Source organism: Strongylocentrotus purpuratus, unplaced genomic scaffold (assembly GCF_000002235.5).
Source record: "Strongylocentrotus purpuratus isolate Spur 01 unplaced genomic scaffold, Spur_5.0 spur5_scaffold_9, whole genome shotgun sequence".
Lineage (NCBI taxonomy): Eukaryota > Metazoa > Echinodermata > Echinoidea > Camarodonta > Strongylocentrotidae > Strongylocentrotus > Strongylocentrotus purpuratus.
The window spans coordinates 25294332-25438510 of record NW_022145615.1 but is presented as its reverse complement, the minus strand read 5'-3'; the positions used below and the strand labels follow the sequence as shown (position 1 = coordinate 25438510).

The 144179-nt window shown below is 37.1% G+C and overlaps 3 protein-coding genes across 7 annotated transcripts; 2 read left to right on the top strand and 1 right to left on the bottom strand.

Moving 5' to 3' along the window:
- The first annotated feature begins 51228 nt into the window (after window positions 1–51228).
- On the top strand, window positions 51229–107317 carry LOC576527 (protein unc-13 homolog B). 5 transcript variants are annotated; one of them, XM_030976567.1, is made up of 33 exons: window positions 51230–51395; window positions 59363–59550; window positions 60112–60299; window positions 61193–62410; window positions 63460–63691; window positions 64936–65009; window positions 67496–67553; window positions 71984–72010; window positions 74005–74079; window positions 75612–75831; window positions 77390–77410; window positions 85286–85406; window positions 87070–87360; window positions 88500–88627; window positions 89258–89376; window positions 90130–90290; window positions 90810–90960; window positions 91631–91699; window positions 92126–92215; window positions 92848–93110; window positions 93757–93842; window positions 94830–94956; window positions 95407–95647; window positions 96047–96124; window positions 96254–96429; window positions 97528–97674; window positions 98140–98263; window positions 98984–99052; window positions 99473–99550; window positions 102598–102766; window positions 103608–103703; window positions 104000–104159; window positions 104826–107317. In XM_030976567.1, exons 1-33 carry the CDS (start codon window positions 51320–51322, stop codon window positions 105118–105120), a joined length of 5616 nt encoding a protein of 1871 aa, XP_030832427.1. In that variant the 5' UTR covers window positions 51230–51319; the 3' UTR covers window positions 105121–107317. The 5 variants fall into 5 exon arrangements, with proteins under 5 accessions (XP_030832426.1, XP_030832424.1, XP_030832428.1 ...); XM_030976566.1 differs by lacking the exons at window positions 67496–67553; window positions 71984–72010 and adding an exon at window positions 65830–65977 and having other exon boundaries at window positions 51229–51395; window positions 102619–102766; XM_030976564.1 differs by lacking the exons at window positions 67496–67553; window positions 71984–72010 and adding an exon at window positions 65830–65977 and having other exon boundaries at window positions 51229–51395.
- Window positions 107318–111374: 4057 nt separating this feature from the next.
- Window positions 111375–112656, bottom strand: LOC576678 (succinate dehydrogenase assembly factor 4, mitochondrial). Its single transcript, XM_776959.4, has 2 exons — window positions 112556–112656; window positions 111375–111809 (listed from the first exon to the last, which is right to left on the bottom strand). Exons 1-2 carry the CDS (start codon window positions 112632–112634, stop codon window positions 111511–111513), a joined length of 378 nt encoding a protein of 125 aa, XP_782052.1. The 5' UTR covers window positions 112635–112656; the 3' UTR covers window positions 111375–111510.
- A 2747-nt stretch (window positions 112657–115403) lies between these two features.
- LOC762945 lies at window positions 115404–134634 on the top strand. Its single transcript, XM_030976563.1, has 19 exons — window positions 115404–115591; window positions 117426–117613; window positions 118858–118953; window positions 119394–119472; window positions 120072–120201; window positions 121115–121286; window positions 121927–122125; window positions 123143–123316; window positions 123650–123752; window positions 124199–124289; window positions 125294–125417; window positions 125899–126031; window positions 126475–126598; window positions 127318–127444; window positions 127859–128008; window positions 128451–128585; window positions 129162–129297; window positions 129985–131322; window positions 131868–134634. The coding sequence occupies exons 2-19, from the start codon at window positions 117459–117461 to the stop codon at window positions 131963–131965; spliced, it is 3564 nt and encodes a 1187-aa protein (XP_030832423.1). The 5' UTR covers window positions 115404–115591; window positions 117426–117458; the 3' UTR covers window positions 131966–134634.
- The last annotated feature ends 9545 nt before the right edge of the window (window positions 134635–144179 follow it).

The window sequence follows — 144179 nt, the reverse complement described above, 5'->3', positions numbered from 1 at the left end:
GAAAAAAATATGATTCATATATCATATTAAGATCATAGTTTTGTCTTTTCATTAATATGATGTTAATACTCTGCCAGTTTCTGGCTGTGTCAGAGTACAGAGCCTATGCATTATCCTGTCATCCTAGTCTCACAGTGCAGACATTGTACACACAGTGACTAACAAACAGGGGTTGGTGCCTGCAAACTCCCCCCTCCTCCCTTCCCCTACACCCACACCCACACCCCATGTACACCCCATCAAGAGTGCGCTGTTAACCGTAATTCTTGGAAGAACAGACTCATCATCACATGTGCAGTGATTGTAATGGTGTATCATCATTGATGTAGGTCGAGTTTAAACAGGAAATGATATTCATGCTTGATCAGGGGTGCATGACTTGTAACCCCCATCCTTACCATCATCAACGTGATGCAGTCTCATTTAGCTCATCCAGACTACAAAAAAGTTTACATAATTTATAAGAAATATCATGTGGAGAAACATAGTATTGTGAAAAGGGCGTACACAAGAGTATCATATAAAGGAATGTCATGTAAAGAAACTAGTTTTAAAAAGGTCGGTTGATAAATGTTTGATAGAGTTAGTCTAGACGACAGCTGTCCAATCATACGTGCACGCTCATGATAAGCCCGGACAAGTTATACAGTGTTTGTATGATAAGGAACTTGTCATACCGCCCTGGTATGCATGATACAATGCTCACATTAGAAACGTACCCTGATTCTTTATCGAGTTGTCATGCTCAAGTTTTGCATCCGTTTTGCTACACAATGTTTTGTTGTACAAAGTGTCATTGAACGATGTTCAGACTAAACAGTAGGCTTACGGTTGCACCATGTGGGAGGGGGGGGGGGGAGGATTGGGGAGTCCTAAAAAGGACTGTCGGTAATCTTTCTTTCTTGAGTGTATGTGTGTAGTCCTAAAAAAGGAATGTTGGTAGCTGTTCAGACTGGTAAAAAGTAGTAATTTTAGAGCTATGGTTTTTGTATAGCTATACAATGAATCTTGGTCGTCTAAATGGGGGGTGAGATGCACTGTCTTTCTTCCGGAAGCTCTTTCGCTCTGGGACCTTGAACTAGAATCTTATGAGTGAGCATGCAGGCATTGAGCCAAGGTGGATGATGATGGAATCTAGACCGTGGAACATAACTTCGACTGAGAGCCAGCAGGACGTTAAGGCGTGTACTTAAACGCAGGGTTAACGTCCGTCTGGTTCTCGCGGGACAATACGGTCCAAATCTAATCACCCGCTTGGGTTAGCTCCATTGCAGCTCATTATGATGATATCGAGAGAGCTATGGAAATGGACGAGGAAGAGATAGCATTAGAGAGAGGGGAGAGATAGGAGAGAGAGAGGGAGAGAGAATTAGAAAGAGAGGGAGAGAGTTAGAAAGAGAGAAAGAGAGAGAGAGGGAGAGTTAGAAAGAGAGAGAGAGAGAGAGAGAGAGAGACACACACACACACACACACACAGAGGAGATTGAGTTAGTCTGAGAGAGAGAGAGAGAGGGAGAAAGAGGTACAAAAGATACAAACATGCCGACTACTATCATCACCAACAATCCTTGGGCATTTTGTATGACAGTTCTGAAAGACCTAAGAAGGAAAGATGTGATATGTTGCTATACAATCAAAACCAAAGTATAATGTGCACTTCTCGACAATCCTTTATTCCCGGAATATCAATAATTCCATTTCTTAACATGGTGCCTTTGGGTATCGTGAGTCACCTGAAGTTCATATCCATCACTGCTGGAGATTGCCATGTTATGGAAGAAGGAAAAAAAATCACATACTGCGTCCCCCCCCCCCCCCCCCGACGAAAATATCAAGTGGATGTCTTGGAGAGATCATGATATTACATCAAACAAACTCATGTACCATGAGCAGTGCCAGGAGGGATGCAAAATTGATTTGAGAGCAATGTGTATAGATAAGCACACCTTAAAGGGCAGGCAGTACATTTGCAGACATCTTATGTGCAACATTTGGTAGCCTCAACAAAGTGTTGTAGTACATAAAGATGTTATCTAGATTGCAAATATGGGAAGATTATGAAACTTGTTATTGCCTATCATAGTGGCAGAACCATAGTAATAGGTTGAAAATTTGCTAAAAAAAAAACTTTCTGGCTCGATCATGCTCAATAATATTAAACTTGTTCAGATTATAAAGTGAGGTTATTATTTTAGATGCACTGGCATAGCCGACAATTTGCCTTAATTTTGCATTGCAAACTTGTCTGTTTGGGCCACTACATTTTGATAAGCTTTTATTTATCCCTGCCGAAAAAAAAAAAGATTTCCAACTCTTTCTTGAAACTTAAATTTAAGGAAGAGCCATGTCCAATGCCTTTTAACATCCCCCCAATACAACATGGAGTCATTGTTTGATGCGGTTCTACATGCTTTCAACTAAAGTGTCATGCTTGATATTTCAAAAATGTTTGCTCTTCAATAATTTGTAATAACTTGAATAATTATCTGTCCCACGGCTTGGATTTGTTGAATAATTAGATCAATATTTGCTAGCATTTTTCTCTCCACATTTTATTGCTCTTGCCTGGATATGACAGTAAGTTAATAATGAGATGTTCTCATTTGATTATGCTGGGACCATGATTGTATTGATTTCCTATGGGATGATGAGCAAAATGGGCTTCTGGTTCGACATTCTTACGCGGTTGATAAAAAATACCAAGAAAAGTGAGACTTTTCATCTTTGCCTCCTTACCTGATGTTATAACTACTTTATGTATCCATCTTTGCTTCACTTACTGAGAAAATACACAGGAATTGTCATGAGTAAGCGGATGATAGAGAGATGAAGATTTGATGAATATTACAAAAACATCCTTTTAGTACTTCTTTTAATTTCTAAATGTAATCAAAGTGCTTAAATGAATTCAAAACAATTTTTTGAATTTTTGGTTATTGAATATTTAGAAAGTTGCATTTATTTTAAAAGGTCAAATTTCACTTTAAACACTTTATAGCACATTTTGCTAGAAAATTGCCAAGATGTATTTTTTGATACATTGGAGATTCATAACAATTCAAAGAAAATGAAAAAATTGGAAAAATATAAAATCTTTGATATTTAGAGTGATCTTACTTTTACCTTGACAATAATGCCATTTTATGCTTCGTCAAATTTGAATTTGATGATGTAAGACATCTATAATATAAGTCAGCGGCAAGCATTCAGACATTAATTCAAAACAGATCCCCATCCCGAGCACATTATGAAACCATGCCTTGGAATTAAAATGATGAAAAAAGTACCTATGAGACAATGTGAGGCAGCGTTCAGATTAAAAGCTGTCAGCTTAAAGGGATTGGGTAACTATGTCTCAGATTCTGAAACAACATCTTGGATTTAGCTCATGCTGCAATGATAAGTATAAACCTTTAGGTCAGTCAGGAATCCCATGACTTTTACATGCCGATCGCCTGTCTGATTTTCAAGATATTTATGATTGGAAATCAAAATTTCATTTTTCGTTTTCTTAGCGGTTTTGATAACACTACAGTCCATTGGGAAAAGGAGTATGGTAAAACTGGTCACTCAAAGATTTTTACTTTTTTGAGGCACTTCATGATCTTGATTTTGAAGCGCAATTTGTTTAGGGCTTCAATATAACACCACATCACAGACACTGATAACAAGTAGGGCTGTGCATCTCAGATTTAAAAATGTTAAACGATGCCTTTAAGATGAAAAGCTGTCAAATTAATGACAGGATTCATGGAGATTGAGGCATGCTCATGGTCCACAGGGGAGGAGTCAAATGAAATTGCATGGATGCCCCTCAGGGTAATGAGAGCAGTTTGGTTGTCCCTGGCATAATAAATCAAAAGTAAGCTTCTTCATCTCATAGCCATTGTGTATCTGATTACTGATGGGACACCCCCTCTCCCTTCTCATTGCAAAACAGACATGTTCAACTTGAGACTGAGTGCATTTTGAAAGGACACCTAGGAGTCATTCAAGGGTCGTCTTATTAATGAGTTTCTTTGAAAATAATCCTTATTACAAAGTCATTGTGTGTCTGATTACTACAACACCCCCCCCTCCCCTACGACCACTTGCCCTATTCCTACCCCTCCTCTTCCCTCCTCTCCTCACCTCTTCCTCCCCTCCTCTCCTCTTCCTTCCCTCCCCTCTTCCTCCCCTCCTCCCCTCCTCTCCTCTTCCTCCCCTCCTCCCCTCTTCCTCCCCTCCTCCCCTCTTCCTCCCCTCCTCCCCTCTTCCTCCCCTCCTCCCCTCTTCCCCTCTTCCTCCTCTCCTCTTCCTCCCCTCCTCCCCTCTTCCCCTCTTCCTCCCCTCCTCCACTCTTCCTCCCCTCCTCCCCTCTTCCTCCCCTCCTCCCCTCTTCCTCCCCTCCTCCCCTCTTCCTCCCCTCCTCCCCTCTTCCTCCCCTCCTCCCCTCTTCCTCCCCTCCTCTCCTCTTCCTCCCCTCCTCCCCTCTTCCTCCCCTCCTCCCCTCTTCCTCCCCTCCTCCCCTCCTCCCCTCTTCCTCCCCTCTTCCTCCCCTCTTCCTCCCCTCTTCCTCCTCTCCTCCCCTCTCCTCTTCCTCCTCTCCTCCCCTCTCCCATCCCCTCCCTCCTCTCTCCCCACATCCCTCTCTCCCCTTTCCCATTCTTTTCTCTCTCTCTAGTGCAAATATACATTAAACCCTGACAATGTTCACACTAAAAGCATGTGACAGCGTAACGTCTGCTGGGAGCCTTAAGTGTGTTAACACTGTGTAAAAGCGTGTGGGTTAACACCCTCTTCCCACTCAGCAAACGATCTATCCAGGGGTCAAGCAGAGGCCGTCCTCAAAAATGAGTGGCTTCCATTTTAAATGAACCTCGGCAGTGGCCATCAATTGTAACCATAGAATTGATGGAGGTACGGTACGTGTTAGATTTGATGGTAATGTGTCTACCTGATCCACCCTCATGTGCATGGTCTATTTAACTTAGCAATTGTAATTCATTTCTTAAGAATGGGGATCAATAGGCCTGTTTTCATCAGCTTGAGATTGCCAAATAGCCTGCTATTTCAGATTCGTGAAATTAGCCCAAAATTACAAATCGCGTATTCATCAGCTCAAAACTCGAGCTTGAGAAAATTTGCTCAGTGTTAACGCAAAGTGCGAGTCTTTGAGCTGGTGAAGCTGGGCCGGTCAAATAACTAGCTATTTTGCAGCCCAAGATATTCTAGCCCAAGATATCTTGGGAAGATTTCCCGAGCAAAAAGCCCGCTATTTTGTGTTCAGGCTAATTTCCTGAATAAAAAATATCAGGCTATTTGCCCAACTCGAGCTGATGAGGACAGGCCTAAGGTGTTCTTGCAGCTTAACCACAAAAAAGGGCCTCATTTAATGACCTAGCTTTCCCTTGAAATATTGTGTTCTTGATTAAGATCATTTTGAATGTGTAGACTTATCATTTTCAATGACAGCTGCAGAGATAATGATATCTCTTAGATTAAAAATTAACCAGTTTTCTCCATATAATACATGTCAGCCTATTTATGTCATGGTGTGTGTGTGTGTGTGTGTGTGTGTGTGTGTGTGTGTGTGTGTGTGCGTGTGTGGGTGGGAGTGGATCTTATTAAAAAGCAGTAATAGTAATTTAATGCATAAAAGTTATATCAAAATTGACTGAAGTATTTGGTTTTGCCTCTGACACTAAATTTAAAAACTATTTACATGACAATGTTATCATCTTAACAAGATATACCATGGCTATGATGTATTATACATATACATGAACTATAGGGTTCATCTATAGATGTAATCATTGTTTTCACTATGTAAGAGGATCTTGTAATGTTTGCACCTGTCACTGTCGGTAATGTACATGAGTAATGAATGACTGGAATATATCATGAGCCAATTTGTCTTCTGCTTTCTAATGTACACATATCTGATCGGTTGAAATGCATTTGCGAAAAATCTTGCTGGTTTTTTTTTTTCTATATATACACATGTACATGTATAACATCTGATATACAGCCATTTTGTATTTTGTATTTGAAGATAAATTCAGTTTGCAGTCACTTGACAGGAACTCAAATTTATCTTTAACCAGAAAATATCTATTTGAATACACATAGTTTACTGGCACACTACTATATTCCTCTTAAAAGCAAGGGACATATTCAAGATATATATACTTTTTCTTATTTGAGCTTAATACATCCAGGGTTGTTAGCTTGGTTTTCTTGCTAATACCCCAGGTTTGCATTTTATATCATGAGGACACAATAATCGGGGATTATTCGGCCCCAGTTTTTTCTTCTTATTCGTATCTTATCTCCTCTCCTGTCGGCTAAAGTACAGTGTGAGTCAAGAAAAAACAAACGCATATTTAAGCCAGAAAATCATTAAATTTGTAAAAGTAAAAAAAAGTAAAAAATACTGTTTTATATAGTGATGGCATCATCTTTTTAGGGCCAGAAAGGCATGAGCTCATACCTAACTTTAACACAGAGTCTACGGCCTTTTGAGTTTCAAGCAAGTGGTGCTATATATATGATAATGGCCTTAATAGATTTTCCACCAAATTTTTTTTAAATCGATATCTGAATAGCCTTTGCCCATGTTTGGGACCTCTTACCAGCTTGATATAGTGTGAGTCAAGAAAAAAAAAAACCCATATCAAAGCCCCAAATATCTGGGGGAAAAGGAACAAGTCAAAATGCTGAATCTCATTAGATTGTGTAAAAAATGATAATGACCTTTTCTAATTTAAAAACAAGTTTTTCACCAAAATTCAGTCAAAGCTGACTGAGTGATATCCATTCTTTCTTTTCTTCTTAAAAAAATAATGTCAAAATTGCATTCGCCCAAGTTTCGGATAAATAGTGATCAGGAGTTGCTTTCATCATGTGTAAATGTATTAAATTGGAATGGAGATAATTCAACCAAACTTTGGATTCACCTTCCATTTCATTCAAAACCTGGGTATGAATGCAATTTACCTGAATCAGACAAAAATACTGCTGTCCTGCTGCCGCTGCAGGCGGATTTTAATGATCAAAGTGTCAAATGCATCATCATCAAGTGCCAGGTCTGTTACAGAGATTGGCGGTCAAGGCCGTCCATTTCTGTCCATTAGCTCCTCATCTTTATTTCATTTTGGTTGCCCATTTGTTCAGGCTTTGCAAATATGTGATAATAATAATAATATTTAATTGTTATATAGCACTTATTACAAATGTCTCTAAGCGCTTTACAAATATACTATTACCCCGGTCATTGGATTCAGTGCTTGCCTGCACACACTGTGTGCACAATCTCCACTCCCTGGGGAGCATTTCAGCCAGGCGTTACATGACGCTCAAAAACTGTTTGACCAACAATGATGTGTTGCCTTCCCCTGCTTCTTTTTCCAGCAATCTTCCCGGTTAAAATGTTTTCTTTCAAGATTATCCTTTCTGTATATGCCACCAAGAAATTTGGCTCTTTCAAATTAAATAGCATATTAAATGAAACACAATAGACTACAAGGTGTATTCTTTTTTTACTAAATAGATATATATATATATATATATATATATATATATATATATATATATATATATATATATATATATATTTATATATATATATGTATATACTGGTTTTTACGTAAGGTTAAATTTGGGTTTTTGTTTTGATTCACACTTTATATAGTGTGAATCTATCTCTCTGATAGTGGTATGAAGCAAGTCCTTATCTATTTGTATAATTTCAGTATCCTGTGTTACAATATTTTTAAAGTCTAGTATAATTCTGTGTTAATTTGTCACATATTAATATTGGATGTTTCAATAACCAATATGTGTGTAACGTATAATTCTTTATGTACCTTCAGCTTTGACCAATTAGAGGCCTCATATCTTACTATATAGTATATATAGATCCTCATGCATACTAAACCACATACATTGTTTAGTAATGATAATACATTTACGGAGCACAGAAACTATCCAACATTACATATATATTCTACTGCGCTACAAGAGCTCCTGATATGCTTTAATAGAATTACAGTTAATTGAAAAGATGTGCTATCAGTTTTTATTTAAAGATATTCACAGATGGATATTTCCTGACTTCCAATGGTAAGTTATTCCAGAGTTTTGGGGCTGCACAAGCAAATGCTCGATGACCTAGCGTTATTTTTGTTTTGATAGATGGGATCTGCAGCAACAAAGTATCTCGGGAACTGCACAAGTTGCACACATAGCAAACACTCAGTGACCATAACTCAACAACAAAAACCTCTCTTTATTTTCTTTTGTTGACAGGAAGGGAGCGGTGAATGGTTCTCCCTGGACAGGGAAGTAGAGGTCAAGAATCGCCAGGTGAACGGAACCAAGATGCCCACCGGTCACCGCGTCCTCATCGATGCCAGATATGAAGTCCCCTTTGGTAAGGCATCCTAGACGAGTTCGTTGAACTCCATCGGTAGTTTGAGAACCTGTTCATGATTTGAATGCTTTGTAGGATGATGGCGATGTGATTTCATAGTTTTCAAAAATCGGGTGATATTTGTTGATTGTTCTCTTTTATGTGCTATTTTATTGTGATCTGTGTTTGTTTGTCAGTATTCTGTTGATGATATCATCTGCTAAGAGTCGAAAGGGCCGTAACTACATGGACTTTTAAGCCTTTCTGGCTCTCGACATTGCCTGTTTCGATAGTGAACCTCTTTGGCTCTTATCTACTAGAATTTGAGCCTGTCACTGGGCTTAAGCTTTTGTTCAAGATCAGGTATACCAAAGGAAGTTACTCTGAGGTCTTAAGATTTTCTTTGCTAAATGTAATTTAAGACCCAGGGTAGGGTTTAAGTGAATTGTTATAATACAGTGCTATATGTTGGGTAACAATATCAGTCTCTTTTAAATTTTGTCAGCATCGCAACATTCTGCTGATTTATTTCAATCTTATCCTTTGACAGCATAACGTTTCTAATTTATTTGCACCCAACTCCAATGAAAAGAGTTGGGCTTCAGTACAGATTAAGAAGAAGGTTGAACTGCAAATTAGGGCCCCATCTTAAAAAAAAAAAATTGGGACTGATCTAAATCAATCGCAAGTTCTCCAATCGATGGCAAGTTTACTGTCTCCTATCTCTTATGTACATAGTTATGATTGATAGCAATCGCAGGCCCAGATGTCATGAAAGGAGAAGCATTTTTAGAAAATTGCTCTCACCTCCTGAAACATTGCCCGGCCTGCTGATTGTAAAGCGCACATTGATACCTGCAAGAACAAAAGGAAATGGTCCAAGGAGTTGCCTCCTCTCCTGCACTCCAGAAAATTGGTTACAACATGCTGGCAAAATTGGATTAAGGCTGCCTTTTTTGTTCTTATCCAGTTCTCTGGATGCATTTCTTCCGATACATTTCTTTCTCATGGAATGTTTAGAGATTGGTCGTAGCGGGCAGGTGGGTATCGCTCTCTCTTACGATCAACGCTCCTCTCCTTACGTCTCCTCCTCCGCGGAGACCCCGTCTCTGTCCCCAGGATGATACCGGAGCTCATCCTCGTTACCATGGTGACCTACAGGTGATTTGTTCGCTCCACTGGGTTTGGGGAGCTCGATGGCAGCCGGGGCATTGGCACAGATAGGTTACATTCATTGCTGTGCATTTGAACAAGATGAGGAGGAAGAGGACGACAAGGAAAATGCTGCAGCATAGCAGCAGACTTTGCGGAAGCCTCTTTGACCTAATTCTGACTTTTATCATTCCGAAGTTAAGTCATGTTTTATATATGTCAAATTTACTCGCTTCAGAATCCGAAGTGGGAGTTCTCTCTTAGCCCATTGACTACTCAATTCTTTAATTCCCATAGGCTTTAAGATAGGAGCCACCTGGTTAATGACCAGACTAAAAAAAGAACCACCTAAACCATTACTCAGATACAGTTCATCCTAAGAAAAAATATTCAGAGAGCATCAGGACTTGGGAATTGTATGACTGACAAGTGGCATTCACTTGACGAATCATAATGCATCATGATTTGTTATGTTTAACTATGACTTAAACCGTGATTTGCTCTCAGGGTAGAATTTTGTTTGTTTAATGTCCAGTATTTTTCTGAAAGCATCATTAGCTATTCCCAGCAGTTGCTTCAAGGATTCCTTCATCCTGCGTCGTCTTTCTCCTGAGTGCATCAAACAGACCTTCTTGATTCTCTCACCAAACTCTGTTCCATTAAGCTAATTAGCGTTCTTCTCGACGCGGTTCCTCGATGGATCATCGCCATCTAGTTTTGCGAATCCAGAGGAAAAAGTTATTTTTATGGTTGATGATTTACGATCAAAGCTTCACTCTATATTTATGATGATGCTCGGTGTGCTTTTAGCAGGAATCTATTATTCAGCTCCAGGCCGCTGAATATCATCTTGGAGGTGATCGGGAAATGAACTGATTTTTTAAAGAATCAAATATTTTTTCTGAGTGGTTTTATACCTGTCAAATTGGCAGCAAACTGCATCACTCACTCGAGAATCATGTACCATTTTACTTGACCAAAAGTTAAAATAATGATAGAAATTCTGAACTGGATCAATTTTGGGAAGTTGCGAAGTCAATTCACATTCCCCATCAACATTACAATTCGGTTGCCCTAGTTATGGGGTAGGAACGTGTTCAGTTGGCTTTATGAAGTGTAATTTCAGACAGATAGAATCCATTAGGTACATGCTACAAGTACATTTGATTAATGCATTTGTTTATGAAGAATTTAACATCCACATGTATTTGAAGAATTATTCAACTCATGCTCAGGCACTAATTGCTCCGTGGTGTGAATTCTTAACACACAAAATCCCTGAGCTAATAACGAGAAAGTAAATATTTCTGGAGCAACGTTGGCTTATCGTGTAAAGACAAAGTGAATGCATTGTAACATAATTAAATCTGTGGCTTCTAATTTCCCAAATTTTGCTTGGATATGACATAAAAACTTTTGGAGAAGCAATAGTTTATTTATCATGTGGAAGCAAAGTTAGAGCACTAACTTCACATCTTGACTAGATGTTATTACATAACTAAAAAAAAAAATTGTTACGCAAAAAATCACTTTCACAGATTACTTGAGTCTGGGAGGTACCTGGTGTATAATTATAACGAAACTTCCCACCTATTAAACAAAATAAAGTTAATTAGATTTTCTTGTATGATGTATTAACAGGTTGACTTTTGAATTTATTTATTTCCATTGACTAAATTGCAAGAACAACCCACTTAGAACTAATAGGCAATGGGATAACATGAATCTCCATCACCGTAGGTACATAAACAAATTTGAGATTAATCAGACCTTCTTAATAATGCTTAATTAGCTGTTTATTCTACAATGTACATAAAGATATCACTGAGCTTATTTGTACCGTAAATCTCCGTGTATAAGGTGCACCTGTGTATAAGGCGCACCCCTATTTTGGGGGCAAAAAAAAAAAAAAAAAAAAAAAAAAAAAAAAAATCGTTTTTTGTTTTGTTGTTGTTGTTGTTTTGTTGCCGAAAACCCACGCGGGGAAGGACCTTCATTTTACATCGAGGTGCAGTAGAAGTTGTGAACTTGTCACAAATAATAGTAACAACAGTCTAAGGCTTCATGATACCAAGTGTCCCACACCAGCCTCTTCACATCACCTAGCAGAAGCACTGTGTTCTATGCCAAACATCAATAGTCATGCATGATATGAATAGCATCCTCTATCTTTCTAATAATGGAGTACCTAGGATAGAACCTTGTGGTACACCATTTGTTATAGAAAACATATGCGACATTGCCAGGCATAGCGCCATAAATCGAAACTAAAAAATAAAAAAAAAATAAAAAAAAATCTGTACCTGTGTATAAGACGCACCCCCGACTTTCAAATTTTTTCGGCGGCAAAAAAGTGCGCCTTATACACGGAGATTTACGGTATGCCATTTGAAGTCTTTCATATAGGTTCGTGTTAGGTACAATGCTAGAACTGTACAGGCTATAAACATGGAATTGAGAAAGATAATTGAGAAAGATGGAGGCTGTAGGGTTAATCTTTAAAAGTTAAAAAGGTTAAATATGTTTATATGTGTACCGAGATCACTAATGACTTGTTTATTACATTGTTAGTTCTGTGTGGGAGGTTGTGTGGGCAAGTCACACATTGTGAGTGTCCTGGTTTACGCTAATGATCTGCAAAGGCATATGGGCACTATTTCAACACAGGGAGGGATAGAGCTGACAAACCCGATGTTAATAAACATTGTAAGCGAGTGAAAAAAAGCTTTGGCTTCAAATGCAGTATAGCAGTGAAACAAAAATGGATGCAAGGTGTACAGAAATATTTGCCCTTTCTAATCAATCGTCTGACATATTTTTAGGGCTCTGCATGGATCAAAGGCTAAACCAAACCAAACCACAAAGGATTGTCATGAAAGGGTTATACCATATTGTTTGTGTATTGCTTTACACCAATGGCCATTTATATCCCCAGTGGCCGAGGATTTGATCTTTGATCTGACTCATTGCATCTTGAATTAAAAAATCAGATAGCTGAGCCCCTGGGCCTGGGCATGATGTTGTGATGTATCAATAACATGAGGCCTGTCTTCACTAGCTCGAGATTGGCAAATATCCCGCTATTTGAACTATCCCGATCGCAAACTATCCAGCTAATTTGCGTCTTCATTGGTCGGGATTGTCATCCCAAGATATCTTGGGATTAGGGCTGCGACGAGTAGTTGAATGCTCGAGTACCCGCACGGTTGACAACTACTCGAGTATGATTTCTCGTACTCGAATATTCGGCTGCAAAAAAAAAAAAAAAATCAAAAAAAATCCCTGGCACTGTCCAGGCCGACGCTTACCCGTGCCAGGGAGAGCAGCGGCCACTGGCATGATACCGTCGGTAAAAATGTTTCCCAACTCAAGCACTGTCAAACCCACCACTCAGAAACTGGGACCAAATGTCTGGATTTCTGTTTGGACTCGGAGGAAAATGGATTATTCTGCCATCTTTGGTTGTAAAAACAGCATTGTTTACTGTTATTATTATTATTAAATCGGCGCCTTCAACTGCAACTCTAAGTAAAATTGCATGCGTTTTCGGCGATGGACTTGGGATACTGCTCAGTGGTATGGTGGTGGCAAAAAAAATTAAAACAAATAAAAAAAACAAAAAACATGGCGTCCAAATATTGGAGTATTCGCTTGTAAGCCTGGGAGTGTACTCGGGTACCTCATTACACTGTTATGCACAGCCTTACTTGGGATAGTTTGCAAAATATCCAGTTATTTGTCCGGTGCGTCTTCACCAGACCTAAGACTCGCACTATGCGTGAACGCTGAGCAAAATATCTCTAGCTAATTTCTCAAGGTCGAGTTTCAAGTTTTGAGTTCGAATCTCTAGCTGATGAAGACGTGATTTGTAACTTCAGGATTATTTCCCAAATCAGAAATAGCGATCTATTTGGCAATCTTGAGATGATGAAGACGTGCCCATGGTTGTTTTTGGATAGGAGCCACAAAAAGCAAGGGAAAAAAAGTTAGAATGAAGTGAGAGAGAGAAAGAGAGAGAGAGAGAGGGAGAGAGAGAGAGAGGGGGGAGAGAGAGAGAGAGAGAGAGAGGGGTAGAGAGGGAGATAAAAAGGAGTGGTAGGTAGGATCAAGGAAGTAGAGAGTCAGAGTAGAAAGAGGTCTAACATGGACAAATATGGAGCAAGAAACAGATAAACAGAAAGAGAGAGAGAGAGAGGAAGAGAAAGAGAAATATAAGGAGAGAGAGAGATGGGGGAAGGGAGGAATAAAATGTCATTGAACTTGTAACAATATTTTGATTTTAGGGGTATATCTACATGTATGATTATAATTCACATGTATAGGCGGGCGTTCGTTGCCCTGTGAACGTACGTCAATGCACCATTTCTCATCAGCGATTATTGAACCCATTATTTGGGTCCCTGTTGAATTCAAAATGAAAACAAAAACCTAGAAATTTATTTTAAATGTCAGTCACATTCCCCTGCCCTCCGCTGAGTTGCATCAAAACACACAATTATTTCTTTAAAGCCAGAAGGTTTTCTGGGTTTGTAAAATCATATGAGTTAAGGGCCTTCAGGTTCTCAGTAGATAATTATCTTACCTGCCAGTTTATTGGAAAACATATTCTGGCTGTATTGTTAGGCTGATTTCTGGGCAAATGAAGCAACGTCATATTATTTGTGAAAAAAAGGATGTCATCTTTTTGATCAATACCTGTGTCACTTTGGGTAAAGATCTCTTCTCGATAGACAATGTATATTGTTTGGCCAGAAAACCTCAAAACTGCTTATGCACGGGAAGGATAAGGACTGTACAGGGGCGGAGAGAGAGAGAGAGAGGGGGGGGGGGCGTGGGTGGGGTGATATTCATCTTAATCACAACTGATATGAAGTTAATGGGAAGGTCTTCAAATTTTTTCTGATATTTAACAATAACTGTCTACAACTTATAGTTCAGAAACAAATAATCTTCCAACTATTGATATCAAATAGACATTCTCACACCTAAAGGACTTGCTGTTACTCAAAACTGCCTACTCTGTTACAGAACTATTAGAGCTTTTTAGGTCACCAATCTTCTGTGTTTTATTGCAGTCCATCGAATGTGAGTGAAATCGGGGCATTTGCAATTGATCTTCAGTGCTTGGTTTCAGCATTGACATTTCAGCAGCCATCAATTTGATCCTAATCTATAAATTCACTAGTGCATTTCAAATATTTGAGTTATTTTGGTTCCATTTCTGCTCGATCGATTGGCTTTCATTAGCACCATTGAACAGCCACTGAATAAATGTCATGGATATTGAGAATGAGAACTAGCATGCTTATCCCGAAGAAAACAAGGTATGCCATTAACTATTGCAGAAGCATTTTTGAGAGTCAAAATTTTAGTTTCATTTTGTGATAGTTGAATTTGGTATGAATATAAATACAGTGCTTTATGTGCAACCGTTTTATGTCTTAAGGCCAGGGTCTAAATAAGGCCAGGGTCTAAATAAGGTCAGGGTCTCAGTAAGGTAGAGAGGTAAAAAAATGCATGGGATCTAATCCTGAGGATTGCAATGGAGAGCTCAAAATAAATCTAGCAAGCTAAATATAGAGTCCTTAATCCCATCGGTCAACTATAAGTTGGCCTGTGATTATTGATTTTTGATGAACTTTCAAGAGTCAACTTTCAATTCTCTTTCAGTTTGTGATGGTTGGATTGGGTGTGAATTAATCTGTGTCTGTTTTCTTTTTTGGGAAATAAAAACACCTACCTTTGTTTAGGCCAAATATTGTAATGGAAATTTGTGGGTTGGATGTGCCTCTCACAGCATTAAAGGGGGTCAAGCTTTCATCGAATGGTACCCTTTCATGGAGATGGGGGAATAGTTACCCCTTACCACCCCCTCACTCCTCTATCCCTGCTATACTCCTTCAGTAGTATACTTATGGTGTATGGAACCCAATCATAGCTTTAGGTGATGGGGATGGGGAATCGGTGCCCTCGACCCTCTTAAAATCTCTTCCTCCTACCCTGCCTCTCTTTTAATCAGCTCATCTTGTATTTCTTAAAATGCATCATGACGAGATGGGAAATTGCTACCGTTACCCCTCCCCTCTCAAACCACCTACCTCCATCCCAGCTACCCCATTAGTAAGCCCATTTTGTATATCATTCAATGCATCATAACATCGTGGGCATTGGAATCACTTACCCCTCCCCCACCCCTAAAAATCTCTTCCTCACCCCAGCTACTCCTTTCATCAGGCTCATGTTGTGTGGAACCCAATCATAGCTTTAAGCGATGGCAAAGAGGAGGGAAAGAGAGACTATATTCCTTCACACACGCTGACTCTCAAGTGTTGGCGTGTGCATATATGCGTCTCTTAAAATGAATTTATGCGTCATGATATGCAGGATATGCAGGAGGCCACTTGCTTTTTTCTTCATTTTTCCCTCTTCCCCTATCTGATGAAAGAAAGGGGTACCAAAGAAAAGAAAAAAACCACACAGAATTGAAAAGAGTGGGGACAGTTATTGAGCGATTACTTGTGACAGCTCAAAGCCATTTGAATATTACGAGCTGCTTGTAAATTGTAGACACCGCCAGATTGCTGTAATCTAGCCCAGGGAAGGAAAAAAAAGCAAAGTCTCTTGCCTTTATTTCATAGATCAGGGTTAGGATTTGCAAATCTATTGCCCAAATCCCGACCACTCTAGCTTGGCTACCTACCTTGTTTTGAAATGTCTCTATATTTACAGTGAATTCATCAACTGTTGATCTAGGCAAAATTGTGTCTTTTATCACCGAGAAGATGCTAGGATGTTTGTTATCCATGTGAAATGTAACATGAATGTATGGGACTATTTTCTGCATGTGTAAGACATGACTGCTGTATGAGAAGGCAGCTTCCGTTTTGCTGTTGATGATGTTATTTTTATTACAATATGAAATGATTACTATTGTATTAATCATAAATATTGTTGGTTATATTATTAATCAGAGATTGTTGCAATATCTGTACATTGCAATAAGCATTGGTTATTTAAGATCATGACTGCTGATTTCGAAAATATTATTGATTTTGTTAGACTTTCGTTTCCATTACTAAAAAGTTGACGGTGAATGCACTGTGACATTAATTGAAACATAGATATCTGTTTGGGCTCTATGAAAGGAATTAGAATGAGTTTACAAGATGCATACATGCATACTCCCCAGGGAGTGGAGAATGTGCATACCTTGTGTGCGGGTAAGCATGAATCTGATGACCGGGGTAATAACATATATCTGTAAAGCGCATTGAGAGGGCCTGCGGTCCTGAAATGCGCTATATAAGGACAAACTATTATTATTATTATTATTATTGACTGTGTTTCGTGTTTGTTTATTGTGAATTTGCACTTGTTTTGTTGTTCTTCTCTCCTTTTGTTCTCGTTTTAACTTTTGTTGGTGTTTGTGTATACATTGTCCTCATCGTAACCCATACAGCTTTGCTGAATGATGCGATTTGATAAGTGAGGGGTTTGTGATAAGGACAATTTGACACCTGTCCCAATTTTGAAAATGTTGTCTGTTTGGAGCCAGAAGGGCGTTAACAATGAGTTAACTTTCTCCTAGCTTTAACCTCGTGATATCTGAATTGCAACCAGCCTACAAGTTCAGATATTCTAGATCCACTTTAGTCCATGTCATAATTTGTTTCTCTGTTTTTTTCAATGTGACCCATTTCTTAGTACATTGGTATTCGGATATGATGCTATATTTTTGTGTGTAAGTGCCTTACCAAGAATTAAGAAAGTATTGGAACAAAAGGAGATCTCGGTTTATAAACATTGTGCATCTTTTAATGCTTTCTCAAAAAATTAAATACTTCAGAAAAATTTGCATTAAATCATTCATAACAATAGATTAGACTTTCCAGTCTGTTTTCATTCATATACTCTCATTGATGAAAATATGTTTGATACTGTATATGTATTTTCAGGTGCAGATATATTTGGGGATGGATCGTACATGGCGATTTTTGTAGATTGTGTTTTTGCAATGATTAACACAAGTTACTAGCAATACATGTCTGCACATTCATTGCCAGTTCAATTTTATTTTCTTTTTTTTTCTTTTTTTTTATTATGACCTACAACAGTTGGCGAAATGAATGAAAATAAAATACTTGCAAAAATAACTAATGTTTGCCCTGTTAGTAATGAATACAATCATTAGTTATTTTACAAAAGAAGTAAAATATAAAACATGCACAATGATTTATATAGTTCCATGGCCAAAAAAGATTCAGTAAATTGTGAGCAGGTCAAGATAATTGTCATTTTTTTTTGCATCTATATTTTCCATGTTCCTATTCCCACAACTTTTTTGTTTTGTTTTCTATTTTACTTTTGCTTATTGCACCACCAAAACAATCCAGCATCAGCTTCAACGGCTAAAGGTAGATTCACAAAAAATATCTACTCTATTCCTTTCCCTAATTCCATATTTTAATCCTATCAGAAACAAATAGCGTTCTTTCTCTATGCCATAGTTTTTACTATGAACCTCCATTTCTTTTGCATACCATAGCATATACTACTATTAAACTTCATTTTTCTTTTCCCATCGCTCTACCTTATACCCTTTTGAATCCTATTAAAAAGATATATCATTCTTTTTTTTTGCATACCATAGTATATACCATTTACCGCCATATTTATTCTATATTCTTCTCCCTCATACCCTTTTGAATCGTATCAGCATTATATAGCATTATATCTCTAGATACCAAAGTGTATGCTTTTAAAATCCATATTTATTCTGTATTCTTTGCCGCTAATTATACCCTTTAGAATCCTAATAGAAATATATATCATTCTTTCTCTGCATACCATAGTATATACTATCAACCTTCATATCTATTATTAGATTAGAAAGCACAAATATATATGCTAATGTATCATGTATATATATATACATATATTAATATATATAAAAATAATAATTAAAACAATTGAAATAAAGATCCTTGAGAGAGGTCTCTTCTTCACTATGCCCGATTTCAATTTTATTTTTTCAAATAGTGAATTCAAAATAGAAATTTACAAACAAAAGGATTTTTATTTCAATTGTTTTAATTATTATTTGTATATCGCCATGACGGAGGATTATCAAAATTAAATTATTATATATATGTATATAGCAGTACAGTAATGTAATGGTGTAGTGTGTATACAATATTCATCTCTCAGCTACAACATTGCTTTTGAAAGCCGTAAGGGCTATACTTTAACGTTAGAGTGTATAAGACAATGCCCTTTTGGCTCTAAGCATTTTAAACAGAACTAGTAGACAAATAATCAGGTGGGCTGTATAACGTACAGACCACCTTATAATTTCGTTAGAATTGCCTTTATTTATTATTATATATTTTTCTTATTTCTAACCACTTTTTTGTGAACAAGATAACTTGGAAATGGCTCAATCAAATGCCTAGAAATTTGGCACACATATGTATAGACATATGTACAAAGCACAATAACGTTTTCAACATTGACCTTCACTGATGACGTCATCTAGGCGCCATTTTGTAAAATTTTACGAAAATCAACTCATGATCATATCTTCATAACCAAAAGGTATTTCTCGTTCATATTTATCATGATCAAGGTCAATATCCGTCCGGTCAATAAAAGGTCAAATAACGCGCGCCTGCGCGTACGTCCGCGCGTCAATGCGCGCGCAAAATTTTGAAATGCTCAAAATCGTCTGAAAATCATTTTGCATACGTTTTAGGCCATTCTAAGCATTTTATAAAAAATCGCGCGTACGAGCATGCGCGCGCGTTTTCGCGCGTAAAACTTTTGCACAACATTGAATTGCTTTTTTTTTTCTTTCATAATATACCACATATATTTACAAACAAATTGATACCACGTTTGTCTCTTTATGACTATTAATAACGGATTGATCGACCGTTTAACAAAAATTTCCGTGCGCGCGAGCTCTTGTAATACATAGCAAATATGGGCAAAAACATGCCTATACAAAATCCATTGTAGCTCTTTAGGATGCAAGGTGACCCCAATTTTTTTTCATATTTTAATAGAGTATGATTCGGAGATATTGTTTCATGTCTCATTCGACCCTCAATTAACTCATGACGTCATCACAATGGCCTCCGAACTCAAAATTCCAATTTGCATATTATGACGTCAGCATATTTATGGAAAATTGATTGTATCTCTGTAAATATTGATTGATTTTCTTCCAAATTTTGATATGTTCTAGCTGAGACAATTCTCTACAAAGGCAATTGCTATTATTTTTCATTTTGACAAAGGCATGGCGTATTTTTGCGATTAAAGGAGGCATGTAAATTTTTTACATTTTGCGTGTATTCTCTATGGGATATGACTTTTTCTCAAAACTCTATTCTACATTCCCGTCTTTCGCGAGCAATATCTACGTCGTTTTAGCTTCGTTTACGCTGAACTTCGAGTATGTTGTAGATGAGACAAAAAGCTATCTCAAATGTACCCTTTATTTTGTCTCAATTTTTTGTTGGATCAGCCCACCTATACTTGTTCCAAACAAGTATTACAAATCTAGTTAACCAATATTGTCACTACATGAAGACATCGTTTAGAGCTGAGATGAATTTGAAGATGGTTTACTACTATTGAAATACTGATTTGATGAGTAGTATTTAGTTATTGATTTATATCTTGTGATTCGTCTGGAACGCATTATGCTTAATTGTTAAAAATCATAAATCTATCACAAAGATCTGGAGCTGGTGAATACATGTTCTATCTAAACACTCATTCAGATATGTCAACAACAAACAAAAATTAGCAGACATCACAAACTTTTATGCCTTTTTGTTTTTCTGGACGCCTCTTTTCATGCCACTACGTATTGATAAGCTACCTTTAGTAGGGATGTAAATGTTTATGCAAATATCTCATTTCATATTTCTTTTTTGAGCTCCTTTGATATACATTTCTCTATCTGACGATGGTAGATCTTTATTGAAAATGAAAGCTGAAAAGTGGGTTGAAATCACAAAGCAAATAATTGAGAATTTCATTTTGTAAGGTGATGTAAATGTAGAGCATATACTACTGGATAACTTACCTGTAATTTATTCAAATCAAATCAAATCGAATCAAAGCTCTATTTCTCTGCCCTTTTCTCTTTGTGCATTTAAAGAGGGTATTAGAATTGGCCTAATTACGAAACCCTTCGCACCCCCACCCCCAAATCAAATGAGGATTAGAAGAAAAACAAGGATGGCAGGTCATTAGTATTAGCCCTCATTCAGACTTCCAAAGTTCAATGTATAGCTATACAAGAAAAATATACCCGGGAGCTATATTATAAATCTATTACCTTTTTCAAGACTGGACGTTGTATAAAGAAATGATGAACAAAAAAACGTATAAATAAACGTATCGAAAACCTTGTATAGCAAAATCCATGCTTGAGCATCGTTCCAACAAGTACTTGATAATGGATGAGGGTCTCGCTGTAGTCTGAACATCACATTCGTATAGCTGGCTAGAGATTATGATGAGTGCTCTCTGGTGTTTGGCCAGCTTTCATGTCCAAAACTTGTTTCTTTATGCAATGCTTCTAGATTAGTTTTCTAGTCTGTATGCTACTTTCATTTTACAATGTTTCTTTTTATGAAGCATTTCATTATACAAGTTTCATATTTACTTAAAGCTGAACAGGCTCTTAGTCTGCATCTTATTAATGCCCACTCCTTTGAATAAATCCAAATCTAATACTGATATTACTTTATCAACCTGTTTGCAAGAAGGCAGTTAGTTACAATGTCCTTTCTTAAATCTTCCTGGCAGAAAGCCCCTAAGCATGTTTTCACATTTGACATTCACCCTGGCGAAAAAATTGCTCCAGGCGATATTTCTTCCAAGGTAAACATAGGTCACAAATCAACCAGTCCACCTTCCATTCTTGAGTTACGAAAAACACTATGAATGATTTAGTTGTTGATTGTAAATGATTCAAATATTTTGATAATCCAGTACATACCCCGTTTGCATGGCATGTTTTAACCATCATGTGCTGCATAATATCCACATTTAACCATGTTATATATCTTATCCTTTATCCCTTGCACAAATATATTCATGTTTTTTTTTTCATTTATCATGGATACCATATAGTTTCATGTTGGTGAGAAGAATATGTTAGGTGGCTAAAAATATGTGCCAAAGTGATTTTATAGTATAACATGAACTTTTTCATTCTTGTTATGTTTGTGTTGAAGAGTATCCTAGCAAACATGTCAACTGAAAAGGATGGCTCTTCAAATGGCCTCGTATTCGAAATATTACAAATAAAAGCGAAAGGTTGTGGATCACACCTTTCATGCCACACAGTTATGTAGTCCCATATACACATGTCTGTGTATATACAGTGCCTGTGACCTGTAGCAAAACTGGGCCAATTTCTTATCATTTTGAGGATTCCCCAATCTCACGGTCTTCACCAATACTTATCTGCTGTGTGATCAACTTTTTTCCCCCCTCGGTCGCTTCCACACAGTTTCTTTCACGTTGCAATTACATGACCAGGGGGGTGTTTCACAAAGATCTTAAGTAGAACTTAACACTAAGTTGGACTTCAAAATTATGGACAGCCATTGGAGCCTTAAAACAAAATATATTCAAAAGCAGAAATTCAAGTATTTTAGACTTTTTATAAATTCCCCATCCAGAACATGAAATCTCCTTGATGATAGAAAATATGAATGATTTGAATCACATTTTATGCCTTTCAAAATAACTTTTACAAAATATTTTCAAAGATGCTAATGGCTTTCCATTTTTTGTTAAGTCCATCTTAGAGATAAGTTCAACTTAGGATCTTTGTGAAACACCTCCCAGAGCCAATCTAAAATGTATTCTTATATTGTCACATTGAAAGATGCCATCCACCTGTTCACCAGCCCATCCTACTTACTATGATGACAATGATACCATCTGCTCAGTGCTCGGAGCGCATCTATCATGTACTTTTAAAAATAAATACTTAATGTTCATCTGGCTAGCTGTCGGCTAGTAGATGATACAGAATGATAGACTTCCCTGATACTCCCACACATGTAACCAACCTATCCATTCAGTTCTTCCTCAATTTGTTTTAAAAAAAATCATACCTTCTGTTTCTATTTTTGTGAGATTTTGTTCAAACTTCGCCAGTCCACTTCTACGATTTTTCTGCTTTCCTGTAGAGTAGTTAGCTATCAAGGTTGGTCTTTTCTTTACCTCTACTTTCAGAGCTAGAAGGGTATAAGCTCTGTGTTACAGTACATGAGTAAATGCCCTTCTGGCTTTAACGAGACAAAGGTGTATTCTTATTTTGCTTGGACTAACGAAAATTGATGAGTTTTTAATCTATTTCCAAACATATAATAACAAATCTGAACTTTCTGGACATAATTTACTTTATGCCCTGTCTGTCCATCATTTGCAATGCATTGTAGCCCTGAAGCTATGGTCTGTTGAATTCCCATTGAGAATTTAAATTTGTAATACAATTATTTATATCTTGACCTTCATGAAATCCGGAGAAAATTCATTTTTATACCACTTCAATGCATGGAATTATATTTTGAAAGGATTCATTCACCTCCGGCAATTTTCAGTATGAATTTTTATCATGAAAATGTGATTGAAGGATGAAATCCCAGTCAAATGATAAAAAGAGAAATCAATGACTTGATGCAATGCATATAAAGTTGATCAGATTTATTTATTTTATGCATTGGAATGTATTCCTATCTTACCAATTCAATCTGTGAAATTGTTCTCTGAAGCATCGAAGGCCTGTGGCAAATTCATTCTCGTATTTGAATTTTATATCTATTGAACGATGTGCAGATAGCAATTGTACAAGAAAACTGTCAGCAGTAGCAGTTCTGGATGGGGGAGGATGTTGGGGCTCAATCCCCATTCTCAAATTTCCTTGATTTACAAAGTAATGTCTTTGAGGGCCCTCAAAGTCCATGCAGAACTGTCAAAAAAAGAAAAGAAAAAAGAAAAGAAAAAGATTTCAGGTAGAACTGCTCCTGACTGTCATGTGGAGAGTGGAGATAAATATACTTGCAAAAATGTTATCATACGATGTGCCAATGCGTCAAAGCAGAAAAAGGACTGGTTGGATTATAATATTACGGTTGGATTATGGTTGAATTAAACCTAGACATGAAAACCACACAGACTCGTGACACTTTCAAAAGATACGACACTTTGTTGTTTATTTATCAAGCTCGATCTCACACTTGCAAACATTTCATTTTCTGATAGGTTGTCATGTGTTGGAATTCAATATATTTATTTATTGAATAGAGAAAGAAATCACTCACATTTCACTTCCCTACTTCATGTTTAAATGACATGTATTCCTGTGGTCACGTAATGAAATACTTAAGAAGCAGAAGGGTATCTATCACATTTAACTAAGACTTAACTCCCTTCTGCTCTCAGCTGATAACATGTTGATGTTTTCCACAAAAGTTTTGTCCAACACATTATATTTGTTCTTATACATTTAAATAAATTCTATTAAACTTTATTGCAAGTTGTCAAAAGAGTTTACACACTAGCGGCTTTCAGTGCAATTGCTTTACGATTTAAGCCCTCGATAATTGAATGCTGTATATTTTGTACAATTTTTGTTTTGAATGTTTCTATTTTAATATAACGTTTTTGATAACAGTTGTAAATCATATCGACAATACATTCCGTACATACTATGAATGAATAAAGATTGATGAATACATTGTAGGATGTAGACGATCAATGGTTAGTGACCTTCCATTTCGTGTCCTCAGATGGCGGCCCACTTTATATGTATAGACCTATTCACTCCTAGGATATCCTGAAATAAAAACCCACAGGAAATGCACATATAAATGAAACCAAAATAGATGGATTGAAACAGTCACAGATGGTTTATGTAATGGAATCATCTTTTATTTGTAAGCAAGAGGGGCATCAACTTGTATACTTGAAGGTTGTTTTGGTAACCACCTTGACTGAGTGGACTTTGTACAGATAATATAAAGCGCTTTGTATCTACTTGTAGAAAAGGCGCTATACAAATGTTCATTATTATTATTATTATACTTTGTCATTGCTTTGGCAGTACGTCCAAGGTTTTTGCAAGGTCCTCATGTGCGTACAACAGTATTGCATGTACTGAAAGAATTTGAAAATTAAATTATTTCATCATCTTCTTGTCGTTGTCATGTCAATACACTCCTTTCCATGGCCTCTGCATGCAACTGCCTGTTGCAGATGAGGTGAAACCTTGAGGCTTTGTGGTCTGTAGGTAACAGGGAATAGTTAAGGAGGCATTTCGTGGTTTTGGTTGTCCCCTCTGCATTTGCAATTTGGCAGGTTCTTTGGAGTCCTACCCTCCTCTGCTCATTCATGTGAGGCATTGATCTGTAATGTCCAATCCAATATAAAGAATATTTGGTGCAGTGCCTTTTCCTTTCATTGCTCCACAAAGTTTTATAAGGGCCACTGAACAGTTTTAAAAAGACCAGTCGAAAGGAACAGGCCTTCAAAAGTTTCTTGAACTGTATTTGAAGGAGGAGGTGGGTGCAGAGGCAAGTTGTCCGCAGCCAATACTGGTGAACTAAATAGCCAGAGTATAGAGATACCTCAGGGTGTAGAAGCAGTAGGTCCATCAGAGTTGGAAGCATTTTCTGTGTGGGGCATCGATCTGCAGTCTCTAAACTTCTGTTCTGAGGAAGTTGATCCAGAGCCAAATATGCCTGAGCCCTAACTGGTAGAGAACATATAAGCCAATGCAGCTTCTTCAAGTTCTTGAAACAGTAGGTCCATCAAAGTTGGAAGCGTTTTGCTCTTTAGGGCATCTGCAGTCGATCTCTCAACTTCTGCTCTGAGGAAGTTGATCCAGACCCAAATATGCCTGAGCCCTATCTGGTGGAGAACATATACGCCTATGCAGCTTCTTCAAGTTCTAGAAGCAGTAGGTCCATCAGAGTTAGAGTCCCACTCCTATCCGAAGCACCTTTAACGTCCATCAATGTAAAAGTGAGGTTGAGACAGAGTCAAATTGACCTTGGTACGTCCTGGTGAAGTGAATAAGCCTACAAAATAATTCTTCAGGAGCTAGGAACAGTAGGTCCATCAGAGTTGGAGCCTCAATCTTATCAGATGCATTTCCGATATCCATCCATGTTCTAAGGAGGTTGAGACATGCAGAGCCAAGTTGTACTTGTCTCCTAATGCTGGAGACTGCTCAAGGTTCATTAGAGTTTGAGACACCCTTCTACATGAGGCATCTAATGCCATTTGGCAAGACATTGATCTACATTTGCGACACTCAACCCACGTGATGTAAATGGGTACCTGACAGGAATTAATTCTTTGAAATGCTAGAGCGCTGTAATGGCAGCACAGCTAAAGCCAGGGTAGTAATCTCCAAGTTTGGAAGCGCTTAGTTAATTTAGTAAGCGCTATATAAAAACTGAGTATTATTATTATTTTATTATTATTATCTAGATGGTGGAAATATAGAGCCAACATAGACTTAGCTCTCATTGGTGGAGACTTTTCAAGGATCAAAAACAGGAACATTTGGTAGTTCCGTTGGAGTTGCAATCTCACTTCCACAGGAGGCATCTGCAATGTCCAACCTCTGTCATAATGGAAGGAGGATGCAGAGTCAATTTTGTCTTAGCCCATACCAGTGAACTGCATATAACCTACCGGTACACATGATCTTCTGGGTCTAGAAACAGTAGGTCTACCAGATAGAGTTGGAATCTATATTTCCTTATATTGAATGGTTGAAGCAGAGAAAAGCTGACTTCGTCTGGTGGAGACTCTTCAGGGTCTACACAAAGCATGAAGGGTTGAACTGCAGTTGTGCCAGTGCAGCAGTCCTCCTACAACAGTGTTTATAATGGATCTAGAGTTTTCAAACTGTAAATCAAGGCCAAGAACCCTCCCCCCTGGAATTTCACTCCGATGATAGTTTATTGTAATAAGACAGTGGATGATGAGGATTAATTACCTGCTAGATGCACCCCCTCCCTGAGGAGACTCACCTTCTAGACAGACCGGGAAATACTGCAGTGCAGCAAGTACAAGTCATGAGCTCGTGTAGGCATGAGAAAGCAAGAGTAGCTTTTGAAAACTGTATTTATCTTTGCGACGGCTCAGCACTTATACATCAAATCTTGTGACAGTCATTCTACAATTGGAAATGGAATATGTAACTGATTTGTCGTCTGCACAATAGCATAGCACTCATCAAATCTTATGGCAGACATTTGAATAATTTAGATGTTTTTACTAATATATATATTTAGATTGATAGTTTTTTTTGCTATGGTATGGCGCCCATGAGAATTCTTGACAAACCCCACTAATGATACAATTTCCTGTACATCAACTATTTGGATGTATATCCCAAGTCTTCAATAACACGATACTATCTACTCAATGCCACTTTGAAAATAAACATGTACATGTTCTTCAATTTTGTTGTAAAGAGGAGACATTTAGAGCTATTTGTCATATTTTCAATGTAATAACACCCACCATACCTCTTCTATTTCATATTACAAACAAGATATTTAATGTATATTTTCTCACATATGTGCAACAACATGGCACTAATTGTACTTACCTGTCATCAAATTTGAACATATCTATATAAAAATCTCTTTATTATCCTGGCAAGAGAACTGCAATCATAACTCCTTTTTGTTTAAAAAAAACATTAGCACAATATAAGAATTTATCTCGTAAAATGTAGCAATTTAACATACTGGCAGACACGTGATGATACAAGTTTCTTTAATTTAAAAATATTGTTTTTAGTGTCTTTTTGAGTAGCATAGCGTGGCATTAATCACGCAATCTGACAGCTTTATATATGTTGCAGTGCTGGAACGAGTGACAGACTAATAACCAACACTACACTATCAATCTCGCTGGTATATCCTCATCATGGGATAACTGTCAAGTAATTCTGAGATTAGTTATAACAAATCCCCCCTCTCTTGTAAACAACACTGCCCTGGGAATTGTAAACCTATATGCTATGATGAAAAACTACTCCCAAGTTGCGCGTTGGCTCAAAATTTTTATGCAGGATATTATTGGCATCATGATTTATATAATGAAGTCATCTGTTTGGATCCAGATGGGTGTTAGCTTATATATATATATATATATATATATATATATATACATTAACACAGAGTTAATACCATTTTGGCTCAGAACAGATGATTTACAAGCTGGTAGTGAACATGATGTTTAGATTATAATGCTCATTGTCATCAAGAATAGTGGGGCATATTAGATAAAGTTTGATTTTGTTACATTAGTTTATTAAAAACTGCTGCTGTACAAGAAACTTTTTTTCTCTTCTTCATTATTAATGAACCTGTAGAAAATAAGGCCTCCTCATCTGTAGATCAAATGTAATATGAATAAAATCATGAGGACTTAAAGCCCCTCTGCACTAGTTTGGCCAGGAGGGATTTGACCCCCCTGCATGGTCACTGACAGGTGGTTATCTCATCAAATCAGCTCTCAACTAACAAATGAAAAAGGGGATCATGGGGGACCAACGGGTACTGCTTAGGCATTGTTTGATATATAGAGGGCGCAAGTAGCTACAAGTAGTGCAGTCTCGCTTTAAACAAAAATCCACCCAGAGTAATGTTAGTAGCCATGTCTATGGTACTCTACGTAATCTGAGCATGATTTTCTTTTTTGCTTGTAGAAATTCAGACCATTTTTTGTAATGCATGTTTTTGTGTAGTGCCATATCACAGATTATTTCATTCACCTGTTACAAATAATTGTATATCAGTAGTCAGAATTCAAATTGCATACGTTATGTGCTATTGATAGGTTAAACATTATGGCTTATCCTACCTAACAACAAGGAATGTATGCATATCGCATTCTGACTATTGAAATAAACTTATTCATAACTGGGGAATGAAATGAATTGCAATGAGGCACTTAACAATGATGTGTGCAATAAATTTGATTATATTACGAAAATTGGGTCATTCAAATATTGAAATTGCCCTGAAGTTACTTGAAATCTTTGTGATCATGATAATGAATCTCTGTGTAGGAAGAGTTTATCTTTAAAGATCCTAGTATGTATTTAGGTTAGACAAATTGGTAGACATGTATTTCAGAAAAGAATGAGAAAATGGGTCAATTGATTGTAAGCTCACTGTACGGTCCATTTTTTCTTTTGTCCTTATAACCAAGATAACATGTAAATAATTTATATAAAGGATGTGCCTTGGTCAAAAAGTAGGTTACGGAATGAAAAATCCAGACATGGAGATTGTCTTGATATTGTTTTTCTTTGGGTTTACTGAATTTGAACCGTGAAAAATGGGAACGATCAACAGTGATTATTTTTACTGGCGTTACAATTCACCACAATGAAACAGATCTCCCTCAATCTTTCTTTGCAGGCCTGTCTATTTGACTCTTTCTGTCCGTCTGTCTCTGTCTGTCTCTCTCTTTGTCTGTCTCTATCACTCTGTCTGTCTCTCTCTCTCACCCTCTCTCTCTCTTTCTCCTTCTCTGTGTCTGTGTCTGTCTCACATCCCCCCTCTCTCTCTCCCCCTCCCCCTTTCTATCTCCCCCTCTCTCTCTCTTTCTCTTTCTCCCTCTCCCTCTCTCACCCTGGCCTTATCACTCAGCAACTCCTATACTAAGAACATTTGTCGGAGTGATTTGATGTATCTATAAAAGACACAAACATGTCAAACTATTGTATACATATATGAGCGATAGTTTTATCAACACGCTTTTGGAAGATTTGTTCTTTTCTTACTTAATTCCTTCCTTCTCTCTCTCTCCCACATTCCACTTTTCCATATATCTCTTGTTCGGAACTTGTTCCATCTCACATTTTCTTGCACTCTCTGCCTCCCTCCCTCCCTGCCTCCTTTTCAATTCCTCCCTCCCTCCCTCCCTCCCTATCTTTCTCTATTTTCTTCTTCCTCTCCTTTTATATCTTCTCTCTTTCTCTCTTTTCAATTTCTACCTCCCTATTTTCTCCTTTCTTTCTCCCTATCCCCAACTCTTATCTTGTCTGTCTGTCTCCCTCTCACCTTTCTTTCTTCGTCTCTCTCCTGCCCCCCCCCCCCCTCCATCTCTCCCTTTCCCTCTTCCTCCCTACATCTTCCTACCTACCTCCTCAGTCTTTCTGGCACTTTAATTAAATGAACTGGTTTCCAACATGTCACTCTTATTGTATACACCCATCCATCCCCTCCAGAGTATGTTTCTCCATTGCGCTATAATAAATATGTCACTACCCTGAATGCTTCCAGAAACTAAAGATGGGGGGAGAAAGCATCCTTTCAGAATTGGATTTGCTTTTACAAATCCCTCATCCAAATCCCAAAGGAAATTATCCTTATCAAATATTTCATCATTGTGGAATGCAGTAGAATGAAAGGGGTAGGCTCATAATGCGTTCTCACCTCTCTATTTGCTGTGCAGGTAATGGGTAACTAAGAATCTCTAGCAAATAACGCGAAAGTCAAATGCAATAAACTTTCTTATTTCATTAACTCAGAACTAGAAGGACCTTAACTCTTTACTAAAATACATGCATATGAGTGAACGTCCTTCTGTCTCCAAACGAATAATACATAGATAGTTGACAAGTAGGTTGCAGCTTACCCTGGCAAAGCTAGGAAAGACGAATGAAAGTGGTCATGGTTTTGCTACCACTGGTGTTGATTACTAGTGAAATTGTGTTTCAACCCCTATTATTCCGCAAAGTATATAGACATTGCATGAATGACATTGCAAGGTTTGAAGAGTTATCTGTTTAGTCTAATTCATCGTTTTATTGTTGGTTTAGGGCTCAAACATCTACCCCAGGAAAAAATATTCCAGAAACTTATTGTCTGTTTAGAGCCAGAAGGGCATGAACTCTGCGTAAAAGTATATCATAACAACCCTCTGACTTTAAACAGATGATATACATGGTATTAGCGTTTGTCACAGTAAAGAAAATATAGCTTTTCATAGTCAAAATGTAAAGTATGCCATTGACAAATCTTTGGCAGAAATTGCCACCCATCATAAAGAAGAGATTAAGTATCATCATTGTTATCTATACATGTAAAATATTCAGACCATCTCTTAAAAAATATGTTATACATTGATTTATTTCTGAGTCATTACTTTGTCAAGAGCATCAGGAGACTTAATCATGATGCATCCATCAACCATTCAACACCTTCATGTTAGCCATTAGTGACAAACACTTCAATTGTTCATCACCTGAAAGTTAATGAGAGATTAAGATTGCATCATCGTTAAAGGGCGATCCACCACTTGTAATAAGTTAGTTTGTATGAAAGCAGAAAAGTAAGATGAAGAGAAAGTAGTAAAAGTTTGAAAAAAATTGGACTAATTATAAGAAAGTTGTGAATGTTTGAACTATTTGAGATCCACAAGGCTAAGATAATATTCTATAATGATCTGGATATCAATTTTGAGCAAATTATCATTAGCTAGACCACATTGTAAGTGACCAGAGTTAACTTTCAAAGTGGAAATAACAGCAACAACAACTCAGTTTAATGTGCACTGATGCTAAGTTTGATTAGAAATAGTTTTCACATTATCTGTATGAGTACATAGAGATTTCATCGCTACAGCGCCAGAGTGTTTGCTAGAGTAACAAATATTTCTCAAATTTAGAATTTAAATGCAAGGAAAACGTGTCCTTTTACCTACATATTTTCTAAAGTTTTAACCCCTGTTAGGTCCGTTGCTCCCGGACCCCCATTCAATCTTCCTCATTTTGGGGGAATTTCTCTGTCTCATTCCTGTATATTCAATGAGAAGTCCATAAGGTGGTAGGCTAGGGCACAACGCATTATACAAGACCCGTCTGTCGTAAAAGTGAAGTCCACTCTTGGTGACTGACAACACCCCGCATTGGGTAAACACCAGAATGGTGTCAAATTCCCCTTGAAAACCCACTACTATGCGTCTTTAAAAATCTTTTAGGACAAGTGATTAACAGTTTATCATGTCTTGTATGTGAGTCATGAAAGAGAACCCAATCTTATCAACCTGGAATTACACTGAACGTGTGTACATACTGCCCTCGGCCATGCTTTGCCCATGGTTACGCCATCGATCATTAGCGAAACATCTTGCGTTAACGGGGATGCATCATCATTCTTAATTCATGTCTCTGTAATGGAAGATGGCAGATTAACCCACTAACCTTCAATCATTCAGGAACCGTTTCATTATAATAGTCTGCCGCAAAGAGAATACTCGTTATTAATGCAAAGGTAGGAGCTTAATGCCAAATACATGTTTAAGTGTTCCAATTAACAAAAAGTATATTGCTCTTTATAGTTGGGGCCATGTCAGGATACTACATTCAAAATACTAATTCTCTTGAGAGAAAGTGCAAGATAAGTTGCGCTCTTAAGTAGCATAAAAGTGACTTGTGATTAGAATACCGGTAATTGGTGCACCCATACGCGCTCGCATGAAATAGGGCCTGCACAGAACCCAAATCCGACTTCAGTTCTGGGCACGGGTTTTAAGTTATTTTTTATTATCTTCACGTTCTTTAATCGTTAAGTAATAGCTGCAAGGTAGAACTACAGATTTCTGAGCTTGGGATTTATGCGTTCAAACTGTACACAAATGATTTATTTTTATGATTGGTACACTTTAAGGTTGATAAAACCCTAGTTGACACGCTTTTATTGCACTAACCAATGAAAGTTTTCTACATCAAGATGGGAAGTGCAACAAAGAAATGTCTCAATACTTATACTCACTTGATACCAAGGAGTCAAAATTCAAGCTTTAGGAGTCATATTAGGATTAACTGTTTTTGGAGGTGCTTCCACTCCAATTATAGGGAAATCCACCACCATGTAGTTGTTGAATTGGTCTTGTGAGAGTGGATTCAAATCATTTGAGTTTCAATTCAACTCTAAACTAAGTGATCCCTTGTATGACTTCCCAAAAGTGTAGATCCTCTACTTTACATATTATAGAGAGAGAGTTGAGATTAGATTGAACATGTCATTTAAAAAAATTGTTTTTAGAGATTGTGATTACCGTTATCCCTTTTTGATCTGCCATGGGGCTGCGTATTCTGCCCACGCAAGAAACGCAACAGTTAACTGATTGTTTTGAATAAGAATAGAATAGTTTTTATCCCTATGAACATGTCATTAGACAAAAAATAGTTTTAGAGATTGTTCTTAACCCTTTTTTATCTGCCGTGGGCTGCGTATTTTGCCCACGCAAAAAATGCAACAGTGAACCAATTGTTTTGAATAAGAATAGAAGAGTTTTGATCCCTATATACATCAGTTAAAAAGATTGCTACTTTTCAGGGCTATCTAATGCCCTATCCAGCAAAAATGAGAGAGAAAAATAATAATCAAGATTTGACATATGAAAGCTTGTTTACTATTATTATAGATAAACGTAGTTGCATAGAGAGGGGTTACGCGGAGGTCTACTCCTATTTAATGAGAATCAGTGGGAGATATAGGAAATAGTGGGAATAAACGGAAAGGAAGGAGTGGGAAGGAGGGGGCTTAAAACGAAGGGATGTAAGGAAGGAAGGAATGAGGGGCAAGTTAAGAGAAGAAATGTAGGTGATTATCAATCTCAAAATTGACACCGCTGGCAATTTAAAGCCTATTTTACTTTCATATTGATTGAAAGTTTTGCAATCCCCACTTTAAACAAAAATTTAAAGCCTTTGATTTTTACAGAAAGTACATGCTACGTATGAATTACAGCATACTTTCCCACTTTTGTCATAGTATTTTTTTCTGTAATATGGGAGACCTTTGGAGCTAGGTGAACTTCAATTTTCAGGCTATAATGTCTTGCCTTGGTTGCTAAAATTGGAATTGGTTTGAGGCAGGATTTAAGGGTAGGATTCCCATGATTCCAAATTAACCACACTGCACTGCATCAATTATGGGATCAGACAGATTTGGAGAGCATAAGCTGTAAGACTTAGTATCCTTCATCGTCTTTTTTATACATAACACCTAGACCTCTGACATTCACCTTTCAAGCTGCAAAAGGTCAAGCTTCAGTGGCGTAGCCAGGGGTATACGCCCCTAGGTGCCCCTCCACAACAATTTTGAAAAAGTGTTCCCACATTGAAGATAATCATTTAATCCAATGAGGACTGAATGCTCTAATTTAGGCTATGGTCACAACTCAGAGCGGCGACTGACCGATTTGTAGCCTGCTCGGTCGCCGCTGGAATTTAGGCATCGCCCAATCATTTTTGGAGAAGTTGAGTAGGCTGTAGAGCCCCAGTGATGCCTAGACAGTGCCCCGTCGATTGCTGGTCGATTTTAGTTCAACACTGGGCAAAATCGGGAGCTTTTCCGGGCGGCGTACCGGCAGTGACCGACTGATGACCCACTGATCCAGAGCAGTCTCCCACTGGCCACTGGCTGATTTTAAAGAAATTGCCCGCCGGCCGGTCGGTTATCGGTGGGGCACCAAAATTTGCTTGGTGTCCGGGCGGTTGCCCCCTCCCCCTGACCCGATCTAATGAAGCGGTCGCCGTCGAGCGATATAGGTCAAAAATCAAAGCTGCGAGGTCAAAGGCTGCCGGCTGATTTTGAACTCGCCGCCCAGTGACCAACTGATCTTCCAGCGACGACCGGGCAGCGACTGGGCTGCGACCGGCAGTCTTTGATTTTTTACTTAAATCGCTTGACAGCGACCGCTAAAACTTCAGCGGCGACCGAGCAAAATTGGCTAAAAACTCGCCGCCTGGCTGCCGAGCAGGCTACTTTTGGGGGTTGTGACAATAGCTTAAGTCACAGCACCCTTTCAAAGAAATTATTTGTTTGCGACACCCCCATTCCAAATTCATTAACAGAAGATTCTTTTTGCATCACGCTGACACTTGTCAAGTGCCAGGTACACATAGGTCATTTGTTTCTAAATAAATGAATACATTTTTAACACGGCAATTTACTTTATAATGAACACACAAAATGTAGATTTAAGTGTGCGGGCACCTTATCCTTTATGTGTGTCTGGTAACTTTGCTGGGGCTAGGGCTTTTAATGCTATAATTCAAAGCTTCCTATCTTGTCATTTGAGTCAAACACCCATCAAAGATAGGTTGATTTATGATATGTGGTTGATTGCAGCACTCTCAGCAAACATCACTTATTAGGCTTAGGCTGGGGACAATTTACATATGGTTCTGAATTAATCAGTTCATGATTGTTTAGTTTCTTATGAGTATTCTGCTTTCCGGAGAGCATCCTTTCTCAGTTATTATCCATCATTTGTCATCTTTCTAAGAAAATGAAATGCTGATTGGATGATTGCCACACCTAGGGGGTATTGTCCCTTTCATATCATTTCCTGTGAAAGCATTATCAGTACTATTCTGTTAGCATGATTAGTCTCCAGGTTCAGACATTTTCTAGATTTAAATATGCCAACAATCGTGACAAGCGAGAGTATGGAGAAAGGAAAATGGTGAAGTTGATTGTGAAACCTTTCAAAAAAAATCAACCTACGGCAAGTTTGATAGCCTCGCATCATTACTTAGTGAGATGTTCAAACATTGCAATGATATATTACATAACCCAGTCATGAGTTGCAACACATTGATGTATTGAAATTGACCTTGACTTGATTTCCTGACAGTCTCGCGATCACGTTCTTACGGTGCAGATAGTGGTAACTTAGGTTGCTTGTACTTAGCCTATATGATGTGGGTGGTGTACAATCTTGATATTACAAACAGAAGGATGGTCGAGGTCACGCGTCAAGGATTAAACAAAGTCTGTACGACGTAGACTATCACGTCAAGAGCAAGATGGGCATATAAATTAGAGCAAATTCAATTACAGCTCTATGTATAGGAATGGCGAAGATGACGTTTGTGCGTGATAGTGCTAGGGAGTAATCAGGGGAAAGGAAGTGAAGAGTCACGAGGTTGCGCCGAGCGCTACGTGCACGCCAAGCTCTGCAAATTGGCAATCACAATTGTGCTGTAATTCTTCTCGATCTCCCGTTTTATTGACAACACCTCGCTGGAGCAATCAAAGTCCTTGAATGATTATTACTTGTGTAATGTATAGAAGACGGGAATAATGTGATATGTGCTCTGGCGGTTCTAGGACACTTGCTCCCGCAACAAATGTTGTGCGGTCATTTTCTATACTAACTAAATCAATAGCTTTAAACCTTTGGACCTACACTATACCTAACCTTAATGCTATTCCTAAACCTAATCTAAACTCAGTCGTAGCCCAGTCCCTAACTTTATACTTTTGAAGAAGAAAAAAAAGCCCAGAGTATATGTCACCCAAGCGAATTGTCTGTGTAGAGCCAAAAGGGCATTAACTCAAAACTATTTTCGACATTCTGGCTACAAACAGATGAAATATTTTTCATGTACATATTTAACAATGAGATTTTACAGTATAGTCCCATGTATTGCTAGTGGATGACAGGTTGTTAGTCTGTCTTGTAGGATACACTGATTCTGTGTGCCCTAGCAGGGGTCACGACCCCCGCTAGGAACTGGGTTTCTAGACGTTAACATGCAATCAATCACACAGCGATCATTGGATGTACTTTAGGATAATTGCATGTTTGGTCGACCGGCTATCAAGCCCTGTGTTACATATAAATCCCACTAGCAACCACAGGAGCAGGGGAAGGAAAAACTATACTGCTTTTAACCACAGAGGGCACCCTTCCTAATCTAGCTTTTGCTATCAACAATTGCAGTATTAAATGATTTGAGTGACAATTTGTACTGGTGCACACAAGATACCATGGATAAGTTCAAGACATCTTTAAAAATGTATTTCTTTAATAAGAGGTGAACAAATCCTACACACACAGGTCCTTCTGTGTAGAATATCACCATGCAGTATTTTTTTCTTTCTTTTCCCTTGTTAACAAATGTATTATGCACTTTATAAGAACTGTACTTTTATTATTATTATTATTATTAACTTAAACATTTGTACTCAAGATCCTCTCGGAAGCATGATTGACATTGCTGTTTGTCATATTTATGACTTCTCATTAATTTCAAAGAAATTGTTTGTCTTATTTTTATTCTGGAAAATGTATGAATCGTTATCATCAGTAGATATGAACGAACTATAGATTTTTTGTATGTTTTAAGTATGTTAAACATTATTCTTTTTTTTAGAGCTCGAAATATATAGGCCTAGTATTGTGTTCTTTTCCTGTCAAACCTCAACTATTAAGTGGATTTTATCCTGATCATTGCAGTTTTTACTGACCAACACCTTTTCATCCTTCTTATTATAAATGATCAAGGTTGTCACTCTTGTAAAAGATGGTTGCTAATTCAGGTCTGAATGGTATTATCGTAGGTTTTCTTTGTCCACATGATATTGTTGAAACGTAATTGTTATCGGATTTACAAATTTAATGTCAAAGGGAATGATTCGTTTAGAAATATATCAAAATTTACCTTGTCATCTCATAATAGTGTAACTGTTCCAATAGTCTTTAACTAGAAAGAAGAAACAATCTAGAAGCATGCTATAGTTGCAGCGTGAATCTGAATAGGAACATGAAATGCTAATGGATACAGTAATACAGTACATAGGAACTGGTTAGTGAAAACATCACCTTTAGATGTCTTGCCTTCTCTGAGCTGACCACTCTCTTTAATTTCATCTGGCAAGAAGTGACATATGAAATGTAATGTGCGGTTTTGAGGACGATCGCGGCCGGCGCTGGCAAGTGAAACTTCAAGATGATGAAATGTCTGCGAAATGTATAAACATTTCTTCCCACGGCACATAGCATGGACGAGGAATCATGTAATGTCATAAACACATGTCACCGGGTTGATCCGTAGGGGCAATGTAAGGCGAGCTTTTAGTGCATCCACTGGAAAGTTTACCATGCTCCAGTGGATGATATTCCAATAGAGGTTCTTACCCTCACAAGACGGTTGTTGTCGAGACGATGTTCTAGGGATGTTGGCCATGGAGGATGGGGTAGTAGGGAATCTCTCGTCTAGGGATTGGTGAGTTTAACCCATTGGCTACTGACTTTTCTTATGTCCTTTAAGGCCCGTTCAGATATGGAGTGAAAAACTTTTGTTTTTAGTTGTTTATGTTGTTGTTGACTTAAAGCAGGACTGCACTAGCTGGAGCTACTTGCGCCCTCTATACAGCCAACAATGCCTAAGCGGTACTCGTTGATCCCCCATGGTCCCATTTTTCTTATGTTAATTGAGAGCTGATTTCATGAGATAACCACCTGTCAGTGACCATGCAGGGAGGTCTAATCCATCATGGCCAAACTAGTGCAGATAGGCTTTAATTGAATGGCAACTGTGTAAACAAGCTTTACTCATATTCACTGAGCTCTGTGTTATAACATACAGAAATGTGAACGTACCACCCTTTCATCGTCATTAAAAAAAGATAATACTGCTGCTTGCCATGTCATAGCTGAGCAAGGATTTAGGCTCAAAACAGGAACCACTTGTTTCCCCATAGGCAATGGGCTGAGAGTGTACTTGGAGTAGGGAGATTGAATATGTCACATACTTTTTTTTTTTTTGCATTGTAAAGGTGTAGAGGTAGGAGAGACGTCCTTGTCAAGAAGTGTAAACACTTGACTGGATATGTGAAGGTTATGGGTTCCAGTCCCTGCTTGATACGCATGCATTCTTTCAGTCACCTTAGCTCAAATCTTTGTTTTTTGTTGCAGTGTAGCCTCTGATGTTGAACGGATGAGAGAAATACTCATGCAAATTGAAATAAGATATTGCACTAAAATCTGTCTGATATGCCATGTGACTCACAAGTCTCGTGTGGAAAGTAAAATTGTTATATTCTGTCAAGTCACAAATTGTTCATGCCAGAGCCAGTGATTCATGTTGGCTGCCCTTTAAGACTTTGTATTTTCATTTTAATGATCAAACCTTAAAGGGATTCTGTAACATTGCCCCAGATTCTAAACAAAATCCTTGATTTAGCTCATGCTGCAATCATAATTACAAACATTTAGGTCAGTCAGGAATCCCATGACTTTTACAAGCAGATTATTAAGATATTTATGATTTGAACTCAAAATTTCCCAAACCGTTTGCCCAACGGTTTTTATAACATTACATTCTATTGGGGAAAATGAGTATGGTAAAACCAGTCACTCTAAGATTTTTTTTTTTTTGAAGCACTTCATGATCATTTTGAAGTGCAATTTTTTTTAGGGCTTCAATATTACACGATACCACAGCAGAGATGCCAACTGTTCCGTTTTTGCCGTATTTGTCCCATTTTTTCACTATGAATACGGCCGTTTTTTGTATGTTTTGTTACGTTTTTTAAATTTTTTTTATTATTTTTTTTTTTAGTGACGTTTTTCTTAATTTCTGATCATGGGCCTTGTGTCGTAAGTGTATTATGCACCTACGTCTTCAAACGATGCACGCAGAATGGTGATACGGGCCCAAAACCGCGCACATTGCGAACAACACACATGTAATGTATCCACGTCACGCTCCGATCCGGGTATGTATACATGGTTCTGCCATTTTTTTTAAGCTGCTTGATTGGGCGATATGTTAAGGTGAGAGATTTTTTCAAAAATACTGTTTTTTGTCCCAAAATACTGTATTTTGCTCTTAAGAATACTTTTTTTTGTCGAAGAAAGTTGCCACAGACAGTGATAACACATAGGGTCATGCATCTCAGATATGTACAACTGGAGACATGCCTTTAATACCTTCCTTTTTCTTATTTAAATCCATCATTAACAGTATTTTCATCTGAATGATCAAACCTTTTATTGATGACGTTGAAAGGGAATTGACTTACATCAGGTTCTGCTTTGAATACAATAGCTCTAAAAAAAAGACACTTGAGATGAAAGTTGTTCGTCTTGGAAATAAATGGAAGGAGGTATTTTGGTGTGAAGGAGTTTTGTAAATGATAGAAAAAGAAATTGATCCGATTGCAAATTCTGCTTTGCATAAGAAATTGATCCCATTGCAAATTCTGCTTTGAATACAATGCAAAATCCAACATTTCATTGATAAAGCATTGCAATCTTTCCCTTTACAAGTGCACCTGCTACAATGTAGTTCATCATTATCATCATCGATGAGCTTTAAATTAAAAAAAAGGCCTTCCAATTTATGATAAAAAGTAGACCAAGGATATGTTACAATCCTTTACATATCATGTGACCTCATTAACTCCCGTAGCACAATCCGTTGCAAGAAGGCAAAGTATACGGCGGAGTCACCTTCTTAGATACTTTTATGTATTTCCACATAAACTGTGGAGACAATTCCTCTCATATAGCCTCGGGGAAATATCTCCACACACCTGCAGAAGCTGTAGACGGTATAATTACGTTTGGAAATCTGCTTCTGTTATCGGAGCTGTTTTGACAGGTTTGATACTGCTTTTCAAACACATCCATCTCTTTCATCAAAAATTGATCTACTTTCACTACGTTTTATCAAGTACGATATTTCTTTGTTTGTGGGTTGATTATACAAAATGATAAATTGTACAACATTTATAGTGGTATTTATTTAAAATTCTAGCAAAAGGATTTGTCCCAGAGTGTGATGAGAGATTAATCTAAGAATAGAAGCTGCATTTTATTTCTTTCAAATAGATCTGTTTACTAATACAATGCATTCTCTTTGAAGAAAGGATCCCCTTGACAATTTAACCACTTGCAGATGGCTTGCCAAACATAGCAACAGTTATTGTACACAAAGTGAATGCCATTATTTGTAGCAGGTTAATCAAAGTGTGCACTTGTAAAATGTTGCCTGGCCGGAATACTCCCCAGGAAGTGGAAAGTGTGCACTATCATGTGCAGATTTGTAATTGAATCCAATGGCCGGGGTAATAATTATACAACGTAAAGCGCTTAAGACTGTAGTATGAAACGTTATACAAATGTGACTATTATCATTTTTATTATTATGCAATATGCATTGATCGCAATATCCAGAAGCGATCAGGTAGTGCAAGTAAATTTTGTGTGCATGATATAGATATGTTGGTGCTAAAAATGTCTGGCTCCAGAACTTGTCTGCCTCATACACTAGAAATTAGATCTCTCCGTTCACAATTCTTTGTACAAGCTTCCAAAATAGCAACAAGATTTGTCTGTTTGTATTTGGAAGCGACTGATGATTAAAGCATTAGTGCTTTGATGTTATGGGTATTAGTGATAATGCTTTTAAAAGTGTCAGTCATGGATGTATGTGCTTTTAATGCTCCTTCTTACAAAGCAATATAATAATGCAATTTCTTTTGTAAACTGGATTCCCGTTGGAGGCAAATAATGTTGCGTGATACAATAAATTATGAATAGACTTTTGAACACCTACCCCTGTAGTTTCAAGTGCAAGAAGTACATACTACTATATAGTACATTTCATCATTTCCAGAAATTTATCATAGATTTCTAGTTAGTGAAGCACTAAATGAAGTCATTTGTATTTTTAGAAATAAATTCTTGCCTGTCTTTTAATTAGGAAGAAGTACAAGATACTTTCATTAATACTCTGGAGATGAATCAATAAATTACTAATTAATCTCTAATTAATCATAAATGAATAAAAAGGGAATCCTTACACAACAATTCTTTAATTATATCAAAATTGTACAAATTCTCCCTAGACATTTCACCAGGAAGAAGTAGAAAATACATAAGTTAATTACCTGTAAATTTATTAATACGTTTTATTACTTAATCATGCTATGAAGGAAGAGAAACTCTAAATAATACAACCCTATACTTATCCTTCATGAGTTACAAATAATATAAATTACTTCTTAATTGTAATAGGAAGAGCCAAATACATTCCCTAGAAAATGTATTAGCTAATTACTATATAATCAATCTCATGAATGAAAGAGCATCTCATTGACAAAATTCTATTGAATTTGTGATTAATTAATCTCTCCGACCTTGTACATAATTACATTGGAGGTGTATGACCTGTCACTATCACGTGGTATACGTATATGAAGCCTTGCTCTTGAGGTATATATGGTACTTTGGTTTAATTAAGAATGATTTTGTCTGATCTCTTCCAGTTTTTTTTAATGATTATTTTTCCTTCTGTTCATGCTTCTTTTGTATCTTGTATGATATATTTAATCTGAATATTTTTTTTGTTACATCTGTTGTCATGGCCTTATTCAGCCACCTAACTTTTCCCCAACCAATTTTCCATATTGGTCTGATCTTTTAGCAGCTTTCTCCTTTTGTTTCCCATGTTGTCTTACTTATTTTCATCTTTAAAAAGAAGTTAATCTTTACTTCTTAAATGATGCAATCAATAAGATTTTTTTCTTCTTCTCTATGTGCCTTCTCCTCCTACTTCTACTTCAGCTTCCATACCCCCCCCCCCATGCTCATTTTCTCCTTTTCCTGTACCACTCCTATCTCCTCCGCTTCCTTAGTTGACTGCTCCTCCTAGATTCGCTCCCTTCTTCCTCTTCCTCTTCCTCCTCCTCCTCTTCTTCCTCATCCTCTAACTGCTGCATCTCCTCCTACTCGTCTTGATTTCCCACCACCTAGCTCCTCCCCTTCTACCTCCTACTAACTTTGCTGACTCTACATGCTACCACGGATTACTTCCCTCCTCTCAAAACCATATACCCATCTGTTTTATTCCCCTGACCCACTCTTTCTTCCATCCATTTAGTCACCATCATTCTTTTCTCCAATTTCCGAACTCCACCTTTTCCTCAAATCGACAACCAGTCTCACTTTACCAGATATTACAGACCACTGGCTTCTCTTACATAACAAAACACCACACCAAACCACATGTCTATAATGTTATCCTCCCCAACCCTATTTCTTCCATTCAACCATCCAGCTACCCACCAACTATATCTCCCTTCTTCTTCCTTCTCCTCTTTCTCCACCCCTCCTCTTTTTCCTCCTCCTTTTCCTCCTCCTTTTACTCCTCCTTTTCCTCCGCTTTTTCCTCCCCTTTTCCTCCTCCTTCACCTTCTCCTTCTCTCATCCCACTTTCCTTCTCACCTGTCCTCCCACCACCAATCTCCGCCCCCTTCCCATCTCTCCTCATCCTCGTACCCTTTGTCTTTCTTCCAACCCATTCAACTCTACCTGTACTGACAACAGGTGTCCTCTTAAAGAGAAGGTTGAGTTCTGGGAAGAGGTAACAAATAATTTGTGAGCGTTATCATTGTTATTATGCAAGGGTGGAAGAACATCAGATTTAACATGTTCCCTGAAAAGCATGGTTCTTCAAATGCCTTCATATTATAAATATGACATGAAACATCGTAAAAATCCAGGTAGGATTTGTTCGCCATGTGTTCGTGTAGTCCCATATACATAATTCTGTGTACAGTGCTTGTAAATTTGCCAAGATTTGGCCAAATTTCTTATCATTTTGATGATTCCAGAACCTTGCAATACACACAAATACTTATATACTAGATGATCAACCTTTTCTGATAGATTCCACACCGTTTCTTTCACAATGCAATCACATGACCAGAACTCAACTTTATCTTTAAGCATCCACATATTCATCCATTTATCCTTCTTTTATTCCACTTGTCCACCTACCGCCAATCTCTAGTCCTCCTCACGCCCCCTCCTCTTCCTCCTACCACCCCCTTCTCTCCCTCCTACCACCCCCTCCTCTCCCTCCTACCACCCCCTCCTCTCCCTCCTAGCACACTTCCTCTCCCTCCTACCACCACCCCCTCCTCTCACCCCCTCCTCTCCCTCCTACCACCCCCTCCTCTCCCTCTTACCACCCCCTCCTCTCCCTCCTTCCCCTCCTCTCCCTCCTTCCACCCCCTCCTCTCCCTCCTTCCACCCCCTCCTCTCCCTCCTTCTACCCCCTCCTCTCCCTCCTTCTACCCCCTCCTCTCCCTTCTCACACCCCTCCTCTCCCTCCTACCACCCCCTCCTCTCCCTCCTACCACCCCTCCTCTCCCTCCTACCACCATCCTCCACCTGACTCTACCTGGTATGTATCACACCCCACTGCCTCCCACTCATAAAGCTCATACCCAACCAAGCGTCTTAATCCTGTGGCTGCCAACCGGTTGGATGCTCCCATAGTAATTACCAGCCCTATCTTATGACAGATGACAAGAAGGGGAAACGATGGGAGAGAGAGAAAAAAAAAGAGGTTTTAGACAAAATGTTTCATTTAGAGATTGTTGCAGCTACAACGATCTCATTAGCTTTTTAGAAATGCAGTTACGGTATGACTTTGGCGGTAATGGTTCATTGGTAGGCTCGTTGTGTAGCAAGTGATTGTCTATGGCTCATTTTCTCTGTCTTAGTCGTTTGTGATTCATTGGTGGTAGTGGAGTTAATCTTGGTAGAACTGTTTTGGAATGTTCTCCTTTGGTACAAAGTAAAGGACATTTATTCCATCAGCTTTGAAAACTGCCCAATTACATCTTCAGTGTGGAGTTCACAGGTGATTTTGTAAGTGAAAATCTTTTAATAATTTGTCACTTTCAGGATTGTTAGTGATAAGGAGAACGGCATGATTCTGTTTATCATCATCTTTGGAAAACTTGTTGGTTAAATCGCTATTCTCTCAGGCTAATTGCAAGTGTGCATGTTTGTTTGGCCATCCTTTCTGAAAAGGTTGGTGTTAATACTGCCAATAGGTAGAAGTTTACTGAACATATCACTGCAAATTATTGCCAAACTGTCATCATTCTCCATTGTTGTATTTGCCATCTTCCTATTGACTGAGTTGGGAATCAAACATTATTTTACCATGTACTAACTTAATAGGACTAAAGTTCATTGTATAACTGTGTAAACTTCATAGTTGAGGATGTAAAATTATATTGGAAATTTATTAAAAGTATTACAAATCTAGTCGCCTTTCCCTAATTGTATATAATATGGAACCAGACCATTTCTGCAATTAATTGGGCTTTTTTTTTCCTTCTGCATTTTATTAATAAGCATTCATTCTCAAACAGTAGTCGATCTGGCATTCGTTGTACAGCGAAAAGCCACATGATAATGACAATTAACTGCGAGCTCTGAATGAGCGATTTACCATACTCGGTCTCTGCTGTCGAGCGAGGGCCTAATATTATTTCGTGTTGACTCTAGGCATTATGATAAATGGGTTAGCCGAGTGCTTTCCAGCCAGGCATTTAGCACAGCATGCCATCCAATTTCCTAAATGCTGTTTAAATAACGGCCAAAATTATCTGTTATATGTACGCCTTAAATGGCATGGTAAGCCCTATGATTTAGAAGATCATAGAGGGTTCTGTAAGCAATGACGTTTTTCAATTTTCTGTATACCGGTACATATTAGGACGTAGAGCATACTATCTACTGAGAGCCAAAAGCATTTTAACTGCTCAAACAGAACAGTCTGGTGATTTTAACCATAGAACAAAAATAATCGGTTTGGAAATGATCAACATTTTGCAGAGTAAAATGAAATTGGTTGTAAAACATGTGTTTCTTGTCATATGTTCAAACACTGCAGTGGAAAGAAAAATATAATTTGTGCCCATATATTGTCTGATGAGAGCCAGAAGGGCGTTAGCTGTCCATGTGTAATATTCTACACTGTCTTTTTGGAGCCAGAAGGATGTTATTAACTCTGTATTGCAGTAAGTGAGTTAATGTCCTCCTGGTGCCCATCCAGATGACATTTTAATGTCCTTCTGACTACTGGCAGACAGTATCGTCTGTTGAGAACCACAAGGGTGTTCAATCTGTGTTAAAGTATATGAGTTAATGCCCTTCTGGCTCCAAAAACAGACGGTACTTAGCTAAAAAATAATACCTTGTCGTTCTCATTCCATTATAACTGTAGCAACCTTTAATTATGTTAGTCTTAAAGTATACTAATCACGGTATTAAATATTCACAACTGACTGATACACGCATAAAAACTAAAACAACGACAACAACAATAGGTTGTAGATGCATTGTCTTCTAAGACAATTACAGATTGAAATAATACCCTTCCCTTGTCTGTCAACCAATATAATTGTTGGTATCTAATTATGATAAGAAATAATAATGTCAGTCTGAAAGTATACTAATCATGGAATTCTAATGTAAATATACACACACCTGAATGGTACACGCCTAAAAATTAAAACAACAGCAACAACAATCCGTAGATGCAGTGTCTTTTAGAACAACAGATTTGAATAATACCCTTGCCATTGTCTGTCCACTGTTATAATTGTTGAAATCTATATGATAAGGGATTGTTTTTGTAACAGTCTGAAATTATGCTAATCATGGTATTCTGAGCTCATAGATGCAGTGTCTTATGGGAGAAGAGAATTGAAAAAGGTCAGCCTTTTAAGTCCACCCATATATCAATTTCAGGTAATAGAGGCAAATGTGATACATCAAACAGCTTAATTGTGATAACACATAAACTGTCTAGGTGTGTCCTATTCCTGGTTGATTATATTAAATAGCTAAAGGGAAGGTAAAATAACCAAGCAACTGAGGTAATTAAGATATTGTCTTTTCAGATGAAGTCACTCTTGAAACCTCTTGAATAGGTATTGGGTCAGAAATATCAGTTTGTAAATCATCTGCTGTCATTTTGTAACATGCTTGGCAGAAGAGGAAAGAGTGATCATGAATTTTGGTCAAGATTTTTACTTTTCTTTTGACAGAACAAAAATATGATATAGACAAATTATAAACGACTGACAGATCCAGGATTCTCTGGGGCACAAGTCAAACATTTTTTTCACGAGCAAGAAAAAAATAGGGGGGAGGGGGACGTTCAGCTTCTTTGTATCTTCTTATTCTGAAGTAAAGAATTTCATGCCCTTCTGGCTGTATACTGACGATGACATATTTTAGTGTAGACGTGAAAGGATCGACGCATGTCATCCTTGCAAGAAGACAATAAGCAGAGTGCAATTTTTAAAATTCCAATCTACAGACACATTGGGATTCATCAACCCTCATTCAGACCAACCACTGTTTAGTACAACTACATGTATGACACCCCTATCCCCCCTCCTCCCCTCTCCTCCTCCCCTCTCCTCCTCCCCTCTCCTGCTCCCCTACTCCCCTCTCCTTCTCCCCTCTCCTTCTCCTTCTCCCCTCTCCTTCTCCCCTCTCCTTCTCCCCTCTCCTCCCCTCTCCTCCTCTCCTCCCCCTCCTCTCCTCCTCCCCCTCCTCTCCTCCTCCCCCTCCTCTCCTCCTCCCCCCTCCTCTCCTCCTCTCCTCCTCCCATGACTGAAGCACTTAGCAGGTAAACGGTGTGTTGAAACATGAGTTTCCTGGGCTAATATCACCTCTTCTAAAGGGTCATGACTCCGGTTTTCCCTTCGACAGTGATTTATGCAGGCCTCGCTGACGAAGTGACTGCCATTGGTACTGTAGCTCCCTCGTGGGTGATGATTAAGGGTTAGGGCATAGTACCAGGGAGGGTAATTGGTGTGGTCGAGGGAAACCATGCTCTCTGCTGCCCTGCCGATTTTCAAAGCTACAGGTAAACATTGGATTATTTGGAATAAAATTATACCTCTCTAAAAACACGGCTGGACTTCTCTCTAAGGGTAGTGCATGTGGGACATGCTGTACTTCTCACAGACGTTATCTTTCTGTTGGTATGTCTAGTTACAAGGGAGTTATATGATGTAGTCATTTTTACCCTCTGTTTATTATTTATACAATTGGACCATATGATTATGATACATCATATCATGCATTGTGGTCACTTTTGCCATGGGTATGTATTTCATACAAATGGATCATACAATCATAATACATCATATGATATATTGTGGTCATTTTTGCCTCAGGTATGTTGTTCATACAATTGAACCATCATATTTAGAATTGCACACATAATGCTTGGTTTAGAGTGCACGAGTGAGAAGTTGCAAGAGGTAGAATCATTGTATTGAATGAAAAAAGCATTGCTGAGATCGTTGAAGGTTATTGCGTTGTGCCCTAGAACGGGTTCTCATCTACATAATCTACACAATTACGTAATTTTTGTAAAGCGCACTGATATTTCTTTGGACAGGAATTGCGCATTTGTGCTATAAAAGTGGTAAATATTATTATTATTATTATCTCATGATAACACTAATGACTATGTGTACATCATTACACTTCTTCACGTGTAGGATGATTTTTTACACATGCTACAGTTTAATTTTGTATGCATACATTCATGGTTTTCTTAAAGCCCCTCTGCACTAGTTTGGCCAGGAGGGATTAAACCTCCCTGCACCGTCACTGACAGGTGGTTATCTCATCGAATCGGCTCTTATTTAAAATAAGAAAAGGGGGACCATGTGGGACCAATGGCCAGCGATTAGGCATTGTTTGCTATATAGAGGGCGCAAGTAGTGCAGTGGGGCTTTAATGACACAATTGTATACATTGTGATGCTGACACATTATTCTAATAAGAAACTTTCACATAGAGTGAGTCCACATCTACTTAAGATTCACAATCCACAAATAAGTATTTTGCCACTAATAGGAGGTTGAAATGGACTATTTATTGCTTTCTACCAAACATGAACTAACAGTAGGTCTGTATTTACTCTGACAATTTTTTACCCACAGGACAATTTTATAAGAATATCCAACACTTTTTAACCTTTTGGAAATTGTTGAGAACTCTATACCGTTTTGTATCAAGCTTGTAGTAATAATAATAATAATAGTGGCTACTTGTATAGCGCACAGGTCCACCTTTCGGTGCTCATGGCGCTTATCTCCATTGTAGTGAACTCCATGTAATTAATCACTCTCCAGCTCTTTGTGATTCGATTTGTCTAGTGATTCATCATCCTTCATCAGAATAATTATAAATAACATCATTATCTGCATTATCTTCTTTGGTGATCAACTTGTTGCGTTGGCGTGTTTGGTGTAGGCGGTTTATAAAGGGCCTGGATTTGAATGTTAACTATGCTATTCTCAGTTCAGTTTATTTTATTTTTGCACGGCACCAACTTCAGCCAAAGGCTGTTCTTCTGTTTGTCTGTTGGTCTAGGACAAAATTTTTTTTTTTTCCCCCCTTGAAAAATTCAATATGGAATAGAATGTCTTTTCTATTAAAAGCATTGTTTAACAATGTCTCCAGCTTTACGAATCTGAGATGCATAGCCTTACCTGTTATCAGTGTCTGTTATATGGTGTACTAATATTGAAGCCCTACACAAATTGTGCTTTAAAATGATCATGAAGTGCTTCATTAAGGCATTCATTTATTTCACCCGTGCTTAGTTGCAACCGTTGCAAATTCCCTTTACATCAAAGCAATAGCAACTATAGATCCCCCCAAAATAGGAAAACATCTCATACAAAAATTGTGCTTCAAAATGATCATGAAGTGCTTCATTAAGGCATTCATTTATTTCACCAGTGCTTAGTTGCAACCCTTGCAAATTCCCTTTACATCCAAGCAATAGCAACTAGAGGAATACATCTAAATCATGCATATATATATGCTATGTGTGCGATGCTCTTGAAGTATATAGCAATGGTGGTTAGTTGTATTAAACAGTGTTTGTAAACCTTCCATAATTGCACTCTAACACTGATAATGGGCTCTTGATGATTAGAGGGCACCCAGAAGTTGCATACACCAAACAACAATGCCTATTCACATTTTAAGTGTAATTGATGAAATTACTGTCACTCAAACAATTGCTTGGGATCTATTTTGCAGACAACAATGTCAAAACCACTTGAGAACTCTATTGTATCAAGCTTGAAGTGAAGTCCATGTAATTAATTGCTCTCCAGCTCTTTGTGATTCCATTTGTCTAGTGATCCACCCTTCTTCATCAGAATGATTATTAGTGACATCATTATCTGCATAAGCTTCTTTAATAATCAACTTGTTGCGTTGGCTTGTTTGGTGTAGGCGGTTTATAAACTACCTGGATTTGAATGTTAAATATGATATTCTACAACAGGAAGATATTCTTTTTTTGCCTTGAAATTTAATATGGATTCATTTCATTTCATTTCATTCTATAGAATGTCTGTTGAAGCCCTAAAAATAAATTGGCTTCAAAATGATCAGTGAGGTGCTTCAAAAAAGTAAAAATCTTTGAGTGACCGGTTTGACCATACTCATTTTCTCCAATAGACTGTAGCATATAATTATTAAAACCGCTATCGGCTTGTAAAAGTCATGACCTGAATTTTTATATTTATGATTGCAGCATGAGCTAAATCCGGGATTCATTTTTATAATCTGAGACGATTTAAGATACCCAATCCCTTTTAAGATAAACAGATATAGAAAAGGCACTATAATTGAAAACTTTACAAATGCTGATGTTATAGAACAGAGTTTATCAGCTAAGATTGTGACATGTAATTTAATTTTGAAATCGCCTTTTTTGCGAGAGTGGCGGTGAGGTAGGGGGATAACGTTAACCCATAGGAAAGTAAAAAGTGTGCCGCAGATCTGCCGCAGACCCATGAGTATGCCGAAGTATGCGGCAGAAAGAAGCTTTGCCACAGACTTCCGCATACCAGTATGCCACAGGAACAGTCTGTGGCAGATCTGCCACAGAAAAGTGAGAAATTATACAGTCTGCGGTAAGGCTGCCATTTTTGACGACTTAATGCATATGCCATGTGTCTCAAGCAGACTCTACCACATCAAAAGCCAGAAGCCAGAAGGACGTCGACACTCGTATCCTGTAATACAGTGTCAACGCCCTTACGGCTCTGAACAGGTGATATAGGTCAAGGTCGCCAAACGCTATGTAGCATATCACATGCACTCCGGAGCTGCAGCCAATTAACCTCTGCGTTAATATCAATGCCATTCATTCAGTGCTGCATGGCTCAATAATTTGTACGTACATGTGGAGTACGTAGGGCCTCATTATTACCCCGGCTCTCCTTTCTCAGTTGGTTGCCGTCCGTGACGTCGCAAGTCTCCATTTATTGCTCATTGGCCCGAGATCCAAATCTAGACTTCTTCGGCACCTGCCGGCTGCATGCATCCCGATATCTGATGTATCATACATTATCCACTACTCATAAATATTCTAACAGCTAAAATAGTGTGAGTTGCAACAACCATAGAAAAGTGAATTATAATTTTGCAAATCGTAAAGATTCTGGAGAGTAATTTAAAAATTAATGTGCATGAACACTTATGTGAATTGCTATGAATTGTCGGTCCTTTTGTATAGATTTGTCTGAAACTACGTAGTATTTAGTTGAACTTATGAAGGGAAAAAATTATTTCCTAAGTATTTAGTTAATTTGCTTTACAGTTGGTTTATTATGGACCAGGAGAATAAAGATAGCCTCTGCTTTTACGTGCACCAGTTGCACAATTAGTATTTTCATTCTTAAAATCAAGAATAGATAACTTCAATTTTTTAATACAGGTTGCGCTGTTGCGAATCCTTAGTGTATGATGTATCATTTTGTTACAAAGATCATTGTACTCTTTATTTACCATACCAGGAACTCTTCTCACTCTTCTTTCTCTCAATTTCTACTTTAACAGGAGAACGGACTAGCTGCATATAATCCCATCATAGATGGGGGCATTCAATATATTCAACCATCATCAAGATAACAATTTTACTTCTTGTTTAATACTATCTTTATCTCTTGCATACTGTCCTAGCATTCAACAATTCCTCTCGCTTTTCTTCTCACGACAGAGCAAGAAGAATCGGTGGCTTATGAACGCAAGCTGCGGATGATCCATGACATTATCCAACAAGATGCCAGCGGCTCAGGACAGCAGCCACCTGCCCAGCTTATACCGGCTCAGTGTAAGTTCTCCAACATTTTGCCCCTCCCATTCCCCCCCCCCCCGGCCACCACATTTCTTGTATTATGGGTACCCCATCCCACATTTTCTGTGTCCCTGTTCTCCCATTCAAGAAATGCATATGCACCTTGTCTCGAGTGAAAGGTGACCCAACCCTCTTTCTGTGCCCCTTCTGTCCCTCTGCACCTCAACAAAACAGGTGACATATGCACCTTGTTTCCGATGTAGAACCCTCCCCTTCCTCCTTCTTTTTTGTATTCATCTGATCCTTAAATTTAATGGCGCTGGCACTTTGTATCTAGTCACAAGTAAGGATCCCCCCCCCCCCCCGAGCCCCTCTTCAAAATGGATGATGCAGGGACCTACTTGTAATATACATGTAGGGTACTCCATCCCCTCTTTTGTACATGTAACTCCCTTCCCCTCTACAAAATGGATGACACAAATCCTTTTTATCAGATTGCATATAAGGATGCCCCCCCCCCCTGTACACCCCTCTGCCCCCCCCCCCCCCCCCTGTATACCCCTCTGCCCCCCTATGGAATAGATTACACAAGTACATATATATTCACATATAAGGAACCACCCACCCTTGATCGTGTCTCTCTACCTTAATACACAAGGGAGGATGTGTGCAAACTTGTCTGAAATTGAGGGTCCCCCACCCCCCCCCCCCCCCCCCCCTCCCTCCCTCATTCTATATTCCCCTATTTGGCACATTGGCCCAATTGCAGAACACTTCCTTTTTTTCTTGTGCCTCACCATACCTATCAACACTGGCACAATATACATTTTCACCCATTCCCTTTAAATTCTTGAATAGTATTGCACACAATCATTTTTTCAGTTCAGTGTTCCTACAAATCCTTTTTAACTTCCACACAACATTTTGCAAATGTGAATCATTGAAATCTGCACAAATATCATCACTCTACCATAAATTTATATACAAAATATGTAGTTCAACATCAATACTACTTAGCAGTGGTTTAGTGAGTTTCCACGGGAAAATCCCTCTTTTTGACAGGTTTGTACTTTATAAAGTTTGTGGTCTTTTGTAAAAACCAAGCGCTGAGCGAGAGATGGGCAGGTGTTGCTGATACTGATGGCATGCTAAGTCTTAAAGAAATTATGATGAAATTGTATCCATGTTGTTTTCATATTTCAGCTGGTAGAGTGCTTAAGCTTTTTTTTAATATTATGTTTTTTTTTTAATTTTTGTTATCTGTAAGCTGTTGTCTTTTTTAATTCAAGGTCTTATCAAGCAAATCTCTGTATTAAGAGTCGTAGTGTAAGATGTTCGTGCCACTGTCATTCATGGAAATAAGATGAGAGAGAGAGAGAGAGAGAGAGAGTAAGAGAGAGAAAAGAGAGTGTGTTTGGGAGAGAGAGAGAGAGAGAGATAATTACTCTAAGGTAGATTTACCCCTCAAGGGTAGTATCTTTTATGGAATTCAGTCAGTTTTCATGCAAGATAATTAGTGTATGGGGTTTAATAAGCTGAACCCCATCATAGCTATATAGTATGATGTAATAGTTATCTGACATGTTACTTTCTGAGAGCTATTAGGGTGAGAAAAAAAAATTCTAGTTCACTGCTTCTACTGCTCTCAGCCGAAGATTGGACTCAGAAGAAACTCCAAAAAATCTCTGGTAATATGTCACAAATTTATGACTAATTGCAAATCTAAATTATTCCCTTTTTGTGATTCAAGTTCTCAACTTGGCACTTAACAGAGCTCAAAAAGCCACTTGAGAGATACAATCTGCGCATGGGTAGATAAAGGCCATTTGTACAAAACTGTAAAACCCATCGAGACGACTGCCGGATACGTGTTCACGAAAGTTGCGTGATCATTATTCATTTATGCACTGGTGGCACATTATCTAAGATACACAGATGACAGTATTCTTTTCAAGAGGGCAAACAAAAGGTATTCATGAAGCACCTCCATCACTTCAACAGTGATTTTTCTAAAATGCACGAAGTGGGACGTCTCCACGTGTATAAGATCTGTGGATATTTGGGGGTACTTTGTACACTCTGAAGTGTCTTCTTCCATAGGTACGTGTTTGCCGTATATAACGGGCACACCAGGGGGCTGTAGTGTACATACATCTTGTCTGTTACGCTTGACTGCACATTGAAATGTCAGGGAAAGCTATTAGACGCACTTTCTCCCGTCGACGATTTGCAACATTCACCAGAAAGAGGGTTAGAATGAAATTGATTGCTTATTTATTTAATAGGGGAGGGGTAGAGAAACAAGAAGTAATCTCCTGCATTTTGTTTTAAATGCAAGGTTATGAAATAGTACAGATTTACATTGTACAGATTTAGTATCATTAGAGTTTTGCTACTATTGGTTGAAATTGATTTCAGTTCTAGTTCTGTTTTTTATAAAAACAAGCACAGCAACCATATGTATCTATTACAATGCATACAAAGTTAGATTTAAATTCAATTCTGATTTTAAAAGTGGAAATGACTCAAATTTATTAGATTAATTAAGACAACTACAATTATATGGAAAGAGATTTTTTCCAATGTTCAGTAGTAGTACTAATAATAATAATGATAATTGTAATAACAGTAATTATAATTATATTGATAATAATGATTATAATATGCAATGTATAACTATACCCAGATAGAAATAATCGACCAGGGTATGATAGAAATTTCCCTTTTCAACCCCTCCTTCACCCCTTTTAGATTACGTCACCACGCTGGCATTTGCTCTGTGTGTGTGTGTACTTGTTTGAGTGCGGATATAAGAGTTCCCTTCGCTTAGGAGACCCCTACCCCATATCCCAGTATGTTTGGGATCTTTAGGAAATCAATACAGCATCATGAATTATGACGTTGTACATCTAAGCCACCTTTCGCATGCAAAATTTAAGCTTATGCTCTTCTATGCGTAGAAGGTGAAAAGTATAGAAATACCGGCATTTATTATTGCCTCAGCAATTGCCAGGACTCCATTATACTTGGGTGGAAAGTGGTATTTGTATCTTGCTAAAAAACATAAGTGCCGGGCTGGGATTTGAACCCTCAATCCTTGGTTCGAGAGTCAAATGAATGTACCACTAAACCATGACACTTATCATTATGATCATCAACGGTAATCTATCCAATGACAGGTTCAGTGACCCAATCCCTTTGGCTTTCTGCAACAAATATCTTTCCAAGTGATAAGATCTTGAGCCAATACCTTCAATGTTTTTTTCCCGCTCCTCATTCACATACAATCAAATTAACTAACAAATTGGAGTTTTATGGTGCAGTTGCATGTAGTGTTTTGTGATAACCTTGTTTTCATTGATTTGAAAAAGCATATTGTATCAGTCAGTGCCATGATGACATCATGATTGTACAAATTTTCACATTCGCATTGACCATGTTTGATTATTGACTAAAAGTAATTAAGAATATTTCTCTTACGGAGAGAAATCCGACGGAGTGTTTTTTGTTGTTGCATACTTTAACATGGCTTATATGCACTACATATAAGGTACCAATCATCTCAAAAGTAGTTCGTGTAAAGCTAGAATGTGTTAAATTTGTTTTGGGAGGTGGTGTGTGGCGCAATCGGAACGTCGCCTGACTCTGTTGAAAACACTCCGTCCTCTGAGAGAACATTAACTGGAAGCCCCGTGTGTAGGAGAGTCGCACCCTATGCACGTTGATATGCTACACTTCTCGCAAGGACTAGGGTGTAAACTGGGTGTTTAGTGCCTGCACTAATGTCCTTTGGCAAGACATTGATCTACATTTGCCACACTCAACCCAGGTGAGGTAATTGGGTACCTGGTAGGATTATTCCTTGAAATGCACTGTGCGCTGATAACGGCTGCCGGAGCTAGCTTGGTTAATAATTTCCAAAGCCCTTTGAAAGCGCATAGAGATGTTATTTCATAACGTATTATGCACTATACAAGTACTGAATATTATTATTATTATTATTCACAACTGGTTATCTACATACAGATCTTTGGGATAGGCTGTGTGGCACATTTAAGATTACAAGCAGAAGAAGAAGAAGAAATCAACCTTGAAAAGTAAACCCTGCACACAGCAGTTGTGTTCGGGTTTCATGTACACATATAAAATTAATAATCTGTTGCTCATATTTTAAGTAGCATCATGGAACACCTACAAATAACAGAGTGAAATATGTGAGGATTATGAAACCTTTTGAGCCTCTTTACATTTCTCATAACAATGACGTAAAGATAGATGTCGTGCTGATGCTTTAGTGGTTCATAATCCTTCCATGTGGACATTGAAGATAAAGTTGCTTATAAAGCAACAGTCCATTTCTCTTTTCAATCATATTACATAGATAGATCTCATGCAAATATCATTATGGTCCTTAATCCATGCATGTGAAAGCGCCAATGAAATGGTTGCGTGGGCCACAGTGTATTTCTCTTTTCAAAGATACCATAAAGATAGACCTCATGAATATGCAATAATGGCTTTATAATCCATGCATATAAAAAGGGAAGATAGAGTTGCTTATTTTATACCATACAGATAGGTTTTATGCAAATTTTGCCACGACCCTTGATCCGTGCATGTGGACGCAGCTATGGAATAGTTGCTTTGGCCAAAATGCATTTCTCTTTTCAAAGATACCATAAAGATAGATTCCATTAATATGCCATAATAGCTCATAATATACAGACCTGCCAACCAGTACGATTTAGTCGTATTTTGTACGATTTTTAGAAGCAAATACTTCAGTACGATTTTAAAAAAATGAAAAAAGTTTTTTTTTTTTTTTTTTTTTGGGGGGGGGGGGGGGGTGGAGATTTGGGGGATTTTGAGTGTGTGTGTGCCATTTTCAATGGCAAAATGCACATTCTATCATGTAAAGTATCCTACAAGCATCTCACATCTGCAGTTTGGGGATGTTCATTAATGGTTCATCGAACACAACAGTCGTGACGAAATCATGCATATTCAACCAATGATCCGTACAAAAATTTCTTCCTGTATGTAGGAACTGTAAGAGGCCTTCATCCGCGTAACAGTCCGTGTTTATTTTTAAGAATACAACTTTTGTCAGTAAAATACAACTTCTGGGATAAAAGAATACAGTTTTTATACTCTAGAGGTTGGCAGGTCTGAATATATGCACTTGAGAAGGGAAGATCAGGTTGTTTACTAAAGCAATAATCCATCATTTTATTCTCACTAATACCATACAGATATATTTCAGGCAATTTCAGGCTATTACGGCCCTTAATCCGCACATGTGAAAGGGGGTGGGGGAATAGTCTGCCTGAGCTAGCTGCGGTACATATATTGATTGGAATATTTAGCATTTGGTTTAGGCTGGGGTTAATTAGCCCGACGTTATTTTCACTGGATGCTCTTAGGTAAATGAGGATGACGCAGTCTCGTCCATAAACACGGCAAGAGTTCACTCCACCAATGCAAGCAGCAAGTGGGTAGAACACAAATTGGATGCTTTCATATTACTCGATCACATGCTAGCTAGCTGCTATGTATAAGCCTCATGGCATGTGTGTAGAGCTTAATGAAGATCTATAGGAAGATTAGACTGCTAGAGCAGGAAGGACTAATTGGAGATGACGTTTTATTGACTTGGAATCGGAACGTTTGATTCTTCTACTAAGAATTGTTGCAGTCCAATTCAATTGTTGAATTGGTTTTTTATTGAGAATAGCAAGATTTCCAGAAAAAATGTGTACATTGCAGTGGTGGTTATTTTACCTGACTGCTAAGAAAGCATAAATGCTTGTTTGATAGAAAGCAACCAGAGGACCGAAGGTTTTAGGTGATGAGGATTAATGCCTGTACTTGCATCTGCTTTCGAAACCAATATATTTGGAGGGAAATGGATATATTTCAACTGACATGTACTATGTCTGGCTGGAAATGTGTCGCCTGTCCTTTTGTGAGGTCATCTTATTGACCTATTTCTGTTTCACGAGGCTGGTATCCTAGCTGGCATCTTCTCCTTGCAAGTGAAAATGCTTCTTTTCTAGGATTTTTACTTCCCAGGAACAAATTTTGCGATTTCTCTTGGAACTTTTTAGAGCTGACTCTGACGGAGTGCAGTATGTATCATCTAACCTTGATTGTACACAAATTGGAACTGGCTGTGGATGTCTGTTTCATAAAGAATAAGTGCATTTTATGAGAAAAGCTATCTGGAATTGACGGCAATTGGTCATGACAGTAACTGTAATCGTCCGAACAAAATTGCTCTCCAACTGGACAGAAACATCTCCTTGGAGCCTCTAAAGTGATTATCAACCAAGATTATTACATTCATTCATGTTCACTTCTTTGGGGAAGTCAGACACTGGATGTTTGTGGATAAATAAACTATACCAGCTAATCCAACACCACCAGTCAAGTAATTCTTAAGGAGCAGCTTATGAAATTCCATCAGCTCTTTGAAACGCAGAAACCAAGCCTCCAGCTCAGATCGAGCCATGCATTGATGCATACACACCTCAATCTTCAAGACATGTAAATCTTTTAGATTCCCATCCATAGTTGATGTATGATTGATCATTTCAATTATAAACGTTGTCCATTACCAGCACCAGCAAGCGGTGTTCTACTCCAAGTGGTTGCTTGAACATACATCACATGAATTTCAGACATTTGAGGGTGTGATGTGATGCTGAGCAACAGGATTTAAAGTAATGTTTGCATCTTAGTTCCAACTCCTCGACTATTTGTGTTCTTTTGCCGGGAAAATGGAAAATATAATTTGGATATATCATGTCACTTTAAATAGGTCATGCCACAAAAGGAAGGGTATTGAGTGTCATTAATCCTTTATGGGGTAAGTGGTTCATATCTTATGCAGATGACGCTTGGTGTCAAATGAAAATAAACAATCTGACATGGAGCCTCGCATGTCTGATTCTGTGGTCATTCCTCCTGGCAAGTGAAAGTGATTCTTCAGGATTTTTAATTTTTTGTGTGGAAGGTTTTTAATTTTTTTTCTAAAATTCATTTGAAGATAGCTCTGATAGAGTTTGGTATGTGATAGCGGAACACATAACCTTTGATCAAATGAAACCATTGAAATGTGAATGTATGAAATCTGTACTCTATAGGACAAATATATTTTTAAATGTACATGCATTATGCAAGGGAAGCAGAGGTGGTATGTTCCTGAATTCTCCAAGTTCAGTTATAAAAGTCCTTAAGAATTTTCTTTGTTCCAGCTTTATATGTACCATAGTTATCATCAATGTATTTTGTCAGAAAACAAGATTTTTCATCAGCACTTTCATCATACTTATGGGCAATTCTCTGTGCTTTCCTTTATTAATCAACGTTTCATATCATCTTCCTTGCCTATTAAAGTATTGTGCCCAATTCTGTATTCTGAGTTGACTGTTTTCTGTGATAAAACTACAATTTGTCTCTTCTGCAGTTGTGTTTCCTTAGTGCATTTCTGAATTGCAATCAATAAATTTCTAAATTGCTCTCAAGGGAAGATAGCCAAACTTCATCAAGTAGATTTCATCAAGTGAGAGGGACATTCTTTTAGGTCAGCTTGGTGTCTCAAACAATTTTAACAAAGTTTTAGTAGTGGTTATTTTACGTGACTGCTTAGAAAGCATCAATGCTTGTTAGTAAGCAACCAGAGGACCAATGGCTTTAGGTCCTCTCCAAGAGACCTGGTAATGAGGATTAAATGCACCTGATTAAATGCCTTACCAGGTTACCTGGGTTGCCGGATTACAAGACCACTGCTTTACCAACTGAGCTATTGTGTCTCCTCAATGTTTATACCCCCCCCCCCCTCAAAAAAAAAAATTGTATACCCCCCTCCCAATGATTATTTTTTTGAATGTTATTACAAAGGAATGGTTACAATTATTCAGTACTTTGGGAGGACCTGAATTTAAGCTCTTATGCCTTTTTAAATTTTTTTTTTTTTTTTTTGTCTTTGTTTTATTATGTAGCTGGTATGATGTCCGAAGACAGCGATTACACCAGTGATGTCAACGCCCCCACAGTCAGCAATAGCAGCCCTCGACACAGCGGTGGTACAGCCCACCATTCCTCAGATAGGTTAGACTCACCCTCCCACGGCTCGCCCCCTTCACGCTTCCATGATTTCAATGATGACCGCTTCCCCGGCATGGAACAGGTCAGTCAATTTCTTGCAATTTTTTTCCTGTAGATTTGTAATTTATTTCCATTTTTACCCATAGCAGTGTATTGTTTCAGAATGCTTGGATTATACATCTATGGGTCAGTTACACAAAGACGTAACTTCATTTTGGCCATTTGAGAAAAAGTAATTTATGTGTCACTGAACCCTGGGACCTGAAGGATGGGGTGTTGGGTGGAGTTAAGTCTTTGTGTTTCCTGGAAAGCCCACATTTTTCTGAACATTTTGATATCAAGTACTCATTTTGGCAAAATATGGATTTACGTCTTTGTGTCACTGAACCCTCGACATGAGCTTAAAGAGCCACAAATATTTTAAAACTTGAGTCTATTTCCACAGGAGCGTGTTGTGCTGTTCTCAAATACGAGTGATTGATAGACAGACATGTTCATTTAAATGTGGGGAGACAGAAGTTGAGCATTAAATTACATAACAGTTCACATAAGTTTGCTCTGTGCCATCTCCTTCTCAAGACTTCTAATATTTGACGTCACGCTGATTCTAACCTTTTCCCCCATTTTTCAACCTTCCTTCCAGCCTTACTATCCCCATGACCTCACCGATGAAGAGCGGATAGGACGCTTCATAGAGGACGACGAGAGAAGACGACTCTATCCCGAGGACCGCGACGACTTCACGGACGGCAGTGCCGACCGTTTAGACCAGGACTTCCCCGAAAGAGAATACTACAATGGCTATCACCCAGGTAGCAATATGGATCACAGGTGAGGTTTTCAGGAAGCTTTAGAGATTCACATGGCCTACTGGCTTCCTTAAATAATTAACCCAATCATTCTACATTTTGTTCTTTGGCTGAATAACTTTTGATTCAGCATCAAGTCCTAAGACAATATGCTAGAGCATGATAAGAAAGGGCAAGCATTTCTGCACGTGCTGCCTCCATTTTTGTGTCATGACTATATATGCCAGGAAATATAAAAAGGAAAATAAGCAATCAAATCCTTAAGTTGGCAACACGTTGAGAGAGTTATCTCCAAGAGTCAATTCACCATTTCGGAAGTTTTGGAATTCCATGCAATGGGGGAGTTTACAGTTTTCTGGTCGACTTTCCCTATCATGCTTTAAAATAGGAGAATGCCAAATATAAAAGATTTAAATGATTATGATAAAGCCTTGAATTGGTATGATATGCAATCGTGATGAGTATGTTGTAGATGCATTATTTCCAGTTATTTCAAATTGTCAACTTTTAGGAATAACGTTTTTTTTGCGTTTTTTGTACGTATTAGGTTATATGTATCCAAGACATTCGCTGTTGTAAAGGGAAGATTGCAGAGATCAAAATTTCACTTATACTTGTATTTCTTTAGCCAGAATGCTTTCCAATCTGATTGCTTCTATGGCCTTACTTTATGAGAGCCACGTCCATGTAAAGTTTTGTTGCATAGAGCAAGCAGACACTCAAATATATCAAATAGTCTGATATCCTAAATTCTTCAGATGTTTTATAAATCCTCAGTCCTTTGCTACAATGATTACCTTACTCTAAGCAATAAGCCTGTCCGGGTTTAGAAGAACTGCGCAATTTTATAAGACCCTCCTAGCAACCCTGCAACAAAAATACAATGTTTGAATGCTTTGTCTTGTTGTGTCATAGGTACAATGGATCAACAGGTGAATTCACAAACCCCGAGGACAATTACAGCGGAGAATACGATTCGGAATTTGGCCCAAACCAACGGGGCTATTTGGATGATTACGATAAGTTTCGGGAGGAATATCGAGAAGGACAGAGCTCTGACGAGCAGAGGTACAGACCCATGGAGTCATATGAACAAGAGGAATATGATAGGAAGTATCATCGGGAGGATTCTCCACACGAGGTTTACAGCGATGAGTATGAAGGGAGGGAAAGGGAGTTTGTTCACCCCGATCGCGAGTATGTTGCGCCGGATCGCGAGTATGTTGCGCCGGATCGTGAGTATGTTCCGCCGGACGGTGAATTTGAACACCCGGGTAGTGAGGATATCGAGTATGACAAGGACAAAGGAGCTTATGATTTGCGCAAAGGTGAAGATCTAAGGATTGGTGATCGTGAACCCTTACCCGGGGGAAGAGGGAGTAGTTATGATTTAAGAAGGGACGGAGACCTTGAGCCTTTGAGAGGCAGCAACTACGATTTAAGGACAGAAAGTGAATATGAAAGCAGAAGAGGCAACCTAGTACCAGGTAGCGGTCTAGATTCTAAAAAGGGTAGCAAGTACGATCTAACAAGGGACACTGAATACGATATGCATAGAGACGGTGAGTTTGATCTAGGACTTGAAAGCAAATTTGATTCGCGAAGAAACAGCGGGTTTGATTCACGACTTGACAGTGACTTTGACCTAAGACAGGGTAGAGAGTTTGACCGAGATCCAAGACCGGAAGAAGACTTTGAACCCGAGCAGGGGAGGGACTTTGAATTGCACGAAAACATTTACTGTCCGCCAGACACCGGTGACGACCTTGAAACTCGCGATAGCGACCTTGATGCCAGAAGCAGCGAGTTTGAACTGGTCCGCCGGGACCCGTACAGAAACCTTCGGGAGAGTGACTACGACCACAGGGGGTCCAACTTTGGCCGCCAAACGGACGACTTTGAGGGGTATAACTTTGACGAGGGCAGGAACTATGTGGACAGGGGGGAAAGTTTTGAGACGAGGACTGAACAGAGCGAGGTGGAATCAGAAACAAGCAATACCATACCTAGTACGCACCGGCAGATGGAGCCCTACCCCTACAGTCCTCACGGGAGTGAGAGTTATCTGCACAGAGACGAGAGAGATGTAGATAGTTTAGAACGAGAGAGTAGGCCCTCGCTGGACACAGGAAGGTACATGTATTTCATCTCTTCTCTATTTTGAATTCATTCTTTTATTGTAAACTACTTTCCAGTTTAATATATGTCCTGGGCCCTGTTATATATATATATATATACATTTGTAAGTCAACTTGCAATCAGTCATAAAAATCTTCAATCTTTCTCCAATTAATCGTGTATTACTATGCATTGTATCTCTCTGTAACATAATCATAAAGAGCTACTTATAGGAAAGGTATGAGGGAAATACAATTGATCATAAATCTTTATGTTAAGGGCCCAGTAAAATACCTCTTTTCTTTCTTTTATGACAGTCATATTTTAAACCTAAAGTGATTAGTTCATATTATAGTCGTTTTTTTCTTGAGGGGGTCACCTTTTTTTTGTCCTGACAATAGATGTATGACATGATCACAATGCAAGGCCTCTCACCATTGTCCTTTTACGCATTTGAACAGTTTGTAAGGATTCAGTTTGCTATTGATCTTATTCAATGTCGATGCTGATTTTAATCATGCATCCAGTTTTGCTAAATATGCTGGTATAGTCTTTTGCATTTATAAATATGGAATGAATACATTCCAACAATCGTGCCAGAGTCTACCATCTACTGCATATTGTCAGTCCAATCTTTTTGCTACAATATTTTGTAAAACTGGAAGGTTTGAGGGACAATGAACTAGTTGAAGATGGGGTAAGGTAATTTTCACATGTTATTGATCGCAAGATTTTGAGTACACAATCGTCCATATAACTCTATGCAGATGGGTTTTACTTGTCCGAAGGATAAAGCCAATGGCGCAAGATGCTTACTTTACAAATGCTTGCATCTCTCTAACTCTGTTCTGTATAACAAACTGCTGTATCCAGGAAAGTAGGCAATTTAATGCTCTTTGTAATGAAATCAAAAATTTCTATTCTTACTCAATTTTATGCACTATTAAATTCATTGTCAATTTTAATTAAAAAATTGTGGAGCCCTCAGGAAGAGCAGTATAGATGCAGCTATCCTGGGTTTTATAAACAACAAATGTCCATTATTGTTATTGGTTTATCCTCAGCGCTGGAAGTAGCCGCTACTCATCACCGAGGGTCGGTCGGAGCAACCTGACCCTTGACCAGTACTCAGAGAGCTTACAGCAGTCGGACGAGCTCCTGGACCGGGGGGACCACGATCTGGACCTGGAACTGCTGGAAGAGGAGGACGAGTTAAGAGACCTAGTACCTGCTATGACCATCGCACGCATGAGATGGCTCAACGCATTCCATAGAGTGCGCGAGCAAATCAAAGAGGTATCCATAGCAATCAAACCAAATCCTGTCATATTTTGTGCCATACAACATTTACGATTCTAGTATATCTGATGATTGATGGTTGATGATTGATGATTGTAAAGCACTTAGAAACATTGTAATAAGCGCTATATAAATATAATGTATTATTATTATTATTACTAGAGCATTGATCATATCAAGGGTTCAGTGACACAAAGACGTAACTCCATATTTTGCCAAAATGAGTATTTGATATCAAAATTATGTTCAGAAAATTTGGGCTTTCCAGGAAACACAAAGACTTAACTCCACCCAACTCCCCATTAAAGTCAATGGCTAGTGAAACATAGACTTAACTCCTTAAGGCCCAAGTGCTCAGTGACACATAAACCACTTTTTCTCAAAATGGAGTTAAGTCTTTGTGTCACTGACCCCTCAAAATGGTATATCAGATAAAATGATACTCGTGTCAATCTATGTTCATGATACCATATTACTAGGTTAACATGTGGGACACCAAATGACCAAATGTCATACTTAGATGTGCCCCTATCCCACCGCTGTCACCATTAAAGAATAGACAGCACTTCAAGGATAATAGTCTTGTGATTATTAAACCATTTATTAAGCCCATCTGCACTGGTTTGGCCAAGGGGGATTAGACCTCCCTGCAGGGTCACTGACAGGTGGTTATCTCATCAAATAAACTCTCAATTAACATAAGAAAAAGGGAATCATGGGGGACCAACATGCACCGATAAGGCGTTGTTTGCTATATAGAGGTGCAAGTTGCTATAAGTAGTGCAGTGAGGATTTAAAGCATGGCTGTCCCCAAGCCGCAGTGCCAACAACAATGAATATAGCCATGCCTCAAGAGGAGAGTAAACACAGTGCCCCAAAAATAAAGGGGTCTATATAGACAGGCGGTCGTACATTCTAGATTCCTTTGGATATCGTGTGTGCGGTACTTTATGTTACGTCATCCGATACAATATGGTCCATATTTTTCATATTGTTGAAATATTCCGAATAAATTGTACATAAAATTACGAATGGCAGTTGGAATTCAAATGAATTACCCTGTGTTAAAAATGTTCCAGTTTTTAGTAGCAGAAACATTGCGAGTACCTCAGATTTAATATTCATCACAAGAAACTGCTGGTACTGGTAGAGGCTGCATTGCTAGACAAAAGTCAGCGTATAATTTTGATTCTGATTTAAAATTGTCATTATGACTGGTGTATAATTCATTATCGTCTCAGGGATATTACGATGGTGACAGTAGTATGCGGTCAGGAAGGGTAGGCGGACTGTGGGCCAACTTAGCAAATGGCGGGTAAGTAAACTAATGAAGTTGTTTCAATATATTGCCCCTAATGTCCATTTTTATATAATATTTCTTTCTTTCTGAACAGTACCAGTATTACATTAGATTAAATATGCTTTCTGTGTATTCACTTTTGGAGCATAGACTTCCAATTCCTGCAAATATGTGAGACTAAGAATTTTTAGAAGTGTATTGTCCCAAACCAACATGAATCTAAATCATTGCATATACTGTGATTTTAATAGAACGCTAGTTTCTTTGATCAAAGGAAGAGAGATCTAGATGGAGCAATAAGTGTAAAATTATGCCTTTTTTAAAACCATATGGTATACCCAAGGTGATTAATAACAATTTTGCAAATATTACCTAATTGGAATTCTCCATACTGTATTATTGTCAAAAGATCACATTTGATACTGTATATATTGTAGTGAATACTCTGTTTCACATTAGGATTGTGAATGATACTTATCACATATACCTTTACCGGGTTTATTTTTCTGATGCAACACAATGTTTTCACTAACCGACCACTAACAACAAAAGAGTAACTAACACCAATCTAATCTCTTTGATTTTCTGTTCATTTTTAAATAGATGTATTTTTTTTCTTCTTGATTTCTTCTATGCCTTGCTAATCTACATCATTGTGATTTCTTATTACATGTATCCAAAAGTTTTGCTGTTTAAACAATTCTGAGTGAAAAAAGAAAATAATTACTTTGTCAAAGAAGAAACCTTTTTCTGAAGAATATTTACATGAATTAACATGAATTAACATGACATGAGGTATACTTACAGTCAACGGTGTAACAATTATTTTTCACAGCGAATTTGCAGACACTATAAACAACAACAACCAAGACATTTCAGTCTCAAGACCCTTGAGGAGACGTAAAAACTTTCGCATCCCAGCGAATAAACTTCTGGAGATTGACATGGCTCCTGAACTAACCCCCTCCCGCAAGATATCAGCGGTATAGTAACAACTAATGCCCGGTTACTCTTAGATCACGCCTTACCATCGCCATAGTAACAGCTAACGCTCGGTTACTCTTAGATCACGCCTTACCATCGCCACACATCCAACCCAGTCTAGCATCCCCATTGATTTGATATATTTCAAATTTAGATATAGCCATTGCACATTATTAGGCATCAGATTAGATGCTTCATGCCATCAATATTTCCAGATTCATCTATATCCAACATCTCCTCACCTGTTAATCAATATTACATTTAGCATCATACAAATGTCTTTATTCATATCATGAAATTAGAAAGAGACACAAATGAGGGCATGATAATCAGAGAACATTGATTCCTGTACCTGTGCATATTTCCCTACACAATCTGGGGTAATTTGTCTGAGGTTGCCTCTCTCGACCCAGGTTTAGTAATGGGTTACATAACATATGGGCCACCGTGTATATCCGCCATAGGATGAATACTTTTAACAAATTGTGCAAAAGAAGCCGAGCATGAATCTAGGACTTGTTCAGGATGCAACTCTGTCTTTTAATGAACCTGTTTTGCCTCCGTTAAAAGAAATAAATTACCAAGAGCACATGAATAGTTGCATTTGAAAGAAAAGGATATATCGTGGCGCATAAACCACTGCAAAACTAAACATATGTCATCTGCTGAGAGCAAGGACGGTGTCAACTCATACCCTACAACTCACAGTTAACGTCCTTCTTCATCTCGACATACAAACCATATTGGCCATTTATTACAAATACATCATGGTGTATGTATACAATTTCTACCTATACTACCTACCCATCATCTCATATTAACTGTGGAGAGCCAGAAAGAGGTTAACTTGTTTCCTTCACCGCAGAGTTAACGTCCTTCTTCCTCTAAATATACAAAACATATTGGCCATGTATCACATATACATCACGGTGTATACAATTATCACCTTGACTATACCCATCATCACCTATCATCTGTGAAGAGCTAGAAGGACTTAACTCATATTGTCTGACACAGAGTTAGTGCCCTTGCTGCTCTAAGCAGACAATACGTTTGTATTAATATAGTACATTGTATATCGTCTGCGGAGAGAGCCAAAAGGGCCCAACTCAAATCTTCTTTTTTGACACAGCACCCTCTTAAATCTTAGCATAGAGTACATGCATATATGATTGATAGAGTACATGTATGTTGCATATTGATGAATGTATGTGAAGAGTTTAATTCCAAAAGAAGCTAAATCCACTTTTGATGAAGATTGAGTTATTGATATCAGAACATTGTTCACTTAAGTACCCGTCTTTCAACAAAATTATTGACCTAAATTTTGGAAGCAATTATGAAAAAAATGCACCTTGTAATGTCACTTTTCAATTTTTCTCTAAAGTTACAAAAATGGATTTAGCTCCTTTCGGAATTAAACTCTTCATATGTATTCTTCAGTCTTCAGTCTTCATTGATATGTCTTTGTCATCTTCATTCTTGTGTTTTTATTTATTTGTTTTCTCATGGCGTAGCCCTCCAGGATTAGACCTCCTGCCAGATATGTTACCTCGAAGAAAATCCATCCCGCTGGTGAGAGCAAAAGAGGAAAAGAGAGAGAGAAGGAGAGAGAGAGAGAGAGAGAGAGAGAGAGAGAACGAGCAATGGAAAAGAGAGAGAGAGAGAGAGAGAGAGAGAGAGAGAGGAAGAGATACATACATATAGAGAGAGAGAGAGAGAGAGAAGGGAAGAGATACAGATATATATATATATATAGAGAGAGAGAGAGAGAGAGAGAAAGAGAGAGCTAGAGAAGGGAAGAGATACAGATATATATATATATATATAGAGAGAGAGAGAGAGAGAGAGAAAGAGCTAGAGAAGGGAAGAGATACCGATATAGATAGAGAGAGAGAGAGAGAGATAGAAAGAAGGGAAGAGATACAGAAATATATATATATATATATATATATAGAGAGAGAGAGAGAGAGAGAGAGAGAGAGAGAGAGAAGGGAAGAGATACTGAAAGAGAGTTGTAGATAAAGGTTTTGATTTATTGATGAATTCTGTGATGTTATTGTTTGTAAATATGTATTGATGTAATGACACTGCATGCATTTCATACACATCTTCGTTCACTCATACATGTACTTGTAATTTTTTGTATAGATGTCATCCCGATGGTAGTAGTTTTGCATGCTTTAATCATCTTGTTCATACTCTCTTCTTAACTCATGTTTTAATGAATCCGACAGTTTAGATTAGTTGTTTGAACGTTAAAGGCTTGTTTCAGATATAGTTGGGTAAACCGCTGCAAAAAGAGCTGCCATGATTTTCTTAAACGTGTAAATGAATGGCAACTAAGTGCAACAAAGGACTTGAGAAAGCTCGTAAATTATTTTCACGTTTACCAGAAAACTCAACTTCTCTTTAATTCTGCTGGCTCTGGCGAACGTTTGATACTAATGTATAGACTGATACCTGCGCCAGAACAGGAAATACATTATTCATATAGCAAGGTTAATATGATGGGAAGGATAGTAATTGCATTCCAAACAAACCGAAGTCGGCTTGATGCTATAAATCCAGTGCATTAGTCAGAGCCACATTAGAAATCATTTAACAGCCCTATTTACGGATGTAATTATGTGAGGGCTGTAGAACAGATTGCCTTATTGATTAGAGGGCATCGTTAGTAATGTGATAGTCATAAAAATTTATATCCCCCTCCTCTCTCTCTCTCTCTCTCTCTCTCTCTCTCTCTCTCTCTATCCTGTAGTTATTGAGCCTTCTGGGGTATTACTAATCATAGGATGCAGGAATGAGGGTAGTGAGTGTCTTTAAGGGGAGTGGAATATGAAATTACATTGAAATAATATCTAGATATTGGTTTTTATACCCTTAAAAGAGCACGTTCATTGTAGATAACTGAGTTTCAGTGAGGCAATAAAAACGTTTCTTTTTTATATATCATCTTTAGTTGTAAAAAAGAACCAAAAGAACACACATAAGTTAGTCCAGGTTACTTATTTAAAAAAAAAAAATTACAGGACTATATGAAATATGAAATATGTATGTACAATAAAAGACGTAAGAGGTAAGATATTACAATGAAAGGAAATATACCTAAAAAGTATTTATGTGTACAAATTGAAATACACTGTATAATGTGTGTATAGGCTGGGGAGAGACAGACATTTCCATCTCTCAAATAGATGAAAGCGAGCTGTTTTATTCAGACCACTTCAATTTCTTACGCCATTTAATTTCATTTCGATTCTAGAATATGTCCAAATAATCTCAAACTTAGGAAGTTAAATGATTTTTTTTCTTCTCCTGAAAACCAGCTTTACTAAGTACTTGAGTATGTATCAAATGCAATGACGGCATGTAGAGGAATGTTTATGAGCGCCGCGTACTTCAATAAAAAGAGGATGAAGTCACGCACAACCATTTCCCTGGGGCCTGGAGATGTGTGAAAATTCATCTCACATTGCCGGTTTGATCACCTTTTTAGCGTCCTAAATGTAGGTCAAAAATTGATCCACATTTACAACTTAAAAATGAAAGAGGAGAGGGGGGGGGAGGCTCTAAAATAGCATAGCTCAGATTACATACATGTAGCGTAATATAGCATAGATAATAACCTTGTAAATTACTACTGCACACATGTATGTAGATTTTCACGTAGTCTTTGTCATTTCTACAGACAATTTTTTTGTTCGTGCAATGCTCATCTCTTCATAACTTTGTTAGCTTCATCAGATTCTGTTGATATCTTTGATCATTTATTTTGTGCAAGTGTTGAAATATTTGTTTTGTTCAATATCTCATTCTTCTTTCTCTGCTCTCTGCATGTTTGTTTGTCTGGTTGTAGTTGTCACACCTTAATTAATTTTTTTGTATGGTTTCTTTATGTCTCTGTATGATTAAAAAGGATTTCTGTCCCTATTGTTTTCAATAGAGCACTAAATATACATCTTTTAAATTTGCTTCAATTCATAAGGCAGCTATCCATTTGTCTTTTGTGTGTATGAGTGTGTGTAATTGGGTTTTTACATACGTCTGGGAACCGACCTTTAAGGTCACCATCCGAAAGACGTGACTCAGACGTGTCAGACAACGTGTCGTAGACTTTAATAGATATATCATTTTTAGAGTGTTTTTCCTGTATAGTTTTGTACATTTTTTCTTTCTTTTTTCCTAAATGCTTTGTCAAATATATATTATCAAGAACATATATACTTTGGCTGTATTTTATTTGAAAATCTTAGATTTTGTATTGACTGTAGATGCCTTATATTTTTTCTTTGGACAATATATTGGTGTAATTTTCTCCTATACCCCCACTCTCTTTGTATCTACCTATTATTCTGTACTAATCCCCTTTCCTCCATTAGTCCCATACTCTCTCACTCTCTCTCCACCCTTCTCCCCCTCTCCTCCCCCTCTCCTCCCCTCCTCCCCTCTCCTCCCCTCATCCCCTCTCCTCCCCTCTCTCTCTCTCTTTCTCTCTCTCATACTCTCTCTCTCTTTCTCACTTTAACATTTTTTATTATTTTTTCTTCATTATTTCTTTCCCTGTCTCCCTGCTACCCCTCTACCCATCTCCCTATTTTTCTTCCAATCTTTCTGTGCACCCCCCCCCCTCTCTCTCCCCTTATTCTTTCTCTCTCTCTCTCTCTCTCCCTCCCTCCCCCCCCCCCCCCCCTCCCTCACTCTCCCTCTCTCACCCTAACCCACATGTATACATCGAGTGTCCCTGACTGTCTCCTACCTCAATCGCTCTCTAATTACATGTTTGCAATCTATCATTACCCCCAGGCTACAAAACACCTGGTTGGTTTACCATGTTATTGATACGTCGTAAAACTTGTATCCTAGTTGTGACCTGGTTTTCTAAATCCATTCTCTGCCTGTTTCCCTTTAAATTCTCTTATACCATGCGTCCATCATTTCTAGCACTGTGACACACAAAAAGAAGAGTAGAAAATTAAATAAATGAACTAAAACCTCGATCCTCACCTTTTCTGCCTTTATTAGATTACCGTGAAAGAATAAATCTTTAGATCTATATTTGGGACATTTATACGGGACATTTGTACAAGACATTTGAAATAGTATATAGGAATGATATGGTGTTAAAAAAGGAACCTACTTATAACCTTTATGATTCAGATGATGCTGTACCTTGTTTTGGTACATGAACATTCGCTCTGTATCAATTGTATATTTACCACTGTTGTCCCAAACATCTGTTACATATTGTTTTTAAAAAATCATTTAGAGAGAATTCCCAAAACATATTCCTTACATTGCGCTTGTTTAAGGAGTTGTGAAGCTAAAGATAGACTTTGTATAGTGGGGGGGGGGGATTATATATTCATGAAAATTCTGGTCTATTCAAATTCCTAATTATTATTCTAAATTTCTATTATCTGCACTCACTTTTCTGTTTATTTGTCAACAATTATCACATATTGTGCTTAATGTCTGTCAGTGTCTTTCATTTTGTGACTGTGTGAAATTGTCCGGTTGGATATAATCATGTGTAGCAGTGTATGAATATTGAACATGTATTTATCTAGTAATTTTTGTGAAAAATGTTCATATCTGAAATAGATTACACACAATAATACCAGATTCAGTATTTTCAAATGAAAATTAAATGCGTATTTATGTCTATATTAATGAGGTTTTTGCATTATAATGTCCATATTTTCAATTCATGAGCATATTTAAAGCCAGGATTATAATTTACACGTATGATAAAGATAAAGATGCTCTTTACAACAAACACAATCCTGATCGTTTCATATTTGAAAACATGTTTTGCACATTTTTGTTTTGTGGTGGCTGCTCTATTCATGCAACATTGAATTCTCATTCTAAATGTTGCTCTATGTATTCACTAGTCTTGTTTAATGTAACCCATTTCTCATTATCTGTTCCAATTCCATTCTAACTCATTCTTATTTTCACTTATCAATCATTATCTTTATATCCACGACATGCTTACATAGGAGATTGGGGTCAAGAGCTTGTGTTGGGTAAGGGATGCTTTTTTATTTACCACTTAAAGATCAAAGTTGAGTTCTGGTCTTGTGATTGCATTATGAAAGAAACGGTGTGGAATCGATCAGAAAAGGTTGATCATCTAGCATATAAGTATTGGTGTGTACTGCAAGGTTCTGGAATCATCAAAATAATATAAAAAATTGGCCCAGTCTCGGTAAAGTTACAAGCACTGTACACAAAAAGATATATATGGGACTACAAGAACATGTGGCATAAAAATCTGTCCCGATTTTTATGATGTTACATGCCAATTTTAGAATATTCAGGCATTTGAAGGGCCATGCTTTTCAGGAAACGTTTTTCATCTGAAGCTCTTCCACACTTGCATAATACAATGATAACGTGCACAAATTATTTTTCACCTCTTACCAGAACTCAACCTTCTCTTTAATTCACTGTTTCATACTATTTCATAATTTTTGTCGAGAGCCGAAAGGGTATGACGTTATAGCACTTTACTTAACGTTGATGCCCCCTAGTTCTGGCCTAGTTATGCGAGATTGAATTGTGATTGCAAAGTATGCTCAACTCTCTTAACTGAACAATTAATACATTCACTACCACTTCATCACTCTTTGGAACAATGGATTTTAGTCAGAAAATTGTTAAATTACTCTGAGAGTAGGCGTGGTATTTATGACAAAAGGCTTTAATGATATAATTTTATTCGAACACGTCAGCGGTCATGGAAAATGATACACGACTTGAAGTTGACATGTGAGATTGAACACATGTATATGTAGTTATATATTGTCTGACAAGAGCCAGACTTGCGTGAAGTCTATGTCAAATCATATGAGATAATGCCTTTGTGGCTTTCATCACACGTGGGAGTAACGAGTATTCTGACAAGGTATCAAAGATACTCTGCCCATGAGCTTGCTACAGAAAGAAAGGTGTTAGAGCTGTATTAGATTGTCTTTGACATCGGACATGGATTTCAGCTATTGTGAATGGATTATGGGAGGGAGGTACAAAATAGCGGTAGTGGTTGAAGAAAAAGATGGAGCTAGATATGCAAACTGGATACTTAGAGGCTGTTCACACCGCAATGAGATAGCGCGGTCTATCGTAGCACCCCCTTTTTTTTAGCGCGCGCTAGATCGCGCTATCTCTCGTGGACCACCCCCAAGAGGTGCTCCAGTGGCACGCCGTTTTGGCTCGTCGTGGCTCGCTGTTGGGCAGACCGAAACAACGTTGTACCTTCCACAGCGCAGAGATAGCGCAGTCTAGCGCGCGCTATCTCTGCCGGTGTGAACAGCCTCAGAGTTACAAGGGATGGGTAAGTCAACTTTCGCTTACTCCATGTAGCAAAGCTGACTGCCAGGTAACACCTTTGGACCTTATTCGGAAATGTATTTAGTTGTATTTATTCTCTTATCAAAGTGCAAAGTTGGATGTAACATTAAGTTTGAGACAGTGACACAGTTGCATTGTTCAATCTCTCTGCCTTCTGCCTTCTGAATTTTATATGACTACCACTGCAAATAATAGAAAAGAAGACATTTTTTTGATATTCATCTTTAATTTTGTCATGTCCGCCGTGAAGTTTCTTTGCTAGTTTTACATCTTCATTAGATTCAGAACCAAGTCCAGGTCTAGACTGCACATCAAGCATGCAGTTCAGGTCTTGGTCTTTGATTTTGAGTCCAGGGCCCGTTGCACAAAACTTACCATCGATGGTAACTTTGCCATTAATGGCAACTACCATGGCAACAGGGCTCAACAGCCAATAAAAATCAAGGTTTCCATGGTAGTTACCATTGATGGCAAAGTTACCATCAATGGTAAGTTTTGTGCAACAGGCCCAGGTGTATGAATGTCAGCACAGCCATCCAGAGTCAAAGAGATCAGAGTTCACAGTGTTTTAAAACTTTCTTTAGGGTAGAGAGTTTATGAAATGCAGTTCCATAAAATCTTGTGCATTGAATTAATTTTTTGTACCTCTTTTCTTTCCTTGATAAAGTCGTTAGCTGTTATGAAGCGGCAACAAATGCCTTCGACAATGGTCAACAGGCAGTCATTGAATGACGAAGAATTGGTAAGATTGCACTTGTTTTTATATCATTTGATTTGATTTGATGTTCATCTCTCTCCCTATCTCTCTCTGTGTCTCTTTTCCTCTCTATCTTTTTCTTTCTTTCTCAGACTCTCAGTCTCTCTCTTTCTCTCTGCCTATTACTTATGTATGGTACACTCGCACATGATATATGTGACTTACATTATTAAACAGATTGACAGTTTAGTGAGTCTGTGAGTTTACAATCCTTTTCAAAAGATGATGAAACAAGAAAAGTATCTTTTTCTTTTAAAACCGAGCCCCTCAGGTTACGTTGTGAAAAGACAAAAGAATGGCATTACCAGGGCCAAGATATTCACAAGAATGACTGCTCGAAGAATTCATCCTGTATGGTCATTGGATACCTGTCATTGACAGGTGGTTATCTCATCAAATCAGCTCTCAATTAACATAAGAAAAAGGGGATCATGGGGGACCAACAGGCACCGATTAGGCATTGTTTGCTATATAGAGGGCGCAAGTAGCTATAAGTAGTGCAGTGGGGCTTTAAATGGATGGAGACTAAAGAAATGTAGAGGTGTCATACACAGTCAAATGGTTAATCACTTGGCTGGAAATGCAAAGGTCGTGGGTTCAAGCCCTGGCAGTGCACTTATGTCCTTGAGCAAGGCATTTTTATTGACATTGTTCCTCTCTATCCAAGTGTTACCATGGACCCATTTCACAAAACTTTTCATCAGTGACAAATGACAGTCTTTGTTATAAGCTACTGAAATCCTTGCTTCTGATTGGTTATCAGCAAATTTGTCACTTATTTTTGTAATTTGTGATTGAAAATAGTTTTGTGAAACAGGTCCCAGGTGGTAAATGGGCACCTGATAGAATGGGAATGTTGTTGTTGAATTAAAAAGTGACTTGCTGACATTCTCTCTAGAGAGTGGAGAATGCGCACTGTAATATGCAGAACAGTAATTGAATCCAGGGACCGGGGTAATAATACTACTTTCAGGGCGTTGGTTAATCGAGGGAAAAGTACTATTTAAGAAACAGGTATTATTATTGTAATTTTTAATATTATCATTATTATTAAACGGAGGGGTGAAAGATGTACTTAGGATAGAAGAGGTACTTGAAAAGAGAAAGTTTCAACAAGAGAAATTGGGTATCTTTGTCTCAGATTCTAAACAAGATCCTGGATTTAGCCCATGCTGCAATCATAATTATAAACCTTTCGGTCAGTCAGGAATCCCATGACTTTTACAAGCCGATCACGATTTTTATAACACTGCAGTCTATTGGGGGAAAAGAGTATGGTGAAACCGGTCTCTCAAAGATTTTTACTCTTTTGAAGCACTTCATTATCATTTTGAAGCACAATTTTGTTAGGGCTTCAATGATACATCATTTCACAGACACAAATATAACATGTACGTAGGGCCATGCATCTCAGAGTTCTAAAAATGGAAACATTGTTAAACAATGCCTTTAAAGAGAAGATGTACAAATGGGACCTCGGAGTAATTACAATGACCCTTTTTTTGTTGACCCTTCAGAAAAGCCACGTCTACAAGAAGACCCTACAAGCCCTGATTTATCCAATTTCCAGCACCACGCCCCACAACTTCGAGATCTGGACCGCCACCACGCCCACCTACTGCTACGAGTGTGAGGGACTGCTCTGGGGCATCGCCCGCCAGGGGGTGCGCTGCTCAGAGTGCGGGGTCAAATGTCACGAGAAGTGCAAAGACCTTCTGAATGCCGACTGCTTACAGCGTGAGTATTGCTTAGAAGGATGTGGCAAAATATGATTATTTAATTGTAATTATAATAATGATAATGAAAACGGTGCGTTGTATCAGATCGGGTAGGTACTAGTGATAGTTCAGTGACCTTTAAATCATTTTTTTGAGCGAGATCAACTAACATGAATGGAAATTGTCTGAAAGAGATTGATATAAAATGTATACATTTAGAAATCAAATAGGATACTCTTTGGTCCAATGATACAATGGACAAAACGCCTGAACCAAAGAGAATTTTGACCTTTTAAAAAAAAGGCTTGACAAGAAAATGAAGACGATGGAAAGTGTGCCCCTGAAAATTTTCCCCATCCCCTATTTTGTTTCATCCTTGCATCCTCCCCATTCAAAATTATTTGTGTTAACTTGATTGGCTGAGATTGACCTTCGACCTTTGATCCATTATCCCGCCGCCGAGTAATCCATTTCAACCATTTGAAATTTGTAGCATGTCTAATACCCAATCGCTCCGAATTTGAACCCACTTCCCAAGGCAGCGTTAACTTTCTTTCGATCGTATCAGGAGATTAAGGGAAAGGGGAATCAAAGTTTAATTTTCAGATAGAATATTGAATCCATTGATATGAGAAAAATATTAGATATTGGTTTGTCGTTAGTTGAAGATAACAAAAGAAGTTAATATTGCCCCTTCTATAACACATATACATAATGAAAATTATTTACTAATATAACGTTTGCCGTTCAGGTGATTGCGATCGTTACATTGAATCAAAATTATAATTTTTGGAGTTTGACCAGCCATTGTAAAATTATGGGACATGCAGTTTGAATTGTGATAGGTTCCTTCAGTGGTTGCTGAAGCTTTTTTCTGAGTTTGTTTGTGTTTGTGTTTGTGATTTGTGTTTATTTTAAGATATCATTGTAAACTCATGATGTTGCACACTGTCCCCTTGATTAAGCATTCAGAAAAAGTCTGATTTCTTGGTTTCTGACAAATATTTGTTCTTAAGAGTCTTAATTTGCCCAATGTCAAGACAAAATAAACAAGAAACTGCCCTGGAAGCTCTTTTTAAATTATTTTATTGTATTTTAATCATTTGTTTGCATTATCTGTAAAATTAAATTTAAACAAAAAACATGCAATCTCTTTTGGATCCAATTTTAAGAGATTTTGTTTATTGTTCCTGAACAGCTGGATCTATCATCATCTAGAGATGCTGAATTAAAATGATGTTGAAATAAAGAATAAAAGACACCATTAACCATCAATTCCTTAAACCATTGGGAAAAATGATCCTACAAGCATTTTTTTGAACAGATGAAAAAATAACTTATTATTGAACAGATGAAAAAATAACTTATTATTGAACAGATGAAAAAATAACTTATTATTCAATCTGTTTTGCAAAAGTTTCCTATAATTTCTCCTTACTGAAACTTCCTTCATCATAAATTATATTATCAAAATAAATCATAAACTAGAGTAGATGAAAGTATTTTGTAGAAAGGTAAATTCCTAATACTAACAATTACGCCCCCACCCCTCTCTGTATGTGTCTGTCATTTTACAGTTTTCATGACAAAGAAGAGCAGTAAGTTTTAAAAAACCTGTGTTTGATCTAAATATCTCTAGAGTCTTGTTTTTCTCTCTGCTTGCGCTACAGTGTTCTCTTCCCTCTCTGAAAAAGTCTGTAACCCTTGACCTCACCTTAATCGACCAATCACGTTCTATGTCTCTGACCTTCCATATCATCATCGTTTCTATGATTTTTTTACGATATCTTCAGTTTTATTTACAACCACGCACCTTCAACTTTTTCCCCAATTTGATGATCATGATTTATATTTTCCTTAAATTTTGGTTATATCCTGACACCTTTTAGGATTAAAACAGTGGCAAACTTTCTGTCCTTTAAACCACATTTTCTAAATCAATTGTAGTTTTGGAAATTCAATTTATCACAGTTGTTGTTTTTATCATAGTTGCTTGTTACATCTGAACCTGGTACACATAATTGGGAAACAAACCTTGTAAATTATGTAGGTTGTATCTATGCTTTAAATGGAAAACAATTGTGACGACAGCAGTTGAGAATTAGTAAAGAAACTATTTTTGACAAGCAATTTTAACACTGAAATTTCATCTATCTATCTATCATGTGTGTCCCTTGATTATACAGACAGAGCTAGGTGCGCATCTGCTATGATGATGGAAGGTAGACAACAAACCTGATTGGTTCATTAGCTTTACCATGCCCCTCCTTCTTTCCTAAACACATGCCTCCTTTGCACCCTGGCCACACCCCTTTACCCAAAGAAAATAAAATGCTTTCCTCTTCGTAATGCTGTAGAAATCTATATGCCGTCTTTTATTTTAGAATTTAGTTTATTTAACCCTTGCATTAAATCAAAGAATATGTTCATATGAGTTATATCTTTCATTAATTTCATTTATGTGATAGAATTATTGAGTTAAGTATAGACTTGAGATTCACACTTACAGGAAAAATTGTCATGGTACATGTATGCATGTTAACAATTTTTTAGTGACATATTGTTTTAAAATACCCTTACTATTATTTTATTGCATTTTGACGTTTCAAATTATATGTGAAATGATGAAACAGATTTCTCAGTATGAAACTGGTTTCTAATTGATGTGATTGCAAATCAATTTTTTGATAAATTCTATACCCAAAATACCTTTAATAATTGATTTTGTATAGCTTTGATTACTACACAGTTTCGGTATGATTTTTTTTGTGTAAGTTGTATAATTTTGCTGTCCTGTCATTTTTTCCTTTTAGACATGTTTTTAATAGACCTATATCTTTTTCTTTAATAGATTAATCATGTCTCCCGTGATGTTTTTCCTTATTTCACTAAAATACTTTGTCTGATTTGCCTGTCTGTGAGGAATTATGAATATGTAGAATATGCTCTTGTCTTAATGTGATTCTTAAGCTTGAAAGTACTAATTTCTGCTGTCATTTTCATGTCTATACCATCCTTTCATTCTCTTTATCTATGTTCAAGTTAAAAAAGTATTTTTTGCATTTTAAACTTGTTTGTTTATATTTTCAAATGTTATTTTACCATGCTCGTGGTCTATTGTATATATTTGCTTTGTTAAAGTTGTGATTGCTGCTTTTTTAGTTTTTGTTGGATAAACATTGCTTTTGAAAGTTTTTCTATAATGCCCAATGTTAAAGATTCATGGAAAACACCCGTTCCGGTTTTATTTGAATGATTTTGTTTTAGTCTTGATGTTTCGTCAAATATTTGGTAGACAATTTCAGATATAATTTATAGAGAAAGTAGCTTTGACGGAAGAGAGGAAATTGTTTTCTTTATATGTAAAATTCATTTCCTGCTTACACTTCTTTTCTATTTTTTTCTAGAAAAAAATATATTTCCTTCACCATATATGTTATTGTCCATCTAAAAAGAAATATCCCTGAATTCCATTTAGAGCTATTTGCAAGCCTTTAATTTATTTTATTGTCTCCCAAAGCTTGAGTAGTGATCACGTTTTATATTACCGGTATTGTACAAATTGATAAGTCAATATGGATGCTTCTTTCCTGACCTTCGTTCATGTATAGCATCTATTAGTCCATTGCCTATTGGAACCAGGTATTTGTGGTATTAAGCCTATGGGAATAAAACTATTCAGAAGTCAATGAGTTAATGGAAACCTAACCCCAAAGAATAAGTGTAGGTATTCTGAAAAACGAGACGTATTCCTGCCCTTTGATTTACAATATTCCTTACGAAAATGTACAAGAGATATATAAATGAAGATATTCCTGGCATGATGTGATGCCTTTAAGCATGACATGGGCGCAGCCATTTACTTGAAAATGTGACGTACCAGTGAAGTTGTACATGTATCATGCACCAAGCTTTAGTTGGAAATAACGAAACCTTTACTTTTCAATGAGGAAAAATCGTAACCGAGAAGATAGAAATTACATGTATATGTGGTGAAAATAAATAACAGGGGAACAAATGTAACTAAATTCATTTATAAATACTACACTATAGTATAGTAGTTGACAAATCATTTCATTGGTGAGAAACCTTCACCCCAGAAGAGCACCAACTAATTTTTGCACTTTGCGTTCTGGCAATTGTAGGACGGTACAATAAAATCAGGTAAATGATATGCTTCATCACCACACACGTCTGGGAAGGAAGCATCCATAAATTTGAATACATTTACTTGATAAACAACTTCGCATAGTATGTCATGTTATCAAGATAATGGCAATGCCCATGTCGTGCTGAGATACTACATTATTCTTGCATTATACCTCTCTCATACATTTTGGTGAGGAATCTTGTATACTAATGGGCAATAATATAAAAGATCTCTCAGAATAAGTAAAGTCATTTCTTGGGGTTCGGTTTCCTTTAAGATTGCATCACGCATTGCAGTGTTGGGTTGTTTTCATCCAGTATGAAGCAATACTAATTTGTCTCACATGGGGACAATGGTTATTCAGAGATGCCAACCAGTACGATTAAATCGTATTTAGTACGATAATAAGAGTAAAATACGATCTTAAAATCTTAAAATACGATTTTTCATCTCCCCCCCCCCCCCCCAAAAAAAAAAACACAAAACAACAACAACAACAATTTAAAAAAAAAAATTTTGTTGTTGTTGTAAACCCATAAAAACAGCGGAATCGCATAGAAACATGTACAAGTGAACCCCTGTAACCCCAACAAAAAGTTTGCTTTACTATTTACTCATTAAATTTTATTGAAAGAGCAAACATTTTTCTGCAATTTTACTGGCCCGGGGCTGACGGGCCAGTGGTAGTGTTGAGTTTTCATGAAAATCTTATTTTTCTCTCCAAAATCTGATTTTTTTTTTTTTTAGGATACTCAGTCTGTTTTTTTTTGTGTCAAGAGGTTGGCATCTCTGGTTATTGAGGGCTTAACTCAACAAAGCATGCTCCCCCCCCCAAAAAAGAATTATCCCTGTGGATCCTTGAAATGTAGCAATGTCCTTGTGCAGATGGTTTCCCAACATTTCGATCAGGAGCCCTAGGAAAAAAAGTGTGGGCCCTTAATTGGTAACCTTCACTGCTACCAATCGCAATGAAGGCATTGATGAACAGCAATGATAATCATGCATGTTTTTACTGTCTATCCCATGAGCGTGCGAGACGATTGACGAATCACAGCCATGTTGGTTAGTCCGTGCTATTCACCACCTCGCTATGCTTCCCGCCATACTCTTCGGGAAGGGCGACTTAGCCGAGAAAGAAGCGGAACACCGTCAAGAAGATCGTTGTGACATAGTCATGGTCATTAATGACGAGGAAGATGAGGAGGAGGAGGATGTGGTTGTCATTGAGACAATGGAAGAGGAATTTGAAGATGCGGAGAATTGTGTCGACGATGGTAAAGTTACAGGATGTTGGTGGCGGGAATGGCATCTAAATCTTGCATCTTTGCTGTTGCCTCCAGGGTTGGCTTTGCAGGGTCCTTCATCGTAGATTTAAAAAAATCTTCATGCTACAATGATTTCTCTTTCTAAAGGTCTTCTTCTTCCGGTTAACTTTCAAATAGACTCTTCTTTCAAATGTTTCCAGTTTTAAATGGTCTTTAGGTTCTTACGGTCTTTCACTATTGGTCTTCCTTTTGTAGGTCTTTTATTTTTGATAGTCCAATCTTCCTACTTTCCCATTTTCCTGTTTTTCACATCCCATTCATTAAGAAACCATTTTACAAGAAATCTGCACACAGGTCTTCCTTTCCTGGTCAGAAATTTTGAGCAGCTTGCTAAACTGAAATAGTTTTGAAAGACAAATGAGATCATCGAGCACCCTCTAGAATAGTAGTTTCTCTTCTGTTCATCCACTCATCTACCTCATTCCATGTTTTGACTCACTTTTCCTGCATGAAGTGTAGGTTAATTAAGCCTCATTCCCTCCTGTCACAATTAACTGCCTAAGAAAACATCCACAGCAAAATAAAAACAATCCTATAAATATTTGGCAAATTGAGGGGAAAATGCTCCTGTACATATCAAAGGGTTCAAAGTTCACTATGCTACTGTCATATTATTTTTGTCATGGCATTTTTAGGCAGTTTACAATATGATCTGTTGATGACAGAGGCCTTGATAGCCATGAATTATGTATTTCTCCCTTGCAATAAAAAATAAATAAAATAAAAAAAACATTGATCATATTTTTTTAACCAAAATGTTTTTGCCTTCAGGTATGAAAATATAAATATGTCTTTATTATCCTTGAAAGAAAATCATATTTGGTTCCAAACCTTAGCTTAATGGACTTGAAATTTATTTTTTTATAATTTAAAAAAAAGGCATCAAACCTCAAAAGTTAATCTATAGGGTTGAGGGCCATTAAGCTCAAACAGTTAATTTATTTTCAAAGAATTTAAATTTTCTGGTATTAAATCTGGTATTTAACTTCTGACAGAAATGTTCACTTTTGTTGGTGTTTGTCTATCACCTCACATAGAAATAGTCATTTTGATTTCATTGGAAAGAAATTATAGTTGTGCTGATGTAAACTCGGTCCTCTGTTTCTTGTAAAATCATCGCTATTGCTATCATTTTGATCATGATTGTTTAATCCTTAAGTGCTTTACCCTATGCATACAAGGGGTTCAGACTAAATCAACTTTATTTAAATGTGCAAAAAATAAATCAAAATCATTAGTTCTTTACTCTCAGTATCACCCTCACCATCATCATCATCCCCACTATCATCACTACCATCATCATCATTCTTATCATTTTAATCATCATCATCATCATCATCATCATCATCACCATCATCATCATCATCGCTACCATCATCATCCCCACAATGAATTGTCATCATTTTGTCATTCATTGTTGCTTTCTTTGGCAACTTGCTCACTTCATATACGTTTTTTTCCTCCATCTTTATTGTTCATCAGTCGTCGATCAACATGCAGCAACACAGGTATTTCCTGTTCATTATTCAGGGAAAGAAGAAACTTGGCTGCTTTTATGAATGGGGGATTTCAAATCGAGTTGTCGGTATTATAGTATGGTTGCTCATGCAGCCAAAATCTCTTAAAGGGACTGGGTATCTTTGCCTCAGATTCTAAACCAAATCTTGGAGTTAGCTCATGCTGCAAACATAATTATAAACCTTTAGGTCAGTCGAGTATCCCATGACTTTTTGCAAGCCGATTGTCTGTCTGATTATTAAGATATTAATGATTGGAATTCGAAATTTCATAAACCATTTTCCCAATGTTTTTTATACCACTACAGTGTATTGGGGAAAATGAGTATGATGAAGATTTTTATATTTTTGAGGCACTTCATGATTATTTTGAAGCACAATTTTTGTAGGGCTTCAATATTAAACCATGTCACAGACACCTAATTAAGGCCATGCATCTCATATTTGTAAAACTGGAAACACTGTTAAACAATGCCTTTAAACCTAATTTTGTTAATGATATTATTCATATTTACCTCCCTCCCAATCTGTACCTACTGAAAATATCTCTGAGGTGTAGGTATGCCATATGACACTCGACTTGAAATCACCCCAAATTGCTTCATGATAACTCGGTGCTCTTTCCCTTGAGGTTGGTCTAGGATGGTTTGGTTCGTCACATAGATTTCTCTTCTTCCAGCTTGGCTCTCTTCCTTCGACATTGGCTGGTGAACCAAGGGTTCCTCTTGAATAATTCATCTCATGAATAATTCATCTCATGTATATTCATGTGTGTCCGGGACGTAATCTCTCTTTCTAATTTCCTTGATTGGTGTGAGGGTTCACAGATCTTTCTGCTTCTGATAATTTAATGATTGAAATAGCTTAGCGAAATGAAGTGCCACACGAAGATGCCTCTAAAATGCAAAATGCGTAGTTGTTGGAAAATCATATTTTTATGCCTTTGAGGTAGTAATAATCTCTACTTCCTTGATTAGACTAAATATTACCACCAAAAAAAAAACTCAATAAAAAATGTAAAATTACAACAAAAAAATTCACCTATGTCATTAACTATTACGCCTTTGTGCATTCCGGACGCGTCTTCTTGTGCCGTGACATTTCGCTAGGCTACTCAATGAAGGTTTATGGAAGTTAAAGATAAACTTGAGTTCTGGTAAAAAAAAAGAAAATGAATTCTCTCAGAATCAAACGAAACTTACACTGAATGTTCAGGATTACAAATAAATGTCATGAGCCAAACAATTTTGAAAGAAAATGTATACTGGCTGAGAAATGAGCATAGAAAGATAAGAAAATCAGGTAGTACTAGCCCCGACAACATTTGTGTGGTCCCATATACATCTTTCTGTGTACAGTGCTTGTTACTTTTCCAAGACTGGGCCAAATTTATTATGATTTTGATGAGTCCAGAACCTTGCAGTGCACACCAATACTTACATGCTACATGATCAACTTTTTCTGATCCATCCCACACCTTTTCTTTCGTCATGCAATCACATGACCAGAACTCACCTTTATCTTTAAATGGAACAAGGCTGAAGCTGTATTTTTGCCATTCTTTCTAGACACTAATTGGAAAACAGTCTATCTCTAAATAGCCATTAACTATACATGTATTTCTAAAGTTGTTGTAGAAGAGGCTTAATGAGAAAACGCCAGCTTTCATTTTCCAATCAGTTTCTTTTATCTCGCCCACCTCTCTCTTCAACAAGAAGGTTAGATCATTTTTCTATTGATATGACATTTGCTTTGCATGAAATTGCTGTATTCTGCCCCAACAGATATGGTGTAGATGCAGAGTAGTTTAAATAGACACAGAACTGGCTGAAATGCAATGTAAATGATTAATTCTTATTGTAGGAGAATACTATTGTTATAGTATATTGATGAATCTCTGTGCTGGTAATATTTGTATTTGTATTCTTGTTTTTTTTTTTTTTATTATAGTTTCAATGTTTCCTGTTATATTCAAACTTTAAACAAAAATTGTATTTGTTCTCTGTCTGTCTTTAGTTTTGAAGTATTCCCTTCGATCCTTATTTCTTTATTTCTATTCTATATGTTATCTTTTATCTGTAATTTTAATATATTTCTCTTGTATTTTAATTTCTGTGTCTCGGAAAGAGCCTATTTATAATTTGTTTTTCGGATGGAATCCTGATTATGAACTGTTTTAATTAAGCCTATCTGCACGTGCTTAGAATTTAGCATTTATTCATCTTTTAAATTTCCGTGAATAGTGAAATGTATTGGTTATAACCATTGTATTTGAATTTTGTACTTAAACTTTTGGCTATGGGAACAGGGTAATCCTTGTATTAAGCCTATGGGAATAAGAAAATTCTGTAGTCTTGGGGTTAATGCTTTTATAATTTGGTCATTAGTGCAGAAACTTCTCATTGCCTGGAGCGGTCTGGCATAGAAAACATTTTCCTTGTTTTATGTGGATATGTTTTGTTGATACTATTGGACAAACAGGAGCGGCAGAGAAAAGCTCCAAGCATGGTGCCGAGGACAAGACTCAAAACATCATCATGGCTATGAAAGATAGGATGAAGATTCGGGAAAGGAACAAACCAGAAATATTTGAGATGATTCGGTAAGTTTAAAGTTGAAGATTCTAAATGAATGAGTAAATGACAAGCTTAAAATTTGAATTGATTTGGTAAGTAAACAGACTAATATTTAAGATGATTTAGTAAGTTTAAAGTTTATCTGTGTCCAACATTTGCTCATGCATGACACATTACACTGCCTTTATAATAAGAAAAAAATGCAGCAGACTATTAAAAAGAGAAGTTTTATTCATAAAAGAATGCAAGTTGGGACCAAACAGGAACTTGCACACAACAAATGCCCTAACACATACTTACTTTACTTTATAATACCTTGTATGTATATGATACAGAGATATGAACCCAACTATAATGTCATTTTTATTTTCCACAAAAGTTTCTTTAAAAGGCAGTTTAGCATGTTATATGCAAAAGGGAACTTAAATGCATGTTGAAAGATAAGTCCGAAGTGTGATGGAAGGCAATATTATATGGGTTATTAAAAAGGTATTGATTGATTTTTTTTGATATTACAAATGCACTTTTGAACTCGTTTTCTACTTTGGTCGACTATGGCAGGAGCAGTGGTCAGCCACAGCTGTCTTTTGGCACACCATGCAATACATACTTAGTCTTGTGTTCTATTGTGTGCAAACCGTGTCCCTTGTAGAATTCAATACTTTTATTAGTGGTGACAGCGGTGGGATATGTAGTCTTGGGTTTTACTCCATAGTGAATAAAAAAAATCAAAAGATGTCTGCGGTGGAATAGAATTATTATTCTTTTAGTATTCTTATTAGAAATGAACGACGATTGCGACACCCATGCAACAAATTCCAGATTTTTCTTCATTTCACCCAAAATTATGAATCCTTCCAAGTGACCATTGATATATATGGAAAAAATTACTAACTGCCCTTCACCAATTTTTTATTAAGTGTTTGTATTAGTATTTGGCTTGAAAATGTTGTCAGTAAGTCCATATTCCATGAATTCCATATTTGATGAGACGTTTTCAAATAAAGTCACATTTGGGATTACAGGCCAAATTTCTATTATTGTGCTATTCTTTGAATTATTAGATTATAGATAACATTAACAAATTCCCGTTTGGGATTCCATGTGACGACTGACTATTATAGACCATGTCAGAGACAAAATATTTATGAATCATGATGGTGTTGTGTAATATACTGGAGGCTACCTACTGCACATCATTGTTTTGCCTACGTAAAGAAGCCATACAGCTTGACGCACAAGGACGTCAAAGCTTTGTCCACTCCTCAGTAATTGACTCTAATAGAGGTAGAATAGTAATTAAAAATCAGCAGCATCAGAATTACTTCTAATCATATTACTATCAAGAAGGATTAGTGTAGGAATTCCTGATGATACAGAGGTGTTAAGTAGAGCATACTCAGACTTACTTTACCATTCCTCCAGTAGACCTCATCCTCCAGGTTTGAGATTCATGTCTGCTTGTTTTATTAGCACACATGAATCTGAAATTCACTCTGCATGTTATTGTTTGCGATTAACTCTTCGCCAGCTTTGATCGTCCGAGAGAATAAACAGAACTGCCATAGTCAACTTTTATCACTTGCGTGATATACCCCAAACAACCTGGCAGTTCTGAGCTTCAATCCATTGCAGATAAAGATTTAACGTACCGATACTGATCATGTCTTCTTTCATTCCGGCTTGCAGGGAGGTTTTCAACACTCCGCCTCAGCCCCACTCAGGGCACATGAAGGCGGTCAAGCAGTCGGTGCTGGACGGCACATCCAAGTGGTCAGCCAAACTTGCCATCACTGTGGTCAGCGCTCAGGGTCTCATTGCCAAGGACAAGACTGGGACGAGCGACCCCTACGTCACTGTTCAGGTGGGCAAGGTCAAGAAACGGACGCGCACCGTTCAGCAGAACCTCAACCCCGAGTGGAACGAAAAGTTTTTCTTTGAGTGCCACAATTCCTCAGACAGGATCAAGGTCAGAGTATGGTGAGTCATTAAACTGCACAGCATTTTTATCATGAAAATTTTTGGTTTTAAACTATATCCATATTGATTACATGTGCATGTAATTTTACTTTGATTGATATTTGTTTTGTACATCATATTTAAGTCCCATTGAGGCTATCTTTGTTTTTTGAAATTCAAAACAGCTTCATAAATATCATCAAAGTCTGATATACCATTTATAAATTGTAAAGCGCTTTGAGAGGGCCTTCAATCCTGAAATGCGCTATAAAAGAATGAACTATTATCATTATTATTATATTAAAATTTTATTACAAACCATCATGAAGAGCATGCCGAGTGAATTCCTCATTTTGATATACGTTTGTGTTTTTGGTCGAGTCATATGCCTATCAGGTTCTCTTCTGCACCTGGGTGAAGAATAGCAATTATAGATTCATGTCTGATCAAAAAGGACATTATGTGCCAGACTGCGTTTTGAACCCTCAACATTTTGACTAAAAATTCAATGTTTGATGATGCATCCCCATTTGTTGAATATTTGCTTTTAATAAAGCTTATAAGCCATAGATTACAATTATATCAATTATATGTATGCCATTTTAGTGTCTGTCAGAGGAGTATCAGCTCTCTGAAAACTCAAAATCTAAAGCTTTGAAAATTGGAAGTTGTTGACCTAAAAACTTGCTATCGACTTGATGACATGACCATGACTTTGCATTAATTAAGCATGGCTCATCGCCTCAGCTATATAGGTAAAACGATCTGGTCCATATGTTATGTCGTCACTGTAACTTTGGCAAATTTGACCCCTGTTGACCAGTAATTTGAACGTGTGTGGAAAATGAGGTTTTAATTTGCTTTTGTGCAATAATGAAAGGATAAATACTTTTTATTCCTTTTTATTTGTATTCTACATTCTTTTAGTTTTCCATATATATCAAGTTGTATTCTCATCGGATAGGGTCTTAAAATTTCTCCATGAGCCAGAGTAATTTATGTTTACCATTTGAGTAATGCATGTTTAACATTTACATCATTTGAGCTTTTTGGTGCAGGATGTTGTGTAGGATTTTAATTGCCTCTGATTGAGATATCCATTGTAATCTGTTAGTCATCTCTTTACTAATGAGTCCTTGTCCATCTTATCCCATTCCCAGGGATGAAGATGATGACCTGAAGTCCAAACTCATGCAGAAGTTGACGAGAGAGTCAGATGACTTTCTTGGCCAGACAATCATCGAAGTGAGGACATTAAGCGGTGAAATGGATGTCTGGTATAATCTAGGTAAGTTCATGGAGGCTTTCATGAATTATACTTTCAGAATATCAGGAAATTCATGTTTGCAAAATACTTGTATTAAGTTTTACAAATTGCATTTTTATATACCATTGTTCCACAATTGCAAGAACATATTGAACTGTCAATCAAACGGTGATGCAAAAGAAGAATACATAGATGGTAATAGTGATTCCTTTGGAACTCTTCTGGGAATAATGTTTCTGATTTCAAAGTCATTTGTTCAAGGGTTTCACTAGATTCCTTATGAACATCAAAGTTTCACTTATTATTGATTTATTTGTATAATATCTATTCCCTATTTCTTTCTATTTTATTTTATTTTCCAAATCAATAAACAGTTTTGCTTTATAGGGTATGTAAAACGGTGGAATTACACGTTTATAAACTGTAAAATCTTGGAAATAAAAAGTCACCGATCCTTTAACCTTAAGTATATGTAGGTGACTCTGATTAAATATCCAACATAGTCTTGATAATTCATTGGTTTCCTTGGTTGACAAGATACTTGGTATAATATTAGATTTTTTAAATTATATTTTGCTCAAGATAGTATCCATGCATAGACAGATATATGAGTGTGATCTTATGAGCTTTCTTATTAACTTTGAATTGCAGAGAAAAGAACAGACAAATCAGCAGTCTCGGGTGCCATCAGGTTGCATATATCAGTGGAGATAAAGGGAGAGGAGAAAGCAGTGGCCCCATACCATGTACAATACACCTGTCTTCATGAGGTAAGGTTTAGACAGTTGTGAGTCACCGGTCATTTTTAATAGATTTGGGACATATCCCACCACTGCCACTGACCCAATATTATACAAATATTTAATGGTATTAGAGTTAATAGTATACAAATAATACACATCGGTGAGGGCATTAGTAAGAATTATCCACACGAGGTACTTTTGGAACAGTCTAACACGCCCGAGGCGATAGCCAAGGGCGTTTGGACTGTTTTGAAGGTACCAAGTGTGGGTAATTTTACTAATGCCTGAAAAAAATGATGTGTATTATTTGTTTTATAAGATTATGTTTTATTTTGTTTTATAAAATGGTGTTTTCTAACATGATTTTGATAATGACCGGTCATTACCCAAATTACGCGCGATTACGCGTTAGGCAAAATAAATGCCCGGTCACGTGTACGCTTTCAACCAATCATTTGATTAGGATCCACGTCATCATCTTATAATTAAAACTATTGACTGGAGATGAACTCAAAACTGTACTGTGCCTTCAGAGGGTCATTTCTGTGTTTCAAGATCTCCAAGGGACTATAGATATGATTATTACCCAACAAATAAGCAGTCGGTATATATCCTAAAAAAGGGATATTTTGGAGGAAAATAATGCCTGTCAGAAAGTTTTATTTGTATGAATTTACCTTAACCCTCTCCTCTACACCCACTCCCTCTACCCTTAAGCATTTAGTCTGCAGGACAAGATAAACTAACTAGTATCATACCATAATTTGTTCTTGAATTCAGAATCTCTTCCACTTCTTGAGTATGAAGGAAGGGGGCCAGGTAAAGCTTCCATCGGCCAAGGGCGATGATGCCTGGAAGATTTACTTTGACGAGACGGCCCAGGAAGTGGTGGATGAGTTTGCCATGAGATACGGCATCGAGTCCATCTACCAAGCCATGACGTAAGTCGAAATTTGAAAATTGGCTTTTACTATTTGACTGTCAAAGTTCATATTTTAAATTTTGCAGGTTTGAATGAAGACAATTAAGCTAGTCTTTCTTCTTTAAACTGCAAATTTTGATATCATTGTTTATACTAAATTAACAATGAATTAATAACTTTTATGAAACACCATTGTAATGAAATGCCTTCTGTGGTGCATGTAAATTGGTGGCAACGTACGGGTCAAGGACACAAAATATCAGCTCTTATTTGCAAGATGACTTGCAAGATGAGATGACTTTGGATATACAATATTTGCTACAGTATTGATGTGAAAGGCTGGTATGGGTATTGGACAAAGAGTCAAAGAAAGAGAAAAGAACAAAAGAGAAATTGTAATGAAGGGGGCAATTTTAGACAATTTTTTTTCTTTATTCTTATTGTTTTGTCTCTTCAAGTCGATGAACAAGGAAAGTGTAAGAAATGTTATTTTTGTTTGAATTTAATAAACATGTACCACTTTCCTTCTTTCTTGCAGACACTTTTCCTGTCTTTCATCTAAGTACATGTGCTCAGGCGTACCCGCCGTTATGAGTACATTACTAGCCAATATCAATGCCTTCTACGCACACACCACAGCATCCTCTGCGGTCTCTGCCAGTGACAGATTCGCAGCCTCCAACTTCGGGGTGAGTAGGATTCACGAAAACAGACCAACTTTTCCAGCGAGCGTACAGGAATTTCAAATGCCTCCGCACGAGCAACTCCCGCGGTGTCACGGCGCTCTTAAGCCATGCAATTTACGCTTTGCGATAACTGCACTACACTAATGCAGTACCTGTATAAACATATTTACATCCTTCAATGTTTCATTTGAGCCATGCAATTTTCTTTTATTTCTTTTCGATCTGAATGTAAGATGTGAATGTGAGTATAAGGTTCATGTTATTACAGAAGTGTACAAGGAATGAAACAGATGGAAGGGAAATAAAACAAATATACAATGACTCATTCTCGGAACAAGCTAACACTATTTGCACTAAGGAACATCAATAGTACTAGTTGATGTTGCCATAGTTTCAGCTAGATCCTCGAGTGTTATTGCATATTTGTATATTATCACTAATATATGTGAATATTAATTTCACTTTATTTTGTATTATATGTACATGTACATAATTTAAATATCATGAGTAAATGTTACCATGACATTTGACATAGATGATGAGGCTTCTATATCTCCTCTGTTGACTGATGTACACATGTTTAATTCTAAAGGTTATGTTCAAATTCTGTTGTCATTTTGTTTAAATGTTTACTTAGATTTAATATTCCTTTATTTTGTTAATTCATTTGCAGAAAGAGAAGTTTGTACGCCTTCTCGATCAACTTCACAATTCAGTCCGGATAGATCTCAATTCATACAGAGTAAGTGTGTGTGATAGTTCAGAAAGAGAAAAAATTCGATAATACTGTAAGCACTTTGGTTATTGGTAAAAAGTGCTATATAAGAAACTGGTACTACTATCATCAATTGGATGATCTCAGCGATCACATTTTACTCATATTTGCTTGAAAACAGAAAAAGAAAAAGCAAGATGATCTGTCTATAAATGCCTGAATATATTATAATAAATGTTAAAAATATATCTCCTTTCATTTAGATGCACATGTAATTACACACAACCTGCACATTGCCCTCTATGTAACAGTTTTTACATATGTATATTCAATCAGTTCAGAAGATCTATTATAATCCTGTATACATATTCTTATATGGCTTCTAACATATTTTAGTTATTCAAATAAGACACAGGCTCTTATTGATACTTTGTCTCCTTCTTTGCTTATTAGAATAACTTCCCTGCTGATACCGTAGACAGACTAGCTGATCTCAAATCCATGGTGGACCTCTTAACCAGTATTACATTCTTCAGAATGAAGGTAAGCTACATGAAATCATCTTCAGTGATGGCAGCGGTGGGATATTTTCCCATGAAACCAAAACAGACTACTTGCACTGTATATTAATAGTCAGGGATAGAATGCATGTAATTTTGTATGGATTTTGAAAGGACACATGAAAAACTTTCCACAGTAAACCCTTTTCCAGACACGAGCTTGTAAATCAAAAATGAATCTGTAGCAGCAAAATATGTTGCCTCATTACGTCTGTATGGGAGAGGAGATGGTGCAAACATTGTTTGTGGGCATGAAGCAGTGGACTTAAACAATATTAGTGTAAAGCACTTGATACTTACTTGATGTTCAATGTATATAGTGATATTGTGAACATGTTCTGTTCTATTTTTAAAATATCAATCTAGCCCTAAGGAAAGAGCGTTTGTGTAGTTGTACTATCAATATTATATATTTTAGAGTATCCTTAAAAAGAGACTACTTTAAAAGCTCAGGACTGAAATTTATTCTGATGCACTCATTCTGCTTAGGCGTGCATGAAAGGTTTGGGGCATGAAATTTGTTGATTTTTTTAAATTATACCTTGCAACCGTCTTACCTGGACCTTTTCTTCAAGTACATTGAAATCCTCATATTGTTCCGTACGTCTCCAACAGGTGCAAGAGCAAGCCAGTCCACCTAGAGCTGCCTCAGTGGTCCTAGGGTGCGTCAAGGCCTGTCTACAATCCACCTACGACTACATCAGGGATAACTGCTTTGAGCTGTACCAACGAGAGTTCCAACCGGATCAACCCGTCAAGCAGCCCGACCCGGAAGACCCCAACGGGCCACGCAGCCTCGACTTCTGGACCAAGATGATATCCCTCATCGTCTCTGTCATAGAAGAAGACAAGACTACCTACACCTCAGTGCTCAACCAGTAAGTTGTGTGTATAATTGTGTTTTTACAGATGTGTATCAATCAGATATGATTATTTATGCTGGGGACAGCCCTTTAACAACACCATCCGAATGACGTGACTCAGTTTCGAACCTGCGTTCTCGGTTAAATCAGTAAGTTGTAATTCAGCAGGTTGTTTGTTTGGTATTTTTAAGTAAATTTATGGAACTACATTATTTTTGTTAGCAGGCGTTTTACATTATATTGTTTTAGAATATCTGCAAAGGCTCGTTCCTGTATGATGCAGTTAACCACGATAGTTTCTTTTATCATGACGTCAGCGTTAAACACGTTGAATTTCCGTATCTTCTACGAACGAGATAAGAGAGTAGGAATAGATCCTTTGCTGCATCCAGCTACTTGTATATCCTCACGTGTGATTCACTTACATATGTACAAAGAACCCTCCATGATAGTTCCCTGGAGTTTCCTGCATTATGTGTAAACAAGCCTCATGTAAGTAAAATCCTAATTAGTCTCTCTCTCTCTCTCTTTCTCTCTCTCTCTCTCTCTCCCTCTCTCTCTCTCTCTCTCTCTTTCTCTCTCTCTCTCTCTCTCTCTCTTCCTCTCTCTCTCTCTCTCTCTCTCTTTCTCTCTCTCTCTCTCTCTCTCTCTTTCTGTTCAGGTTTCCCAATGAGCTGAACGTGGGTGTACTATCAGCTAGCATGATGTGGTGTGGCTTTGCCAAAGATATGAAGTCTGCTCTTGAAGGTAAATACATGCATGTGCGTTTGTATGCGTGGGTATGGGAGTGTACGGGTTCATGGGTATCGAGGACACTCATAAGGACTGTACCTTCACTTTGATGACCACTCACAAAACAAGGATGTCTTCAGTACAAGAACCCTGTAAATTGCTTACATTTTGAGACCCTTTTATATAGGGGTACGTTTGTTTAGTTGCTCTACATGCATTCGTTCAGAAAAAGAAGGTCCTCGGTTATTTTTTTAATTTCCAGATTGTCCTTAGGATGTTTTATTCCTACAAACATGTGCGTCCTCTAACATGTAATAAGATACTTATGTGTACATATCAGTCCTGGATTTACGCCAGAAACCTGTATGCATGTGTGGGTGTGGATGTGGGTGTATGTATGGACGATAGCTTGCTAGCTTAATAACTGATGAAACCTCTCAAGACATTGAATAATATGATTGAGATAACTCTGGATTAACTTCTTAGAAGTACTTTGAAGCACTACAAGCTTTCAGTGAATATAAAACCATGACTAATGGGTTGATTTCCATGAAATGATTTCATCTTTAAATGGAAGAAGTTGAATCGTGCATAAATGATATACATGTGTACCTCTATGGTGTCAATTTAATTTTTTTTTTTTTTTTTTGGGGGGGGGGGGTTCAATCAAAAGGAATCCTGTGTCTAAGCAGATTTTTTTTAAATGTTTTGTTTGTCCATTATGTATTTATTTGAACTGTTGCGATCAAATTTTGCGAGTAAATATTTCCCTTTTTATCTTTTTGTGTTATCTTCTTGTCCAATTATATACAGGCCACAGTCTGTTGTATTGTCATCTTATGACTATACTGACTGGCATTCTGATTTTTTTGTTATTGTTGAAAAAGAAAGAGGTGAACAGTTCTGTTACCATTTAAGACTGCAGTTGCTGCTTTGACATGCTTTTAGTTTCACTAAGGGCTCACCAACTTTTTGTCTGTAACCTTTTGACCCTTATAACAGAGCATGACCAGCAGAGGTTATGTACGAGTGCAGAATACATGAACCTTCATTTCAAGGTGAAGTGGATGTTCAACAAGTACGTGGAAGGAGTCACTGAATACGAGAACAGGACACCAGAGTATGCCAGGTTAGTACAGAAATGAATTATATTTGCTTAAGGCTTTATTTTTCAAAACAAAGGTGTGGGGTTAGGGTGAGGGTAAAGGTTAGGGATAGGGTTAGGGGTTAGGGGTTAGATTTGTGGTTATGGGTTAGGGGTTAGATTTTGGGTTAGGGGTTAGATGTATGGGTAGGGTTTGGGGTTATGGTTAGGGGTTAGGGGTTATATTTAGGAGTTAAAGTTAGGGGTGGATTTAGGGGTTAGGGATTAGATTTTGGGGTTAGGGTTGGAGTTGCAGTTGGGCTCTAGGTTAGGTTTTAGGTTAGATGTAGGGTATACAAATTAAATATCAACATCAATTATTAAATAGGTAACGAGAGAATTTGTAGATACATTCATGATGTATTGGCTTCATGGCCAGTAGTTTACAGATGTTATAACTCATTTTAATTGTATCCTATGTACATTGTTTTATAGCTGGTTTGAGCCGTTCGTCATGCAGTGGCTGCGTGAGAACGAGGAACTGTCCATGGAGTTCCTGCATGGCGCCCTCGAGAGGGACGCCAAGGAGAACTTCCAGAAGAGCTCCGAGCATGCTCGATTCTCTTGCTCCGTGGTTGATGTCTTCACCCAGATCAACCAGAGCTTTGATATCATTCGTCGTCTCGAGTGCCCGGACCCGGAGATCGTCAATAGATACATGAGGAAATTTGCAAATGTGAGTTATCAAACAAAATCATCTGATTTAAAAAAAGATAAATACATAGCCATCCAGAACCAGAGTAGAAAATGAGCTTACATCTAGTATTAAGGGTACGACCCTAATGGCCCTTGTCCACAGACTCCCCAAATTGTCATTATAAGAACCACCACCTCCTTTTCCTGTGTCAATTGTAAGGCTGGTGCGATGCGCACATACCCCCAAAATATGTCTTTGAACTAGTTTTTTCCCCATTATTTTCTATTTTACATCCATTATGACAATAAGGTAAATATCAAAAATTACAATTTGATCTCATGCAATTGTTTATATGTTTTGTTTGTAATGGTTGTATTCATGAATCATTATAGCAACAGCTAAAAATGTGTTAATTGGTTTGTGTGATTTCCTTTACAGACTGTCAACAGAGTATTACTTGCCTATGCAGACATTGTCACTGAGAAGTTTGCCCGCTACTGCAACAAGGAAGAAATAGTAAGTTCCTTTGTCAATAGATATGAATTCTTTACAAATAACAATCAACATAAAAACTGCACAGTGGTATGATATTATGTGTAAGTATACTTATAAATAATACTTGGTTGTTTGTGTCATCTTCTACAGTCCCTCCAAGCCTGCATCCTCATGAACAACATCCAGCAGCTCAGGGTATACCTGGAGAAGGTATTTGAGTCGATGGGAGGAGAGAAGCTAGACGCAGAGGCTGCAGACACTTTGAAGAAGCTCCAGGGCAGCCTCAACGAAGTCTTAGACCAACTCAGCAAAGTTTTCGCAAAGAGGTAAATTATCTCCCGCTTATCTTCTTTGGGGGTATCCAGCTTTTTTGGAAATCAGGGAAGACCAGGAGAAGAAAGCAATCGGTATCTGATATGTTGTAGTGTGTCCAAACACAATGTCCTCGGGATGATTAAGTGTGGTGGCATTTTAGTGTGTGAAATGCTTCTTTTCCTTGCTGTAAATATCTGGGTCTTTTAAAGCCATGAGGGAAAAATGACTAGAACCCTGTCTTTTAATTCATCTCTACCTCTTTCTTGGAAATTTCTCATCTTGCATATATACATGTCTTCCTTTAATTCCTGTTTGCACCTTGTCTGTGCCCTATTTCCCCCCTGTTTCTCTTTCTACCTGTTACTAGCATTCTCTCTCTTTAAAAGAAATCACTCTCTTCCCTTTCGTTTGCATAACCTCATCCTGCTTTTATTTTGTTTCCTAAAACTGATCTCTTCCACTTCCTATCACAGGATAGTTCCATATCAGCTCTAGATAACACCTGGGGGTGTTTCACAAAGACCCTAAGTCGAACTTAACTCTAAGTTGGACTTAACAATTATGGAGAGCCATTTGTAGCTTTAAAATAAAGGATATTCAATAGCGAAAATTGAAGTATTTTAGATTTTTTATAAATTCCACATCCAGAACATGAAATCTCCTTGATAATAGAAAAAAAGAAGGATTTGAATCAACATTTGATGCCTTTTAAAATAATTTTTACAAAATATTTTCATAGATACTAACAGCTTTCCATAGTAGTTAAGTCCAACTTGGAGATAAGTTCAACTTAGGATCTTTGTGAAACACCCCCCAGGCCTTCTGTATGTTTGCCTTGTGTCCGATAATGATGGTGATGATGATATTGTTGTTCATGATGATAATGAAGATGGTATAACCGGACTCTTATCATGTTTTGTCCATTTTGTCTTCATCAGCTTTATCCCTCGCCTTCATAATAGCATAGAGCAGCTAAGATCCCACTATCTTTTAACAAATTGCCTACTAGCTCGAATCAAGTTTTTTCTGGGAAATGGAAAATATGAAAATTCAGTAGTCGACATGTTAAAAAATGGATTGAATCATAATCATGTAATTTTTTATTTCAGCTTTGTACCACGTCTTCACGAGGGTATAGAGGGGCTGAGCGCCCAACTGGGTGAGATCAGAGGTCAAGGTCAACCCAACCAGAGAAGCAACAATGAATCTGATGCTGTCATGGTACTCAGACCACTCATGGAGATCCTTGATGGAAAGTAAGAACAACAACTCTTTGATATCCTTATATTTAGAAGACCAATGACCAAAACAGCTCCGTGTGTGGGGGTTCCATATACTTATATCCTTTATTCAAAATATTAGCTTCCAATATTACTTCTGTAAAGATGTTCAAATTTTTAATACTGAATTGCCCTCTACATAGAAATAAAAATGATTTGGGAGTAGACTCTATGTATTTTAAAGTATCGTCTTGGAGTTACATGTATATTAGCTATCAACCTATTGCATTTTCAATGGACTTTAAATATCAATATATTAAATATGCAACAGACATGAATATGTTAACAATTTGAACCATCTTAGTGTTATATTTTAGTGTTTATTATAGGGAAATGAATATTCACATAGGTAATAGATTTTGTGTAGAACAGTGAGGGAACTGAACTGATATAACTTAACTTGTTTTTATTCTCCCTCTCTCTCTTTCTCTTTCTCATCAGTCTGTCAGTGTTGGCTCAGAACTGTGAGAAGACAGTATGGAAGAGACTCCTCAAGGAGATGTGGAAGATCGTCATCAGTACCGTGGAGAAGGTTGTCGTACTACCACCCATGAGTGATGTCTCGGTAAGAGCAAGATGGATGATGATTGTTGTGATGGTGATGATGATGATGACGATGATGATGGTGATGAGGATGATGGTTTCGTTGATATTGGAGAGGATTTTGATGATGATGATAATGAATGGTGATGATGATAATGATGATGATGATGATGAAGACAGTGATGATGATAAAGATGAAGGTTTTGATGTTGGTGGAGAGGTTTTTGATGATAACGATGGTGATGATGATTATGATGATGATGATGATGGTGATGATGATGATGATGATGATGATGATGATGATGATGATGATGATGATGATGATGATGATGATGATGATGATGATGATGATGATGATGATGGTGATGATGGTGGTGATGATGATGGTGGTTTTGATGACGATGGAGATGATGATGATGTAGATGACGACGATGATGATGATGATGGAGATGAAGATGATAGGGATGATAATGTCAGTTATGGTATTGGCCACCATAATGATGGTTGTCAAGGGAATGGTGGTTAGAGTAAATGTAATTAGGAGAGATATGCTAATGTTTACATGTATGTATATTGAGGAGGAAGAGAGGGATGAGGAGGTGGTGTAGAAGAAGAAGAAGAATCGGAAGGAGAAGAAGAAGAAGAATGAGAAGGAGAAGAAGGGGAAGAAGAGGAAGGAGAATTAGACAACATAAATTAAATTGATAATGATTATAATCCTTTTTTTAATGTTCTTTTTCAGATGAGTTCAATTCTTGCCACACTCAATCCAGCATTAGCCAAGCTGCAAGGGCATGGCGGAGAAACCAAGGTATAAACAAATTTTCAATAATAAATAATCTCCATTTCACAATACACTCTGAAAGATATTAATAGATGTTCATCATATATTTCCTATTGAAATTATTTAGTTCCTTGACAGTATCAAACCTTTACATATTTTTTTTAAGTGATAGAGTTTCCCATGAGTGTACTTAATTTTTTTGTTAAAATAGGAATTCAGCCCATCGCGTTGATTTCATTCTTAAATATACTTTTCTGAGTACCTGAAATTGTGAATGATTCTTAAGAGCATATTGGAATTCAGTGATAATAGTACACTTATTTAAAAACATAAAAAGGCGATTATAAACATGTTTGTGAAGAATGGAAAACTCTCAATATGTTTGTATTTTTAATATATGTATATGATCAGACGAGAGAGTAACCAATTTTCTGATCTTTGTTACAGGACGTGAACAAGGAAGAAAACAAGAACCTGTCCCCCAAACAATGTGCCGTTTTAGAAGTTGCTCTTGATCATATCAAGGTATCCATCTTTGTTGCTATGGAAACAGTGATGCTATCACAGCAACCAGCTGCTTTTGCACATTCGCACTTTGATGTTTTGATGTTTTTATATATTTGTGACCCCCTCCTTTTATGATTTAAAGTGTACCAGTCCTCTAAAAAACGTAACTTGTTTAATATACTTCAATGTATAAAATGAACCTCAAAGAAAATTTACCTGGCATTCTATAGGTAAACGGATAAGAAGTAGGAAGAAAAGCGAAGGATAACATGAAATCCTGCGTATGGGGCATGCACGGAACCAAAGTTGGACTTGCGTTCCATGTGAGTTTGTATGCCTGCAGTATTAAACTAATCCACTCGTAAGTCGTTATACTGTTCACATAGGGTGTAATAAAATAGAAATACGTCTTTGTAGAAGTGATATTTGAAGCCCATATTTTTGATACACTATAGGGACATGGAACCCCTTACATCAAGAGCAAAACATGTTTTAGTGATTGGTACACTTTTGAATTTGTGATGTTGTTGTATGTTTGATCAGTATTGAATATGTTTGTTTGTTGTGCACTTTTGTTCCAGCTCTTAGTTAAAGGTAGTGTATCCCTTTTGCGGCCAACATGAAATTCTGTAGAACTTTGCAGGAATTATGAATATGACACTAACCGTCATTATTTTTCCTCAAAAAACATTTATAAACCCTTTTGTTCTGAGGGAATTTCTACATTAGTATTATCTTTCAAATGCCGTTGGAATTCAACATTTTCATTTTTTGGGCCTGCAAATGGGACATAGTACCTTTAACATGGCATGGATAAATTCAAAATGCTACTCAAGTTTTGAATATTATCAGTTTTGAATATGTTTGTTGTGCATTTCTGTTCCAGCTCTTAGTTAACATAGCATGGATAGATTTAAAAAGCTACTCAAGTAAGTCAATCCCTATGTAAAAAATGTTGAATGAAAAATAAGTAAATGAATATTCAGTAAACATTCAAAGAAATGTAAAATGGTTTTGAAGAATTAAAATAGTATGAAAAAGTAATTCTTAATATTATTAATAAATTGAATAATTTCCACATAAGGCCTTTGGATCATAGATACGTTGATATAGATTAAATTCTCAAATATATTTTGTTGGTACTTATTGTTTGTCAGGGGTATATTGGCACCCTAAAATGACAATTGTTTGAATATGACAAAATTACTCATCTCAGTTTTTCAAACTTATTTCGTATTTTAAAATAAAATCAAGCACACCTAAAAAGATGAAGTCAATTTTATTCTAAATGTGTTTTTAAGTTTGATTTTTGTTGTGCTATTAGTACCAGATCCCCTTGATGTGTGTCATGTCATGAATTGCTTACTAATTTATAATTGTTTTTCTTATCTTTATTTGTATTGTTTGGTATATTTGTTTTATGTTTACTGTGTATGTACTTTTTGTTGTTGACAGTTTTCTAACCATTTGTGGCAGCATTGTTAGATGGCTCTTTTAGCTAACTGATTAGAATTTGTGTTTTTGGTCTTTGCACAGCTTTTACTAGTTTGTTAACACTGCTTAAGATGTGTAGTTCTGCTATAGAAGCAGTTGTGATGTTTTGTTCAGTGTGCTTAATTGTTCTTTAAGATGTTTGGTTTAAAAGTGACTAACGTGTGAAGTGGAATTATAATTTGCTTTCGATGTCGCATCAGTAACATCTTCTGTGTAATTTGTATTATTTTAAAGAGAAAGTGAAATAAAAAGGACATGAAATTTTGATAGACAATGCAAAATGTATTTTTCCATATAAAATTGATCAGATTTAAGTTCTGATGAAATCAGATTTCATAAAGCACCCATCACACCAACTAGTTCTCACTACGTTCTGCCCCTTCCTTAAAACAAAATCGTAAAAATGGTTGTAGTCAGGGTAGGATGTGATAGTTTGTTCATAAACAAATAGTCCTCAATACGTCCACTTTCTCGTCTGTATCCCGTCCACAGTTGGTTCATATTAAGTTCAGATCGGGTAAATTTCCAAGCAGTCCAAGCCCGTCCGTAGTCAGTTTAGACCAACTCTCGAAATACACAGGGGCGACGGGCGATTTCTCCCCTGTGAGCTACAAAATTGCCTTCATCAGATTGCTTATAAAAAAGATTTATTAAAAAAAGAGCCCAAAAAGTTCCCAATACATCCAAACCCATTCTAACTAGTATGCAACTTAATTGTTCTAACTAGTTTGTCCCCCGACCACCCTGTTCAAAGTTTTGAACAGGCTAAAAGTTCTAGAGCACCCTTCCCGTCCAAGCCAGTCCGAGCCCGTCCATGAAGTTCTTAAACAGTTGCTACTATGTTCCCTCTGTTTGCACAACGTAGGAGCCCGTTTGGCAACATTTTCCAGAATGTAGTGAAAATTAGTTTGGTGTGATGGGGACTTTAAGAACATACAGAAATAAAATGCATGCGTTTGCAGTTATACTGTTATGATAATATAGTTAGGCTTACTATACTGTCCACTAAAATATTCTTTTTAAATGTTCACCTTTGATTGCAATCAATTTCTAAGCATAAAGAGACTAACTATATAATATGTAATACTTAATCTTAATTTATGCATGTTTTAAAACTGAATCACAAATTTAAATGACATGGACCACAACATACACGATCCTATAGGTACATGTAATCTATAAAATATTTGTTGATGGTGGAACTCTGCAAGGAAGCCCCATTTTTAATTATTATTTTGTAGCTATCACAGTAAAATGTATGAAGTAAAATAATTATAGTGATAATATTGTTATGTAATGTAAAGAATTAAGGTAGATTTCAGTAAATGCTGTGCATATGAGCATAAATACAAGTTGCTACTCTTTACTACTTAATAATATTTCTTTAAATAGTTCAAAAAATAAAATCAAGAGACAAGGATTTCTACAATGGTATTCACATGTATTTGGAAATTGCCTTAGAACAATCCTAGACTTCGATTTGGAAGGATTTTGGAAGGTTTTTGTGATCAATTTATTTGAAATTTCATTCCGAGCCGTTTAACATTGCTTCCCTTCCCCGCATGCAACAGGGTTCTTTCGCCCATCCACAGCAATACTTCCATGGCTCCGGCAATGGCCTCAAGCGCAACTTTCTGGAGAAGAGTCCGGAGCTTCAGTCGTTGCGGTACGCCCTCTCTCTCTACACCCAGACCACCGACATGCTTATCAAGACCTTTGTCCAGACGCAGAATCAACAAGGTAATGTCTAAATATATATATATCATGTGTATGTGGTTGTTTTTAGTGCAAGATCTAATTCTGTATTTGTTTTTAAAATCTCAATTCTGGTTTTCCCTCCATCCTTCTTGGCTTTGATATTCTCCCATCTGTTTATCTTACTCTCTATTTATTTATCTCTTTCTCTCTCTCTCTCTCTCTCTCTCTGTCTGTCTTTCTCCCTCCCTCCCTCCCTCCCTCGATCCCTCCCTCCCTCTCTCCCTCTTTATCTGTCTGACCTCTGTCTTTGTTTCTGACTGTCTGGCTATGTCTCTCTTTCTGTCTCGTCCATATCTTATATGAAATATAATTCTTAAATTCTCAGTTATTCTATCACTAGCCCCATGGAACCCCCGATCAAGAGTACTTCAAAGAACACTTAACCCCTCCCCCCCCCCCCCGAAAGAAAATAATAATAATGATAATAAATATATAGATTAAACAATGATTTAAAAAAAAAAAAAATAATAATAAATTTAAAAATGATAATGATAATTTAAAAAAACATATATACATATATATTCTTGGAACCCATAAAAGATGTTTTTCCTCTTATACGTTATCATATGTCCTGCGACAGTGATACGGGTACCTGGCAGGAATTAATTCTTTGATATGCTAGAGCGCCGCAATGGCAGCACAGCTAAAGCCGGGGTAATAATCTCCAAGTTTGGAAGCGCTTAGTGATTCTAATAAGCGCTATATAAAAACTGAGTATTATTATTATTATTATTTCAGAGGAGTTGTGAGAGAAATACATTTTAATAAATGACACACTTAATTAACAATGATATTTTTTTGTTATTTATTTCTTGGATTACAGATCAACCAAGTGGCAACCAGTCGTTTGGTGAGCTCTCCATCCAGGTCGACCTCTTCACCCATCCTGGCACAGGGGAACACAAGGTCAATGTCAAAGGTCAGTACTCTAGAAAGGTCAATGTACTATTCTTTTTATACTCTGTCTCCTCTGCTGAGATGTGCTTTATGAATTTATTTCTTCAACAACAGAATATGATTTTTTTTGCATATTTTGATAGTTAATAGTCAAAGCAACTCGGTAAGATCAAATTTAGGTTGATAGTTAGCTGCCCTATATCTTGAAACAGATGAAAACAATAAAAAGATTAAATTGTAATATTTCTAAAAACCATTCAGCATGCTTGGTGTGATGTATGTCAATTAATTGAATGCTTATTTACTTCTGTTTTTCAGTGGTTGCCTGCAATGGATTGAAATGGAACACGACAAGTATGTTCCGACCGTTTGTAGAAGTCTACATGATTGGACCACATCTCAGCGATAAAAGACGCAAACATTCCACCAAGTCCAAGGCCAACAACTGGGCACCCAAATACAACGAGACCTTCCAATTGTAAGTTATACTTTCCATAAAAAATAAATCTCTGCAAGATTTATGAAAGGTATTGATAGTAATTAAGCATTCATGAAACGGGAAATTTTTACTACGTCTACATCGGAGTAAGATATCTCCAAAGAAAACATAGTCCACCTTCTGTTTTCTCAAACATTTTCTTCTAATGTCCTGAAAATTCAAATGCACAGGTGTGACTCTGCCATTGTTTCTCCTATATAAACAAGCCCATTTTTGTATCTATCAATACCAATATTTATGTTATTAGAATATTGTCCATATTTCAAAGTGTAATTTTAAAACGTCTAAAAATAACTTATGTACATGTAACTTCTGATGTCATTAATGTTGTGGCCACAAGTTTTAGTACAAGATAGAACAGTGAAAGCTTTATATGTTACTACTAAAATTAAAAATGATTACATAGTTTGTTTTACAGAATACTTTTGTGATTGTAGTATGGTGCCCTATGTATGGTAAAAAGGATTATAAATCTAGTTCTATAACAGAATACAATTGAGTCTATGGTATTTGGAAATTGAAAATGCTGATATATCATGTGGTTCAAGTTTAATAAATTTTTTTTGTCTATGATTAAAATGTTGCATGGATCAAATTAGGAATGACCTTTAACCTTTGACCTTTGAATTCCATTGTAACCTATAGCATCCTAGGTAACGAGGATGAGCCCATCTCTTATGAGCTTCACTTCTGCGTGAAGGACTACTGCTTCGCCAGGGAAGACCACCTCATCGGGATTGGCGTACTTCAGCTCCACACCATCGTGGAATGCGGCAGCTGTGCCTGCGTGTGTACGTTAGGACGCAAGCTGCACGTCAACGACACGGGTGGGACTATCTTACGCATCCTATCCCAGCGAACGAATGACGAGGTGGCGCGGGAGTTCGTTCGACTCAAGTCAGAGAGGAGATCGGAGGGTGGCGATCAGGGAAGAAGCTGATGAGGCCGTAGGGGATCTATTGTCATATTTTGAAAGAGTACCTCATTTCTCTATTGTGTTTTTTTTCCTTTGAAGGGGTTTTGCATTCCTCTTTTAAATCTAAGTGCCTGAGTGTGTTCAATTGAATGTGCAATTTGTGCATGTTATATTTAACACTTTATTGACTATTTAATTGTTCACGTATAAGAATATTTGACACAATTCGAGACCAGACACAGTTTTTAACTTAACTTTAAAGATGAAATAATTTCCCACTTTTCTGCTCATGAGTTAATGGGTAATGTAACACTGGCTACTTAGTACCCATTAGATGACAAAAAATGGGCTTTTATCACGCATTTCTTGTTCCTTTTCCAACTCAGTACTTGTTTGTATCCACAATCAAAGAGTATTAATTCACCATGTAATAATTTGTACTTCAGTAAATAAATAATAATTTCCCTCATTTGTACTAGCTTGTAAATGTCATTATATTGTGACTCCATTTGTACAAACTTTCTATCTAGAATTAATGCAAAAATTATTGTTATTGATAAATTGTGCTATGTTTGATTTGAAATGTAACTTTTGTTGTTTTTTGTTTGATCTATTGTTTGGCATGTTGTATGTACATATTTTTTCACATTCAGATTTAGATATTAAAAAGTGATATTTTCCAATTTCAGCATTCCTTGTTTTGTAGCAATTGAAAATTACAATTTTCTCTTAAAGATTTGGATGGTTTGTGTCTGTGTGGTCGAAAGGTGATGGCTTTTGTTTGTATTCATTGTATTCCAATTAAAGAAACAATAGATTTTATTTTCTAGATTTCACTATATAAAGCTTATGGTTATATTGTAGTAACAGAAGAAACAAATTCTTATCCCAAAGAAGAGAAATATAGACAAGTTTTATTTGTTTTTGTGCAAGTATAGCAGTATTTTAATGCAGATATACCTATGTAGCTATTCAGATGTTTATAAGAAAGTACTGCATTTTGATGTAAGACAGATTAGGCATAATGTTGGGACTTGCAAAGAAGCTTTGTCGGCAATTTTTGTACAGTTTTTGTATACATGTGTACTTGTTTGTGAGGAAGAATACCCTATTTTTAGGGGGTTTGAAGATAACTTGCCTTTTTTGTGTGCTGTTAGCATGTATTTGACAAAAAGAAAGTGTATGCCAGAAAGAGCTATATTACATTTCACAAATGACAAAATTTATTGATATGTAAATATGTATGTGTATATATCTATATCATGTTGCAATATTAATCCACTCATTCGGAATATTTAGGTGCTATTGTATAAATCACTGACTTTCATAAATATTTCCCATTGAACAATCCAAGGACAACACTTAGCACAAGGGTATAGACAACCAACGTAATTGTTTTGTTTGAGTGTAGTCATGACAACCATTTGCAAACCCCTAAAAAGTGAGCAGTGAAGAAAATTTGTATTCCTCTATATTTATATTGTTAGGAAAATGTCTTTCAGTGTTTCTGTATGCTTTGATCCGGTCATTTTAGGCTCTCTTTAAACATGGGATAAAATAATACATTATACATGCAAGTAGGTGTGACTGCTTGCAAAGTAAAGTCAATACAGACACAAAATTCAGCATAATAATATATCTTCAATTTTTCATGTGCACGAGATTTAGACTGGGGAACACATGTCAAGTTGATTTGAAGTTTCTTTTTAACCACTTTCCGCAGACATATTTTTCACTTTAATAGCCATAGGGCATCTTCGCAGAAAATTATTTTTTAATTTCACTTTGAAATCTAAACACCCAATTTTTTAAATTTTAATGAGAAGCTTTGTTTCAGAATTGCTTGGATTATCACTATCCTTCTTGTGTTTGCAAATGGTTGTTATTCTTCACAACTTTCAAGGATATTAAATTGGACTTATGAAGTCCCATCCTCTTTAATGACAAAGAATAATTGTTAACCACTTAGGGTACAGTTTACATTTCTTTAGACTAAAGCAAAAACAAACCTGACTATCATGAGCAGCAACAAAGCAAATTATGATTCCTCAAATGACTTTTTGGAGCCAATGGTTTTTTTTTAATTCTCACAAACTCACCCCAAGCTTGAAGAAAACAAAAAAAAAGCAAAGTAATGCTTTTTCACAGTAAATTACATTTTATATGAAACTTGCCAATTATTTTGTTTGTATATTATGATAGATTACTGAAAAATTTAGGACAAAAAATAATGAAATCAACAAATGATGAACTGTACCTCGAGTGAAAACATGACTTTTCAATAAATTTGGTAATTGCCTCTAAAGTGTTCTTAGTCACAATGCAGGCATCTTTGTAATAAATGAGGGCCAAAATGATTTTAACTATTGCACACAAGTATGAGAAAAGTCAGGATAATAATACAATATGAATGATTTCTATAATATAAGGGAGTCCTATGCAATAAGTTACTGTACCAGTCGTGAAACATTCTAGTGCTAAACTTTATTTAGTTGTCAGAGAGTCTTTTTCGGAAAGGGTATTTCTTTCTTTTCTTTTTAAATCTTACAAGAACAATGAATTGATGTAAACATAGGCATTGCTGTATGCTTGTTATCTTAATAGGTAATTTTTGTTATCCCCTTGGAAAGAAAAGTCAGCTATATGTCAGTAGATAATGCTATGAACATCTGTTTAATGTTTGCCATATCACAAGACAGCATATAATGTAACTTCAAAATAGGTAGGATAGAGCAAAAATTGTTGCTTTGTTACTTATCAAATGATACAATTCCTTTGCATAATAAGCTTGCCATGGTACTTAAATGTACTTGATGAATCCCAAGAACACAGCTTATATTTTTGCTGTGTACGTTGTACAAATGTAGTTTACTACGTTTAAAAATCCATTGTCAGTTTTGGCTTAAATTGTCTAAATTTACGTCTCGGACGAATTAAAGTACATGTAACTTGATATCAGAGTCCGTACAGAGGCAAAAATAATCTTCATTCAATTCATGGCACAGGAAGCAATAGAAAAAATAAAGTAACTCCATACATGTACATGTACCATTCTTTCCTCATTAGAAATACGATGAATAATTTTTAAACATTTAATAATGCATTCTATTTCTTACCCAGGAAAATGGAAAGGCTTTGGTAAACCAATCGACACAAAATAGTAATGTCATGGATTTTAACAAATCACTTGCCTTCTGCCCCTCTCCAAACAGTGGCCTGTTTACCACATGTGCAATTTTGCACGAAACGATGGGCACTTATTGAGGGTTGCTTTGTGCAACACTTTTTTTTTTTAATTTACCCGTTTCTGGTCTTGTTTAGCTCCATGACAACCCTTTTAACACTGGTATAGATTTATGTTTCACTGGAAAATAGATAAAAAAATATTTTGGTATATCTGTTCCATTTTAACTACAATGTGCACAGTGAGATTATTTGTTTGGCTTATAAAGAGTTAAAAGGACGTACATGGCATCTATGTACCTTGCTTTCCTCTGCTATACTAGGTGAAGAAATTTTGATAAAGGTTTACATTAAATTGAAAAACGATCCCCTGACATCTAAAACCATTAAAACTACTGGGATTTAGTATGTAACGCCCATGTTTTAAAGAGTTTAGAAGACTCAAATTGATGACCATTTGCACATTGTTGCTTAGAGATTAATGATAATTACTGCAATACCCATACATTTGTTTTATATTTCTATGCCTTCAGAAATTTTGTAATCCTACTAGGGTCTTTTTGTACTTAGAGTATAAACTCAATATGAAATGATGTTCCCGTATTTGTTTATTTGGTTACATTAAATTAATGGACTGCATTAATGCAATCACTTGTAATTAGGGAATATCGAACATTTTGTCATCAACTTGTATTCTGTGAATTATGAATTTCAAATTTGTTTCCATTCATTTGAATTCCTTTTGAAATAATGAAAAAAAAAAAGAAAATCACGAATATACAGTCAAATTTTTGTAAATTCACATGTAGATATAGCCAGTTTTGTAACTTTTCACATTGAAATTCTCAATTTGAATTTGATATGAATTTAGTGAATCAGTAATGTACACTGCATATATTCAGATCTTGTCACGATTCGTTTCCTTCAGAGCAATATTCCACTATTTCTAACTTTTTTGGTTACTTTAACTTGTTAAACTGTTTTGAAAGAAAATTTCCAGTCGGTTTTAACTGTAATTTATATAATGTTTCATTGTTATACTATTGTTATCATTATGTAATTGTTTGTCATTACTGTACAAATCTATTGATAATTCATTACTATATAATAAATATTATATGAATATATATATTACTATGATCAATAAAAACAAAATCTTCATTCCTTTTGATTTTACGATATTTTCATTGTCCATTTATTGACTCCAATAAGACTTATTCTGCAATATTCATTTAGACATGTATCAGTATTTTCTTGTACAGTTCAAATGCAATCTAGCCATTTCTAGCCTTTTCTAGCCTACCTCTAGCACACTTTGAGAGATAATGTAGACAACATCCTCACTGCAATAGTTACCAAATCAAAAATGAAGCTCGTGCAGAGATAGATTCCGTATAATAACATGAGCATTATATATATTTTATACAAAACAAATAATTATGTTCAGACAAAAATAAATAACTATCACAAAGTGACATTCACTTACATTTCACAAGTATAAAAACCTTAGTTGAAGTTTTTCAAACTCATGAAATGTGGGATGAATTTGCAATGTAACATAGAAAAAAATTCAAAATGACATTCTACAGTCAAAGGTTTAAAGGTAATACAACGTTTTGGTAGGGGGTCATGAATTTGGTTCAAATGAATATATTGGAAGCATATGCTACCCTACAATATTCAGTGATCGTTGTCGCTGTTGAAATCGAGTCTAAACTCTAAAGTTATGAAATTTTAAATAATAAACTCTGTACATTGTATAGCTCCCTCTCAAGGTCAAGATATTAATTAAGCTATAAACCAATGTTTCTTGACTAAATCGACCGGTTAGCTATTCCCGTTTGGAAATCATATCACAACTACATATTCTGAAATGTTCATGGTCTCAGCTACCATTGTACGGCCATAGGCGCTATTTGAAATTTATCAAAATTTACAGGGAGCACCGGTAAATTTTTAATTTTTCTCAAAAGCAGAAGTGTTTTAGGGGCTAAATTTTCTAGTGCTTATAATACATCAACAGGGGCATCCAAATATATCAAAATTGTAAAGAATCAATATCCACCCAATTTTCAAAATTTCCTAAAACTTTGTATTACCTTTAATATTCATAATTGAAAATAACATGTTGATACCCATCTCTCACCCTATGCAAAAATTATAACCTCCAACTAAAGACTTGTTAAGGGCAATACAGATCTTACATTGCGATGTTCATGATTTACAATACATTCATTAGCATCTTACATCTAGACAAGATGGATGTTTAATTTAACCAATGCTGATATAGTATTATGAAATAAGATTCAAACTGTCTCTTAAAAAGGTTGAAAATAAGCTGCCGGTAGACCTTAATATATGCTCCATTTTGCGAAATACGTGTGTTCTGGATCAGGCAAAGTCAAATTATTATTTATTCTTACCACTACCTGCTTTCTTTCTTTTGACCCCACCCCCTTGAACCTTTTTTTTAATGCCATGTGACATCCTTTTATTTGTAGGACTTAAGTTGTAATCATTAAAAAAAAACATAAGTTATATCTAATAGAAAACACTTCGGCTATATACATGTACATGTACACACATATACTGTGTGTGTATTGGGGTTTTACAGACGTGTATCAATCAGATATGATTATTTATGTCTGGGGACGGACCTTTAAACATCACCATCCGAAAGACGTGACTCGGTTTCGAACCTGCGTCCTCGGCTGAATCAGTTTGTAACTTCCACTGTTAGCTGGATTACAGGCGCACGCCACATTGCCTAGTTATATACTAAACATAAATATACAATATAAGGAATACGTAGTGAATAAAGTTAACAAAATATTAAAGTCATCACCATGCATGATGATCTGAGGTACTCAAGGAAGGTGCATTTGACATTCGGCCAAACATGGAAGATGTCATGGAACTATGAAAGAGAGGAGGTCAAATATGAGGAAAAGGGTGTGTTCATCAATCATCATCCCTCTCACTCTGTATCCAGTTGGATTCCATTCCCTCCATCATCCTCTATCGATTACATTCAAGAAATCTGTATTTCCTCTTTCAATCCATGTATCTGGTTCATTATGTCCCTTTAATTTTTGTCCTTCATAATTACAAATAAATGCTTCAGTCTTGTTTTTCAGTCCCCATGTGGTTGCTTCTCATCAGTAACTTGTATCCTCTTCCCTTATCAAAACTGCCAGACGGTTCTTGTATCTTTAATCTTTCATTGTTCCATCAGAAATCAATGCATCTGCCTTTCCTCTCCCAGTCCCCATACCTAGTTGGTTCCGGTCCCCTGGGTCCTCCCTTCTCCCCCGTCTCCGGATTGACATCGTCTGGGAATGCTTTTAAAGCTTCCTTCTCAGCGTCCCTGTGCTTCTCCGGCATGTGGTCGTCATGTTTACCCACTGGAGTGAATGGCTTTTTGAGTGGGGCACGCCCTGAAGATTGGTCTCCGTTTCCTTGGTTACCGTTTGATGATGCTGATGCACATCTGATTGGTGTTGTGAATATCATTTGTCTTGCAGCAGTTACTAATAAGATAACATTAGAGATGTAAAAATTCATATAAATGATTGATCTTTTTGAAAAGTAAATTGAAAGTCATGTGGATTAAAAATTCTCTTCCTAAGCTACTTCATACTAGCTCTCTGTGTTTCAATCTTCTTTTTAAGGAAGTAATCCAGAGCGTTTTCATTCTCTTCAGCTTGTTTGCACTTTTCAACATTCTCCACTCTCTATAACAGTCTCCAATTTGTTTGCACTTTTTACCATTCTCCAAAATAGTCATAGACCATAGCCATAGGGCACGATCTAACTCTAGTCTAAGTCATAAACAAATCAGAATTAATCAAACTTCAAAGACTTTTGTAATTAGTTCACTCACAATAGCTAATAGTCTAGTCTAGACGCCAGGCATTACAAATCATTTCATTCATTTTAAATAAGGAACTTATCACGAGACAAAAGCCGTAAATGCTAAACAATTCAACTTAATAAAGCCATGCAAAGATAAATGCAATCTGCCTGCATGCACTGCACTGCGGCGTGATCGGTGATGTGCTGCATGCCGAAAAGCGGAGGGACAACAACAGAGAGAGCTGGGCTTACAGCTCCAGCTTTATAAACCCTACACAAAAATGTACATGCGGGCACTACCTTAGAGCAGCAAGCCGCGCTAGCCGATACCTAACTTAGTATTTTCGGAATATACTTCTCTCAAAAGTTAATCGCGATAAATTAACGAAATAATGCACTTATAAAAGTAGGATAGGCTTACCACTGCACTGAGTAAATGGTTTTAATTGACTAATTTTGACGACTTGGAGACAAAAGTTGGATGCTCTGGAGGCTGCCATCTTGATTATGAAATGATTACGAAACAGCCTCTACAATTGTAGGTTTAAACAATCTATACAAATATTTGTTTTCATTACCAAATCATAATTTTTTAATATAATAAAAGCAATTTAAAATAAATTAATATTATTGTATTACATTAAATGAATCAAAAAATTATAATTGATGTAAAATGAATCAATCATTTTTAATCTTCAAAATTGGGAGGCCGTCAAAGTGCTGCTTATAAATCGCCAACTTGGCTTGGTTAACCCTTTTCATTGATTTTTTTTTCCACAATATCAGCAAATAAAATTTACAAAACTTTTTGTTTTACAAAGACTAGTCATTCTAATTAAAATATTAATAAACGAGAAGTATACATAACATGGTACACAAAATGCAATAAAAGTACACAATTGAGACTGAGAAGATAATTGCTTGCTGTACTGTGAAGGAAACCTATGAAAGCATAGCTTGTAATTTAGGCTAGCTAACACATAAAATATCAAAATATCATAAAGTAGAAAATGCAATGAAAAGAAAAGATGAGGAAACACAGGACGATACGAAACAAGATAAGTCCTTCACTCCTTGTGCATATAATGTGTGCTTTGTAAATTGTAATTTGCATATTGCTTCATTATTTCACTTGTAGGCACTGATCTCTACGGAAAAATCGTAGAGATCAGTGCTTGTAGGCCATAATTACTTCACCCCGTACTTCACTCCCCCGGCCATCAAACCCTCCCTCACACCCATATGCCTATTATTTTTCTTGTCATTTTTTTTTATTTGTTTGTATGTGTCCCTTTTTGTTTCTTACATAAGTGATTGCTCTTTGATAATTTAAGTGCCCCCTTTTGTTCCTATGTATAGCTTATAGTTTCAAAGAATCGGAGTTTAGGCCCTGTGGCTAATTCTACCACAACAATAAAAGATAATGGAGCCGTAAGGTTTCGGGGACTGGAGCACAATACTTAACTGAGCCCCTTTTAGAACTTAATCGTGCTCGTTTCTAACGGCGACCAAAATAATGTCCCTTCTCTATATTAAAGGCATTCATCAGAGTCACTGCAAACGTTTGCCTCTGTATTCAATGACATGTATAAGGCGTTTAAAAAATGTTTTTAGGTATATTCTTTTGCGACCGACCCCCACATCTTGAAATCAACGTTCGGCTTTAAAAAAAAAAGTTTTTTAATATTTTTGTTTAACCGATTTTTAAGAAGAAAACAATGCTTAAAGAATGCACAAATTCAAAACTGAGAAATATCAGCCCAAAGAGGGACATAAAAAGTTAGAAAAAAAAGAAGATTTTCGACCGGCCGATCCATGTTTTGGCATCTAAAGGGCAATGCAACATCTTGTTTTAAGAGCTTGGAGTCTATAACTGGCAACAAGTATATATTCAACTGCTAACAGAGGCATCTATCTTACAACCTACCCGATCCGTTAAACCCCATGCTCCTTTTGAACTTCATGGAATATAAGAATGATTTTGAATTAGACAATAAGGAGTTTTCAAAACTCAATATAGGCAATTGCATTTATGATGACGGGATTTAAAAAAAAAAAACACCACTAATATCTTCCGCAATAGATTTATCATATAGCCTCTCTAAATTTAAAGCGACCGAGGTAATTTTTTCACTCAATTTTCCTCCAAAAAAAATCGCTTGTTCACATTATAGTTTATTTCATTAGGAACTTATTAAGGGTCATTTTCATGACATAAAAGATTGGGCATTTTGTCTAATGACAAGAGTCTAATTGGTCGCAGTACAAAATAATCTTGACTTTTTTAATTGCTCACTTTGCTCGCTCGCTCTGAATCTTCATATCATCACACACTAACTTGGCAAAATATTGTGCTTCTAGAAATAAAAATGGAAGCAGTAACTCTTCCATAAACGGGAAGTGATTAAGCCTAATTAGTTCTCCTATGTTCATGCTTATAAAATGTGTGTGCAATGTTATTTGAACTCTCTCCCTCAACTATATAGTGCATATTGTGATTAAACAAAGCAATTTATGTACATGATATGCTGAAATACTTATGGGAAAGAGAATGGAAACGGAATACGCACTACTGACCTTTTGGGATATTTTATCTGGTATTAATAAAAAAAAAAATATTTTAGCTGAAAGTTGGGTATGGTTAAAAGACTAATACTTTTTTTTTTTTACGGGGGAGGGGTACTCACATATCATACGGGGTGTGCCGCGCTCTAACATGCTAATTAATGGGTAACTTTTTCACTAAAAGTTACTAAAAATCTCTTACAATTAGGAAAAATGGGCTTGACTTCGAGTAAAATCCCCCAACACGACTCTTAAAATGGGTAGGCGTTCAAGTCGAGGCTTGCTAGCGGCACACCCCGTCCAAACCAAATTTGCAACCCCCGCCTTTTTTTCTTCCATTATCAATCTATATGTTTGATGGTTTTGTTTTGTTATGTGTTGTAATATTTTGTTACTGTATTATAGACCTATGTAACTGCAATATGTGGCCCGCCCCCGCCCGGCTAAATTATTAATAAGGTGTTTAAATAATCCAATGATCCAATCCATCATTATTTTGATTGAAGGCGCGGGCAAAGATAAGGATTAAAGAAAAGAGGGGATGGAGCCTGAAAAGATCGAGTGGAATAGAGGGAAAAGGACGAGAGAGAGAGAGAGAGAGAGAGAGAGAGAGAGAGAGAGAGAGAGATAAGATGATATACTTTTAGAAGATGAAACGCATAAAAATGGTAATGGGTCAATAGATCTATATTTTTTTGGAATATTTCTCTGCGCTCCCACAATGCTTTATTGTTGTCAGAAGTGGCTTATGATAACAACTTTTGGGCGTTTTTTTAGCTTCATTGATCGCCCAAATACAAAAACAGGGAAACGGCGGGAGCGATAAACGACGTCAGTCAGTCAAGAACTTTGAATGTTTACTCTTTTATTCCAGCCTTACCGTAATATTTTAGTAAGTTAGACATTTTATTTTTGTTTGTTTGATCATATATGTATCAATTTGTAAAATTAAAGTCATTGAGCTACAGTGACATGGTCGTGTACTGTGTAAAAATGTATGACGTGAAACGGAGTAGTCTAGGCTATGGATTATTTATGGGTGTCTGCCAACGCGCGAGAGCAGACGTGTAGATCTATGTGCCTGAATGCCCGAACTGGCCGGGCGGAATAGAGATCGGGATGCGTCATTTTTTTTCTGCGGCACAGATTGGGGCTTTATTTTTTAAAGAGGTCTTGATTTAACCCTAACCCTAACCCTAACCCAAACCCTAAAATTTCCCATACACGCACTTAGCCCCAATCTGTGCCGCAAAAAAAAATAACATGACAGGGATTAGCCTTAAGGGCTCTCTCGAAATGTTTTTTTAATGATATTATTCGAGAGAGCCTTAAACGGCTCCCATACCCCTGCACGGAGAGGCATGTAAACAAAACTCAAAAGTGGTCCAAAATCACACTTTCGCGCACCCGACCAATATTGGACAGTGGCTTTGATAAATTTTGTCCGAGTTTTGGTCTTAATTAGCGCTTTAATTTCAAAATCGGATCTAAAAATAACAAAATAAGAGCAATTTTCTTACCAGACCGATACAGCTCAGCTCCCTTTTCACGTGTACCGTGTGAATTCACGATGTCTACACAATGGTGATGACCTCTGACTAGCACTTCGTAAATGTGCTGCTTCCGTATAATGCGCTGAATAACACTCATACAGCGCATTATACGGAAGCAGCACAATTTACCCACAATTACGGAAGTGCCAGTCAGAGGTCATCACCATTGTGTAGACATCGTGAATTCACACGGTACACGTGAAAAGGGAGCTGAGCTGTATCGGTCTGGTAAGAAAATTGCTCTTATTTTGTTATTTTTAGATCCGATTTTGAAATTAAAGCGCTAATTAAGACCAAAACTCGGACAAAATTTATCAAAGCCACTGTCCAATATTGGTCGGGTGCGCGAAAGTGTGATTTTGGACCACTTTTGAGTTTTGTTTACATGCCTCTCCGTGCAGGGGTATGGGAGCCGTTTAAGGCTCTCTCGAATAATATCATTAAAAAAACATTTCGAGAGAGCCCTTAAGGCTAACAGGGATCGGGAGCTCTGCCTCGACTTCTGTTTGCAGTGTTACCGGTACCTGAGGCTGAGCTGATTGTGAATGTGACTGTGCGCGAGAGAGGCACATTTCTTGCTAATGCTAGGTGATAACATGAAATATGATATTAATATTACCTAGCCTGAATTGGCACCTACACCCAGCTGTGTGAACTGTAATTGTATTTCACTAATTGTAAACAAAACCCAAAATCTGAAATGCGTCTGTCACTGTGTCAGTGTCAGCTGTTTACAGAGTCCGCCTAGACTCTAGAGTCTACTAATATATTTGGTAAATTATTATATCTATTTGGACCTGTTGGATATCGCGCACGTGTCGCGTTGTCCCATATACATCATTCTGTGTACAGTGCTTGCAACTTTACCAAGACTGGGCCAAATTTCTTATGATTTTGATGATTCCACAACCTCGCTGCAGTACACACCAATACGCTAGATGATTAACCTTTTCTGATCGATTCCACAATGTTTCTTTCACAATGCAATCGCATGACCATTAACTGGTCTTTATCTTTAAGATTGCTTGTGGCTTAAGTTTTTGTAAAGGCATCTACATGGTCCCTAACTACAAACTACAAAGAACATTTAACTTTTAAGTCTAAAACCACAATCTAAAATTAAAGTTAACAGACAGCCTCTCATGTGAACCTAACTATTGTCTCTTTCTTTAGGTTTCCTTATGATGATATCTTAGCAGTCTAACCATGAGTGTGAAGAAGAAGAATAGTCGTCCTCGGGAGGCGCACCCTCAAGGGCCTCAAGGGCCACTGGACCGGAGGGATGCGATCTTCACCAACCTCCTCTTGCTTGGTTTTGAGAGAAGTGAGATGGAAGGAAGGTTCAATGTGCCATTCACAAAGTAAGATGAATAAAATTTAAATTAAAAAAAAAAAAAAAAAAAGTATCAAAACATACTGCTGTATTCATAGATGAATATAGAGTAAAGGAGCCGGTAATCGGCCAGCTCAAGTTTTCGGCCGATTGGTTGGATGCAAGGTAAAATCACTCTAAAATACATCGCATAATAGCATAACACATATCCCACACATACCATACCATGCCAGTGTCACTGAAGAACCACATTTGCAATGGAAAATATATCCTAAAATATCACATTTTAGCGATGTAATCGCCGGTCCCGCTACCCAAATCTGAAAAATCGAGTATCTTACGCGTGTCTGTAAGAAATATGGGTACCATAAAATGAGCTTTATTTCAAGTATTTTTCAGATTTAGAGCCCGATTTTGTGCTAGTCGCAAGCTCAAAAGTATCTCATCGCATGTATTAAATCAATGCAGCCGCACACCGCGACGCACACACAATATCTCTGTCTAATTCAGATTCCAACTTCCGATCACCGCTGTGCCTGTCTTCGGCCAGGCGAGCACCAGGGAGCTCAGGCGTGGGATACCTGCTCCGCCCGCTTGTGCTGTACATCAGCGCGGAAACGCACTATTGACTTTGTACATGCGGCCGTAAACTGAAACGCTCGGCCGATAACTGGCTCCAAAACAGTGAAAATTGAAATGAATATTGTCATGGCAATTCGTGATTTTTTTCTGGGATTCTTTTTTTGTTTAAATAATAATAATATTTGCTTCATGATTTGAACAAGAAATGATAATAAATAGGAAGTAAAGAGTCCTAAAAATAGGATTTTGTCTTAAGTGGCCGAAAACGGGCTCCTTTACTCTACATGTATTCACACCAACTGTTCTTTTCTATTTTCTGTATATATATTGCAAAATGAATGTAACATTGATTCCTATTTTGATGTTTGAATGTGTTTTTAATACTGAGATTGATCTTTCTGAATGTTATAGCGGATACTCAATTTTCCTGTGTTATTTTGCCATTTCCATTTATATTTGTGCCGAAGGGTATGAACAAGTCAACTTAATGATCAGGCCACAGAGACCACCCATATCATCAGTCAAGCCTAAAACAATGATGTCACTCTCATTGTAGATTTTAACTTTATATAATTAACTTCAATAATTGAGATTGAGATTCACAAAATGATATATTAATGTATCTAATGTTTCTTCTGTGTAATTCAGGATGTACTTCATGACATTTTTGTTCTTTTTTTCTCACTTCAGGGATATGTTTGCTGTGCCCAACAAGAAGTGCTTTGAAGTAGTGATGCACTTTCTCTTTGAAAAGCTGAATCTGTCAATGGCTCAGGATCGCTTCCGGTGAGTTCTCTTAACAACTTTGTACATGAATACTTTTCCACGTCTCCTCAATTCCATTTCAGAAATGACAAATCCTACAGCAAACAGTTCTTGTTTCAATAAAGAGATGTCAAAACACTTCAGCTTTGTGATAACGAGATACAAAACGAGGCAATGTGAATATGGCAATGACAACCCTGTTTATTTACTGAAGTTGAATATGCAGGTCTTGTCATCTCTTGAGTATGACAATTGCTGTTCACATGCACAACTGAATGTTTTATGTTTATTTTTATGGTTTTTTTTCTTCACTTTCTGTTATTTTGTAAATGCTATGGTACTTAAATAATGATTCTTATTATCCTAAATAATTATTATTATTATCATAATATTATTATTATTATTATTAATGTTCTTGATTTTAATTGTATTTATTTTCTTCTTCCTTGTTCCTCGTGTAGGTATTGCTGGCCCATCACTGATAAGAAGCAGGAACAGGCTTATCGTAAAGTAGTTAATAATTGGCTGACAGAGATCAAGGTAATGTATGTTTCTTTCTTTAAGCAGTCTAAATCTCAATTTTCCCCACATAATTAACTGTCTATCAGTGTAAAATGTAACCATGTAAGGAAGTGATGCTTTGATGTCTAATGTGTAGCTGAGATATAGATGAACATTATTTCAGGAAGTTGTTAAGCAACTGAAGTGAGTCAATGAAATCATGCAAGGTATAAGCTATAGCTCCCTTGATTAAAGAGAAGGTTGAGTTCTAGGAAGAGGTGCAACATAATTTGTGAGCGTTATCATTGTTATTATGCAAGTGTGAAAGAACATCAGATAAAAAATGTTCCCTAAAAAGCATGGCTCTTCAAATGCCTTAATATTCTAGATATGGCATGTAACAGCATCAAAATCGGGACGGAGTTTAATGCACCATGTTTGTGTGGTCCCATATACATATTTCTGTGTACAGTGCTTGTAACTTTACCAAGACTGGGCAAATTTCTTATCATTTGATGATTCCAGAACCTTGCAGTACACATCCATACTTATATGCTAGATGATTAACCTTTTCTGATCGATTCCACACTGTATCGTTCACAATGCAATCGCTTATCTTTTTTTTTCTTTCCTTACAGGAAGAGGAAGATTGTAACCTACCAAGGATCGTGCCATCTCTATTTCTGTCCCCGGGAGGAGACAAGTTCTATACATTCCTGCTGCATTTCAGTCGTTATGTTGTTCACAAGGTTATCCTGAAGGAGATAGGTATGATCTCATGCATTTCTCATTAAAGCCCGTCTGTATGAGTTTGGCCAGGGGGGATTAGACCTCCCTGCAAGGTCACTGACAGTTGGTTATTTCATCAAATCAGCTCTCACTTAACATAAGATAAAGGGGAACATGGGGGACCTACATGCACTGATTAGGCATTGTTTGCTATATAGAGGGCGCAAGTAGCCATAAGTAGTGCAGTGCGGCTTTAAAGTAAACTACATATTACATAAAACCAATGAAGCAGACAAAGCAGATTCAGAGTTGCCTGTGATTACTGCAGAGGTGCCGTGTGGTCTAGTGGATACGTCGTCTGATTCTGAATCACATGGTTCACGGTTCAAGTCCCACTGTGGCACTAATGTCCTGTGGCAAAACATAAATCTATATTTGCCACTCTCCACCCAGGTGTTTAATGGGTACTGGTAGTAAGCAATTCCTTGAATGCTGTGAGCACCCGAAATGGTAGCTTAGTAGAACCAGGGTCTTATTGGAGCGCCTTGAGCACCTTGCATGATGGATATGTGCACTTTAAAAATAACCAATACATTGAATGCTTTTGTGAAAGGTTTTGCAAGTGTTATATTATTTTCTTTATTCTTTCTTCGCAAAATGCATTGTTTGATTAATAACCCATTTCTCAGAGTGTTTTTACCACTTACATTTTTGAATTTTTGACTGAAATGATTTTTGAACTTTTTAAAGTGAGTAATTCTTTACTGCATTTTGAAGTATCTTATTTAAACAAAAATTTGTATTTGATAAGAAAGTATGGACTATAATGTTAGTATGGCTTTATGCTATTAAAATGTAAATTCTGAATGCCCATTACAGTAAAATGAGAATTGATAATGTTTGTGTCATCGCCCGTTTACCTTTCAACTTGCATGCCTATTTCATTCTTCAGGTGTGAAAGAAAGGGACCTCCTCCTCTACCCTCAACTACCCTCCAAGGATGCGGAGTTTGGTGAGCAGATCGGCCGTGCCTTAGAGGCTTGCTGTGTGAGACATAGGAGATCCTTTCTCTCCCATCTTCAGAAAGATCTTCTCCTCCAGGAACAATGGAGTTCCTATTCAAGGTAAATAAACAAACAAACAAACAAACAAACAACATACAATTTTAATTTCACCTAAGTGATTTGTATCTCTTTCTTTTGGATGTTTTTTTTTAAAGAGGTAATTTGCATATTTTGTGTAAGTTTAGTTGTGTACCTGAATTTTGTTTGTGTGGTTTTTATGTTGTTGTTTTGCAGGTTACCGGTAAACTATAAATGTCTGTTTCATAGATGTCAGAAATAACATGAAGCATTGAATTTGCACTAATAAAGGACTATCTTGTAATTGGATTTGGTATTTGGTGTCTGACATTGCTTGTGTATTCATTGTGTACTCCATGATCAAGCCCTTTGTAGTACAGTTACATATTGGGATATTTTGATGGATTGATGCACCATTGTTAACATGCTTTTAGCCAGTTTCATATACAGATCATTGTCAGTACATAAAAAAATGTAACACTAATTTTCACTTTGTATGTGCAGTGAGCCGGTACTTTGTACAGTTACATATTGTGATTTTTTTGAGGGATCGATGCATCATTGTTTACTGCTTTAGCCAGTTTCATATGCAGATCATTGTCAGTACTGTTTTGGAATATAATTTGAAACCTATAGGATGCATGGCCGAAATGTAACACTAATTTTCACTTTGCATCCCCAGTGAGCTTGTGGGGGAGTACAGACGTGTAGGAAAGGAGATCCGTGAGCTAGAGGCTCAAATCAAACAGGAGGAAGCGCGTCTGATGGCACAGGCCAAGACTAGAGGGAGCCCTTCAGCCACCAGACGTCGTAGATCAGGAGCCCTGCTTGATGCGGAATGGGACACGATGGCAGTGACAAGAACACAGAAAGTTCAAAAGGCAGGTTTTGTTTGTTGTTTTTCTCTTTCTCTCCTTTGCAATTTTCATGATTGCATTTTCTTTTCATATTTTAAAATGGTATTTTTTTTTTTTTTACATTCAAACTGCGTTGTTTGTAAAATCAGTTTTCGTAATGAGGAGCAGTTCTTTTGAACAGAGAGTAAAAATAGAATTTCTACAGTAAGTAGTGCTTTGGATTTTGACATTTAAGTATTTCTTCACTTGTAATGACATCATAATAGCAAGAAAATAAAAATAGAATAGGAATGAGTACTCTTTAAAAAAAAATTTAAACATATTCCACATAAAGTTTCAAGTCAATGGATGGCAGCTGACTTACATGCATATCCTGTTGCTACGGTGGCTAAACTGATGGCAATCTTCCAGGTCATGAAGAGGAACTGTTGCTTGAGAAATAATCATAAAATGTGTATACTAGACCTCTTGCATACTTGCATGAATACTTTCAATTCAATACAACTCCCAGAGTCGAACACAAGCAAGCACTTGAAGTGAGATACATGTTGGTTGAAGATCGAGTTGTGTTTGATTTGGGGGTTACATTTCTCGCAAGAGGACCTTGTGTAAAAAAAAAATCTCTTGTGATCCAACTCTTAAGATTTAGTTTGTATGGTGTTTCTCACTATTTCTATTTTTTTTTCTCTTTATATCATTTATTTCCTCTATATATTGTGATTATTGGTACCACCACCCACTACTACTCACCCCACACATAGATTTGCTTTTAATATTTGTATATGTTTTTGTTTAATGTGTTTATTGTTTAAGTAACAAAATGATTGTATTTTAATATTGTCATTTTATGCAGGGGATGATCCCCGATAAACCTCTGTGATTTTTTATCACCCCCTCTGCAGGTTTATCTTTTGTTTTAATGCTTTTATATTTGATTGTAATTTATATAGTCTTTTATGAATCTGTGGAAATATTTGAAATTGAAATTGAATTGTGATTCATTATTCTATGACAACAATCTTTTCTTTCTTTTTTCTTCAGGTGAGGGAGATGTGGAAGACGGTGGCGACCTGTCATGCCTCCCAGCGCCAGGAGCTTGAGGTGGTAGAGTCCATCTTGGAAGGAGCAGCCAACCGATACAGGTTGGATGGTGCTGAACTCAGGGTCCAGGTCCCCGAGATGCTGCTCAGAGAATGCCATAAAGAACTGGAGAAGGTGAGATCCAAAAGCTCTAGGACCGTATTCAGAAAATTAAATAGCGGAAACAACGTTAAATAGAACATTGGTAAAAATCAACATAATCTTTACTTCTGTGCAAATTTAAGTTAAATAGAAACATTGGTAAACATCAACATATTCTTTACTTCTCTGCAAATTTAAGTTTGTTATGACAATTAACTCTATGCAAAAGCAACCAGCCTAACATAGTCATTAACCAATAATTTGTCATAATTTCAATTTTTGTGCCATCAGTCACTAAGTAATTAAACAAAGCATTTAATTGAAATCTGTTTCTCTCTTTTGATGTACCTTTGCTTTGTATTATAGCGGAACATTGACAACACTTATGAAAGCGGGAAGCTCAACTTGCTTTCTCTCATCCAACTGTGGAATCTCTCACTAAGACTCTACCTAGAGAAAATGCATCAAGGTAATGGATTGGTGTTTTATTAATTTACTGGTCGACATGAATCTAACACTTATATGATGTTAAAACAGTCCAAAGTATTATATGGACATTTGTCTGCCACAAGATGATAATTAAAAAGAAAATACACAAATGAAGTAAATTAGAAAAATAAAAACAACTAAACTCATGGAGCAATACATTTAATTATACAAAAATGAGGTTTAAAAAGAAAAAAAAGCTAACTTATAAAAATGCCCCCCCCCCAAAAGAAAAAACATGAATGATTTTGTATCTTTCTCTCCTCTCTCTCTCTCTCTCTCTCTCTCTCTCTCTTGTCCCACCCCATCTCTCTCCCTCCCTCTCTCTCTCCATCTCTCCCTCTCTCTCCCTCCATATCTCTCCCCCTCTCTCTCTCTCTCTCTCTCTCACATACTCAATGTGTCTGTTTTTCCTCCATGCCTCCTCAGCTCCGATGGCAGACTATGAAGGCCTCCAGCCTGAGATCGTTACTCAGGTGCACACCCATCATGCTCATCTCACCAACCTCCAAGCGTTAAGGTCAGCAAGCTTCCAATCTTAAAGCCCCACTGCACTACTTATAGCTACTTACGCCCTCTTTATAGCAAACAATGCCTAATCGGTGCCTGTTGGTCCCCCATGATCCCCTCTTTCTTATGTCAATTGAGAGCTGATTTGATGAGATAACCACCTGTCAGTGACCTTGCAGGGAGGTCTAATCCCCCTGGCCAAACTAGTGCAGACGGGCTTTAAGACGTCAGCAATTTCTATATTCTCATCCAGAGATCAATCAATATTTGAGTTTCAAGAAACAGTCTGACTGTTGTACTGTATATATGAATTTCATCCCTAGCGAGTGAAAAGAATTGGGTATTATTGTGTATCAGATAAACGAACATTGATGTATGGCTGCAATGCATTTTGACACTGCACAGTGAGAGACGCATGGTATAAGTATTGTTGTATGAAGTTGGTATGAAAAGATGTGGAAGCCTTGGCTCTAAAGTCACATCCACCCATCCCTCAACTGTTTGAAAGTTGAGCTATTTTTAATCCCTTTTACAAGATTGTTTGACCAGGGGGTGCTTCACAAAGATTCTAAGTCAAACTTAACTCTAAGTTGGACTTAACAATTACGGAGAGCCATTTGTAGCCTTAAAATAAAATATATTCAAAAGCAAAAATTCAAATATTTTAGACTTTTTATAAATTCCCCATCAAGAACATGAAATCTCCCATGATAATAGAAAATATGAATGATTTGAAACAACATTTTATGCCTTTTAAAATAACTTATACAAAATATTTTCAAAGATGCGAACGGCTTTCCATAATTGTTAAGTCCAACTTAGAGATAAGTTCAACTTAGGATCTTTGTGAAACACCCCCTGTCCCTTCAAATCCATGCAATTGATTTAAACAGGTCTTCTATATATCAAGAGGGTACAGCTTTGAGTTGTGTTTCTTCATCAGTTACCATTTGTTTATCTCCTTGAAATTCTCTGCATCGCTCCTAAACAGTAAGTTGTGTCTTTGAATGATAGGTCTTCCATGAGTCAAGAAGTGCTTCCTTCTGTCAAGTCTTCCATTGGATCACTAAAGAGACACCTACGTCCAGGCTATGAAGCACCCACTAGGCAGAGGGCTCCAAACACACATACCAGTCATGTAAGTAACTTAATGAGCTTTTCTAGTTTCCCTTGTATAATGTTGCATAATTCAAATTTAATATCATTTCTAACTTCAAGTTTAAAGGTAATTGTCTAGTGGAAAGATACATGTATGATTATATTTCACCTAAACAAAAACACATGTGCTATTAAAACATGACATTCACTCTAAGAATATGGCTTGAAATCATTAAGGAAGAATTTCATCTTTTTAAACTTTGCCAGAGTGGAAGCAGTTAAATAAGAAAAACAATTGAGTGAAAGCTTGTGACAAATCATAGAAAGAATAAAGAAGTTATATGTGTTTGTTGACGTCATTTTGATCCAGAAATCCTCCCACTGGCAACTCAGTCAAAGCACAAATAGATACAGCCAACCTTAAAGAAAATTTCACCCATCTTTTATCTTACCATTGACAACTTTTATGAGATAGTTGATCGTGTATCTGTTATATCAAGTTGTTTATTTGTCCCCCCCAGTTTTTAGGTGATGGTCTAGGGTTGTTACCGTCGACCCCTCCTGTATCCTTTGAGCCTGTTAGTGCAGCCCAGGCCAGTGATGACACCCCTACTAGACCAATGAATAAAGCCTTCTGGAAAGCATCACCTACAGGTAGGAACACCTCCCCCCCCCCCTCCCCCTTTCTTTCCATCGGTCTCAGCTTCATCCCCTCTCCCCACCTTTGCCCCCTCCTGCCCCCTCTCTATGTCCTTTGAGCCTGAGAGTACAGCCCAGGCCAGTAATGACACCTCTGCTATTTTATTTCGGGGGGCTACTTTTTTATTAATTCGTAAAAGGAAACAATTTGTTGAGTTTATTTAGTAGGCTTACTGGCTTAAACAGATAACCTCACGTAAGTCGATCTTGACAGAAATTATTGAAATGTGTTGACTTTGGCTATCTTTGACTTGTTTAAGTCATATGTACTACATACATGTATGCAAAGCCTTGCCATCAAGTTTGTCGTGAATTTATTTGGGAGGGGATGGGGCTTATGAATACATTTCATCTCCATCATTTTGTTGATTGTTGATTTTCATTATGTCTTCTTGAAGTGAATACACCTGAAGCTGTATCATCGCTAGTGAATAACGTGAACCAAGCGGTGTATAAACAGAGCAGCCTTACTCAAGGGACTCCAACCAGCTCACTCAGACTTCTTAGAGAGCAGATCAATAGGTAGGAACTCATCCTTTTATCCATTATTATTATAAATTTAATTATAAACTGCTAAATTTATAGACATATCTACCCTAATTACTTCTGATGTTAAATACAATCATTATGAAATGTTGTACTCATGAGCTTATATTGATTTATTTGCTAATGTGTAATGATTTGATTGTAGTACATTGGTATTCATATGTCTACATCTATGTATCAGATTCTCTGTTTCTCTGTCATTGTTATCTATCTGTAATTTTTGAAAATTTGAAATCCAACCACAGGTTTAGGTTGCAATAAAGCAATAATTAATTTATAACAAAGGGGCTTTATGATGACATGTTTCAATGATTTTTTTATATTGTATAATTGTAATGGTGTTAAGTAAAGTTATTTATCGGTAGTATGTACCAATGTTTCATGCATAGGAACTTTTACTTTCAAGTGTTACATGTAGGCCTATGTGCTATGTAGGAAAATGCTATTAATATTATTATTATAAATGTTTGAAATGTTTGCAGCATTTGAGGACGAATCAAGAAAACCAATCAACAATTGATGCATACAAAATGTTGATTAAGAAGAAACAACAAATTGTTCAAAATAGTTGAAAGAAATGTCTTTTTATTAGAATATTCAGAGAAGGATTCATATATGTGAATTCATTTATTATGAATATTGCTTGTCAAAAGATCCCAATGCTCAGTTTTTAGAAATATGTCGTACCCTTTCAGGCCCTCTAAGTTGCCCAAGCCTGCCCCTGCCAAAGCAGCCCAGCAGAAACTAGACAGACGGAGAGTGCAGTCGGCACCTGCTAGAACACAAGAACAGTCACAGAGTGAAGAAGAATCCACACTTAAGGTAAAATGGGTGTTTCAACATTTTCCCAGGGGTTCTATTTCATCAACTATAGGGTTGGGGCGTGTATTGCATTTCTTTATGACGTATTGAAGGATAAACGATGTTAAAAAAGGATTGTCATCAAATTCTGCTGATGTGACAATCCTTCTTTATGATTCATTTGTGTTAATGATATAACATAATTACTTTGATAATCATTGTTGCTTATTGCTTTGTAATCAGTTGGTAAAGTAACTTTGAAAATGATCATAAAGAGAGAAAAAAAAGTCTAATCAAATAAAAATATAAAATGTCTTAATTCATGTGAGATGGTATGACTGTTGCTGTTTTGTTTTTTCCAGTGAGTAATAAATGGCTCTTGTAAAAATGACATGATTTTCTATGTAATTATGGGTTGACTTCATTTGATTTTAGCTTGAAGATTCAACCACCAAGTTCATCCCCCATCATGAAAAGAGAGAGGTCAAGACCCAGTCTAGAAAGGTCACCAAACAAAGCAGAACACCTGCACTTCAGAAAACCAAGAATGTCAGAACACCATCAACCAGAAAGACAGCGCGAAAGGTAGGAGTGTTCACACTACTGAGGCTTTTAGTGTATCAGAGGTTCAAAGTAGAAGTCATGACAACAATGAATTTTAGTATGTGATTTCCAACTTCTCTAATGTTTAAGAAAGAGAAACGGTCCCTGTTTCATTAAATTTGTTATCAATGACAAGATGCAATAACTGTTATTAGCTACTGAAATTGTTTTATTTGATGGGTTAGAGGCAAACTTGTTATTTGAATCGTTATTGATAACAACTTTAATGAACAATCAAGCATCCCAGATGACATTAAAAAATGTAAATGGCATACTTTGTGTCATTATGAATGATTAATCATGTGGATTGATGCTACAGGCCTCCAACCGCTCATCGGTTGTTCCTATTTATTATTTTGTTCAACTTTTTTAATCCAACCAAACATTTTCTTCATTTTGTGGTCATGCTTTGTGACCTGTACAGCCTGGGTCATCTAAAGGTGGAGACAGGTCGACTTCCACCCCTTCCCATCATACAAAAACACCTGTCAGCAGTCGACCCCAGGATGACCATACCAGCACATCTGTGACTAGAGCCCATCAAAACCTTATTGATCAGGTAATTAAAAGAAAATGAAACTAAAATTTGTATGAATGACAACCTATGTATTGAATACTCTGTTTTGTGTAATAGCATCTTTATGCATGGAATCTACCTTGTATATATCTCATGTTGCTATGTTAGAAAATCCTGTGGAAATCTTCAGGGATTATGAAGAGCAACCTTTCAGTAAAATTTGAATGTGTATTAATTTTTGTACAATTTTGCTATGATATAAAAGGCCTTGAATTTGTTAATGATTCATGGATAGTAGGCAAAATTACAAGCTTTCTATCCTTTCTATTGTGTATATTATTTGTTGAAGCTATTATTCCTATTTTCAAAAAGTTCACTGATTTCTCATATAACAACACTGTAAATTCAAGTTCTTATTTGTTTAAGAGAATAATTTGTACTCCCCCCCCCCCTTTCTCACAAAGGCAAAGACATTTTAAAGTTGGTTATGCATCTGTGGTTATTTCTTATTTTAAAGCTAGTTTGTATTTTCTTGAAATACTGTATTTTGCAATACTAATATATCTGAAATGATTGTAAACATTTATGTTTTCTTAATTTCTTGTTTATATTTTAAAGATTGCTGATTCAGTGGTTGGTGCTATGAGCGGATCTCCAGAGTTCAAAGGATTGATGGAATCTCCATTATCTTTGTCACCTGGTCATTCTGAATCTCCTCTACCTTTAGGCATTGAAGATCCTCTTTCTGTCCTTGGTGAGACAATTTAAAAGCTAGACAAGGTCACAAGATATCCACTTCCATTTTCAATATTTGTAAAATATGCAGATTCTGAGCTACATGTTGTGTAACATGCATGTATTCAGATTTGTGCATTCGTCCTTGATTAGGGGTAGATTAAAGTATGCTGTCAAGTTTGAGGTCAGTCAGTCATAAAAACCCATTAACCCCTAATCAGTGAGTAGTCCAACCAATGATACAAGTTTCATTGTATGCGAATAAAACTTTTGAAAGTCTAATCTTAATTACGACACTAGTGTAATGATGCTGATTGTGTGCATAGAAAGAAAGGGCTGTGATTTTCTTCATCATATCTAAAAAGGACTTGGTAAAGTGCATCGTATCTTATTGGTTTGGTATTTATATACAGTCAAACCTGTCTACAGCGACCGCCCAAGGGAAACACCAAAAGTGGTCTTTGTAGACAGGTTCCTTTAGTACATGTTTCAATAAGAAACCATTTTCAAGGGGAAAAAAAATGTGCTTGTTATAGACAGGTGGTCACTAAAGCAGGTTTGACTGTATCTTGTTTGGAGCAAGTTATTAGAATATTTATAGAGGTAAATCTTGTATTTTTTTACTCAAAATGCCATGTGGGATGAAACTTAATATTTGTTACAATGTTTGTTCTTGGATCAACCATATTTTGTCTCCTTCCCTCAGATCAAAGCGCCTTTGTGACCAAAGACAAGCTGAAACACTCTCCAGTCACTACACCAGTTAATAATCATTCCAGCTCCACACGAGCACAGCATCCAGCCAGTCCCCTTGTGCTGCCTTCCACAGCTGGCAGTACCAGGAGCCCTGAGAGTGATGATGTGGCAAGTCTGGATACCATGTCATCGCAGCAATTGTCTTCTGTCAAACAACGGACCAGTAACGGTTCTCAGAAGTCGGTCACTTTCTCTGATCATGTTGATGAGCGTAACATCAGTACGCATAGTTTTGGGAGTGACCTGAATGACTCTTCAATGAACGGAGATGTGTTCGCTTCCAATCCGACTCTTCAGTCTGGGCAAGAATTGACCCACCTTACCCGCAATGGACAAACACCAGATAGAACATTCCAAGGAAATGGTGGTGGTGCGATAGCTGAGGATTACCTCAGTCCTTCCCCCGAACACCATAGAGTGAATGGTGGAATGGAACTTAAAAGCCCCCTTGACAAGCTCTTTTCTCTGGACGACACCTCAGAGAATGGACCAGATGATTTTCTCCTAGACGCATCAGATCGGTTGGAAGATCTTCTGGTGCATGTGTCACCGTTAGTGACGCCTTCAGCAACCCCCAAGCTGAATGGGAGTAGAAGTCGCTTGAGATATCAACATGACTTGGATGATTCAGCACTGAATGGAGATTCATTTGCCTCAAATGGTATTTTCTTGAGCCCGGCACTTCAGTGTGAGCCAGAAGTGAGCCATCCAATATTAAATGAACAAATACCTACTGAATTTTCCCTGACACCGAGTAGCACTACGTCAAGTAATACTCCTCCGAGTCCCTCACCAGATCACAGTAAATCAAATGGTAGATTCACCCCCAATGACAAGCCCTTTGCGCTGGACAATACCTTTGAGAATGGACAAGAGGCATTCTTCTTGGACACTTCAAATAGATTGGAAGATCTTCTGGTCCATATATCACCTTTAGTATCACCATCAGCAACCCCTAAACTGACCAAGAACAGAAGTAGATTGAGTCGTCAGGCGGACACATCATTTGGCTCAGCACCCAATTCAACAGCCAAGGGTACGTTACATCGGACCCCTCACTTAAATGACAGTTCACGGTTCTCGCTCCCAGCCAATATCTCTGGTCTCTCTTTCGGTGATGAGAGCCCATTTTCTGCAAATGATGCATCTTTCCTGAGGGATATGTCCAGTTTAAGACTGAAAACCCCTGGTTCAAAGACACCTTTGAGCAGCTACAAGGCTTCGCCTTCATCTCGGAGTCCATTGCTTCAGACCACTCCTAAAACCACCATTGACTTTGGCATCTTAGGTAAGAGAATACATCTTTAATAAAAGAGCACTTCTTAAGTTGCACTTCTTAATTTACCATATATCTGTTTTAAGATACTATTTTTAATGAAGTAAACAAGAGGGGCTTCTCCCCTAATATAGTACACAAAATAATGGTTTGAATTTCAATATGTAGTGGAAAGCTTGAACTCTTTACTGGTTTTGCATGACCAATGGAACAAGCAGGGGACCACCATATACAAAAAATATGGAAGTCAAAGTTTTGATCTATGGGGAATAAAGAGTCAAAAAGAGAATACACATTATGCAAAACCCTTTTAGTTATAAAAATTAAATGTACTTTCAGTGATTAATAGCATCTTTAATTTGATGGATACCCTAATGGTGTCCATTCTCCTTAAAAATCCAAGATAATCTGCAAAATATGAAGTTTTTTTTCAATAATATGAATATTGAGATAGACCTGAAATATATCAATGATAGTTGAAATTGTGGCTACGTTTTTTAAAGTTTTTCCCAGTCATTACTAAAACTTTTTTTCCTCCAAATTCTGTCTTTCTACAGATGAGGACGACTCTATTCTCCTACCCCCATCTCCATACGCTCCGTCACCATCGGCAACGTCACCTTCTGGATCCGTCGGTCAGCTTATCAACATCTAGCTCTCAATCCATACCGAGAACCACACCCATTTTTGCCTCTTTCTGTTCTTCTCCTGATGCATAGGTATTAAAAGTAAAACCTTTTATCTATAACAAATGCTAAATTTCTATGACAAATTGCTCTTAGCCAATCACATGCCATGATTTCAGTAGCTTATAACAGTAGCTTGTAACTTGTTATTGGTATCAAGTTTTATGAAACGGTGCCCAGGGCCCTGTTTCATGAATTTGTCATCAAAAACCTGTTACGAAAATTGACACAGTCAAACCTGTCAGTCTATTAACCCATTGTCCACTGGTACTGGATGTCTCCTGCCCTAAGCCCATGGGAATGAGATGATTTGGTAGTCATCTGGTTAAGGCCACCCACAAGAGCAAGGAAAGGTGGCCACTGTAGACAGGTGGCCTTTTGTGGCGGGTTCTGCCATGTGTATTTCTTCTGAATGGGAGGCAATACACCTGATGGCTAAAGGCAGGTGGCCACATTTGATTGGCTATGTATGGAGTCATAATTGTATAGCATCTTTCAGTGATAACGAGCTTTGGGACACAGGGCCCAGGTTCGTCATGATTGTGACTCATTTACACACATCACAGGTATGCTCCGGTTATATTTCCTTCATACAATGCAAATTTGAGTAAAAAAAGAAGTAGTAACACTATTATTGAAGTTTAAATCATTTCAAATACAGCATGAGATATGACGAATGTTTGTATACAATGATGGTGAATATTATTCCATCCCCTATGCCAAAGAGTGATGGGCTTGGATAATCAAAGTCAATACACAAAATGCGCCGGCATATTAGATAATCTATTAGCAAAATAAGCGTAACTGTTGCAAGTTCTGAGAAAGTTGCATTGAAGAATATAAATTAAAAATAAAGGATGTAAAATGAAGTTGCTGCTTTTTAAAGGAAAAGATGAAAGCTTAAATTTACATATAGTTTTCAAAATTTGAATAAGTCTTTTTATGGAATTGTGATGAAATGAACATGCAATGCAATAGAATAAACAAATATGCAATTTGTATAAAAGTGCCTTTGCTTGTAAAAAGCAGCCATACTTCACAATACATTGTAAGACATTTTTTGAGTGCATGCATTGAATTTGTATCTTAGAATTAGGTGGATTCAAATTAAGATTATATAGATCCGTGATGGAATTATAAATGATTGATAAAAACAATTCCGCGAGGCTTTGTCCAGAGATGACTTAAAATTATTTTTCTTGATTCTTAGACACAAAATAACAATGATATTCCGCTTTTATATAGCGCTTAATACAAATGTCTCTAAGCGCTTTACAGATGTACTACTACCCTGGTCATTGGATTCAATACTTGCCTGCACACTTTAGAATCCCAAGAACCTTGGAATTTTACCCTTTTCCCTTTCTTTGTGCCTTATAAGTGGCACTGCGGGTTAACTGTGCGTGTCACATTGTGTCCCTCCTTGAATATGATATGGCGCTGATAAGTGCGACTGTCAGATTTAGAAAACAAGAAAAATAGAAAGGAATGAAAATCTTGGATTTGATTTGGGGGATCTTTTTTTCTTCTCCTTTATGTTGTTTTCAGAGTGTAATTCACAAGCTCACATGAACATATTGAATGTGCTTAATATAATTATGGAAACATGCATGTTTTGTAATAGAACCTGTCTTCAGCTGAGAATAATAGTTGCTTAGTAGTTAATAAAGAATCCTCATTAATTACAAGGTTGATAGTAACACGTAGAAATGTAAACAAGATGTAAACAACTTAGAAAACTGAAAGGATTCATGCACCAATATTAAACAATATGAACATGTGGGACACTAGATAAACGAATGCAACACCATTTTATAGAAAATCTCTAACACCAAGCAAATTTGATGTTTATACTGCTATTTTCTAAGGTGATGGTGCATTTTTTATGAAATAGTTTAGTTTGAAGCAATCGATTGTAGGTCTGAGTAATCAAAATTCTTGGTTCCAAGCATTTCATGCAAACTAAATACAATTTTTTCTCTTTGATAGAGTTTCAAATTCTATTTATCGTCCTAATTCCAGTTTAAAACATTTTCATAATTAGGAACCCTGATACATGTAGTGCTACTAATACATGTGCATGTATTTTGTTCCAATTCTGAAAGTTGCTTCCCCCCCCCCCCCAACATCCCCAAAACCTATAGTCAAGATGAAGTTTACATGTACCGTAAAGGAGGAAAGCTTCTTATGACCACCGGTAGAACCAGTGAAATCAAAACAAGCGATTTGAACATGTCATACTAGTCTTCTAAAGTCAAAATTTATTGCATTGATATTCATCTCAACATTCTAAAATCGAACAAGAAAACATACATTTCTCAAACAATGTAACATATATTATGGAGGGTATTATCAAGTACTAGTATTTCAAATTGCATGTTGTGAAGTTGCAGTATACCAGTTGATTCGATGCAAATTCTCTTCCATACACATTTTCGTTAACAAACATTGCATTATTTTTTAACATTGTATTTTTTAACATTGAATAGACAATTTTAGACATATTGTTATATATGGTTTATCAAATTCACTTTTGTCTGGTAAATAAAAAGTATATGATGTAGCATTCAAGTATGTATATTTGATATGCTTTTATTCTGAAATTAATGTGATGTAAAATATATTTAGTTGATTTGCATTTTTTTATGATTTTGATGAATTCACTTTTTGTGTGTGTCTATCTTCCATGATACCATGTGCCTCTGCGCTTATAAATAAAAGAAAGCATATAATAAACTTTGGTGATGTGCATTTGTCTATTTACAAATTTGCTTGTTTCCTCCTAAAAATGATACTGCAAAACTCATCTATGATAAAACAGTTTGTCAATAAAAGCATAGGTAAACATTTATTTTAAAATGGTGGTCGAAATAAAGGGCACAGTTTGGAGAACATAGCAGTTCATGATCAACAACATAAAGATGTACCCTTTGCAATCTCATGGATGGATATGCACAAGCACCATTGACAAGCATGTAATACAACAGCTTCATATAGTGTCCAAATGAAACTAAATAATATAGGCAAATATGGTTGCCAAGTGACGTTGTTTTTTATGCTAGTCTGAAGGGAGGGGGGGGGGGGGGGATTCTGTACATGTCCATTGTTGTTTGTAAATGCTATATATAAATATACACTTCTATAATAAATGATATGGATTATCTACTCAATTGAAAATTAAACAATAAATATGGCACTACATCATTAAAAAGCATTTCTTGAACACTTGATGTATCCGCAAAAATGCAAATTTTATGCGACAAAAGAGTGTCAAATTCAGTTTCACATGTTGGGAGAACTTGAGGATTGGTAGAAACGTACACATGGAAGTTTTTAAAACTGATAATCAAAGCACAAATCAGGTACAGTGCTGCTCAAACCAAAATTGAATAAAGAGTTTGGAGAACTGCAATTTACCCGTATTCAAATTGACCTCAATAAGATGCTTAAGACATTTATTTCATTACTCACACACATCTACAGCAAAACTTACACTATTCAGACTGGGCATGTCTGATTAGTACATGGATGATAGTAAACACACTGAAACAGACCATGCATGCACACACTCACACACACATACTTGTGGGTATACATTAGGAAGACAATTTTACGATTCTAGAACACATTTTTGAAAATATAGTTCTAAATCCTATTCATATCTATATACAGTTACAAAAAAAATAATCTTGACTTCATTTTTCAATACTGTAAAATCAAAAACTTTCAGCACACAAAAAGAAAATAGAAAAAATGTCAATGTTATGATTCATTATACAGTTAGCAGTGTGAAACTTTTGAATCTTTGGGCCACTTTTTAAAATTCATGCATGCTGAAAGTTCTTGATTGTACAATAATGGAATTTGTATATTTACATGGTGTGTAAAAGGCTTTGGCCATTATTATTGCTTTCTCTTTTTGCAATATGTGCAACACAATCTCAAAATATTCACATCTGAAAGTGAAATACAAATAACATGCAGAGTGTAATGTATAAAACATAAAATATGCATTTTTGTAACTATTGGTGAAAAATATACTGGCAATTTCAGTCAATTTAGATTTTACATGTATATTACACCATCTTGAAACATGATGTCAATTATTATAGACAGTTATGCCTATGAGAAGTATATAATTGATATCATAAATGTAGCAGCATCCTGAAATAGTCTTTGTAATATAATGGTGGGTGGAATCAAACTTTGGTAGATCCTTCTTTACCATTTTAATCATGAAGTTTACCATGAATCTTAAAATTCATTTCCACTGTGCTCCACCTATATAATCTTCAATAAATTCACCCTGGCCAATGTGAAATGAACACCAGATATGTTCTCATAATGAAACATAGATACACATGTAATAGTTTTACATTTTTACAGCATTTTAAAAATGGAAATGGAAATGTCCAAATGATATTCTAGTACACTACAAAAAGTGGCATAGAAATGTACATGTATATATTTCAGCTACTGTCATTAGTCATAGACTAAAAGTTTGGCAGAAAGCACACAAATGACAAATATTGGCGGCAGTGTGGAATGCTTCTAAATGTATTTTACACAATGAAGGAATGGATGGAAATCAACTGCTTTTGTACAAGAGAGGAAAGAACGTAAATTCTTAATAGCCCCTTTCACACACGACAAAGTAAATCACTTCAATTTTTTTTAATGCAAATAAATGGCAAGAGGTACTATTTTGATTTTTGACAATTTTGAGGATACAAACAGCATAGCTATGAGCAACAATGTCCTCTATTCTTACTCATAGATACATATATTATTATAAGATACAGTATGATGCGTACTGTGTTTATGTCTCGTACGATTTTTCCGTGGTGCTTTCTTTGAAGCGGTTTACTACGTCGTGTCTGAATGGGCACTTACAAGCAAGGTATCATCAAATGTTAATATAAATGCCAAGACTCAAGAAGACCAGCGAGAGGAGGGACGTTGCTGTTGTCTTGCGTGCTCCGTTGCACAGATCGCCGTGGCAACAGTACCAGCACGTTCCCGTCCCTGCTCGCATCTTGCAGCCTGGATCACATGACTGGGAACAGTTCCGCGTCACATAGATCTTCTGATCCATCTTGTAAGTCACCGCTTTCTGTTTGATTAACATTCAACATAGTGATATTAGATGGAAATCTGACACAATGATAGACATGTGCAGTTGTTACCGTGAAATTTGTTTAATACATATTAATACCTAAGAGATGAGAATTTGTGCAAATAGTTCCCAATGAGCCTAGCTTACAAACATTTGATGTAGGAGGAAACTATCTAAGATGATTAAAAAATATTTAATTTCTATTTTATAGTTTTTTTCTTTAATTCTTCATCCTCATTTAATTGTTTTAATAAGTATCTATTTCACGCATCCGTCCAAATTCGTCTATAGACAATGCAAAATGGTATTGAAAGTGCTCTGGAGGTGATTTTTTTAAAAGTCTTCAGTAATATTGACTTACTGTACAAACGTTATTGCAAGGGATCGTATCACTAACAGCTATATCCTCTTCTGCTACCAAACTTTCGCCGCAGTTTGTCACTTCTCCCACTATACCTTGGCATTCATAGCAGCTGAAGTTTGAGACGTAAGCTGAAATAAAGACATTCAAACCCAATTAGGCCATGTATAAATGATAAAATTACTACATTGAACATTAGAAGTAATTTCAAGCGGTATCTGTTGACTATACCAAACACAATGATGATTATAAAAAATAAAATTCTGAAACTTTTGCTCAGGATTCCTTAGAAATCAAATTCATATTTGTTATCACACCATGAAAAATTTTTTGAAGGGTTTTGGAAGAACATGGGAGCTATATATATATATATATATATATATTGTGCTGGGTATTAATTTAATGCATTGTAGCTCAGCTACAAAAAGAAGAACATACATAACCATTCATCTCCACCACATACCAACTCTTCAAGCTAGAACAGGTGGTATGTTCTCTTCTCATTTGCATATTTCCACTTCTTACTTATCATTGGTTCTCTTCTCCTTGTTCTTATAAATATTCAGTTTTATCCTTAAATTCTATTGTGCTATATTTGAATATAATTTGCATGGAGCCACATGTACAGCCTGGGTTAAATAAAACTGAGACAGAGCTGGACAGGACTTATACTGGGTCAGACGTGTTATTTTTAGAGCTCTGTGGGCATGAGGTAGGAGAGATTTTATAGTAGGAGAGAGGACTTGTGAGTTGGGCAGTGATTTGGAAGATTGGTGTATGATTGATTGGCAAGAGGTTATTTTATTAGTTTACACTGGTGGCAGCGGTGTTTCTGTGTTCTACCCAGAAATTTTGATTCACCTTCGCCATCTTTGATTTTCTTGCTGCACACCCTTGCACAGATCAGGAAAACCGCTACTAGTTGGTGACAAGGGGCGACCACCAACTTCTCCACCTCCACCTGCTCCAATTAATGTGCAAGGCCGAGTTCAACCCAAGACTGAGATTCTTCCTTACATCCCGGTCATCGTGGAGTCCAATTACACCATGGCCTGCCTTGATACCGGTTCTTTCATTTCACTCATCAGCCATCAACTTTGGTCTGATATACCCAATACTCAACGGGGACCTATTCAGACTATCCTCTACGCAGCGACTTCTGTAACAAGAGAGAGCATTGACATAGTGGGACTTGCATCACTCTCCCTCCATCTTGGCAACAGAAGCGTTCAGCATCAATTCCATGTGGCAAGAAATGTAAGTCACTCACTCATCATAGGTTGGGATTTCTTTTGGCAACATCAGGCTTCTATATCATCAGTGACAGCAACTTTTGACATGCCTGGAACGTCAATTCCATTGGTAGACAAGGCAGCTGCAACCCCACTACGATGCAATGCATTACTAGTTGACAGTGTAACCATTCCACCGATGTGTGAGATTAATGTTCAAGCTCGAATATTTTCTCAACATGGTTTTACTCCAGATGGTTACGAGGGAATGTTTGAGCCCCAACTTCGAGAGCATCTTTCTGCTGCTGCTGCGAGGTCCTTATGTACTGTTCAGAATGGACATATCATGGTCTGTCTCATTAATCCATCAGGAGACAGTGTTCAACTCCCAGCGGATTCACATTTGGGCCAATTTCATTCTGTGACAGGCAAGCACCAAGAAGAATACCAACTGATTGAACCAGTAGTGGCTTCAGCATCCAGTGCTCCATACAAGGTCACTGACCTTCTCCCTTCTTCTGATCTTACACAGGAACAGTATCGACGAGCAGAACAGGTACTTTCGGATTATTCTGACGTGTTCAGCACCTCTTCTGATGATATTGGTAGCACACACTTAGCTTATCATCGCATCATCACGAGTACTGAGACTCCAATACGACAACGGGCGTACCGTACATCACCTGCTACTAAGGTTGAGATTCAACGCCAAGTGGATGACTTGCTTGACAGAAACATAATCGAGGAGAGCCACAGCCCGTGGTCAAGTCCTATTGTACTGGTCCGCAAGAAAGACAACACCTTTCGTTTCTGTATCGACTATCGGAAGCTCAACGCTATTACGATAAGGGACTCTCACCCTATTCCAAGACAAGATGACTCCTTAGATGCCTTGAATTCATCTTCCTTCTTCAGTGTGATGGACCTTTCTAGTGGTTATTGGCAAGTTCCTCTCCACCCAAATGACAAGGAGAAAACTGCTTTTACAACAGGAACCAGCCTTTATCATTTTAATGTGATGCCATTTGGACTGGTAAATGCACCGATGACCTTCCAGAGGCTAATGGAAGTCGCCCTGCATGGCCTACATTGGTCGAAATGTCTCATTTACCTTGATGACTGCATTGTCACCGGCAGAGATTTCGATGAACACCTGAAGAACCTAGTAGAAGTCCTAGAGCGTTTCCGCTTGGCTGGACTGAAGCTCAAGCCAAGTAAATGTCAGTTCTTCAGCAAGGAGGTCACTTACCTTGGCCACTGCATCAACCCAGATGGTCTTCTACCTGCCCCGAGCAACACAGCAAAAGTCCAGAACTGGCCTACACCCAGGACAGCAACACAAGTTCGAGCCTTTTTGGGTTTAGCGTCGTATTACAGACGATTCATTACTGGATTTTCGCAAGTTGCCGCACCACTTAACAGACTAACTCAGAAGAATACTCCCTTCGTCTGGTCTGATGCCTGTGAAAAGTCCTTTCACCAGCTCAAGTTGGCACTAGTCAGTCCACCACTCCTCGCCTACCCAGACTTTGGGAAGGAATTCAGACTAGCTACTGATGCTTCAAGTGACGCTGTTGGGGCCATCCTATCACAAGTCCACGACAACAGAGAGAGAGTAATTGCTTACTATAGTTCTACACTCACTCAGACACAAAGAAGATGGTCAACATTTGATCGTGAGCTATGGGCCATTGTCTCGGCTGTCCGGCATTTTAGACATTACCTTAGAGGTCAGCACTTCACTGTTGTCACAGACCACCAACCCCTGCTAAGCTACAGGAAACTTTCCATCCAAGATGACACAACTGGAAGAAGAGCTCGCTGGGTGGTGGAACTGCACTCATACTCATTTTCGATCATACATCGCCGTGGCAGATCTCACACTAACGCAGATGCATTGTCCCGTCATCCATCACCTTCTGATGGTGACGCACATCTCCCTTCTTCGATATCTCCGCATCTGTGCTCCCTGATTGCCACTGGACCTACATGTACAAGTTCCACTAGTACACAAACCGAGTCAACGAGACGTGAGCCAGAATCCTCGAACTCAGCAAGTTCTGTCAATGTACCATCCCTTCCTACTTCAACGTCAGGCGTTGCTCATGAGGGTCTACTACCCAAGATTCTTCATCGCCAACAACAAGATGAGGATATACAGGCCATCAAACACATGGTGGAGAAGAACGTCAGACTCAGTCCCAAAGAAATTCGTCGGCACTCACCAAGAATGCGACGCTTCTTATGGCAATTGAATCGGTTTACCACACAAGATGGCATCCTCTATCGCACAAAGACAGACAGACAGAAGTCAACCACTTTGTACCAAGCAGTTATCCCTCAAAGTTTGGTACATGAAGTTCTCCAACTGCTCCACAGTCACCCTACTTCTGGCCATTTCAGTGCACAGAGAACACTTTCCAGAGCTGAGAATGATATGTACTGGCCATTCATGCATCGGGATGTTATGGACCACTGTGAGACATGCACAGCTTGCGAGTCGTTCAGAAATCCAACACCAGGTCACCAAGCACCCCTGCAAAGCGTCTCCACATCCTACCCATTCCAGATGGTGTATGCTGACGTTGCAATGCTCCCTCCTTCTTCTAGTGGCTTTCGCTACATCCTTGTGGTTGTGGACCACTTTACGAAATTCATCAATATGTATGCCATGAAGGATCAAACAGCTGCAACTGTGTCAAAACACCTGTTTGAAGACTATGTCAGAGAACATGGACTGCCAGACGTGCTGCATACCGATCAGGGCCGTCAATTTGAGTCTACTCTTGTTCGCCAACTTTGCAAACAGCTTGGTATCAAGAAAACTCGCTCATCTCCATATCACCCCCAAGGTGCTGGTATAGTGGAGAGGACCAATCGTGTCATCAAAGACCAGCTTGCTAAATACATGGTGGAAAGAGGAGGTGAATGGGATCAACATCTCAAACAGGTCGAGTTGGCATACAATACAACAGTACACTCGTCAACTGGGTATACTCCCTTCTTCATGCTATATGGAAGAGAGGCACGTCTGCCTCACTCTCTACCTCACCGTGACTTGAGATCAGCTAACACTCCTTACCAGTATGTCCAAGACCTACGTTCCCGGTTACATCGAGCCTTCCAGCATGCTACCTCATGTAACGATAAGGCTCGAGCCAAACAGAAGGCAACGTACGACAGGAAAGAACGAGATGTACAGTACCAACCAGGAGATCTGATCTGGGTCAACAATCCAGCTATGAGCAGAAGCAAGTTGGCGCCTAATTGGAGGGGGCCCTACAGAGTTCTTTCTTCAGCACCATCTCAGCTCACAGTCAAGATTCAAAGTCTGTTTGACGACGACAGGAAAGAGATGGTAGTGCACAAAAACCGCATCAAACCATATCGATCTGAGTGGAACCAGCAAACACCCAACTCATATGGTCTGCCTCACTTCCAGTATCCTCATCTGTCAAATGATCATCCTCACATCAAATACCCATATCTGTCAAATAGGCATCCTACCTTCACTCAACAAGATAATGTGGGGACCTCTCATCCTTTCGTCACGCCTTTGTCTGGCTCCCTCCCACCATTATGGAGTGGAGGCCAGATGAATCACCATCCTGAGGGACTTCAGCTACCCCCGGACGGAGATGCTCTACCCCCGGACGGAGATGTTCTACCCCCTGACGTAAGGGGGTAGAACAAAGGGAAGTTTATGTAAGAGTTAAAATTAGACTCATTCCCTACTTTTATTTGTCACGATTACTATTTGTTTCTCTAGTCTCTTCTACCCATACATATCCATTTCACATCATTTGCATTTTATCTATTCATCTCCACCATTCATCTCAACCATTCATCTCCACCATTCATCTCCACCACATACCAACTCTTCAAGCTAGAACAGGTGGTATGTTCTCTTCTCATTTGCATATTTCCACTTCTTACTTATCATTGGTTCTCTTCTCCTTGTTCTTATAAATATTCAGTTTTATCCTTAAATTCTATTGTGCTATATTTGAATATAATTTGCATGGAGCCACATGTACAGCCTGGGTTAAATAAAACTGAGACAGAGCTGGACAGGACTTATACTGGGTCAGACGTGTTATTTTTAGAGCTCTGTGGGCATGAGGTAGGAGAGATTTTATAGTAGGAGAGAGGACTTGTGAGTTGGGCAGTGATTTGGAAGATTGGTGTATGATTGATTGGCAAGAGGTTATTTTATTAGTTTACTTCTCTGAATTTTTTTAACCAATATCTATCAACTGTATTAATTATTTTACATGAGAAAATGCATGATTTTTCATGACCATTTGCAAACATGCATGTATTTTCAAACTTTAAGTATTCAAAAGTTGGACACATTTGCCAAATTAGAGAGAATTTTAAATTCTGTAACATATTACACAGACAAACTAATTTTGCATACCGTATTGGCGATTCTTCAGAATTTATTCAACGCAACGGAAGACTGTTTGTGTTTGGTAGATCTATATTTTGGTTTTCTTTACATGTACTGCTTAAAATTTAAATGCTGAGTGCTGTACTACCTATAGAACTAAATCTACCTACTTTACCTTCAATGGGGCCAAGAGTAAATTGGTCTGGTATTGTGTACATTTCTTCTGTACTAGCTCTGCAAATTGGCAGCCACATCATCAACACAAAGTACAAAGCAGCCATCATGCAGTTGCTCTCTTATATCATATGTGATGAAAAATCTGGAAGGAACACAAATTTGAGAGTGAAATCATAGAGTAGTCTACCTCTCTGATGTTTAAAAAGTCTACTTCTGGGTCATTCCATAAGGTATGGGCAAAAACTGACGATGTCCATGTAACGTTGGTATGACTATGAGATCTGTACTACACTTAGAACATTAGAAGATGAAATCATCTGTTGTGTTGAAGATTTGTATGCAATTTATATACAATGTGTCCCAGAAAAAACAAAACAGAATTATCAATGTTTTATCATAACTTAATCACAATTATAATTGATATATGACACATAGACTCTAGACTAGGTTTATTTGTAAAGCTTAGATCCTCCTCGTTCATTTGATGCAACTCATCATATAATGCATATTTCACGCATGACTGATTAAAATGAATTTGAAGAGAGGAAACCAAAAAGTCATTTGGCGGACGTTATCTGAATTTCAAAGAGAAAATCTTATTTCTAGAAAATTGAGTTTCGGCCCTTTCATATGACACCTCAGTCGGGAAAAAGGAGCTAGGAATAACCAAGTTCTGTTCGTTTAAAGTAGTGCTTGCATTTCCATAATTTTATTACACAAATTCGTTTTTCACTGGCTGCCTGCCGTAGCTACAAATGGAATTAACAAAAGATTCAACTCCGTTTTGTTGACAATCAGCCGTACACAAAAGACTTCATGCATCGTTTTGTAAATGGTGCCCCAACCCCATGGAATGACTCATTTCACATGTCTGACAACTTACTTTAAAAACAAGTTCATTTAC

Bases quoted from the DNA above. Each gene is read 5' to 3' on its own strand.
- LOC576527 (XM_030976564.1), top strand. From the start codon at position 51,320: ATGATCCATGACATTATCCAACAAGATGCCAGCGGCTCAGGACAGCAG. The intron at 62,411-63,459 runs GTACATGTATTT...GTTTATCCTCAG, and splicing joins CCCTCGCTGGACACAGGAAG to CGCTGGAAGTAGCCGCTACT. The intron at 96,430-97,527 runs GTAAATTATCTC...TTTTTATTTCAG, and splicing joins AGCAAAGTTTTCGCAAAGAG to CTTTGTACCACGTCTTCACG.
- LOC576678 (XM_776959.4), bottom strand. From the start codon at position 112,634: ATGGCAGCCTCCAGAGCATCCAACTTTTGTCTCCAAGTCGTCAAAATT. The intron at 111,810-112,555 runs GTAAGCCTATCC...TTATCTTATTAG, and splicing joins ACCATTTACTCAGTGCAGTG to TAACTGCTGCAAGACAAATG.
- LOC762945 (XM_030976563.1), top strand. From the start codon at position 117,459: ATGAGTGTGAAGAAGAAGAATAGTCGTCCTCGGGAGGCGCACCCTCAA. The intron at 118,954-119,393 runs GTGAGTTCTCTT...TTCCTCGTGTAG, and splicing joins ATGGCTCAGGATCGCTTCCG to GTATTGCTGGCCCATCACTG. The intron at 127,445-127,858 runs GTAAAATGGGTG...ATTTGATTTTAG, and splicing joins AAGAAGAATCCACACTTAAG to CTTGAAGATTCAACCACCAA.